The 117,500-nt window shown below is 42.9% G+C and overlaps 1 protein-coding gene across 7 annotated transcripts; it reads right to left on the bottom strand.

Annotated features, from left to right (window-relative positions):
- Window positions 1-27,210: 27,210 nt before the first annotated feature.
- Window positions 27,211-109,110, bottom strand: LOC147619215 (uncharacterized). 7 transcript variants are annotated; one of them, XR_015261820.1, is made up of 13 exons: window positions 108,798-109,110; window positions 108,603-108,673; window positions 85,799-85,879; window positions 56,682-56,805; window positions 56,147-56,337; window positions 55,928-56,023; window positions 55,669-55,764; window positions 53,375-55,560; window positions 53,133-53,263; window positions 52,810-53,021; window positions 52,111-52,703; window positions 51,906-52,021; window positions 27,211-27,737 (listed from the first exon to the last, which is right to left on the bottom strand). XR_015261820.1 is itself a non-coding variant. In XM_086772849.1 (12 exons), exons 3-12 carry the CDS (start codon window positions 85,820-85,822, stop codon window positions 27,545-27,547), a joined length of 4,068 nt encoding a protein of 1,355 aa, XP_086628975.1. In that variant the 5' UTR covers window positions 85,823-85,879; window positions 108,603-108,673; window positions 108,798-109,110; the 3' UTR covers window positions 27,211-27,544. The 7 variants fall into 7 exon arrangements, 3 of the variants coding, with proteins under 3 accessions (XP_086628975.1, XP_086628976.1, XP_086628977.1); XR_015261822.1 differs by having other exon boundaries at window positions 27,211-27,732; XR_015261823.1 differs by having other exon boundaries at window positions 52,111-52,649.
- Between the last annotated feature and the right edge of the window lie 8,390 nt (window positions 109,111-117,500).

The following is a 117,500-nucleotide window of genomic DNA, read 5'->3' as shown; positions in this document are numbered from 1 at the left end:
GTTAAGGTTAGGGTCAGGCATCCAAGGGTCACACATGGGAAATGGAGAGTCAAGAGTCACTTGAGGGCCCTCTTATATAATAGGGGCATGGGGCACACTCAAGGGAGGCTTGGGGGCTTGGAGGCTTGGGCTTGTGAGGCCAAGGCTATGTTATCCTCTCTAGTGTAGAGGATCATATCTACTCACTTACCATTTCACACTATAGCTACATGCTATTGGATTGGAGTTATACCTCTTGATGGTATGGGACATCAAGGTAGAGGTATGATGTATTTCATTTATAATTCATGTGTGCATCCCTTGGACTCGGGAGTGGTTGGGTAGTTGAGTTTATGCATGTTTATGCATAACAATTATCTAGAGAGATCTTAGGATTTTAACAGTGGTATCACAGCAATCTCTAGTTAATTGTTGTTGGTTTTTTCTTATTGTAATTTTTGGTATTTTTTAAGTAAATTTTAATATTTACTAATAAAAATGTTATTTTGTTGATTTGTGTTGATGATTTACACATGGATCGTCGATATGGCGATTGGAATGCATGTTACTACTATTTAATGGACGAATCGACGTTGCAGGGAAATTTCGTGAGTTTAATGCTATTTTTTTCTATTTTTTACGGTTTAAAATAAGCATTAATGGAAATTTTTACAAAAATACCACACAGTTTATTGTGGATATTTTTGGTAGAATGGATTCCCTAAATTTCTAGAAATTTTAGGAATTTTTTTTTCTAAATTTTTAGAGCATTTTTATGGTTAAAAATGTATTTTTAATACATTTTTGCGGGTTTTTTGGTGGGTATGCGATCAAATTTTTGCCAATTTTCTGCTGAAATTCAGTAGGGGACAGCATGTTGATGCATGGAATGCTCTCTCGTGTGCGTAAGATCCTCTTTGTCTCTCAATTCCGAATTTTCCTCTCGCGTGTATAAACACCTCTTAAAAAACATATTTTTTAATTAATATTAATCATAATCATGATTAAAAAAGATTAATTAAAAGTTCATGTAATGTTAAGCTCTATGTTAATAGAGAGAGAAAGAGAGAGAAGGAGGTGGAATTGAGTGGAGAAGATGGACAGGAGAGAAGGAGTGGAGATGGAGAGGAGAGATAACTTCTCTCTCTCCCACTTTTCTACGCACAGGCCAAGGGGGGGAGTTGCGCAGCAGGCCGTCAGGCGAAAACTGCCCCCCCCCCACCTCCTCCAAATTTTTTTATAAGCTTTGAATCAAAGCTTTATTAATGTTGTTTTTTTTATTTTTTATTTAAAAAATGAGTTTTGTTATTTACAAAAAGAAAAAGCTTTTGAAATTGTTAAAAAAAGCTTGAAAAAAGCCTAAAAATTAGAGAAAATTTGAAATATGAGGAAAAAAAATTCTTTCCCGAAACCTTTTGGCTTTCCGAATTGCGGAAAAATTTTTGACCTTCCGTATTCTGGAAACTTTTGACCTTTCACATTCCGATTTTTTTTTGTCTTTTCATTTTCCCGAAACTTTTGGCTTTCCGTATTCCAAAAAAACTATTGGGATTCTGAAATTTTTTGAACGTTCGTATTCTAAATGCGTTTGGGGTTAATTAAAAATTTCAACATCCTCGGGCAACACATTCAAATTAAGCGTTGTCTCATCTTCACTACCACTTGATGCTCGAGTTCTTTTCTTTTTCCCAGCTTGTTTTGGGATTGGGATAAACTTGAATGCATGTGTATGAGTATGCCCATTACAATAAGCATATTTTAGACTCCCTTTCTTTGACATGTCTAGAAACTTAGAAAGATGCTTTGAGTCCACACCAAAATTAGCATCAGAAGTTATATATCTCATTGGTTAACTTCTCAAATGTCAAATCCAAATATACACCAATCATTGTGACATCAATGTTCTCTCTTTGAAACTCCACATTCAACTTATTCAGCTCAATAAGAACATCAGCTAGCAAATGGATTACAAATTGCACTTAAAAGATCGTAGCATAGGCATACCATTTCTTCTCATGCATTCGCCATTGCTTCAAAATAGTAGGCATTGAAGAAACCAACCTCTCCATAACTTCCCCTCTAGACAACCATCGAATGGTATGAATTTGCAACACTTTCAAATCCATAACGTGAAAATCATGCATCAATTTTCGCAGCTCAACAAGCCTATTTGTTGAATTCCCTAACTATGCATACACCTTGTTTGCCACCTTCTCAACAAAGGCAAACACATGAGAATTTGACACAAAACCATCTTTTGTTGTTGCGAGTGCCTGCCTATGTGTAATACAATGCACGCCCATGACTCGAGGAGTTGATGCTTGGAATCGTGCCACCATACCAGTCCTATGACATGTACATGCGGAAGCACCATCCATTGCAAATGTAACAAGTTTATTCATGTCTAAATTGGTCTCTATCATAAATGCTTGGACAACATTGTAGATTGTCTCACCAAATCCATTGTCTACTATGGGAAGTAGACCCATAAACTTGCAAGTAGGTTGTTCTTTGCCCATTCAAATACATTGCATAGATGATCAAATGCTTCTCCGTGGTTCGATTCGTACTTTCATCAATAAAGATTGAAAAAAAAGGAAGTTCACAAATTTCAGCACATAACCCCCTTTCTAATGTAATCCCTCATGGCTATCAAGAATTCCCTTCCAAAAACAGGATTAGTATAAGTACCATACTTATCGGCGGATGCTGGCATATTGGGAGTACCAAGATCCCTTTGGAGCTTACATTGAACCGGATATTTTTCCAATGCAATAACATTGCATGCACCAATTTCATGCAAGTTACAATCCTTAACTGTTCAGAATGTACTATAGTTTCAATACACTCATCTATTGGTCCTTTTCCAATAATCTTTATCTTTGTATGATGAGCACTTGCTGCCATTTTATGATCAGCTGATTTTGCATGCCCATTGAATGCTAAAAGTTGAATGCTTTGGGACCCTTCCTCCATAATCGTATTTACTTTTCCTATATCTTGACACCATGTACATTTGATCCTATCCTCATTACAAGGGGACTTGCACAAGTATGCCCAAGGATGAAGAAGATTCCATTGATTTCTCCACCTCCTTTTGGGCTTGCTTGATGAAGACTTCAAAGCAATCAGAGCATCATTTGGAGAGCTCTCACTCTCATGTCTTGCATTGACATTGATCACTTTGGACATGAATGAGGCTATTGAGGGTTGAGATTTACTCTCTTATGTCTCCCCCTATGAGGCATTACCATAGACTGACCCTCCATATCTAAATTGGCTGCCAAATACATTAGCATGAAGAAAGACTCAATATCAAATCAAGCTCAATAATTTTACAATGCATCCCCATCCTCCCAAGAAAATGACTGTACCACACTCAGTCATCATCAAGTTAGTCAAATGTATCACCATGGAGTAGAGAAAACTACACAAATTCAAGTTAACCCAATATAATACCTGATCAGCCCCATCAAGTTCAATCAAAATTTGAGACAGCTGCCTAGATTATTGTAGACATAGAAAACACGATTCCATAGGCATGGACTACCATATCATGCACCATCATGTCATTCATCGATCTCTCCTACAAAAACCATGTGAATGAATCTCCATCTATATTATACACCTATTACAAAAGCATGTAGAAAAAATCATGTGATTGAATCTTCATCCATAACACGCACATCAGACACCATTAATACATCTCCTAATTTATCTATAGCTTCAAAAGAGATGTTTTAGGTATGGCCATTTCCCACGATTCGTTAGCAATTTGAGAAGAAAAAAACAAGTTCAATAGAAGAAAAAGAAAGGAAAAAAAATTTACCTGATGGCCACTGTCCATTACTGTTTTGACAAATAAAAGAGCACCATAGTGCCACTGCCTGCTGCAGATCCTTCATGCACACAGGAAGCAATGCATGCAAAGGTGTGAGATGAGATTGAGAAGAGAAAAGACAAGGTTAGCACGGTTAGGGTCAGGCGACAGGTTCCTGTTGAGGAAGATGAAGAGAGACGAATACATGATTCAAATTTCAGACTCCACAGTGCCTCGTGCTACATAAAAGAAGCAAACAAATATCAAGATTGAACTCCTATCGTCTAAACAAATGTCAAGATTGAAATTTGAACTCCTTCCGTCCAAGAAGACAGAGCTGCGAGTAATGAGCATATACCTATTTGGGACTCAAGAGAGCATAACAGATTCACAGAAGGTTTATGCCCTTGTGTGCAAGATGAAGGGCTCTAGCGTTCGATGTGCACTCAACACACAGATCGACGGGGAGCTTACAGTCTACAGATGGAGATGCTCAAATGGGATGAGTCGTATAGCAAGGCAACCGCATGCCCGTGTTGGAGGTTTACAGAGGTGAGAGAAATTAGAAGCGGATGAGGCTTGCAAGCCCTACCTGGCTTGGCCAAGGCCCAACATCCATGGTAGATAAAAGCAGGGGAGGGGGCTCAACGACCGTCGACCAAGGGTGAGGGACCAAGGTAATAGATATTAGGTAATAGCTTAATAGGTATCCAAAGTTGAAAGAAGCATGCAAAATAAAAGATAGGGTAGGTGAACGTGAGGTGGTATGCCAAGCTCCAGCAATTAAACCAATTAAAATATTTAAACCTACATACTTTGAGTTAATAGCATTACTTAATGCAATTATAACTAGCTAGGCTGCCAACCTCCACGGCATCTAAAATTTTAATTTCTAAATTTCAATTTCTAATTTCCAACAATCCACTCTCCCATATTAAAAGGGGCTTTAGGGATATATTATTCTAAATCTTGATTTAATATTATTTATAAGGCTTATATATATATATATATATATATATATATATAATGAAAAGTAAAATTTTTAGACTAGCATGTCAAATGACATGCATTTTCAAATAAAAGATGTCACAATGACATGCAATTTTTGAGTTATTGCATGTTTTTTTATGTGAAAAAGAAACTTAAAACTTTTTTGACAGGTAAAAAGGCCCTTGAGACAGGCAAAACACCCGCCTTGACCTCTACTGTTTTTGAAATGACAAATATGGGCAGGAGCCATCTACTCCTTGCAAGGTGGCATGTAGATTTTCCAGGTTATGGTTGGTGCTTGGAATCAGCCAATAGCGATGGTGTTAAAGAGACTGGGTGGTTTACATTGGTGCGTTGGAGAAAAGATTCTCGTTTCAGTAAAATTAGAGCATACAAGAGGACACATCCTTGAAAGCTTGAATTCAAATTGTTTTTAAAGTTTAATAGAAACAAATAAGGTAAGCTTAAAACTCTTGACTCATTTGGTTTAATTTATTTAAGATATAAAAATAAACTTTATAAAAGCTCACAAATTCATTCGTAAAACGAGTACAATATCTTTCTCAAGGGTTGTGGAGTTTTAGATAGTGGAAATAAAAAGTTAAAGTTTTCACATAATTTAAAAAATTAAAATAGAATTAAAGGTTTGGGAAGTAGAGGTTCAAAGTGAGTGGGAAACCATAAGTGGTGTTCTCAAAACCATCCAAAATCTTAAAATCATCTTTTTTATGCTTGATCCTCTTCTTAATCGAGAGACATTGATGCAATTAAAAAACATTGAAGGCTTTGAAATCACTAAAAGTTAATCAGAATCATCAAGATCATCAATATCTCTCCACTAAAGGTTTAAGGTGACTTGTTCATCTTATGTTACGAACAAGTTTTTGCCAAATTTATGAAAGCTAAGTTTTTAAAGCTTAAAAAATAAAGCTTGAAAAGACTTAAAAACTTTAAATTTGGGAGTTTTTCTTGGGTAAATTGATTGTTGGAAATTTTTGTGAGTGTTTTAAAGAGTAAGTTAGCCATTTCATAATTTTTAGATTTTTGGGTGTTTTTTAAAGTCTTGATATGCAATTTTTGGTCTATTTTGGACATGAAAGCGTCAAAAATACCAAAGAATTTCAAATAAACCTAGAAAAAAACTTAAAATATTCTTGAGAGATTTTAGAAATCATTTTTTTTTTGAAAATTTTAAAAATTTTAGATAAATTTTAATAAAATTTCGAGTCCAAAAATTGACAATATTGTTTCATCAGAATGAGACCATGTCTAGAATTAGATTATTTGATCAATTAGTAATAAAATAGTATCCTATAACAACTAAGATTAGTTTAACTAGTAATTGGTAGCATTTGGAATATTAATTAGAAGTTGATTCTTAATTACAATATACGATCTAAAATCAATTTGTGTTATTAGAAGCTTGTATTTAACTCTTAGCTATATTGTATTTTTTTTTAAAAAGAGAGTATAATTAAAAGAGCTTCTTATTAAGCTCTCCATTGAGACCAAACTCATTATTGAGACTTGATTTTAAAAATATAGAAGTTTTTAATTACTAGAAATGTTTTGGTTGAAGCTTTATGACTTTAACATTTTCCTATGACCCTTATCCACCATCAACTTCTACGACTTATGTTAGAGTGTACTCGACTAGCTTGTTTATCAGAATGAAATGCTAATCTATTCTAGTAGCAAGCTGCTACGAATCTTCAACAATAAACCATGATGAATGGTCAAAAATCTTGACACGGGATCAAGAAGAGTGTTTCGTCATGATACCTATTAGATACAAGAGTTTTATCTTCTAACATCCGTTTTTGTCGAATCATGGAGCATTAAGATATCATTCCATATAACATAGAAGATGATATAATAGTGAGCTGATGAAGAATTTCTAACTCATTTCTACTACCTAAAATCTAAGTTGCTATTTGCAAATGTATTTGTATTAAATCATACTTGTATTGTTAGAAGATTATAAAATTTGCTATTATTAACATTATTATCAATTTTAAATTTAATTTATAGTAAGAAACTCATAAATTTAAGATAAGACTCCCTTACTTTAACATCAATAATTAGTTTATATTTTATTTTATAATGTCAAGCTTTATTTGAATAGTTGTTTTCCAAATCCATTGCAACTGCAGCTTTAAAATTAAATCTACATGTTATTTTTGTCTCTTTAATAAATATTTGATTTTAACATAAGTTCATACTTTGTATTCATAGAAAGTATATAGACTCATGCTTAAGAGATATATTTTGGAGTATCAAATGATTTTGTCAGAATATTTCAACGACGTTGACAACACAAACAAGATATGTATTTTTTTGACACTCTTCTCATTATTATAAATGTTTATTCTTGTTGAGATTTTAGTGATCAAGCATCCATTTCTATTAGTCCTTAGTGTAATGCTATGTGCACTTTAGGGATAGAGGTTCTAAGTTTTAAGCTCTCTCCAATTACCATGGTTAATCAGAATAGGCATGGTAGATACTACCCTTGATTGTGGAGTCACTTTTAGGTGTGTCAGGTGAGACAATCTGGGGGAGATGGAGGTATCTTAGGGATTCTAAGCGCTTATCTTCATGGAGATCTATATATATGTGGTCTCTATACTCGTTGTGTACAAGAGAGGAGACTACGTTATAGCTTTGTGCTACATACCATTTATTGGCAATATACTTGATGGTTCCTTTGTGGGCAAAAGGCTTCTCTCTATTGCATTGAGGTAGTCGTGGTGCTTATCATTTATCATTTCCATTTATGATGTTTATTGCCTAATAACTTACATGATTGGTGCATCTATTCACTCTATTTCATTAGCATTGTGTATGCTTATTTGTGGAATTGTCTCGATCCAAGTGATTAACTTCATAAGCATTGCAATATCATCTATTTTCTAACATAATATTAGAGCTTCTCTTCTTGGGAGCTTTCTTTATGCGAGAAGTGTGTGGATTTCATGTGATTTATTCATCATCATTCTCTCTTACAAATTTGTGAGAGATTTCTCTATTACATTTGTTGCAAGAGTGGGCTGATTGTCTTGACTCATTGAGTGGCACTTTGGAGCATTTAATCAAGCCCTAATAAAGCTCTTTGTGAGTAGAATCAAATTCATTTGTGTGAGCATCTTCATTACCCTTAGTGAGCATCATCTTTGTGAACATTACCTTGTGGTGCATTTGTTTTCCCCTATACTTGTGTAAGTGGCATGCATAAGATTAAGAGAGGGAAGAGCTTTGCATCTTCATCTTGGGTATAAGAGAGAGTGAGAGGAGAGAAGCATCCTATGTGAGAGAAGGTCAAGCATTAAAGCATTGAGAGAGGAGAAAAAGACAAGCTTGAAGCTAAGGTCGGAGATTCTTCTCAAGGTCATCATCAACAAAAAGAAGAAGTCCTTGAACACCATCATCAAGCTCAAATGGGGTGTACCATTGATGATAGAGCAACACCATAAAGAAGGTATTCATTTCTATTTTTTCTTAGTGTCAAAGACAATGAGAAATACTCCTTAATTGGAGGCTTCCAATAACTTCTTATGGGCATCTCTTGCAAGCATTTGGTTAGGGTTTCTGTAGCCTACCTTAGGGTATCCTGGTTGAATCCCTAAACCTACAGAAACCTCTTACAAAACAAGGTCATTTTTGGTGGCTTTCATTATCCATACAGTGGAGCAAATCATATGATTGGTGTGAGGGTTTGTGTAGCCCTATTTGTGGCAGTTTGGCTCAGTAAAAGACTATTCCAAATCTGCGCATATTGAGAGTACACACCAAGATCTTTAGTAGAGCTAGGTTCTGAAGTTGTTCATTGTAGAGAACCAGGTGCTAATTACTCCTCACATTAGCCTCTCATTAGTGGCTAATTGACACCATTGCTAGCATCATCTCCTGGTACAACTCGTGGCACAGCAGCACATCCAAATACAACATGATTTGATCCACGATTCAAGGAGAAATTGAAGCTCCACCATCAATATACCTTCCTCCTCCACCATTTTAGGAGGAGGGAAAGTTCTTTGTAAAGTTATCTTGGTGATTTTTCTTCCAAGGCTCTAAGGTTTAAGGCATTTAATACATCCTTTGTGAGTACCACACCCTTGGCTTAGTCTCATTCATCATTCTTTGTGACTACCACACCCTTGGCTTAGTCTCATTCATCATCCTAAGTGGAAAATGTATTCATTTCCTTGTTACAAAGCATTATGTATTATGCTCTAGTGCTATAAAGAACAAAAATATCACCCCATTATATGTGAAGGGTTAGGTCTATTCAGTGAGAGATGACTAGGTTCATTCACACCAAAACCAAGGAACAACTCAAGTTGTCTAAGAAGTCTTAGAAAATTAAAAAGGAAAAATTGCAATCCCACTACTACCACCTAGCACAATCACTTGATTTCTCAGAATTTATGTGCACCCATATGCATCTCTTTGGTGAAGACAAATTCCGACTTGGGTATTTCTTTCCAGCACTTTGTGTAAGAGGGATTTGGGATAGGGATTTTCCACTGTAGCTCTCTAGTGATAAAGGGCACCTCTCTGTGTTAGGGATCATTTAGTTTGGTTATCAGACCATTTTACCAGTTGTACAAGATCATGTTTACTGATAAAGGATCTATCTCATCATTGTGTGTGAGTTAGAATAGTATTTGCATCATGTCTCACTTATCTAGTCATCATTATGTGCACCCATATGTATCTCTTTGGTGAAGGTAAATTCTAACTTGGATAGTTCTTTCCAGCACTTTGTGTAAGTGGGATTTGGGATAGGGATTTTCCATTGTAGCTATGCAGATAAAGAGCACCTCTTTGTGTTAGGGATCATTTAGTTTGTTTGTCATATCATTTTACCAATTGTACAAGATCTTGTTTTACTAATAAAGAATCACTCTCATCATTGTGTGTGAGTTGGCATAGCATTTGCATCATGTCTCACTCATCTAGTCATCATTTTAATTATTTCTTGGAGAATTATGAGAAGTTTGATGGCTCGAAATTTCACACATGGAGCATCAAGATGCAGATGGGCTTAGTGGATCAAGATCTTTGGGCCATAGTCAATGGCATAAGACGACGGTACTGGGCCATAGCCATGCCTTGATACAAACGTTCACTGACAAGGGAGCTATTATCTTCTCCTTAGGAATAAAACAACTAGTGAATCTGTAGACTTGGCATGAAAGTCTAAAATTCCGAGGCGTTGAATGATATAGAATGACACCACGCATCATTTTCAGCTTTAACAGAATCATTGCCAAATGAGAGGTTCTGCCACCAAAGCATTGCACGTCGGTCGCAAGAGGCGTGGACATACTGCCCTGCAAACCACTTATGCTGTTGTCTCTCCGCCTACTGGGTTAGGAAAATATAAATCCTCAAAATGGCGTGCGAGTCTTACTTGGCTTGTTCGAGTTGAAGCGGAAGAGATGAGATGCTCGAAGGCGAACGCAGTCATATCTTGAGACTGGGTGAGGTCGGGAATACCAGATAAATAGGGAACTTCCATCTATAAAAATAATTTCTTTGATTAAAATTTCTTCATTTAGGAAGCTTATGGAATAAAAATACATTATGAAAAAAATGCTTTTTTTAAATTTTTATTATCAATTTCTGATAAGAATTTGTCTATCCTTATTAGCTTTCAACAATGCTCTGATACTGGTTGTGAGGTCCCCGCCCGCCCGCTCTGGGGCTCCTGCCGCGGCAGGGGAAGCAGCGTCGGCCTCCCGTGCGAGGCGGGGGTCTTGCACACTCAGGGCCTCGCCCTCAGATGTCCGAGATGAAAGGGTAGCCCGGGGGGCGGTCCCTCTGGGCCGCCCGGAAGACTCCCCTCGTCCGGAAGGCACGGGCGATTCCACCAAGAAGGTGAAAAATCTTTTAACTCTAGGAGATTACTCTAACGAGTCAAGTCATGACTAAATTAAACTGATCTGACCAAGCCTGAAGTCACATGGTCAGATCAAGAAGAGACTTGCACTTGGTCCATGGAATCATCGCTTTTTTCCTCATTTTCGAGGCACAGCCGATGATCCCTTCCCACAAAACAAGGTCTTCTCATCAGGATTTAAACTGATTAACGTAACTAATCGTATCTAGTTGTTTCTCAGGAATCCTCCAATCCAGCCTAACCCCATCCGGCCCATCGGTTAGCCAACCACCCGACCACTAAATTGGTGGGATTCCTTTATAAAGATTTGATTGGGTTTTTGCCCGAGTACCGAGGAAAAGAGTTCCCAGGCCCCCTAGCCGACGATTCATACAAAAATCAAATAGGCACACCACATACACACCCAATATGAAATTGCCATTTATAACAGATTCGACTGGCTTTAAGACAATCCTTGAATAAAATCATAATGTTTTCGATCATCATTTTCTAAAATTCCAAGTCCATTGTATTACAAAAATACATCATCTGAACTCTCCGTTGAAGACCAGCTGGCCAACCAACGAGATCCAGTATCAAATTTTTGTTCCCAAAAACCTTTCCTTTTTGTCCATCAAATATCTTCCTCAACATACGCCTGGGTGTCCTAGCAACCGCGAGCCCGTGCATCGCCTGGTCAGAACCCTCTAGGATCCTCCTTAGGTGTCCTAGCACTTCACTCAGGGACCGCTTCGTCGGCCCTCGCCCATCGTACCGGAAGCACACCATTTTAACCGTACCAAGGCTGATCATCATCAAGACCTCAGCAGGCTTTGTCGCGGGCGACGTCCCTTGACGACTCCCCGCCAACTGTTCCAATAAACCTCCTTTAGAAAAACATAAGCCAAATGCTTCCTCCAGCATTCTGGCGTAAAACAGTCCTTTGAATGAAAAACATAGTTTTCAATGCAAGTGAGATTCCAATTTGAGATTGGTTCCAAAGACCCTTTTTCCAATAATTCCCAGTTTCATAATGAGGATCCTTGATCTCTCATGAGGGTAAGCTACCCGTCATTTAATCCATTTATCCAACTAGATTCTTGGTGAGATTGGTCAGGGAAAAACTAGATTAGTTTCGGTAGTCTATTCTTTGGATTTAGAAACTGGAATTGGTCACGAAGTTTTTGTTTGATTTAGTTCGAGAGAAGGACAATTAGGTTTACTGTCCGACCTCACGTAGTCTACTAAATTCATTCAGTTTAGTTCTACCAAGATTCCTTTCAACTAAACATCTAGTTTTTGGGTAAATATCCATTTAGTGATTTTTCCAATTCAATTATCCAAGAGTTTCTTTTCCCCACATAAATTCTCAACCTTAATTCATTAGGTAGAATTATGATGGAAATTCATCTTTTGACATTAGAATTTAATTCAAATCCATCTTTTCTCAATTATCATGGAAACTCATCTTTTAACTAAAATATCAATACCTATTTTTTTTGAATAAACTTGAAATCCTTCTTTTTCTCATTTCAATGAGTGCAATCCAATTATCATGGGAATTCCTCTTTTCCCTAAATTAAATCTATAAAAATTCTTCTTAAAAATTACATAAAAATAACCATTAATTCCTTTAAGCTAAAAAGTCCACTTTTCTCATCTAAACATTTGAATTCCAATATAGTAGGAATTCCTCTTTTATCATTTAAACTTATCTATGCAAAAAGATAAATTTAATTAAATTTTTCTCTTAAAATTTAAATAAAAATCTCCATTAATTACTTTGCACTAGGAATCACACTTTCTTCATTTAATTAATTGGATTCCAATATGGTGGGAATTCCTCTTTCATCATAAAAATTTATCTATACAAAAAGATAAATTTAACTATATTTTCTCTTAAAAATTAAATAAAAATCTTCATTAATTCCTTTGCACTAGGAACTATACTTTTCTTATTTAAATATTTGAATTTCAATATGGTGGAAATTCCTCTTTCATCATAAAAGTTTATTTATACAAAAAGATAAATTTAAATAAAATCTTTCATAAATTATACATTATTTTAGCATTCCAATTTTATTCTCTAAATCATTGGAATACATGGATTTCTAATGTCTTGGGGATTACTCTTTTAACATAAAAATAAATTACCAAAAATTTCTCTTTTTTCTAATTTACTAATTATGCATAATCATAAAAATAAATTTCTTCATGATTACAAATGAGAATCATTCAATTAATCTAGGATGATAATTCCTAGAATATGGTAGGAAGTCCTCTTTTCATATTATGAATGAAAGTGTTTTATGTGTTTATTTTACAAAAATTTTACCATAGCTCCGCTACTACTATTACTGATAATTCTCAATTTAATTGAGAGAATGAAGTTTAATATTATTTGTATGATTAGAATGATCACTAATTGGATCATTATCTAATTATGGATCGATTCATAATTTCTCTATGAAATAAATATCATAAAAGCATTAAAAAGCCATTATTTTGGCCTCCAATTAGACAAGCATAAAATTTACTTTTGGATTAGAGAAATGCTTCATGAGAAGCTTCATTTGATTGAGAATAGGTCATAAGAATGACTTTTCTTTGGGGGGAGAGAGAGAAATGCTTAAAAACTATTAAAATTAAGCATAAATGAAAATTTATGTGTTTCTTTATTACAATACATTAAAACATTTCAATAATATTCAAAGCCATTCAAATTAAAGCTTCTCAAGCTTGAGAGGGGTTGAGAAGAAAGAAACATTTAGAAATTATAGAAAAAAGACCATAATCCACTCTTTACCTCCTAAAATACTTGATTCTTTAGTCACTGTAGAGGCCCCCAACCAATCAATTGGTTTGGTATATTGTAGGAGTCACCAAGGAAGATTGAAGAGAGAGAGAAGCTCCAATCTCTTCAATTTCGTAGAGGCTTTTAGAGGGATAATAGAAATTAAGCTTAGTTTAGAGTAATACCGGCATAGGATAATAGAAATTAAGCTTAGTTTAGAGTAATACCGGCATAGGATAATAATACAAAGGAATGAGGATTTATTTATAGGAGAGGGAGGCCACTAACTGAGTCCAACTGAATTCTAGAATTTTTCAGCTTCAGTTTGGCTGAATTTGGACAAGTTTTGGACCAGTTTGGCTCCCTTTTTTATTTGGTTTGATTTAGGAGAGAGGAGAGACAAAAATATCCAATTATTTTTTAGTTTTAAACTCATCTAAGCATGTGAAATAGGTGCCTCCTTAAAAGTCTCCCTTTTCCTTACACATGTGTCAAAAATGCATGATTACTCCAAAATATCTCATTTTTTTATTAATACACCATAATTTTTAACTAATAAACCTAGTACTTGGTCAACTCTTCATCTTATGTGGGCATTTACTCATTTTTGGGTATTTTCTTGATTTATTTTGTCCCAACACTTGGATTAATCTTATTGGTCCATAGGAACCTTAATTGAACCATAATAAAAAAAATTCAAGAATCTGGACCCTTTAGGCTAAGGTCTTTTGAATCAATTTTAATTAATTAATTCCAATTGCACCTTGGAAAATCTATTTTGATTTTCTGTTTTAGGGAAACATTTTTTTGATATTTGAAGAATTTATTTATCCAAAAATATCCCAATTTTGATTTCCACTCTCTAGAATTTTTTTCTCACTAGGCAAAACAAGGAAAATTGATATTTTCTTGTATTCAGAATCATAGAATGATCACAAGGGATTCAAGTAGAGGCTTATTTAATATTCAGGCTGAGGAGGAAATGCATACAACACATACACAAGAGCTTGCGTATTCAGTCAACACCAATGGCAACCAACCTGAAGCCGTACCTACCGCCTCGACAACACTTGAGCCATAAATTCAAGAATCAATCCCCACATCTATAACAAAGACTTATGAGTGCATCAAGGACAAACTCACAATACTCTTTTCACCCCTCTGGATGAGAAGCATGAATGCAGAAGCTAGGCGAAAGACATAAAACCTATTCTCTTAAAAAGGAGAGTAGCCACAAGAACCTATTGCTCGCAACAAGGTGGTAACAAAAAAAAAAAAAAAGAAGAGAAAATCCCAAAAAAAACACACAAGGGAGTCACACTAATGGCCTACCTAAAAATGGTAGAATATCACAAGAAACTCCCAACGATCTTCATTAGCCAATACATTTTTGTTAAGCTTATAGCTTACTATTCTTTTGGCTAAGTTAATGTAGCATCTCCATGAGTACATATCCATACTCATGCTCTAGAGGACATTTCCACCAAAGCCTCACCATCAACATCCCTCCAAGTACATCTTAGGATGAGAGGGCCATGGTGGGCGAAATCCTGCTCAATGGTACAACCCATCACCTGGAATTTTCCTTCAAATTACAAATCTCGCTAATGGAAACAAGTATCTTCACCACACTATGATCTCTAATTTATGTGAAGATGTCCTTGTTAGCCTCGCAAGTTAACTTAATTCTTTCATACCTCCCCAACTAGTGGTTACCTCAACAACATATCAATAAGAGTCTGTTTGACTTAGTTCATGTACTTCATGTATATCTACTTCATATAGTACTTACATATACATAAAAGCATAAAAGGCACATGGGAAGAAGAACACAAGAATAGGTCTTACTCAACACATCATTGAAGGCCAAATTCTTCAAGTGATGAGTGTCGCCTCAATAAATCAGATGAGGAACTGAGAATCACAGTCTTGTTCTGATGATTTCATCTACGTTCCTCCGGATCCTTCCATCTCTTCTCCCTCATTCTAACATCTCTTAGATTCCCCACTAACACCATTTATATGTAACTCTGCTTGTGATTGCCAAAAACAAAGTGAGCAAGAAAATGAAAAAAAAAAAGAATAAAGAAAAAAAGAGACTCACCAAATACAAAAATGCAATCACTTGAAAAATCCCCCCCATTAGGATTCCCTATTACCTACTAACAATTTCATCTACTAACCATCCTTCTAGAGGAACAAGGACCATTGATGAACGCCACTCAACATCACAAGTCATCAACAATGCTTGTCAATTCTCCCCACACAAAGGTCTTCAAGGCAATCACAAGGATGCGATCGGCATGAGGAAGGGAGGAATGTTAACCCCTTTTAGGGTTAACAAGAGCTACTGCCATTATGTTACATCAAATAGTCAAGGTGAGCACACAAAAAGTTCATACATTCAAGATACGAAGCAACGGTGTCCAAATCTACAACTTGGACATGCGCCCATATTGGAATATATATGGCAATTACCACTTCAAGAGTGTGTGGAAAGAAGCTAGGATGAAGTGCCAAGTGATGTCCTTCATGGATATATTATGAGAGTAGTCATTGTATTAGCATTAGGTCTCTTATGATCCTAAAGTTCCTGGTCGACTATAGTCTAAGTGAGTGTGAACACTTATGGCCATGTTTATAAGTGAATCTCTCATAATGTTGAGAACTCTCCCATTGTGCAATTGAGTCTTGCTCTTGCTAATAATCTTGGTAATCTCTCTTTAATGCATGCTAGTGAGTGTGTGTGAGTGAAGTGAGGTGAGAGAAGAGACAAGTACACGTAGTGTAACACAGCGGTGTGACAACACTCCATGCGGGAGGCATGGTGGAATTGCTACTCAAGGAGTGGTGGAGCTTGGAGACCTCAAGGGTTACGAACTCGGCCATCGAAAAGATCCCCACACAACAGTTGTGGTTTGCCAGGTAATCTTCTTGTTGGATGTGTTTCGAGACAAGGGTTTGGGCAAGCCATAACACACACCTTCGCGTGGAGGAGCGGCTCGGATGGGCCACAATCTTCTACTCTTATAAGGAACTTCGTCGCCCCAGCCCTCCCACCACACTCCCCCTATGGCCTCCTCGTTCTCTACCATTGATTCTACCACCAATTGGAGATCATCATCATCACCACCGGCATCATCTAGTTTGATGACTCGCACATTGCCTTCCCCTATGATATCTCCATCGACAAGGCCTCGAAGCAAAAATCTTCTTCTTCTCCAAACGGACAGCCCGTGACCCTAACGATGATGACAATGATGGGACCAGGGCACCGATTCGCCAACAAGCACAAGTCCCCATGCCTCCTTCTCAACCTCAACCCCGCCACATTTCCACTCCCAATCTGGCCCTAGTTCTCAACTGCCGCCCAACCCACCCCACATTGGTGCCCACCAAAACTCCTTCAAACCCCCCACCCTCCATGCAAAAGTCCTTGTGGTGGGTACCAACTTCCATGCTTCCACCACTTCACTGCCACCTTGCCCCTTTTTCCCTCCCCTTCTACAACCCCTCCTCAAGTTCCCTTGCCACCTTCTTCACCCACACCACTATTACCCCCATCCCTCCATCTTGGGTTGGGCATGCCCGTGCCCCCCCAAGATCTTTCCTCTACATCGGCACATGCACCCCCTTTCCTTGATGCCTCCCTCGGCACCACTCCAAAGCTCCTCCATCTCTCAACCACCTCTCCCCACCGACCTCCCTTCACCCACCCCCTATAGGAGGGCAAGGTCCCACCCCAACCCCTACAGGAAAACGAGGAGGTGGATCCGCCCTCAATCCACTCAACTGGCACGATCCTTTGGATCGCACTATGGTGGGTACCAACTTCCCTGCTTCCACCACTTCACTGCCACCTTGCCCCTTTTTCCCTCCCCTTCTACAACCCCTCCTCAAGTTCCCTTGCCACCTTCTTCACCCACACCACTATTACCCCCATCCCTCCATCTTGGGTTGGGCATGCCCGTGCCCTCCCAAGATCTTTCCTCTACATCGGCACGTGCACCCCCTTTCCTTGATGCCTCCCTCGGCACCACTCCTCTTCCTTCAAAGCTCCTCCATCTCTCAACCACCTCTCCCCACCAACCTCCCTTCACCCACCCCCTACAGGAGGGCAAGGTCCCACCCCAACCCCTACAGGAAAACGAGGAGGTGGATCCGCCTCAATCCACTCAACTGGCACGATCCTTTGGATCGCACTGCGTTCAAGGAGGCCATACGAATTCTTCTCATTTCTGACAACTCCAATAGGCGCCCATCACCAAGCTAACGGACCGCATGGACATCCATATCCTCCGACCCTACCTCAACACCAAGCATGACACATGGAAGCACTAGCATCCGCACCCTACACCGGGGAGGCTACATCAAGCCCCACTCCGCCGATGCTCGGCCTCTCACATTTGAACTCATGGGTGAGCAACTGGTTGGAGACGCCCATTCCTCCTCAAGCCATATATTTATATGGAGTACTGAAAGGCCCCTTGAAACCTCTACATTAATCCAGCTTACATTCCCATCCGCCTTGCTACGCCTGGAACTTGTTCCACACTGAGAAAAAGGAGAACCCCAAGCTCCAATTCAGCTTCCCATGGTTCCTCCCTCCTACATCCCGAAGCCCATGCACGGAGGAAAGCATGCTCGCTAAAATGCATGCTTTAATTGGTAGATATGATCAGGTGTCGAATCCAGCAATCATTGCCACCATCTCCTTCTTCAACCTCATCATCACCCTTTTGGAGGCATTCCCATAGTGGCACCATTATTATGAAGGAGCTCAAGGCCTTGTCTTCGACCTCAACAAAGGTCCCACCCTAAAGCAGCTCTTCAGGCACTATTAGCGCATCCAGTGGATGCCTCCTACATAGGAGGTTTTGGAGATGCCTCCTGGCATCTCCAAACATTCGAAGACATGATGGAGATGGCGTTCTGGAGGACTAGCTACAAGGCCTTTCACCGATCCCCCCATTATCCAAAATCATGGTACGATTTTTTCCACACATATTCCCTCTACTACCACTAATTCTTCTTGCCACAGCTTTGAGGATAAATGTGAATTAGGGAGGGGAGTATGTTAACCACACTGGTTGACATTATTTCAAAGCGTGGCTACGCTTCATGTAACTCCTTTTTATGTAAACCATGCTAAGCGCTTCATGTAGAAGATATATGGGATGACCGAGCTTACAACTTATGCCGGTCCTGATCATAAGCCTATGTGTACATAGAGCTAGAAGAACCAGTTTTGGGCCCCCAACTGTTAAATGGGCAGCCAGCCCCATTGTAAAAAGAGAGCTCATGTATATAGGTGACTTATGAAATATGAAAAGGGACAATCCCATTATCACATATGAGGTTCTCTCTCTCTCTCTCTCTCACCCTCTTGTAGCTATTGTGGTAAACTTGTGTGCATGCATGCATGCATGCTTGCTTGATTGTGTGTGTGTGTGTGCATGTAGGTGATATTCTCTTTGCTTGCCTCTTCCTCTTCTTCTTCTTCTTCTTCTTCTTCTTCTTCTTACTCTCTCTCTCTCTCCTTCACTCTTGCACACATGAAGGCATTGAGTAAGAATTGAGCTCTCCATAGCTCCTTCTCTCATTGCTCCTCACTTAGCTTGAGGGGAAAGCTCCACTTGAGTGACACAAATGGTGGTGGAGTGAGCCCCTAGCCACTTGAGTGACACAAGTGGTGGTGGAGTGAGCCCCTAGCCACTTCACATTGAGGAGTTAGCTCTCATTAGGGTTGGCTAAATGCTAGTCCCCCCGAACCAACCCTTGCATTGTCTCTTTTCTCTTCTCTTCTCTCTCTCTCTTGTGCAAGAAAGTATGCTCATTTTAGTGAACACGTCACAAGTATAGTGTATATGGCATGTACCAAATTTGAACAAATAGATAGTATGATCATAAAATGTTAATAACTTCCTTATCTTATCTCACTCCACTTTGTATGCAAGAAAGACATATAATGGTGATCTTAACTCTATTTATTGAATAATTTTTACTTGTAATTTCTTTTAAACTAATTATTATATGTCTTGAAGGTATACAAAAAAAATGTTTTTTTTGTACTACAGCACATCTTTATAGAAAATATTATTTACTTTTACTTAATTGAATGACCCAAGGATAGTAACTATGAACAATGTGGCCATATGTGATCAAATTTCATTTTCAACGGCAGCGGTTAGATTTTTTTATCTCAATTAAAATTTACTTCAAATTCTCATAGTAGTAAATTAATTACAAAAAAATATTTTTATATGATTATGCAATAATTCTATACGAGAAAGAAGTGCTAATCATGGTGAATCTATAGAATAAATGTGCTTAAATTTGAGTAAGAAAAGGTCTTTTTTCATCCATTTTATGTGAAAATAGCTCTACTTGAGTAGTTTCTTCCCTTCCAAGCCTAAACCCAAGCCTAACTAGGCTTTGCAACCTAGGTTAGATAATGTACCAAGGCTAGGTGGAGACTCTCCTAAGGTGACCATGCATGTGCTATATGTGTTTAACATGCACATGACATGCATTTTACCTCAATGTGCCATCTCAATGTGCCACTTCATAATGCCACCTCATCATCATTGATGACATGGCATGTCATCTCATTTAATATCATGTTACACGCTTTGACACATCATCAAGAAGAGAGCTCCCACCTCACTCTAATCACCACATCATTAGTCTATCATCAAAACATCCACCATGTGGACATATTACATAATCTTGAGTTGGTACAATATATATTACAGCCATGTCATCAACTTGAGTTTCCATGACATCATCTCTCCATTCATGAATACACATCTATTCATAGTTTCATATGCATGTAAAATATATATATTTAATTTATAGATAATCCATATATATATATATATATATATATATATATATATATATAATTCTCTTATGATCCCAATGTTTTTAATAAAATCTACATGAATCAAAAAATAAATTATTATATCTATATAAATTATTTTAATTTTTTAAATATTAGCTATTTATTTTTTATGTAATATATATATAAATTAAAGATATGCTTTTTTATTTATTTTATTATTTAACAATATTTTTAAAAATAAATAGCATATGTACATTAAATAATATATTATTTCATAGTTGAAAGAAATATCTATTAACTTTTTTTATTAAAAAATAAATTTATTTTTTATAATTATTATAATGAAATATTTAATTTTATGAAATTATATTATATCAAATTCCTCCCATTTTAAGAATCTAACCATATATATCATGTATATTTATATATATATATATATATATATATATATATATATATATATATATCAATCATCCAATTGAATAAGAAAATTCTTATCTTATAAATTAGAATATCCAATATAATGCAAGATAAGATAGTGTTGTTTCTTATAAATGCACACACTTCTATACTCATTTTATTTAATCATAGCTTGGTTTCTATTCTTTATAGCATTTTAGAGAGAATGGACTCACGAAGTCGTAAGAGTAATAAATCTGATAGGAATAGGAAAGCCCTCGCTCGTAAGGCTCAAGAAGCTGAGAGAAAGAGGATAGCTCATGATCTACCAACTAAACTACTTGTCCCAGGTTTTCTCGCTCTCTAAACGACACAGGTTTGTTCTATTTTGAAAAGTACCCGCTTCTCGAGTCCACTGAGTCATCCACTTTCCAATGTTTAATCTTTTTTCTACTCTGACTAGATCTATAGGCTCAGCCTAGCCTACCCTAGCCTCATCTAATCCCATGGGTCTAGCCTTTCTCCCTCCAATGGACCTATAGAGCAAGTGTGAACTCACACCCGTAACTGAAATTTCTGCTTTACTCACACACACACTACTTAAAAAAACAAGAGTTTACACACAGTTCTTTTAAAAAAAACATTCATCACATTTTTTTTAATTACCATGCATATATTATATGTCCACATATGTCCACATCACATAACAAATATCCAAGTAACACGTGAGTATCACCTCATTAACATAAATCTCATCGCACCATGACTATGATCCTTAGACCAAGACGGTATGCACCAATGAGCCCAAACACTCTTGGAACACCGTGATGATTGGAGGAGACCTATAATGTCTCACATCTGCCCCAACACAAATGTCAATAAATCCTAGGAGCCGCTTCTATCAGTCCCGTCACATATCCCAGAAGCATGAACACTCTAGATACTGACGTCAGCCCCTGCAATGTTTAGTACCATCATGCATACTTAGCCACCAGACACTACACTACACTGCATGTTTCACTCCAGATTCGCTTCCTGTCCTAACACCAATCATGCTAGGAGTACACCCACATTTGGCTAAGAGGAGTCGAGGTCTCGGATGACTGTCTTCGCATGATGGACCCCACAGACCATAAACATGTGTGGTACCTTCACAAGCTACACACAAACAAACATATGCAATACATGGATACAATCCAAACAAATAAGCAACATCTCAAATAAAAACACATGGATATAATCCAAACAAATAAGAGACATTTCAATTAAAACACATCATAATCTTATTCCAAAGCAATGTAAACCATTGCAAGCTCAACAAGTCATCACAACTCTCTAGTCGAAACTCCGAACAAGTCGAATTTCTTGAGCCGTAACATATCATGGCAAGGTCTTCTCAAGAATCTTCCCTTCTCATGAATATTTTCAAATCTAATTTTAACTAATCTCTATCTAAATTATTTCATGTACAAGCTAAAAGAGTGCATAGAGCAGAAGTAAAGTGGCACTAGAATGTGCTGAATAGAAAGTGCAAGAGAGAGAGAGATATGGAGCAAACTATGCTAAATATACTGAAGCAAAACAATCCCAAGCAAGAGACACTACAAGTCTCATAAGTGAGGGAGCAAAATATGTACAAGACTGAATGAGAAATGAGAGGCCGGCACCCACTATTTATAGTAGAGGAGGGCTGGCCGACTGGAGCTCAATAAGCTGGCCGACTGGAGCAGAGGAGTTGGCCGACTGGTAAAATACCAAAAGGGCTGGGAAAAATCCCAAGAAAATATGGAAAAAAAGGGGTGGCCAGCCCACAATCAAGGGCCATACAAATGGGACCAAAAAACACCAGAAATGGGTAGAAACTTGGGATGAATGTGCTAACACAAGCTTTCCAAAGTCAATAGACTAACTCTTAGATTTACACTTTACGTCTCATCGAGAGAATCCTTAGGTAATTCTTGAGGATCTTCAAGCTACCTCTCCTTGAGAGTTCCTTATCATACTTCTTAAAGATTAGGTCTGAGACATAGTAATCTTTGCTTATCTAGATCCTTATTTTTCATCAAAATTCTTTTAATCTACCCTTTTCAAGGCTTCCTACACTTTGCTTTTGTGATACACTCTTTTCTTGATTAGAGTGCTCTCAACCTTTTAAGGGTTATCGAGGATTTTATCTCTCTAGAAACCATCTTTTTCTAAGCGATAAACTTAATCTAGTCATTTTTAAGTATCAACTAGATTTCCTTGAGCTAAATCTAGGATTCTATCTTAATCTTATGCTTAATCAACTAGATTTTCTTGAGCTAAACCTAGGATTCTATCTTAATCTTATGCTTAATCCTACTTATTTAAGAGATCTTTTTATCTTCTCTCTCTAGAGTCTTATTCTCTCCAAATTTTTTCTTATAGAATTATTCTCTCTCTAGAATGCTTTACATTAATATTCAAAAAGAATTACAAGCATTCCAATGAAAAATCTTTAATTGATCTAGGCCTTCTTTATTCACCTAAGTCCATTTTCTCTTTCTAAAATCCTAATCCTATTTTCTCTCTCTAGATCTAGGGTTTTTCCTAAAGATAAATATTATTCAAAAATCTTGTTTCTCACTTTATTAACATTCTCCCAACCAAATTTCTTTTGAAGGGATTTAATTTATACATATCTATGTACACCATAATGTTCATATTTGTGTGCATCCTCAAGATACACTTATGTACATAATTTAATGCAATTCATTAATTCAACCTTAAATAATCACCTTAAAAAACCAAGCCATTTACTTTATCCTATTTAAGACTCTCATAATTCTATAACATTCATTTTCTCTAAATTTAGAGCTTTATCCTTAGAATAGATTTTTAACCTGAGGTCGATTTGATAAATTAAACCTAAGACAGCTTCTTTGGTCAAATAAAAATATGTTTTTAAGGATATGAGTAGAAAATATTCCTTTCTCATGAAAAGATTAAATTAATCCGTCATTTTAGATCAATTCCAAGCCGTAGAATTAATATGATGCTCATCTAATTGAATTAATTAAATCTATGCACATAAGATAAAAACATTTAATCTTGATAAAATTGTAAGGTTCTTGCATATTGATTTTTGCCATAAAAATTATTCATATTAATTAAACTTAGAACAATCAAAAGCAAGAATAATGCTAGAAAAGGTCAATTTCAAATGGTAAATATGAATTGTACCTTTTTGGGGTTTGATTTGGATTTCTTGTTAATGCAAAATTGAATCAAGGATACTCGCACAACACTCGAGAATGGCAGGAATTTTTCTGCACTTCCCTAGGTACTTACAATACTCAATATGACAAGGTTTTAGTTCTTTTGAAGAGGTTAAAAGGGCTAGAAAAGAGATGGTACTAGTTTAGGAAGAATACTTGGCACAAAAAACTATAAAATGGAATCACAAGCATTAAGAAAACACTCATGGAGTTATCATGAAGGAAAGGGAGTATTTATCGTTGAAAATGATAGTTGGGAGCCTCCACATGCTACTAGTCCTCTTGAGTTAATGTCAAGCCATACCTACTACCATATGCAATCCATGCACACCATAGAAATTGGGGGCTAAACTAAGCCTTAAACTAATATGCATGCACTTTATCTAGAGTGAACTAATAGACGATGCAACTCTTAGAAATTGGGGACTAAAGTATACCTTATATTAATATTCATGCACTTTATCTAGAGTAAACTAATAGGCGATGCACGACTCTAGCTCTGCATTAACGATTTACCATAAACCATCAACAAAATAATGTAGGGAAAAAAATAAGAAGCATATCCTATGGCCAAAGTAGAGGTGGGTTGGCAAATATTTCTTTCATAAAATGTAAGAGTCTAGGAAACTTTGACGAATGTTTAAAAACTTTCAAGATATATACTCACTTTAAGTGTAAATTTGGTGACTTTTCCTCTAGAATTTATCTAAAAAAATGCTACCTTGGGCTTAAATATTAAAAAACCAACAATTGTTTTGGTCTAATATAGCCCAAGACTTTTGGAAGACCGTTGAAAATTAGCCTTTATGCTAAATTTTGCCCCTCATTTTTTCCATGATACCATGGATCGATAAACCACTACTTACCAACCCAATCCACCTTGTTTTTACCTAAGCCATGGTTTTCCAAACCTTAAAAGAATCACTCTTAGTTCAACTAATTTAATTAACGTACATACACACAAACTATGTACATATTAATTTAATATTGAGAGGTGACCTTGTAATTAAATACACTTAGATTTTAACTAATCACTGACACTTGATTTAATTAATTATTTACTTTTTTCTAATTAATTTTATCATTTTTTTCTTTGATCTAAATTAATTTGCAAGTGTGAACATGTTCTTCCCTGTTATTTTTTCCACACAGACCTTAAAATTTATCTGAAAAGGGCTTTAACATCAGTTTTCCCAAAATAATGAACACAAGTACTTTTCATAATCAATTGAATTTTACTTCTTAGTGAGAGGGATCTTACAGTGATGTAGGGAGAGGGGTGGGGACTAGTTTGCAGGTGCTCATGCCATATTTCTCACGTATTTCATCTATAAATTTCGATTGGATTAAGGTTATGGTTCTCCCAATGGCTAGCCTAAAAAGTAAGTTAGGGGATCCTAGAATAGACATGTAATAAGCGGAGGCTAAATCAGATGCTTATTCGGATTTAACTTGATGGATTAGAGTAACATTGAAGGCAATTAGTGGAATATCGACATATAGGACCTTGGATATTGAACACCAGAGGGCCTCTTGATTGCTTCATCGTGGGGGGATTTCTTCTGTTGAGTGAGGACCCACTCCAGATAGGTGATTACAACTGCAAAAGTGTAAATTACTACACAAAAGCATTGAGCTGTCCACAACTATGGTCGTCTCCCCTGACACCAAGAGAGAAAGGCTATTGGTGTGGATAGTCACCATTCTCACTGTATCCGAAAATGAGCCGACACATTGTTGCTTCAGGCGTCGGGACCAAACAAATCTGCTACACGATAGCCTTATTGCTACCCGCATACATGAGAGGTCAATCATGAAGGCTTACTAAGACTTTGCATTCCATAAGCACATCTACATACACACGTCCTCATAGTAGCTAGCTGTGGAATATTTTTAAGTTTTATCCAACCTAATGTGAAAGTTGGTCATTTGCAATATAAGTCAATTTTGACATTAAGCAATACACATTTATTCCCTTCTAATAGAATACTTGTGAGGTCTTCTGTACTCTTACTTTGCTTGCATTGTGTTAGATCTTTGCATAGCTTGAAGGTTTACATAACTAACTCACAAATCCAAAGATAAAGCCTTACATCAAGCATTTGTTTCCCACATTACACCACAAACATCCTCGGCATGCTTCCCAATTCAGTGTCCAACCAAACCCTATCTCCAACAGACCCGAAAGCAGATGGACTAGTCTCTTCATCGACTATATCATTCAACCATCCACATCTCTCTGGAACCCACAACATCTGCACCACTCGAGCTTGATGATACAAGATGCAGTCACCATCAGAAAGGGAGGTATATCAACCACTTCGCACATTAACATAGTTTCTCCCGCCCGACCTTTTGTAAGGTGCTTTACCATCTTATCTGTGTAGTGAAAGCTTTTGTAAAAGGGTGCATGACTTGTATGATAAGAAGCCATACTCTTAGCTTAATGCCAAATGGAAAAGTGAGAAAGCTCACGTACATAGTTGCTTAAGACTAGAACTAGTACCAATGAACTATTTTAAGTTTTTTTTTGACCTAGTCTGAAAGCTAGTAATTTGTATACAAGTCAATTTTGACATTAAGCAATACACATTCATTCCCTTCTAATAGAATACTTGTGAGCTCTTCTCTACTCTTGCTTTGCTTGTATTATGTTGGATAGCTTGATGGTTTGCTTACTTAGATAGGATTGAGTATAGGCTTCTCCCTCTCTTGAGCTTCTTCTAAATAACCTCTTGCAAGAGAGAACCACCACGAAGGCTATCTCCTCCTTGCTTCCATCTAGCCAAAGGAACCTCTACCTTCATCCTCCTCCCTCTCCCCCCCAACAAAGAAAGCACTTGGGTACGACAACAGAGTGAGAATGCGATGAACGAGCTAGCGTACCCACATCAAGAAGCTGCATTTGTAACTCAAACGACACTTGATTTGGCAAAGGCTATGGTAAGCTCTCGACTTGAATATCGGCTCCATGTATTGTCTGCCATCAAAAAGTATGTTTACCCATTAAACTGTCATGCCCTTAAGAGCAACCACAATGGGCACATCATCTAGCAACTTGATGCAAACGTTGTGATGTTATGTCTCTTCGCAAGGACATGTATGTTTACATTTACACGATGGGGTGTTTTAAAATGTTTAGTGAAAAGATAAAAATATTAGTTTTTTTAGACTATTCCACGCCCCTATTGTAGGTCAAAACTATTAGGAAGCTAATGAATATAACCTCAATCAAATACAAAGGACTTAATCACAGACATCTTTTGGAGACTTCACTTTTACGTATGGCTCCTTCCAAGCATGGGGAATGACACTTCTAAACTTGGGAGTAGAATGGCCCAAGTATATCTTCACCTCACATCAAAAACAATACTTCTCTCCAACAACGAGATCACACCACACTCGTCCTAAGCTCACTCTCCCCTATCCTATTTACAGGGCAACTGAATACACGAGGAAAATTGCCTCCAGAAGGCCCCTAACATTGAATGGATGAATGCTCCAGGATACAAGAAGAATCCGTCCTTGAAGAACGTTTGCAGTACCTCTTTTGCCTCTCTCTGTCTCTATATTACAAATCCATTCGCTGACAAAGTTACCGTTGGCAAGGATTTGTAAACCTTCGAAATTCCAGGTTGCTATCTGCTGCTGCTGCTTCAAATGGAAAAGCAAAATGTTTCGTGCTTGCCTTGCTCATCAACGTGGATGTTGACTGCAAAATATGAACCAAGCTTTTTCTCAATTCTGCCACTCCTGGCAGATCCTTTCCACCGTTTTTCACCCCTGTCCTGTAAAGGCAGCCATATATTTTTTAGAAACGCTTTCAATAGATTAAGAAAGCTTGCTGGACATATCCCACAACCTGCTATGAGAGGCCTGAACTCTAAAGAAGCTGGTAAGCCAATTCAATAACACGACTTCAGGGTCCTTAATTCAATCACACACGCTTCTCATTGAGCAGGTCTGGAAAGACTCTCTCTCTCTCTCTCTCTCCCTCTCTCTCTCTCGTTGAATGATCAGCGTTAGGGTTAGGGTCAGTGTGCTGCTATTGTTAGTGAAGCTGAAATGAAGACAAAGAGAGAGTGAGCAAGATGAAGGGAAGTTGGAGAGAGAGAGTGAGAGAGAAATCAAATATCACCCCCCCCCCCCCCAATAAACATAAAACACATGGCAACACTTATCCTATCCAGATATACGGGTACGTTCACACCTCAGGTGTTCACACACACACAGGGTGGACACACATACATACAAACCCTTTGGGGCGGGCAGTACACAGGTTACCACCTTGAGCACCATGTCATAGCGGCCCATGAGGGATGTATTAGGGTGATATGAGAGCTCTCTGCTCATGTACCTAGATCAGATTTTAAAGTTCTAGACTTTTGTTATCTTTCTTTATTACTATTTTGTACCCGGGATTATGTACCTCATGGATATGATGTAACCTTTTGGTCTCATAGGTCATTTTGGCCTTTTGAAGACGTTAATACAACTCTCTCTCTCTCTCTCTCTCTCTCTCTCTCTCTCTATATATATATATATATATATATATATATATATGATTCAGCATAGGGGTCGCAGAGACATGTGGATGCACTTTGGACTTGGATCTAACAGTGAATCTAGGTTAAGAAAACCAAGATCACGGTATTTTAACACCTCAAATTAGGTAGCAGCCAGAAACTCTCTCATATAAAGGGCGAGAGTTATTCCTAATGATTCACAATGCACCTGCCTGCAAAGGCCTGCATAGTGAGAGGATTATGCTGCTTTTGCCCGTTGGAGAAAGATTACTTCCAGGCACCTAGCACATTTGACATATTGGTGAGGCCAGCTATGATGTTTGGGGCTCCATTTTGGGGAGGTGATTTGGGTAAGGACTAAAGGAGGGCAGAGAAGAGTGCTAGTTATGAAGTTTTCACTCGTGATCAGCAGTAAGCCCTCTGTACCACACGAGATGGTCTTGGCTGAGTTTGGGTTAGCACCATTGGTCATTGATGATCAAGACGATCACCTACATTTCCCACCTGTACAAACTGGACAGAAATCGCCCTCCAAGGATGGCATGTGAGCCTTCTAGACAGCTTGCACATGAGGGCCATTGCAGGTCTTGGTACTCACAAATCGTCAGCTGGTTTGACATGCATGGCCTTCAATGGACTGCCTCCCCCCTTGAGTTCGATCTAGATTCCTCATTCTTGGATCAGCCCCCGTTCACATGGTCACTACCACATATGTATAATCCTGCAGCCTGCACCTACAAGGCATATGTGGCCCATACCATGCAACCCCCAATCATAACGATGTCACCAGTGCACCTAGCTAGTGGGCTAACCAGTAGCTAGGTCTTTGGGAGGCCCCTCTCCCAAGGTTAGTCCCACCAAGGAAGTCACTAATAAATGAGCCACAAACCCAACTATATACCCCATAATCCAATTCATACTATAGTGACAGGTCGGCGTCTATGCTAGCCTCGTTATGTCTAGTCACGAGACATAACAAATACTCATGTCTGACTCATGTAAAACTGGGCAAAGTCAAGCAAGGGCATGTTTTCCCTCTACACATTATAGAGGTTTTTCCCCTTAGACATTTGGTATGTCCGGAAACCTATACTTTTACATTTTAGGTTTGTACTTAGGGTACTTGTGGTTATACACATCTTATCACTTCATTCTAGCACTTGTGGTTTGTACTTACTTAAGGTACTTGTGGTTGTACACATCTTATCACTTCATTCTAGTATATGTGGTTTGTACTTAAGGTACTTGTGGTTGTACACATCTTATCACTTCATTCTAGCACTTGTGGTTTGTACTTAAGGTACTTGTGGTTGTACACATCTTATCACTTCATTCTAGTATATGCACACTTTCAAGCTCTCTATTGCTCCCTTCTCACTGTTTTCTGTGTATTTCTTCTGAACATTAGGGTTTCTCAGAACCCAACAGTGGTGTTAGAGCTCCGAGTTGATTCTGCTGCCTCAAGCGTTACCCGACCATATATCCCCACGCCGCCTCGTACCTATCCGTACGCCTGCGCAAGCTTATACCCGATCGTACCTCCTTGCATTGTCGCAAACCTGTTCGTATATCCTCGCGCAATGCCCATACAGTCGCCAAACTTGCAAACCATTCTATTCCTTCGGTCAATACTTGGTCGCATTTGTATCTGCAACACCTGAAAATTTCAAAATTTGGGACTTCCTACAATTAAAACACAAATTGGGGCATTCAACCTTCAAGGTAACAAAATTTCTCATCAATTCTGCTTTCAGCTATCAATTTCTCTCCCCAGTGCCCACATGACTTTTCTACAATTGATTGTTACAAGGTGTGTTGCATTTCCCAAGGGAAAGTTGACAAAAAGCATTTCAAAAATTGTGTGCATTGTCGCCCGTGCATTTGAAATTAGAAATGGCACAAAATGTTGGAGATGTATTTGGTCTATTGGCACAAGAGGACAGCTTGACGGAAGTAATTACTCCTTGTGCAGCTCTATGATCAACAACTTGCTTGTGGCCAAGGGCCTATGGGGTTTTGTGAGCGGGGATGATACCCGTCGTGCAGACATTGCGCCTGGCATGCCTCAAAGTGGTGATGGGCAAGGTGGTCAGCAATGTTGGGTAGGAGGGCAGCTAGCCTGCACACACACACACACACACACACACACACACACACAACCTCAAGCACAGAGAAACGTAAGAATGCTGGAAAAGATGTACTCAATAATATGAAAATGAAAGTACAAGTGAGTACTAAAAAGCCTAGGACTAAGTGCCCAACACACAAAAGTGTGTTCACACGAGAAAAAACCTATGTCCAGTCTCACAGGGAAAAAATGCCCATGAGTAAGCTGGATTCACACCTGAACTAGCCAGGAGTGGACATGACCAACAAACCCCCCCTCAAGTGAACCGTGTGAATGGGTAGCAAGGTGATAAAGCTGTGAATGCTGCCCTGCACTATGTGCCAGGGTAAGAGTGATCAAGAGAGATCATGATGGCAAAGATGAACTGCAGTGCCAATGGGAAAAGCAAGCACTATACGACGGGGAAAAGGAGAATCCCCAATGTCATAATGCTAATGCTAGAGCACACTAGTACATTAATGCATCACCTGAAATGCATGTCAAAGATCATGTGGACATCAACTACATTATCAATAGGCATCGCATAATACCCCCTTGAAGGCAAGCATCCAAATGCCAAGCTGAACTACATGTAATCCACATCAATGACAACAAGAGAGCAAAGCATAGCTCTATAACTGCACTAGTGATAAGCATAAGAAGAGGTAGCAGATATACGCATGTGTAAAGGCAACAGAATCTAGAAGTTATGCCTGTGAGACAAGCAATGTAAGCTGCAAGATAGAAACTCATCAATGGAGGATCCGATGAGGAAAAATCAGCAATGGTAGAGCTGATAAAAGTTAAAAAAATCAGCAATGGGAAAAGCTATAAATCGGGAGAAAAAGTGGGGGCATAGGGCGGGCATCAACCAATGCTATGAGAGGATGGGTAAACTCTTAGCAATGCCATGATCAGTGGTATGTATGGCAAGTGTAAAGATGCATAATCCCACAATGAATAATATACATGTGACATGTCAAAACCATGAGGGCAAGCCAACACTGGCCAAGTGTGTAAAAGGCACTTAGTAAACATCACACGTGAGAAAGTGACAATGTCAACAATGTAGAAACAATCCTGCTGCAAGGGAAAACAGCATAAAAGGCATCTCCAGTAGACATCACAAAAGAGAAAGTGTCTATCATAGACAAGCATAAGGGTCAACAAGCATAAGTGACCATGAGGCATCACCAACTGCATGTGGGCAAGTAAAATCCCCCCCCTAAAATGCATCTGCCGCCAGACAATGCATACCAAGAAGTAGTAACTATAGAGCATAGTCATCAAAAGCAACAGCATCAAAAGACATCTCTACAGGTGATGCAGATGTAATGGTCAAGGCTGATACATGTCTAGCCAAATTGGCTTGATCTGCACCTGTGGAAGAAGATGCCAGCTGCTGCTTTTTTTCACTCTCAATACGCTTCCTGCATTCCTCTATGGTGTGCCCTATTTTCGTGCAATAATTACACTGCTTTTTCTTTTCAGGCTTGTCGTCTGTCTTGGGAGGATCCGATGGGCTAGGTTTAGGCCCAGATTGATTCCCACGAAAGGGAGCAGCCATTGCTCACTCAACAGACATCATGTTGTTCCTATTGGAACGGGATTGCTCTTCACTGAGCAAGAGAGTCACAAGGGTGTCATATGTGACCGCAATAGGTGCGTTGCCAGCCAACAACCGTAGAGTGGTGCCAAATGTCTGATAAGAGTCGGGCAAATTATGCAAAACTGTCTGAACAAGATAGCCATCTGTCAAGATCTCATCAATGTTAATGAGTTCTCTCATAGGTCTTTCACATGCGTAAGGTACTGATCGATAGAGTCACCTTCAAGCATGCGGTCAATCTCAAGCTTGCCCCAAAGGTAAGCTACATGAACCTCATTGCAACCTCAATACAACGCCGCCAAGGTATCCCAAGCACCCTTTGCAGTGGTGCAGGAACGAATGTGCGGAATGATATGCCTATGGCATGAGAGAGCAATCAACGCATGGGCCTAAGCATCCCTAGCATCCCAAGTACGCTGCTGCTGGGTAGGAGGAGAACGAGGAGGTGGACCTGCAGGAGGGTAAGCGGGAATCACTTCACCTTCCGAAGGAGCAGGTGCTAGAGGACGCTCCTCAGTGCCATCCACATATAGCCATACATTCTTGGCAACCAATACATGATTATCCCCATTGAGCTTGTCCTCTTAAGATAGCATGCCAAAGAGGTCATTATTACTGTTGGCCATGACAACACAACAAATCTGTCACAAGTCACCACCACGAGTAGGCAATGCCCAACAAAACCGTAAGAATGCGGGAGATAAATAGCAGGATAATCAATGGACTGAAAGGGAACTCCTTCACCACAAGAAATACATATGCATGTCCCAATCTAATGATGTAAATCTGTCAAAGTGTCCACAATGGCATACATATACTGCAGCACACCACAAATGTATACATGTGCCGTAAAAAACACAATCAGCGGACACCTGTAAGAGTTGCAAGTGCTCAAATCCTAGCAAAATCAAAGGTAAATTGGTCGAATGCTGCAAAAATGGACTAAATGTAGAAAAGCCCCAATATTTAGGGGCCAATTAGACCAAATCTGAACCGGATCTGCACCTGTAAATCGGCTAAAGCAATTGTCACCTATACCAAATGCTGTAATGTCCAAAAAATTGGGGGAAATGCCCCAATGCCATGTAAATGTGCCTATAACAACCAAAATGCCTACAAATGTCTCTTATAGACTTGCAAATAGTGCCAATTTCTGTAAAATCCCCAAGTTTCTAGTGCAATTACGCACCAAATCTGCTAAATCAATGCCAATGTGTGCCAATGTTGCAATTGCAGGCAAAATGGTGAAAAGCCCCAAATTTCAACAAACAAAATGTGCAATTTCAGATCAAAAACTGCCAAATCCCACAAACCTGTAAATTTGTGTGGACTTAAATTCTCAAAAATTTTCAAATGTCCCAAATGTTGTAGTGTGCAGGTGGGTGGAGATCTGTACGCTCACCATGTACAGTCGGGCAGTACAGGTCGACGGCGCTCGTACAGTCGGGCGGCGGGTTGTATAGCAACGAAACAACGCGCATAGGCACAGTCAAGTAACGACGCTGGTACAGTCGCGCACCGCAGGGCAAGGCGGCAGCTGCAAGTCGTGGATGGCGCACAACACTGGTCGGACAGATCTACAACAATAGCAAGAGCAGTAGCGCGGGTAGGACGGCAACGGTTAAGCTGGGTTCACACCTGAACTAGCCGGGAGTGGACATGACCAACAAGCAAGCCTAAGCCCAACCTACAACACCTATTGCACCCTCATAAGAGCAAAGAAGATGGGATGCAAGAGATGCACATGCCAAGTCCTTAACTGCTTTGTAAGTCAAGAGGTCAATTATATCTCATATCCAGTCTCGCAGGACGTCAAAGCATGCTTGGGATACTTTGGAGGCCATGTACCAGGCTAGGAATGATGCCAAGGTTATGTATTTGAAAAGGCAGTTTGATGGTATGCATATGAATTGAGGGAGACATCATGTCAGATCACGTAACAAAGATCGAGGATCTTCGTGAGCAATTGTTAAACAGTGATAAAGTGATTCCAGACAACCCGCTAGTGTCTACAACACTTAACTCTTTGCCTCAATCATACTTGAGCTTCCACGCGTTGCTCAACCTGTTTATGAGGGGAAACCCTAACCCACTCACATTCCAAGAATTGGTGGAGGTTTTGTTGCGGGAACAAACACACAAGGAAGAACATGTCTATGGGTATGAGTGGCCATGATCAGGCATTCGTGGTACATAACAAAGGCAAAGGTAACACAAGTGGCTATCAGCCAACAGCTAATTCCACAACCATCAAACAAAGAGAAGGATGATGTAGGCAAGCCTAAGAAAAAGAGCAAGTGTCATTACTGTAAGAAACCCAAGGCATTATATTAATGAATGCAGAAGAGTATAGCCAAAGAGAAGAAGAAAGAATCTGGTATCATTGTTGGTGACTCTTCTACTACTACTACTATACAGATAAACATGATGCATGAGCAAATTATGTGCACGATGATTGGGCTTTTCTTATATGCGATTATAATGCTTCTCATATATCTCTCAATGTGGATGAGAAACAAGTTGTATGGTATTTTGATAGTGGGACCTCTAGACACATCACCTCCAAGAGTGATTTGTTCACAAAGCTAGGGACTGCCACAAAAGGTAAGAAGGTCTCATGTGTATATAATCATTCTTCTCCTATCAAAGGCATTGGTGAGATTATACACAATAGCTAATGGTACAGATTTATGGTTACCAAATATACTTTATGTACCTAGGATTAAGAAGAATTTGTTGTCAGTGTCCTATTTTCCTCAAAGAGGGTTTGTTGTCAGTTATGAGGATGACAGATGCATAGTGAGAGACCGAGAAAAGAACTGTGTGCATTCTGATGGTAGCTTCTTGGACACTATACCATAATAGTTTTGATAGAGAGCACGTGATGCTTGTCACGTACACGCCCGTGCCATGGCTAATCCTCAGTATGAACATCGTAATCCCTAATTAGGACATCAGTTAGGACAACATTTAGGTCATCAACAGTATCATCTTCATCAGTATCATTACTACCATCAGCATTAGCATCATCATCATCGACATCATCACCACCACCAGTATCATAAGCATTGGAGAGCATGGGAGCCCTGTTGGCAGCCAGCAAGAGTCCTAGGCAGTAGGCCGCCAGCGCCATGGCTAATCAGCATGAACAACCTAATCCTTGATTAATCCATCAGTTAGACAGCATATGTAAGATTCCTCCCTCCAGCTTTTGAGGTGTAAAGGTGTAAGAACCTCCCCTTCTGTTCTTGTAATTATTCCCCTCTCTGAAATAAAAGAAAGATCTTGTTTTACCTCGTTTTGGCCTAGAGAGAGAGAATCCAAAATTGAGATATCTTTGCATATAAAAATCCTCCTAGTGTCTAAAATGGTTTTCCCTGAAACAGAAGTTCAAAATGAACTTTCTAATGTGCATAAGGAATTAATTGAAAATAGTATAAGGGACCTTAGCCTAAAAGTCTACATTTTCAGAATTTTTTAGATTATGGTCAAATTAAGATTATGGTCAAATTAAGATTATGGTCAAATTATGGTCAAATTTTTTAGATTATGGTCAAATTAAGATTCCAATGGACCAATTAGATTAATCCAAGTGCTGGAATAAGATAAATCCAAAGAATAAAAGAAAATACCGAAAAATAAGTAAATGCTCACATAAGATCAAGAGTTGACTGAGTACAAGATTTATTAGTTAAAAATTATAAGATATTACTAAAACAATGAGATATTTTGAAATAATGATACACTTTTGACACCTTGGTAAGGAAAGGAGAACTCTTGATGTAGGCGCCTCTTTCACATATGGAAGGGTTCTTAATTCAAAAAAATTGTGATATTTTTCTCTCCTCTCCTGGATGAAACCAAATAAAAAACGGAGCAAACTAATCCAAATCTTGTCCAAATTGAGTCAAACTGAACTTAAAAAATTCTAGAACTAAGTTGGACTTGATTAGTGGCCTCCCTCACCTATAAATAGACCCTCAATCATTTGTAATAAAATATTAGAGCTATACTATGACAGTATTATATTAAAATAATCATATTTTCTATTATCCTTTAAATTTTCCTCTTGGAAGCTTGGAGTTCTCTCTCTCTACAACAACTTTTGAAATTGCTCTTCTCCTCTTAGTGGACCAATTGATTGGTCGAGCTTCACTGCTAATAGAGAATCAAGCCAAACTTGGAAGTAAAATCAATTTTTATGATTTTTCTTTCAATTTATCTCAATGACTTTCTTCTTCTCAATCCCTCTCGAGCTTGAGAAGCTTTCTAAATAATTGTTTTAATTCAAATCAAGCTTTCTCTTAAAGTCTTAATACTTAATTAAGACAAAGTTAATCTTTATACTTATTTGTAATGCTTTCTTTAACTAGATCTCTCTCTCTAAAAGAATAGCCATCTTTATGACAAAATCTCTTGAAAAATGATGCTTCTCAATGATAGTCTCTTAATTCAAAGCTAAACTCTAGGCTTGTTAAGCTAGAGATTAAGAAAATAATATTCTTATGATTCTGTGTTAACAAAATAATGGTTATTTCTTTTAGATTATTTATAAGTAGTTATAAGCTACTTTGATTGATTCTAAATGAGAAATAGATTGTCCTATCAACTTGAAAAAAGAGAAATAATGGAATGAACTTAATCTAGTGGAATAATTATAATTAAGTTTACGATTATAATTAAAATTATAATTTAAATTCATAGTTTGATTTTAAGCAAATAAAAGAAGAACTACTATCATATTTTCATTACAAGCTTTTATTCTTTTAAAAAAAAATCAGAATTATCAATAATAGCACCGAATCTATGGTAAAATTTTTAAAAAATAATACGTATCTTATTTTTATGCATTATGCAAAAGAAGAACTACAAAATCAATAAAATAATAGTTATTTCTTTTAGATTATTTAAAAGTAGTTATAAACTACTTTGATTAATTCTAAATGAGAAATAGATTGTCCTATCAATTTGAAAAAAGAGAAATAATGGAATGAACTTAATCTAGTAGGATAATTATAATTAAGTTTATGATTATGATTAAAATTATGATTTAAATTCATAATTTGATTTTAAGCATATAAAAGAAAAACTACTATCATATTTTCATTACAAGCTTTTATTCTTTAGAAAAAAATTAAAAATTATAAGTAATAGCAACGAATCTATGGTAAAATTTTTAAAAAATAATACATATCTTATTTATATGCATTGTGCAAAAGAAGAACTACAAAACCAACAAAAGGATGAGGAAACGATTAGTAATGCATACATGTAAAAGCCCTAAGAATCTATTTGAGATCCAAGTAATTAAACGGTAAAAGAGAAATTTTTGATAAATTTACTTTTATGCAAAAAGAGGAATTCCCATGATATTTAAGATCCAAGTAATTAAATGGTGAAAGAGAAATTTTTGATAAATTTCTTCTTATGCAAAAAGAATAATTTCCAAGATATTTGAGATCCAAATAATTAAATGACAAAAGAGAAATTTTTAAAAATTTTATTTTTATGCAAAAAGAGCAATTTCCATGATATTTCAGATCCAAGGAATTAAATGGTAAAAGAGAAATTTTTGGTAAATTTATTTTTACACAAAGAGAGGAATTCCCATGATAATTGAGATCCAAGTAATTAAATGGTAAACGAGAAATTTTTGGTAAATTTATTTTTATGCAAAAAGAGAAATTCCCATGATATTTGAGATCCAAGTAATTAAATGGTAAAAGATGAATTTTTGATAAATTTATTTTTATGCAAAAAGAGAAATTTTAATTATATTTAAGATCCAAGTAATTAAATGGTAAAAGCGAAATTTTTTGCATAATTCAAATTATAAGTATTTATCAAAAGTGAAATTTTGAGCATTATTAATTTTATTGGAAAATATGGAATTGATTTTTGTAAATCCCATGAATCTTTTACTCAAAAGAAGAACATTGAATATATTTCACTTGAGAAATTTGAGAAAGAATATCAAAATATCCATCGAGAAAAAGTATCTTTAACTAGGCCAAGAAATTGGCAGAAACTTAGACAAGTCCTATCGGTATCGAAGGTAAAAAACGGTACTAAATGTGAATGCGATGTGAATAAGATGTGAATGCGATGTGATAAGATGTGAGTGGATATGGATGAGATGTGATGTGATGTAAATGGATGTGGATGTAGATGTAATGAGATATAGATGAGATGTGATGTGATGTACATGGATGTGGATGTGGATGTGATGAGATATGAATAAGATGTAACGATATGTGAAAGAATGTGATGTGATGTAAATGAATAAGAATGAGATGTGATGATATGTGAATTTTGAAAGGATGTGATGTGATGTAAATGGATGAGAATGAGATGTGATATGACAGATATGCATGTGAATGAATGTGGGATGTGAATGGATGTGATTAGATATGAATGGATGAGATATGATGTAGATAGATGAGATTTGATGTGATATGGACTTGGGTAGATGTGAATGGATGTGAAGTAATGTAAATAGATGTGAACGTGATGTGATGATATGTGGATGTGATGTGGATCTGAATGAATGTAGATGGATGTGATGTGATATGAATGGATGAGATACAATGTAGATATGTTGTGATGTGATGATGTGATAAGAATAGATGTGATGAGATGTAATATGATGTGATTGAATGAGAATGGATGAAGGACGATGAGAATACATATGACTCGATGTGGAATAAGCAATGTGAATTGGTGTAGAAGAATGTGAAATAACGAGAAATGATGTGGAACAATGTGGAAAGATAAGAGTTCGTTAGAAATTGTATTTATGAAACCGGTTTTTAAATAACTGTTTTATGTCAAGAATGCTAGGGAAGCATTTTGACCATCTTGTGAATGAGGTCGTGGAGACCTAAGTGATGAAGTTGCAACAGCTAACGGAGAGTCAATGAAGGACGTCTCGTGTAGCAAGGTCGGCCGAGGTCTTGACCAACCTCGGTCGATTTAAATGGTGAGCTTCCGGTATGGTGGATGGGGGACCAAGGAAGTGGCCTATGAGTGAAGCGCTAGGTGACCTGCGAAGGAGCCTAGAGGGTGCTCACACCATACGGTGCTCGGCCGATGGGTCGCCGAAGATACCCACGCGTACGTCGGGAAAGAAAAATGGAACAAGGTGTTAGAGTTGTTTTCTGAACTCGGGCATGGATCTGGTTAATTGTCTTTGCTCTTTTTCATGGATCTGTTGGTTGATCTTGCTGATCTTCAACGGAGAGTCCATCTTCATTTTCTTATGTGATCATATTGCCAAGTACTATGAGCTAGGAACTATTAAAAAGGTCCCTAAGTGAACAAGTGGTGAGCGTTCTGGTTGCCAATGATGCCATAGGTACCCCGATGAAGGAATGATTAGAAATTAGAATTCAAGCTAGATATTTTGGAGGATTATGATCAGTGATCCTATGGTTTCATTAAAAGATTGTTTTAAAGACAGCTGAATCTATGAAACAAGCGATTTCATATCGGGTGTGTAAGTGGTGTGACTATCTTGAAGTTTGCTTGAAGCGCCGGCTAGGGAGCCTCGAAACTCTTTTTCCTGGAACCCGGGATAAAACATAACCAAATTTCTAAATGGATCCTATCACTACAGTTGTTGGAAGGTTGGCTAACCCATGGGATTGGATGGGGTTAGGCTGAACTGATGGATTTCTTAAATGAGACTCAATTCTGTTAAGTTACGATAGTTGAAGTGAATCCCGGATAACTCTTGTTCTATGGAAAAGAATCAACAGTTGTGCCTCTTGATGAGGAAAAAAGCGTTGGACTCTATGATCCAAGTGCAAGACTCTTCCTTGATCTGACTATGAGACTTACGGGTTCGGTTGGATCAATTTGGTTAGTGATGACCTTGACTACGTTAGAATAAAATATCCTGGAGAAATCACCTATGTCTGCTGGGCGAGGGAAGTTTTTCTGGGTTCGGTTTTGGAAGAACCGAGGAATTAGTCTCGTCTCGATATCCGTGGACGAGGCCCCGAGTGAGAGGTTCTACCCTACGCAAGAAGTGCTACTTCCGCTGATAGCACCCCGAAATTCGTTGCACGAAGAGATCAGGAATTTCAGCTGGTATCAAAGCGAATTGGCTAAAGTGGATCAACCGAGAAACAAGAAATGTCAAAAACTTATGAAGTACCAGTAAAAGATTGTAATTGAGTGATGAAATTCATACAAATTGATATCCAGAATGAAGATTCATAAATTGGAAATTGGGTCTTCAGATGAAAGTACCGCAATTATATGGAATCCTTGACTTGCTTGAGGTCTAGATATGATGGTATTTACCTTATAGCTCCAAGGACCGTGACTACCCGTATATACTGTGGGTATATCTGCAGCTCTTCATTGCCAATATATACGAGTAAATCTAAGACCTTGAAGTTATAAGCAAAAATGCTATCCAGAGGATAAATTCGAATACTAGTTGATATGATTTTTGAATTCTGGTTGTGAATTGATGAATTGATTTAGATTCTGATTGAAAGATGATTTCTGAATTCTGGTTGAAAGAAGATAAATTGAACAAAGCCACAATGAGGATGAATGGAACTAATCCTAGTGATGATGTTAGTAACTGGAAGACGATTATGACTTCAGCAAATCACTATGAGATTAGTGGATTGTGCTGACAGATTGTTGCTATTTGACCTTTGACCCAGTGGATCTAATTAAGGAATGACAAATTGAGAATTTGCATAACTGAAATTTCTGTGAGGAATGTTCAGATGAAATTTTCGATCTGATGGACCATTATTGTGTTAAGAATATGAATGAATTATTCTCTGATAATGAGTTCTGTATGTTCTTCTTGTAGAAAGAATCTTTATTACAAGATTCTGTGGGGGACTGACCAATCTAAAGAACCCCAGAATCAGTTGGATCTAAAGTCGGATTTGAATTATAAATAAAGTGATCTTTTCACCTGAGCGTCTTGGTTAATTTGGGAAAAAGGGACTTAACAAGAATTTTCGTATTGATAGGATCATGGATCAAGGTCGTCGTGGTAGGAATGTTAATTCCCAACTCGATGAGAAAGAGCTCGACCCGGATGTTCATAAAACTCTTCATAGATCGCAACCTTGACCTTTCAAGGGTGAATGGGAAAAACTTGGGCGAGGCTGTGGAGAAGTTGATCGAAGCAATGGAAGAATACTTCGATGTCACTGGGTACAATGAGAAGAGTAAAATGGCTCTTGCAAGGCTGAAGATAGTAGAAACAACTAGAGTGGCATGGAGAAACCATTACGAGACAAACCATTTGAATCGAAACGCCCAGACATGGAACCTGCTTTTGAAAACCAAGATGAATGAATTCTTAGAATTAACCCAGGGGAGCAGAAATATTGAAGTGTATCACTAAGCGTTCGCTCTTCTCCTCAACTACTCGCTACCGCTGGATGAAGAACAGTTGATGGCCAAGTTCATTCGGAGACTGAACCATATTTTGAATATCCTAGTGAAGAATGCCAAGCTAGTTTTCATGGCCGAAGCAGTGTGGATGGCGAAGGATTTCGCCAAGGCCTTTGATGCATAGTCACAAGGGACGGGGGATGGGGACGGGGAACGGCCATAAGTAGGGAACGGGGACGGGGGAGGAAACGGCACTCAAAAAATACTTTTTTTTTTATTTTTCTCTACTTTGGAAGTACATCAAAATGAGCACAAATTTACACTAAAATGGTAAGCTTTTGAGTCATATTAATAATTAAGTAGATACAAAATGAGTCATGACTCAAGAGTCAGGACTCAGGAGTCAGGACTAAGCCTTAAGGAGGCAAAATACATGGACGGACTCAAATGAGTCAATGACAAAAAAGTGCTGAAGACTAGAGGCTAGAGGCTAGAGGCTAGAGCTAAATAGTAAGGCCCATGAATCATGATCCATGAATGATCATCCACGTGAAGTGCTCGCCTCATGGTCATGGGTAGCTTGTGCCAAAGAAGCATCAAGCTCATCCTCAGTCTCATCCTCACTGGCATGCTGCTCCTGCACCTCATCCTCTTGTTGCTCTTCTTGTTGACTCATCTCCCACTCGGTGAAGGAATCTGCCTTCTTGGTCACGCTCTTGCAAAGCATTCGCAAGTTCGCGCTGACGAAGACAAGGTCATTGGCACGCTCTACCCCGAGTCGGTTCCTCTTCCTAGAGGCAATGTGGCTGTAGGTACTCCAAAGTTGCTCCAAGCAAGAGGAGCTGACGGCCTAGCTAAGTATGCGGATGGCAAGCTGCTGCAGCTCCGGTCCATCTGAACCAAAGTCCTCCCACCATAGAGCAGCACCAACTTTGGAGCGGTCAACCTGTGCATCATGACAGCCATAGGAGCCATGAAATGACCTGTACATTGAAAGCTGGTCCCTGATCTTGCGCCTAACCGATGCATCAGGCACAAGACGATCCAAGATGATCCTCCATCCAGCGCTCACCTCCCGGTCGCTCTCCTGCTTGTTGCCTTGGAATTCTAGGTCCACCACATAAGCTGCTGCATGCAATGGAGAGTAGTAGGAATTCCACCTTCCTAGACACAAGGCATGGATCTCCTCGTATCTGTCTTCGTCAGGCACGAAGTCTTTCAACTTCTCTATCATGCGATCCATGGCCTCGTAGACCTTGCCTATGCATGGTTGCATAGCGTCTACAATCCTCAATAGGTGGACTATGGGCCTCACCATAGCATCTGTGGTCTTCACACGCTCCCACCAAGAGGCGTCATCCGCCCGTAGCCTACACTCTTGGCCAGTGTTTGTATGGGACTCTTGCATGGCGACAAACTCGTCGCTAAGGAAAAGCCCCCTCAAAGCACCGCTACAATCCTTCAACCGGCCCAACATGAGAAAGTTGTAGGCAAACCGGGTGTCGGAATATTTGAGGGGAGAGAGACAGGATCTCTTGTTGAACTCATGCCGAAGTCTTTGGTGGTAGAGGACAAAGGAGACCATGGTGTTGGCCTCCTCAATGAGTGGGTTGATCCATGGTAATGCCCCGATGTCCTTGAGGAGGTTGTTTAGGCAATGAGCCATACAAAAGGACACCGTGACATGTCCATACATACTTTGGAGAATAGCTCCCAGCACCCTATTGGAAGGCTCCCCATCCGTAACAAAGCCCACTACATGCTCGGGGCCAATGATCTCCATGGTGGTAGCCCACTCCGCCGCAAGCACATCCGCGCTCTTCCCAGTGCCGGATGCATCATGAGATGAGATGAAGTACATCTCTCCGCGGGAATATGCAACCATGCCGTGAATACTCCTCTTGCGGGTGTCACTCCATCCATCCACAATGAAGGAGACTCCGTTCCTCTCCCATTGCCACTTTGTGTTGTCGGCCGCTTGCTCTACAATGCGCTTCTCCTTGTCGAGCAATGTAGTGCGCAAGCTCTCGGATGAGGGGGGCGTATAGGTTGAGCCATACTTCCCAATCTTCTTAACCATGACCTTGAAGTATTCCGACCTATTCAAGAAAGTAATTTACTAATGAGAAGGGGACTAGGATGATGAAAACATGAATGATGAATTGGCAATGATCGATTGCACTTACCTAGCCGCTTGAAAGGCAATGTGGTCGTGGAAGAAGAAGCCGGCCACCGCCATATCCACCTCCTCCTTCAACTTGGGATTCCAATTCTCCCCAAGTGTACATTGTCGCCGTGGGCCACGTAATGATTGAGAGGCCGTGGAGATGGAGGGTGCCAGTGTCGTGGATGGAGTAACATTCCGACTTGATGGTGAAGGTGATGGTGTGCATGATCCCGATCCACCACATGACTCCATGGTAGAGACTTGAGTTCCTCTCCCCATCGTCGCGGGATCCACGGCCACTCGTGGTGTCCTTCTTGTCGCTTCGACCGCTTCGTAGACGCTGAGTTTGTCAAGAAGTTTCCGTTTCTTCTCGGGCGTGACATTCGTGCAAAACCTCACCTCATGCCCACTCTCATGCAAGAGGTGGGCTCGCACTTTGTCGGCGCCACCCGTTCGCCGGTACGAGCAAAGCTTGCATACCCATGGCCGAGAACCGCCCGCCTCCATGAACGGATGTGGTGTAGTTTACCTCCTCCCACCATGTCCATCCCGTTGTCCTTCTACGAGAAGCCCCGGCACGTGAGGAGGATGCCATGGTTGAAGATGGCTCGACTCTTGAGCCTTGAGGAATGAGAGAGAGAGAGAGAGAGAGAGAGAGAGAGAGAGAGCCTAGAGGCTTGGAAGTTGGAAGACTTGAAGAGTCAAGACTCAAGAGGCTTGAGGGAGAGGTGAGAGCCTAGGCCCTAGAGCAGAGAGGAAGAGAAGGTTTCAATCGGGATTACAACTTGTGTACAAAGTGGAACTACAAATGTATCTTGGTCACACCTTATGGTGGATGAAGTGAAAGCTCTCTGCACACACACACACACACACACACACAAAAGAAAGAAAGCTGTATTAACGTCTACTAGAGGCCGAACTCGACCTATAAGACAAATCAATGTACAACTGTCAATGTCCTCTGGATGTCCAGAAAAAAAAAAGGACAAAATGAACATGAAATAAACTATGAAAGTACTGAGCTACTTGGGGGGGGGGGGGAGGGGGATGATGGATGGAGCACTACTGCTAGAGGCTTAGTATGCAACCTATATGCGTAGAGAGAGACGTCCAAGGCAAAAATGGCTAGAAAGTACTCAATAATAATATGTGACGTACAAGTGAGTACATAAAAGGCCTAGGGCTAAGTGCCCTACACACAAGAGAGTGTTCACACAAGGAAAAAGCCCATGCCCAGTCATGCTAAAAAGTGCCCATGTGTAAGCTCTATTCACACCAAAACTTCTCAGAGGCCAAAGGCTAACAAATCCCCCTAAAGTGAATGGTGCAATCGTACACAGGGTGCAGAAGACTACCCCGGTAGAGGTAGTAAGTTTAAAGCTTTACGGAAAGCTTCAAACTTCTCTCTCAAAAGAGACTTGGTAAACCCATCTGCCACATTGGCCTATGTAGGCACGTAAGTCAAGGCTCTCTCTCCTACATGGAGCCTCTCCCTGACATAATGATAATGCACCTCAATGTGCTTTGCCCGCGCATGAAAAACTGGATTCCACGCCACTCCCAATACACTCTGGGTTGTCAGTGAAAATGGTGGTAGAGGACAGCTATCTAATACCAAGCTCTGCCAATAGACGACGAAGCCATACACACTCCACAGTAGCTATGAATGTTGCCCTGTACTCAGTATCACAACTAGAAGTAGCCATTGTCGGTTTCTTCTTACTGAGCCATGAAATGCAAAAACTTCCAAGAAGGAAATAGTTATCACTGGTTGACACCCTAGTGTCATAACATCCTGCCAAATCACTATCAGTGTAAGTGATCAAGCATAAAGAAGATGCATTGCTATTAAACAATGCAAAGTCCTGAGTGCCTTTAAGGTAACGAAAGACATGCTTCACTGCTTGCCATTGCCAAGGCAATTTGCTCAACAGTGACACTACATACTGAATATCAAGATGGGTAGTGCATAGATAAATAAGGCATTCCACAACCTGCTTATAAGTGGTAACATCAAATGGCTCGGAAGAGTCCTCAAGTGATAGTCGTAAGCCTAGTTCCATAGGAGTAGAAACAAGTTTGCAATCTATCATTTGGAACCTTTCTAAGAGCTGCTCAATTTATCTTCTCTGAGATAGAATGATGGCCCCCTCAACTAGTATAAACTGGATACCCAAATATTAATGCAAAAGCTCCATGTATGTAACATCAAATGCATGCTGTAATTCAGCTACGAATCCTGAAATTTGCCCTCATCAGGGCCAATTACTAGCAAATCATCCACATAAAGGTTCACGATTATGAAATCATCCCCTTGTTTGCGAACATAGAGGGGACTCTCAGTAGGGCTATTCTGAAAATTATGAGAGAGTAAGTACACATGAATCTTTTGATACCACGCATGAGGAGCTTGCATACTTTATCTCTACATCTTTCTGAACAAAGCCAAGATGCCATGATACATAAACCTCTTCCTACAAATCACCATTCAAAAATGCAATTTTGACATCCAACTGAAACACATTCCAACCTTTTATGCGCAGCCAATGCAACAATAGTGTGTATGGTAGTCATATGTGAAGTAGGCACAAAAAACTCATCGTAGTCAATGCCCTCTCGCTGGGTATACCCTTTGGTGACTAAACGAGCCTTATAGCAATCAATCGAGCCATTAGGAATGCATATCAATTTATACACCCACTTTGTGCCAATAGCACAATTGCTTGCAGGCAAGTCACATAACTCCCATGCAGCATTTTTTTTAATGGAGGCCAACTCCGAACGCATGGTTGTAACCCAATTATCATTCTCCAATGCATCAAAATGAGAAAGTGGCACCTCATTACATGCGGTAGCAACAAGGGCTGTGTCAACAAAATGAGATGCATGTCGAGAGGCAGCGCGTGTACGATCTGGCATAAGTGTAGGCAGCTTGCTGTCATCTAAGGTGTCAAGACCCAGCGATGAACTCTCTGTGAGTCACGAATGGCCACATCCTCTTTTACCAATGTCACAACCATGGCTATCTGATCAAAGTGTGGCAAATTTGGAGCAATAGGGGGGATGTTGGGCTGCTGATTTTGCTGATTTTCAGCAGCAACAAGAAGCTGATTTGGAGCCAAAGCAGGCTCAACAAGTTCAGCACATGTACCAAATAATGGCATCAATGTATAAAAGACATCTGGGGCATCAATTGATGGCTGTAGCCTACATGAAAGCATAAGTTGAGCTACATATTCATCAAAGATGACATCTCTAGACACAATAATCTTCTTGGTGGAAGGTACATACAGCCTGTATCCCTTGCTCACCCCACAAAAATACATTTTGATGCCTTTGCTTCAAGTTTTTCTTTGTTGTGCTAGTACATGCATGTAAGCCATACATCCAAATACACACATGAGTGACTGCAGGAATTCTGCCATTCCAAACCTCATAAGCTGTCATAGATTTCAATGCTTTAATGGGACAGCGGTTCAACACATAGTTGGTGCACATGACCGCTTCAAGCCAAAATCTAGATGACAAATCCTTGCTTTTAAGTATACATCTCACCATTTCCACAAGTGTACGATTTCGGCACTCGGCCACACCATTCTACTGTGGTGTATAGGGAGTAGTACACTGATGAGAAATACCACGTGACTGCATAAAAGCTGTAAACTCATGTGACAAATATCCCCCCCTCGATTTGTACACAATGTCATGAGCTTATGGGTGCAAGCATTTTCAGCCATAGGGAGAAACTGATGGAAAGTTGAAAATGCATCTAATTCAGCTTTCAAACCATACATCCAACAAAACCGAGCTTAATCGTCAATGAAAGTCATAAAGTACAAATGTCCTGCAAAAGATGATGCCCTCATATGTCAAGCCTATAAAGGCCATTGCGCAATGTACCAGATAGCATAAGGGCATCAAAATATGTTCTGTCATAAATGGAGCAGCAATGATCAGAAAACTGGATTTTGAGACCAGCTTTTGCAAGTGATGAGACAAAAATAAGATTCTTGTGAATTCCAAGTACATAAAAAGTATGTGCAAGAGTAAACGTGTCCCCACTACATGACGTAAACTCCAAATTGTCAATGCCTTTAATGGCATATGATGCATTATTAGCACACAAAATTGTACCACTTGACAGTGCATCTGTCAAGGTAGCAAACAGCTTCTCACACGAAGTGATGTGCTTTGTAGCATCTAAATCAAAATACCAATCAGCATCTGACAATGACAAACAAGAGGCAGGCAAATCACTCCAAAGGCATAGCCATCATGTGCAAAATTTGCTTCCTCGGCATTGTCACTTGTAGTTGCAGCAAGACCTTGCTCTGTTGCTTTTTTTTCTCACTCTCTTTACGTTTCCTGCATTCGTCAATTACATGATCAGGTTTCTGACAGTAGTTGCATTTCTTCTTCTTCTCAATCTTCTCCTCTTTGGACTTAGGAGGATCGGAATGAGCTTATGCTTTGCCCTTACGTTTAACACTAGAACCAACCCCAGATTTTCCTTTGCCATAATGGGAGGCAGCAAAAGCCTAATCTGCAGCAATCATGTTGTTCCAGTTGGAACAAGATTGCTCTTCCTGTAACAAGAGAGCTACCAAATCATCAAATGTGTACAAATCTGTATTTCTCTTCGCCAAGAGGTGAAGGGTGGTAACAAATCCTTGAAGGATTCAAACAAACCATTAAGAACCATAGAGACAAGTGAACTGTAAGGTATCACCTCATCAATATTGATTAACTGCTCTCGCAAATCCTTAACACGGGTGAGAAATCCATCCATAGAATCACCCTCAGTCATATACTCCAAGTCAAGCTTTTACCGTCGATAAGCTACACGAGCTTCATTGAGGATCTCATATAAAGAGACAAGTATATCCCATGCACTTTTAGAAGAAATACATGAACGGATAAGAGGTATAACTTGTCGTTTACACGAGAGAGCAATCAAGGCATGAGCCTATGCATCTTTAGCATCCCATCTGAGTTGTTCTTGTGTAAAAAGAACAGGTGTAGTCAGCGCACTTCCACTCGAGCCAGAATCACTCGTTCCAATAGTGGATCCCCCTGACATGCTAGCTACAGATGCGAGACTAGCACGCCTTAACTCAGCACCAGATACATAACCCACAAATTCTTTGCAACTAGTACATGCTTCATCATATATGCCCACATGGGATAATTAGACCCATCAAGCTTGTCCTCGGCAGAGAGCATCCCAAATACATCATTATTAGCCATGGCTCAAAGGTAACTGACAATCTGTCCCCCTAGCTCACTCCACAATGCACTGCAAACCCTCAATGTCCACTGAAAGGCAGGCTTATGTGATGCCCAATGATTCACTGATGACAAGGACCTGCAAATGTATTGAGATGACAGAGTGTAAGGATAGAAAAGTTATCTGAATAGAAGCTTGGTGACCAAAACAGACCCCAACGATGGGTGGCAGAATGTTGTATTTTGATGCTGAGTGCACTGAGAGAGCACGAGGAATGCCGGATTTAATACGAGGCTCGATTCATCTCTGTTTTTGGAGAAGCTGAAAAGTTGCGTAGGGTTTTTGATGGCCTAAAAGGGCTCCAATTTGGGAGTTCTTTGGCTTGGGAGACTCGGAAAATGATGAGAAACGCAGCTGTGAAAAAAAAAAAAAAAGAGCTCTGAAAAACTAGCTATGCAACAGTGGCGCCGGGTTAGCTGGCAAATGGGCTCTACAATGGCGGCGCTCGGAGATATCCCCAAATCAAAAAATTGATTCAAGGGGTTGTTAATTTGCACCTGGACGAGTCTCCAAGCCTAGGCGAAACTCTGGGAGCAGTGGTCGTCTCGTAGGCGGCAACAACTAATTTAGTGGCAGCGCAAGCAGCTACTACATATAGTGATCGTATAGCAGGCGGCAACAACTAATTTAGTGGCAGCGCAGGCAGCTGTTAGCTGTTAGCTGCTATTGCATATCCGTACATTGGGCAACTGGGAGGCGACTGCTATTGCATATCTGAGTGGCAACCAACTGACGACAATTGTGGTGCTATATATCCGTATGACGGACAGACAGTTGGCAACTGTGGGCAGCTGGAGGACAACAGGGCGGCCAGCACAATGGCTCTAATACCAATGTTGGATGAAGTGGAAGCTCCTTGCACACACACACACAAACACACACACGCAAATCGAAAAGAGAGAGAGAAAGAGAGAAGAAAGAAAGAAAGCTGTATTAACGTCTACTAGAGGCGAACTCGACCTATGAGACAAATCAATGTACAACTGTCAATAGAGAGAGAGACATACAAGGCAAAAACGTGTTGGAAAGTACTCAATAATAATATGTAAAGTACAAGTGAGTACACAAAAGGCCTAGGGCTAAGTGCCCAACACACAGGAGTGTGTTCACACACACGAAAAAATCCATGTCCAGTCATGGTAAAAAGTGCCCATGTGTAAGCTCTATTCACACCAAGACTTTCCGGAGGCCAAAGGCTAACACCTTACAGCAACTAATCTAGCCGCCGCTGCAACCAAGCGATTGGAACTCATGTTGAGTCGATCCAACAAGGCTAAACCCTCGTTCCAAGGCAAAGAGAGGATTGTCCAAAACCTGAAAAATAGTGAACAGCCAACTAAAAAGGACCAAAACCAAGATAAAAATGATCCAAATGTTGAAAATAAGTCTACCAAGAAGCATCCCTTCAAAGTGAAAGACTAAGGTCTCACTGTTGACCAAAAAGAGCAGTATAAGAGCGAGGGAAAATGCTTTACTTTATGGCTGCACTGAGCATATTGCAAAAGCATGCCCGAACAAGCGTAAGGGTGGTAATGTGAATGCACCAAAGCCCAATGTGCATATAGTTCCCAATGTGCAGGGGAATACTTCACATGATAGCAAAGACAGGGTTGTATGTAAAGTTGGGGACAGCTTAAGGATCAACCTGCTGTGTTCATGTTTAACGATTGTGCAACTGAGAACTTTATTTCTACACAAATGGTAGCTGCTTTGGGTATTGACGTGGGGGACAATTAAAGCAGGGGCTGCCTTTGTTGGTAGAGAAGTGCAGGTTATGCCAATTATTGGCAAGTTGAGCATACACATTCAAGGCTATGTGGATCATGAAAACTTTCTTGTAGCGCCTTTGAATGGTTGTGATGTATTGCTTCGAAAGCCTCAATACACACGCATTGATCCGCACAAGGCTTATAAGAAGAACAAGATTACCTTCATGCATAAAGGTCGAGAGCATGTGATTGATGCTGGTGAAGAGGGTGATACTATCTCCATTGTATCTCATGACAAATTAAAAAAGTAATGAAAAAGAATATTTGTATCACCATTGTATCTCATGACAAATTAAGAAAGAGTGTTTTTGCGTACTTGATTTTTGTATGGGATCATGTTGAAGATACTAATGTTCATGTGAACACTCTTAGTAATGATAGGCTGAAATTTTTACGACATAATAATGATTGTCTTGCTGATGAGTTACCAAATGAGTTGCCACCCGTACGACCGGAAGATCATCACATTGATCTTGTGCCGGGTAGCTCACCACCTAATAGGCTAGCCTATCGTGTGAGTTATTTCTTTTGGCGAGCTATGCAGAAAGACAAAGGCACATGTATGTGCATGTATCACCTGTGAAAAGCTAAAATTTCATAGGTAAAAGGCACCAAGGTTGCTTCAGCCATTGCCTATACCCACACAACCATGGGAAAGTACTACCTACAATGGATTTCATTATGGACTTGCCATGGACCCAACAAGGTAATGATGCTATTTGGACAATTGTGGACAGGTTTAGCAAGCAAGCTCGCTTCTTACCGGTCAAGAAAACCATCAAAGCTGAGGATATGATTAAGATATATCTTGCACAAGTGTTCAAGCATCATGGAATGCGGATCATATACTCTCATCGCCCATAACAGCTGTGTATGTCACATGATCGTACTATTGAAGTGGAAACCTTGACGTACCTAGCATACATTATGGGTTTGGAACACACGGTACTCAAACTAAACGAAAAACCACCAATTCCTAACTGACATTTTTTTACCACTACACATGGCAGCAATGTGCCCTCTGCCTTATTTGCCCCGATAAAACAGATCTGATTACACATACAATGTGCAACCATTCAGTGATCAAGTTACTAGAAGTTAAGGAACAATCTTCATTACCTTGCTAGTATGCTGAGGACATGCGATATGCCTGCCACACAAACTTGAGCAGAGCCCGATACTACCATTCTCCACAGACATCTGATAATGAGATGGTTGTAAGTCCATTCCCAGCCCTGCACAAACCAGGCTACTTGTTATTCTCACAAAACACTACAATTTGTGCCCATTGACAAAAGCCCAGAATGTGTATAGAGAGGTGAACCATGAAGAGTGCAATCAATTCCAAAGCTCCAACCGCCTCAACATACTTCCTTTGCCAACTTTTCTGGTCCAAACTCTTTAGATCAACATTCCCCTGCCATATAGAGACATCCACTTGCATGCTTTTGGAGATCTCTGGCAACTCCATCTCCTCATATGGAACCGGTCCCTTTTTGTCCTCTGTTTCAGATAAAGCAGTACATTCCCACTTTCTCGTGTGCATATTATCAATGTTGCAGTCCTCAGTACTTGATATCTTGTCCTTCAGAACAGAGTGAGATCCTGGTAATAGGGAATCATGTGTAGAATTGAGAATGTACTGGAGAGCTGCCAGAACTGCTAAGAAAACTTCCTCCAAGCTGAGCTTTCCATGCACTTCTAAGCTATCCTTCAAAGCTGCCCATCCCTTTGGAAGATTTGAGCTCACAACATCTAATCTCTGTGTGGCTTGATTGTTGATACCTTTCTTCACATTTCCCTGCTCAACACTAGACACAAACTCTGTGATGATGGCACAAATGGCATGTCCCAGGAGATCATCTGCCTCCACCACAAATGCAGTGTGCCCACATATCGAAGCAAAGGAAGAGAAAACTGTAAGAAGCCACATGGTATCCTTGTCACACCAGCCAAGAACCTCATAAACCACATTTTGCAAGTGAGTCACACAAGAAAGAACTTGACATAACGCAGCCAATACCTTACTCCCAGCATGGATATCCTCCAAAGTGGCCTCAGAGTACTGATAAGAGAGATGATTCTTGCCATTAATCACCCTAGCAACACTGAGAGCATCTTGATTAGGACCCTCCAATTCTTGGAATGTCATCAGCATTACCTTGCCTTCATTCAAAAATCTGCTTAATTGAGCAAAGGTGGTGTCAAAAAACGAACTGGCCTTTTCTTTGAACGCTGTAAACACCGACCAAAATTAGTAAAATCACATGCATTGTAAGCCAGAAAAAAAAAATTTAAAACAGGAATGTCTTAACGGAACACAAAAAGGTGCAAGATATTGCATACCACTTCTGATAAAGGCTACCGAAGCTTGTACCAGCGCATCCATTGGCTTTGCTTCAGGAGACCAGCACTCTCCTCCATTCTCCAGCTTAACCAGATCTACTATAGTGGAGATAAAACTGCAAGCCAAATACCTGCAATTCAAAAAATGAACCCATTTTTGGAAACATTAGCATCTAACTGTTGATAGAACTACATGTATACTGCTGCTATAACACCTATGCTTTGCATGCAGCCACACTTACTGGATGGGGACATCAGGGCTGGCTCTTGTCAAAACCAAAGCTTCCTGCAGCTGGTTCCTTTCCTTATCAGAATCCTTGAGTGATAAGTACCCTTTGAATTCTATTGCAATGATACATGCAGCTGTCACGTTGAGTTTAACCTCAACCTCATCAAAATTGAATGCTTGCAGCAGACATACTACACGAGAGCTTTGACTTGGGGAATGTTGAGTGCTTGAGTTACTGGCAATTTGTAACTTTGGGCCCTTTGCCAGAACACTTAACCTTTGCAAGGTGGGAGAGATATCCCTGTCCCTGTTGGTCCCAGAGTCATTCACACATTGCATAGATGAACCTTGAACAACTTCACTATGTGAGACATCAATCACATGTGTGCAAACGATGCCCTTTGTTGGATCTTCATGAGTTGGACAAATGCTCTCACTAGGCTTTGTAGCAATACAATCCAACATTTGCATGTGACATGGGGCTTGAGGTAAACTAGGTGTGCAAACTCCACCATTTGCTAAAGCAGATGGTATGGGTGGCAAATCCTCCAAAAAATTGCTGATTTCATCCATGGTGGTGTTGTCAACAGCTTCAACTCCATAATCGTCATCAAATTGGTGCTCAATTTCTTGTTTATCTGATGAATTGCAGATGTTGAGCCCGGGCTTGGATGTAGGAATGGAATCCAAAGTAGAGAAGGCCTCATGGGCTGCATCAATACTTACTATCTGACTTGTTGTGAAGGAATCTACATCGCATGTACTTAACCTCCAAGAAACATGAACACCTGCATCCTGATCAGATTTAACAGTTTGCATCTGACACCCAGCACGTCCAGCAGAGTCATGGGGCGCCAGCTGGCTCTTAGCAATACCTGTACCAACTTCACCTTCAAACTCTGAACTTGGTTGGTTCTCAACCCTTGCAAAACTACCAAGTTGCAAGGTAGAATCATAAACAGCAGGAGGAATCCTAAGCATGGAATCATCTACTTGCTCAATACAAGCTTCCAGGTTTTCAAAATCATTATGCAAAACAGCACCCTGCTGTTCATTAGCCCTTGTGGTGGCAGTTTCTGTCAGAACAGATTCTTCATTCAAAGGTATTCTATGATCAAGACCTGAATTTAGATCAGGTGCTATCAATGTACAGGTGGTATCAGCATTTTTTAACAAATCCCTTGAACAAGAAAACTCTCTGAATGGAGAAGGCTCCCTAGATGGAGGAGGTAAATGATGCACAGGCGAGCAGATCTCTGGCAAAGTTGGTGATAACAGAATCCTGTCTCCACACCACCAGTCATCCTCCAGATCATCACTGTCACTAAGATCAAGATCAAGGTCAAGATCCTGTTCGATCTCATCCGTATCCACATCACTGATATGCACATTAACAGTACTTCTGCCCAGATTCAATCCCCTTTCTGGATCCTTCTTTTGGTCTGCTAACTTGTCCTGGTTTTTGCTTTGCATTGCTTTGTGATCATCTTCAGGTTGTAGTTGTGTATAAGCATTGCCCTTTGAACTGTCTCCATTCTCCATGAAGGTATCCTCAATATACTGCCCACCCACGATAAAACCCCTTTCTGCCTCCTCCTTTTGAACTGTCAACTTCTTCTGCCTTTCTTTCTGCATCAGTTCATAATCATCTTCAGGTTGTATTTGCACATGAGCATTGTCATTTAAACTGCCTATGTACTCCACAAGGGCTTCCTCAGCGTACTCATTGCTTGGAGTATCATTTGAAGGTGGCCTACCAGATAAAGAACCTGGCATCTCTGAAATCGCTTGGCATTCAGCCCTACAGGGACTGCTGATACTGTGATGCTCTCTGGCTTGTTTTTGCCCATCAATATCCTTTCTGTACACACGACTTCTGACAAGTTTTTCCCTCTTAATGACCTTCCGATTGGGAGGGTCTTCCTCCTCTCTTGACTTTCTCTTCCTTGATTCCTTGTCTTTCTTGTTTGAATATGCCAACTTTTCTGGACTCAAACCCTCACCGCTTGAAATTAACCTATCACTCCTACCTGTCTTTAGCACAGTTTTTAGTGCAGCAAGTTGGTGCTCTATCTTTCGGTGTGACTTCTTCTCTTTATTGAAAAGCCGCGCAATATCAGCAACAAGCTTCTCCGACACATGTTTCGTTTTTGGAACAGTTGGTTTGTTACCAGGTGAAAATCCCTGCGGTAACATACCCTGTGCCCAAAAAAGAAATTGTGAGTGTTTCCTGATCATGCAGATTGGCTCAAACATCTAAACATAAAAGATACATGCCCTAGAGCATTTTCCACACAATTTACAGACCTTTTTCGTGACATTGTTCTCTAGGCTTTGGAGTGAGCTTTGCACAGATTTCACTGCTTGAGATGCAGCATGGGCCTCTTCAAATGCTGCATTTACCTACATCAACATTCACCCTGTTTTAGCAAATCTTTATGCAATCCTATTTAAAGAAATGTGAATAGATTTGCATAGTGCCAGCAGGGGAGAGGTTGCACACAAAATAAAACTTAAAACTTTTCAAAGATTGAGCTGCTCACAAAGGAAAACATCAGTGAATTACCTTTTCAAGCAAAGCATTTTCCAGACTTTGAAATGAGTTCTGCATGGCATCCACTGCTTGAGCAGCAGCACGCACCCCTTCAACAGAGAGCTTAACCTGTGCCATCCGAATCAAGCATTGTTAAATCTTGGGGAGAAAAAAGAACATAAGTCTTGCAATTACAGCTACTACACAGCACATCCCACCACGAATCCCCATAGGCTTGCATCTTTTTCTTACCTCATTTCGCATACGTTCGACTTCTTTCTTGTCAGACTTCTGTTTATTTTCCACAGCTCCTAAGCGCTGCAGAACCTTGGTAAGCTGATCCTTAAAAATGGCAGAATCCTTCTCCAACATGGATCGAAGTTTTCTTTCCTCTTCAGCTTTCTTCTTTTCTCCTTCTGCCCGTTGCCTCTCTTGCTCACATTCTGTGAGCGAAAAGCCATCGTGTCTTAGTATCTTAAAAGAAAGAAAAAACACAGAGAAGCTTGCATTCTTGATCCAACATGATGGCCTTAACTCCACAAGAGGTGTAGCTAATTGTGTACTAAAGATTATTGTTAATAGTGTCCACCTTAGTAATGCCATCGTTATACATACGACAACATGCTGGGAGGCTAGGGTTACTAGATAAGAATTACTGTTTATAGTGTCCAACTTAGTAAAGATTACTGTTGTCCACCTTAGTAATGGCATCTTTATACATCCTACAATATGCTGAGAGGTTAGGGTTGGTAGATAAGGAAAGATGCCAAGGTAAAAAAGTCCCTACCTTGGCGTAGACTGTCATTGACTTTGAGGACTTTCTCTGTGGCATTGAGCTTCTCCTGGAGTATAGAAATTGCTTGCCGCAACTTCTTCCTCCCAGCTTCACTTTTCTCCAACTTTTCAGCCAGCTGACCAAAAACCAACCAAGTAGCAAGTCAAATGCCATAAGTTACTACACTATATAGACCTTCGACCCAAAAAAAACAAAAAACAAACAAAAAGCTTTATTACTTGACACTTGTTTTTGTTCGTGTGTTCATGTATGCTTTTGTCTATAATAAAACCAAACCAAAGACTCATCAATCAACACATGCATACATGGACTTGAGAGGCCTAAAGTTGGCACTTGAAAATATTTCGCTTTGTTTCTACAACATGACCAATTCGTTAGAGTCGAGATTTACAAACTGTCACAACTCATTAGAGTCAATACTTACAAACTGTCACATGCACCCACTGCAGTAGGGTGCCATGTGGGTCCATTAAGCTAAAAAGTGCACACCTAGGAACATTGTCAAGGAGCACCGAGCATGCTGTGAGCCCTTGTCCAGGGACAGGTAGTCCCAAATCGCCATCCCACTTGAATCTTGGCTTCTAAGAGATGTGAGTCTTGATCTTGTGCTCTAAACGACCTTCCATGCTTGCCATGAAGAAAAATGCAGACCTACCTAGATTTAAGCTTAAGCATACAACCCTATGAGAGACTCACACACAGACTCTATGCACACAACAAATCCTCACATGTGATCTAAAACTGCCTGCAACAACCAACGCACATCTAGCTCCAGGCTAGGTGACCTAGTGTAACATGCTAAGCGGAAGCATGACTAAATTAACACTAATTGAACACTCTTTAGATGCTAATTAATGCTAACCAATTAATGTTGCAAATACACAAATAGACTAGAGAGTTGACCAACTTTTGTTGGAAGGCCACAGCAACACAAAGTGAGAGAAATGAAACGAAATGAAATGGAAGGCCACAGCAACACAAAGAGAAATGAAATGAAATGAAATGTAATATTAATGTCTTCAAAAGGCCAAAGTGACCTATGAGACCAAAGTAACAACCATGTGACATCTGATACACTGTCTGGAAAAGAAAAGAAAGAACTGAAGGTAAGTATCTAGCCCTACAATACATCAGTAAGGAGCATCCGGAAGCAGCAACTAGGGAGAGTGGGAAGCTAATGCTACTAGTCAAAATGGGGTACATGAGTACATGGATACATGAATACATGAATATGGGGGAGTACAAAAGTGACAGTGAGTACAAAAGTATATGGCTGGAGTGATAATCATCCTAGGAGCTCTAGCATGGGTCTTTGCCGGATGGCCTGGATATCTGCCATAGTGAGATGCCTGGTCGAACGAGCCCAATGCCTCGCAATGATGCTCTAAATCCTCCGGTGTAGGCACCGTCTCCGATGTGAGGATCCGCGAGCCCTCGGGCGTTTGGATCTGCCCAACTGGATAGCTCTCTCAACTAGAGTCCCACGAAGTGCCCACTACTGGGCTGTCGGCTATGTGTCCTCCCGGGTAGTCCCTCTAAAGAAGTCAATAATCTGTCTCTGTGTGGACTCCCTACCAGTCGGGCGTCTACTCCTAATAATGGACTCTCTAAGCCTATGGATCTAAATTGAACGCATGGAGCTCAAACCAGGATGCTATTTGCGCATACCAACATGAAGTGTCTCCCTCCATGGCTAGCTGATGAGAGGACTCTAAAGCACGTCGTGCATACTGGTGTCGGGGAAGCTCCCAGGTGCTATGAATGAGGGACACTGATCTGGCAAGAGCCTCGACTACGATTGGTGGTGCTCCCATCTCGGCTCTGATAAGCTCATGGGGTACCGAGGCCTTAGCCCGAATCATCCTAGAGATCATGGACACAAGTGGTCTCTCCATCGATCTCCATTCATCGTATGTGCGTCCTGATCAACAATGACGATCTAGCCTAGGCCCCCAGACTGTACTCCATATAGCATAGCCGATGTGACCAACGTATCAAAAAGCCACAGCTTAGTGCGTGGCTCCTAAAACTGTACCATGAGCACATCCTCTCTACACCTACTAGTCCTGCATATCCTCTAGTCAATCTGGCCTATGCTGCCCCCCTCATGGAAAATGTAGGCCCAGTGAACACCACTCCAAGATATGTGTATGAGTCAACATACTCCACTGTCTCCTGCCCATATGTGAAAATAGGCGCTGATCTCCAGACCCACTCAGCTGTAGTGTTAAACACCATAACCTTGGTCTTACCAAGGTTAACTGAGAGCGCACTGTCTTGTGCATAAGCATGTAAAAAGTGCCTCTGCATACGCTCTGGTGCGTCTGCCATAAGCACAATATCATCAGCATATAAGAGAAGAGGTATCCAAGTGCCTACCAACCGGGCTCCTCTGTCCCCTCGTGTCCCAATATAATGAGAGATCTCATCAATGTATAGTCCAAATAGAGTCGGAGAGAGCGGGCAGCCCTGTTTCACCCCTATAGTGGAGTGTACTGGCTGGGAGAGACCCTCTGAAGTCCGCACCTGCCCAACTACTGTCTCATAAAGTGCCATAATACCCCAAATGAGCTCACATGGGACCCTCAATGGATCCCCACAGCCGCGCTGGTAGCACTGATGGATGGAGATGTATGGAGAGGCCCTTGGTTTCTATGATTTCCCGGATGATTAGGGCCAAGGCCTCCGTACCACATGATATTATCCGTGCAGAGATGGCTGCCCCCCCATTGGTAGTAGAGGCACTCACTCGATCAGTCTCCTTTATACATAGCACTTGGGCTCTCCCTAGAGACAGATATGCTCGCTTAGCCCTGGAGTCTTCACGACAGTTAGCATCACAGGGAGATGGATCATGTTGGTATGCACAGATGACAGCTTGGTTCCAGCTGCATGGCTTTAGTATGGACAGGCTACTTCCATTTCAGTACTCCCTGGATGCACCCTCCCTCTCTCTCACACAGGAAGAGATTACCAGACTTATCAGGCAGGACTTGACTCAGCTGGACACTAGGAGGACATGGATACAGCCAACACACGAGCTTGATACGAAGATGGCTTTCTATAGAGATGATCTTCTCCAGCTCACGGAGGATGGGTTTGTGATTAGACCCAGCTACATGGATACTCATCTTTCTCATGGGGTACGGTGAATGAACATGAACTAAGGTTGGTTACCTTGTAACGCTCTAATACCAATGTGACATGCGGGGAATTGACCGTAGTAAAACAACCTTAGGCTTAACTAAACTGCACTTAATTATACTTAAGAGATAGACAATGGTGTCAATGCAATGCAATGCAACTATATTAAATGAATGAGTTACAATGAAGATCTGTAAATAGATCTATGCCTGTCCTAGATGAATATCTATCTCGGGAAGAGAGAGATGCTGAATGCTGATGCTGACTGAATGTTCCCTTCTCCAATGCTGAGGTCCACCCTTAAGATGCTGGCTTTCCTCTATGTAGGAGGCACGAGAATGATGACTGAATTCTGAATACTTAACTGAATGCTGAATATGTTGGATGCTGAATGCTTGGTGGATGATGAACTGCCCCGCCGTACTTTTAGGTATGCTGTACTGCAGGCTGCTGATGATCTACTGACTCCCTTGGCTCCCTGGAAAGAAAAACGCTGAGGAGAATGCAAGATGCTATGAATGAATGATGTGCTTTGCTTATATACTGTTTTATGCTGCTGGTCGGATACTGTACAGCAGTCGGCCAGAGGACTGTACCTTCACGACTGCATTTAATGCCTTTAAAACTGTTGTCGGCTGCTGATAAGTGTTGTCGGCTGGTTGTAACAGCCCACGACCTGATGCTTGAGTGCCCTAAATGCTCTTAAATGCTTTGTACCTGCTGTGGGTGCTGTAAAAGCCCCAAACAGATGCTCATGCTGTGATATATGCCTGGATAAATGGATTAACACTTGCTAAATGCTTATGGATGCCATGTCACTTGTACACCTAATGGGTGTGCAGATGACAAGGATCCATCCTCCTTTTTCACAAAGAGTATTGGGACTGCAAATGGGTGTGCAGATGACAAGGATCCATCCTCCTTTTTCACAAAGAGTATTGGGACTGCAAATGGAGCCACACTAGAACGTATGAAACCAGACAGCAGCAATTCTTGGAGTTGATCTCCAACGCCCTCTCCATCGCCATGCTCATGGAGTATGGAAACTTATTGGGGGGGGTTCAGATTCTGGAACCTAGGAGGAGCTCAATTTTATGGTCCTCCGGTCTAGATGGGGGAAGTCTGGGAGGTAAGTTGTCCCGAAGAAAAAACTTTTGTAACCGGTCATGTAAGGCCTTGTATATATATATACATAGATGAATCCAATAACATGCCCAGGCCCCAAATTCACCTTATAAGAAAGTGCAATTTATAACCTCATGGTAGTCATCCACAAGACAATAAACCATCAACTCCATCATGCATAGTATGGACTAGATATTACGACATCCCCACTAACGTCAGCAGTGCCCAATAGTGGGTGTAAAACGTGGTATCAAAATATGCTCCCACACTCTTCTTTTTTTTGTGAAAACCAGTGTTTCATTATAAATGCAATGTACATTCATAGCCGCCCCAACATGGAGCAGCTACTACAGAAAACTAGAAACAGTGATAAAACACTTCCAACTGGGTTGTGGAAAGGTCTCCAAGAAAGTGGGCATCTTGGAGAGACTGGAGCAAGGAGAATTTGAAAAAGGCGAAGACATCCACCGAAGTGTGTCCAAATAACTAAGTGTTGCGGGCATGGTATAAACTCCAGAAGGCCCAATAAGAGCACCACGAAAAAAAGAAAGCATAATCAAGGGTAGAGGGATATCTACCAAAAAGCCAAAAGTGTCTGCCAAAGGAAAGGCTGGGAAACCGGGCATGGAGAAGAGTTGTCAAACGAGCCAGGAAATCTCGAGCGGTAGGACAAGCCCAGAGAAGATGTAGGACCATCTCGCGCGGATGCGAACAAGTAGAGCAAACCGAGGAGACAATACATCGGGCATCCAGAAGAACACCCACAAGAAGGGCCCCTTCTAGACATCGCCACAGAAAGACCCGCTGCTTGAGGGGAAGCTTACTTTTCCATATACGATGAAGACATGTTTTCCCATACACACACACCCCACGCGCGCGCGCGCACACACACACACACATAAGAGCATACATTCATACAAAGGTCTATACTTCTCCGACACACTCGTCGCTGTCTGGGTGATCTGAACGTAGATCACCGCATACTGTGCGCCTTTCCGAATCTTTTGTTTAGCCTGGAGATGGCTAATGACCCGAAAGTGAGGTATCCCTAGTTCACACTTAATGAACACAGGAGCCTTTAACACATTTCAGGTAATCCAAAACATGTGCTGGTCCCAATCAATGTCTAGAGTAAACTTGTGAAACCACTATATCCCTAAGATTATGTTTGCACCTACAAGAGGGGCAACCATGAAATCCCGCACAAATTTTATGCCCTCAATGACTAATTTAGCCTGGCGAGCTTCAAACTTATGATCATTGTCATGCCCGTGCTAGATTCCTTCACTTTCTTATCTACCAAGGTCAATGAAAAACGGGCTCCCCGAGCAGCCTATTCCGTGACCACGTTAATATTATGGGATAAACCCATAAATTGGATTTAATGCTAAAAGATAGTTATACTATCATAATTATTTTACACGTGAGTTGCACACATTATAGCTTCCATCCAAAAATTGTGAGACTTCTTTTGTGCTTTCACCATGCATCTTGCCATCTCCATGAGAGATCTGTTTTTCCTCTCAGCTACAACATTTTGCTGCGGTGTATAAGGCATAGTAACATTGGTGTTTGATGCCCTTTTGAAGCATACAATCCTTGAATACATTTGACATGTATTCTCCACCTCTGTCTGAGCCGAGTGTTTGGACTTTACATCCACACATATTTTCAGCCATTGCTACAAAGTGTCGAAAGCATGTAAACACCTTTGCTTTCACTTTCAAGGGATAAACCCAAGCAAACCTAGAGTAGTCATCAATGAATGTGACGAAATAAAGATGCCCCCCTATGGATGGTGTCCGCATTGGACCACATACATCACTGTGTATGAGCTGTAATTTACTCTCAACTCTAACAGCTCCACCCTTGGGAAAGGGTTTTCGATGCATCTTTCCCAAAATACACCCTTCACATACATGTCTTGTTGGAGACTCAACAGGTGGCATATTATCAACCATATGATGCTTCTGCAAAAGCATCAAACTCCAAAAATTTACATGCCCAAAACGAGCATGCCATAGCTCTACATCATGCATAGCAGGAGTGTGGACAGCCACTGTATTTGCATCATAAGTACGCTTGTCATAGCTGTCCGGCTTATACAAGCCTTTGTATCGTGTCTGGCTAAGCACTCGAATGGCCAATCTTTGCAGCAATGGTGTATCTGTCCCATAATCCTCCCACCACCGTGCACTGGATATCTTGAACCTATCATTTTGTGCATCCTACAAACCGAAGAGGCCTCTCTTTTGTCGATAGAAGGAAAGGTCTTCACGAACCCTCCTAATTTTGGATCCACCACAAATGCAGCAGCCTCTAATGCAGAGTGATACTCTGTCCACCTGCCTCTCACAAGAGGAGATAGCTCCTCTCTCCTACCCCCATCCAAAGTCTGTAGAAAGAGGATTCTCTCAATCATCCTGTCCATCCCCTCGTACACTTTGCCAATGCAAGGCTCATCTCCATCAAGAAGCCTCAACATAAGAATGATTGGCCGCATAACCTGCAACAATACCTCAACAGTGTCCCAAAAAGTGTCATCAAGAACTATGGACCTGCATCAAATACCTGCCACTGAGGTACGCTCTCGCCATGCATCCCACTCCTCACAAACTACAAGCTGCCTCAAATGATTCTTCAGTTCAAAAAGACGCTTTAGCATAATGAAATTAAATGCAAAGCGTGTATCTGAATACTTTAAGAGATCCTTTGGGGATCTTTGTCAAAATACAGCCAAAATGTAGTGGTGGCGAGTGACAAATGAAACAATGTGATTGCCCATTTCAATAAAAGGCTCCACCCACTGCATCTTACCAATATCTTTGAGGAGATTGTTGAGCCCATGTGACATGCCAGGAGTGAAGCAAATATGTGGGTACCTATCCTCAATGATCCTCCCTGCTGCCCTATTTGAGTTCTCTCCATCAGAAACAAACTGGATGACATTATTGGGACCCACGTAATCAATGGCTTCACTCCAAATATTTGCCAATCTCTCTGCAGTTTTGCCCGCCTCTAAATTGTCAATAGCTTTAATAAAAAAACTACATCCTCTGGAGTACGCAAGGATACCCTGAATGGAGCGGCTCCTAGTGTCACTCCAACCATCACCCACGATAGTGACGCCACATATGCGCCATAGATCCTGAATGGGTCTCAAGGCCTCCTCTATGGCCGTCCTCTCTGTGGCTAGAAGTGTAGTGCGCAATGCCTCGGATGAGGGTGGAGTATAGCCAGGTCCGAAAGAAGCAATCTCCTTCACCATATCTGCAAAGTATGGGTTGCGGGCCTTTGCCAAAGGAACATCTACAGCATAAAAAAACCGTACCACTGCTGCATCTACTTGTGCCCTCCTCCCAGGGTGCCATGATGCCACAAGACTAGCCTACACTGGACCTCGTGAAGCCTGGGTCTAGGAAGCATTTGTTCCATGTGCGGATGGCTGTGCAGCAGCCCCAAATAATGGGGTAGATGCACTCGTTGAAGATGCCGCGCCTGTAGGTGTATCTGATAATGATGTACCTCGAGGATCAAGAACAGAGGACCGACTCCCTGCTGCATCAAGTCTATCTGCAAGTGTCTGCAATCGTATGATATCTGCTCCTGACACTGCTCCTGACACTGTAGGGCAAACAGAAATGCCTTTGCCTCTAACCCCCAACAAATGGGCTCGCACACGATCCGTGCCTCCAGTCTTAATGGATCCACAAAAGTGGCACTTCCACTTGCGTGACCCTCCTCCTCTTGCACTATCATATCTCGACACAAGATCCACCTCATTCCACCAAGGGAATCTGTTTTCTGCATCTATGCCACGAGGAGGTGCCATTGAAATTGATAAATGGCTGAAAATTAAAAAAACATGCAAAATGCCCTTGCATGAGACATAATTAAAGTGTCCACAAAGTGGAAAAAATGCAACAAACTAGAATTCATATTTGATTTTCATGCATAGAAGTATGCATAAAAGATTATTTTTTAATTATAAAAGTGTTACTTTCATCATAGGGACAGTCAGGCCGGAACGCCCGGAGCGGGCGTTCCGCCCTACGTTCCAACGTTCCAGGAAACGTTCCGCCAAGTTACTTGGGCGTTCCGCGCTCCGATTGCACGTTCCGAGCACGCGGCATCTTCCAGACCGGCATTCCGGCATTCCAAGAAGGCAGAACGCCGTTCCGTGGTAACTATGATCAAAATACCATGATACATCCTGTCTGTCAGATGCAATGCAAGACGTATTATTGTCTGAAGCACTTGTGTGTCACTAGTGCATGTGACCAAAAAAGTGTACTCTTCCTGAATTACATTAGCCGATTGATGTGCTTTGTCATCAGAAGAGTCTGCTACTGTATTGCCTGCATCTTTCTTTTTCTCTTTTGCAATCCACTTTCTACATTCATTGATGTAGTGGCCACGCTTATGGCAGTAGTGACATTTGCCCTTCTTTTTACCTTTGTCAAACTTTTCAACACCAGAAGAGGGCTGTCCATGACCAGCCTTAATAGACTGTTGTCCCCCATGCTTAAAGCTCTTTGCTTTACCCTTATCCTTGGCTGTAAATGCCTTGTCTCCACCACGGTTGCTAGATAGGTTTGCTCTTCTTGCAAGAGTAAACCCATCATCTGTTCAAAAGTGACGGGATCACCACCTCCTCTCATAGAGAGATTGAGAGAGGTGTGAAAAGTTTAAAGGTGGTAAAGAATGAAGAGTGTTGGTGACCAACTGTCTATCTGGGATAACCTCATCAATGTTGAGCAATTGTCCTGCAAATCTCACTTTGGTGAGATGATCTGACATGGAGTCACCCTCATCCATAGAAAGAAGATCCAATTGCCTCTTCAAGTAGGCAACTCCTGCCTCGTTGCGTATGTGATACATTGCTTCCAATGTGTCCCATGCAAGCTTCGATGTCTTGCAAGACCAAATGTGTGGAATAATAGACCTTTTCATTGAAAGGGCTATAAGGACATGGATTGTACATCCTCTTTTTCAGCGGGTGCCACATAAGCCACAAAGGTGGCTAAGCTCCACCAGGGGCCGCCTATTGTGGTGACAGCACCACCCGGCGGCTGGACGGAGGCAGAGCTCTACGCACTAGCGCCGCCGCTCCAGGAGGCGGAAACGGACCGAGGGCCGGCCGATGAGAAGAGAGCCAAAGACTAGGGCGACGGACAGAACCCGCGTCGGCTTGTACAGCGATAGAACGGACCAACGGACTCTGCAGCGACGGAATTCACAAGGACGTCGGAAGCTGGGTGCTGGGAACTGAACCTCCAAAGGGCTACAGCCCAGCTCTGATACCACTTGTTGGGGGACTCACACACTCACACACAACAATGCTTCCTACAAATTAGGATTAGATGCAGGGAGAAGAAGCTCACACAGAACACAGAGAGAGAGAGAGAGAGCTAGACACAAAATGTGTGGTGATCACCTAATGCAAGTCAACCCTTGCATGTGAGTCACATCCATATAATATAGAAGTACAAAAGTTATATGGATAGAGTGTCCTTTCACACTTGATATCCAAAGGAAAAAACCACATGGAAAAAAGTGCCCTTGGTTAAGCCCTGTTCCCACGTAGCACTACCATAAGTGAGCATATGCCTACAAGGAGGAAGGCCTGATGAAACCAGACCTCAACAACTGTGCTAGTTGATCTCCAACTCAAGGTGAAAAGGTGCGGTGAGGTACGGTACAGTAAGGCACACATTCAGGTACGGATTGAGATTTTGAGGTATGTTAAATACGTAAGATCCGTAAAAACATAAAAAATATACTATATAGTGTACATATATATACAGAAAAATGAATGAAAAAACAATTCATTTTTGAACATTAACAACACAATTACCGAAATGAGAGCTATCAGTAAACAAAAGCATAAATAGGTTTCACAAAATGGAATCACTCAAACGTTCAGTACCCATGACTCAAATGCAAGTGGCCACGGGTTACATACTATAAGCATTGAGCAATCAATCAAAATTTAAAAGTTAAAAGGCAGTTTACTATCCAGAGAAGCCAAATAATAATAGTTCTAGTCACTAGTGTCACTATCACTGCACATTGCAAAGTGCTCAATGATCAATCCACTTCATCACCATCAGATGATGAAGAAGATGAAGATCCAAGATCTCCATCTCTTAACATGTTTCCTTCGCCATCATACTCTTGCTTTGCAATGGCGGTGACCGCAACAGCGACTAGCACCGCATCATCATCATCTCTTGCTGCAATGCCTGTATTAATGAGAGGAATGGCAACGTTCGCACGACTGCGAATTGGTAGCTTTCCTCTTCTGATGCTCTCTCTCCGTGTAGCCTCTGCATCTGGGTCTGCCTCCTCTAACTGTATGTCGTATGCTCGGGCATGTGCTCTCGTCACTCGTCGATCCACGCTCTCAAGTTCCCTATGCAGTTGACAAAGTAACTCTTCTTGCTCATCTCTCACTAGTTGCGTAGCCTCATCTACAGTACCAAGCGTAGGATCTAGACTCATCTTGATGCTATCCGGATCTACCTGTTGAATACTAAGTTGTTAGTACCAAAAGTATGTGTGTATCGTATGATAAAACACACACATAAGTTAAACAAGAAAGTGCATTTTGGGACAAACTTACAAAGGGACCAACAGCCAAAAATCTAAATTAGTAAGATTACCTGATATAAAATACAAAGAGCTAAGTGGCACAATTTTGGAAGTCCATGGTAACCATAATTCTGCCACCATGTCAAAGGAGACTTGCAAGTCGCCTTTCTCAAAGCAATCTTCCTCAAAAAAGACGGTCCCAAGCTATTCATATAGCTGATCATCTCCTAATCGAACTGCATCTGCTCATCTTTTGAATATATCTTGTCAACGTATGCATCTCGCATAGTCAACAAGGTAGCATGTCGAAATAGCTCAAGTGTCTTGTATAAAGGATGGAGCAATGCAGCCATCCCATGGATGGGACGATTCATATACGTCCATCTATAGTCAACAATGGCAATAATGTCATCCCGTTTGCGAATAAATCAAGATTCAAGAATGAGATAGTCAAAGAAACCCACCCAAGTTCCCTAAATCAATTTAGGGTTTTACATGTCCTCATTGTAACAATTAAACAATGTAAGGTTTAGGTAGATAAAATACCGTTGTTGTGTAAGCGATGAACAACCTCTGACATGCGCCTTCATCTCCATGAAAAAATAATAGACGAGTCTCAAAGTCAACCCCTCCATGTCAGTCATGCGTAGAAGGACAAACAATGGCTTGAGAGCCACTATGATGTTCTGCACCTCCGTCCAGAACTACTCATCAAGCACTTTCCTCTGTATATACCTTGTGGGCTCGGATTGAGCATGATGCGTCAACCTCCACGTAGGATCCACCACTGTCTACGAAAGAGGATCTCGAAGCTTGAACAGCCTCTACAACATGATGTACATGTATGCAAATCGTGTCTTCAAGGGACGAACCATGTCCAAAGGGCTATGGCTCTAGAAAATAGCTAGTGCCTGATGCTTCTTACAAAAGAATGTAGTGATCCGTGTAGCATCGGCAACCACACGTTGTACCCATGGGAGCTTCCCTATGCCCTCCATAAGCAAGTCTAAGCAATGGGCTGCATAGGGGGTCAAAACAATGCGGGCGAACTAAGCCTCCACCATCTCTCCCATTGCCTTGCAGTTAGACGCGTTGCCCGTGACAACCTGTACCACATTATCCACGCCCACCTCAATAATTGCCTGTCAAATGTGTGTGAAGATGAACTCACCGGAAATGCGTTCACCTACCTTCCCAGCATCAACAACACGCAAGATGTGCCAAGGCAGAAATGCGTTCACCTTCCTTCCCAGCATCAACAGCACGCAAGATGTGCCAAGGCAAGATGACACAAGGATATTGATGATGTGTCGTCTGCGGGTATCACTCTAACCGTCGGAGATGATAGTGCAGCCAAACTGCTTCCACCCATCTCTCACGGGTGCCAAGGCCTTGTCTATTACAGCCTTCTGATCATCCAAGACTGTAGTGCACATCTTGGTGTAGTCAAGGCCTATCCATGTGTCCATATGGCCAACTTGTGCGATAGCCCTAACCATCCTCTTCCACTGGTCAATGCGCAATACATTAAAGCAGATATTGCACTCAATGAGAGTGTGTGCTATCTCCATCTCTACAACCTTCTGTCTTTCCTTTATCCATGAATGTGCATTGATGCGTGATTGTAAGGTGGATTGCCTTTGCACATGTGGGGGTACACTTCCTTGTGCACGAGTATCTGCCGCTACATCCCCATCCTCCTCATCAGCAAGACGAGCTCTCTTTTTGCTTCCTGCCATTGTGTTGCATGAGGCACAGAAGAGGGTCGAGTCCCTAACTGACTAGGTAAAGGCTCGACTCCATCGAGCAATACATCCTCAAAAGCATCGTCATTTGCGGTGGGAGCCATCGATGAACGCTCACGGATGATTGCATCCTTCACTTCCGTAGGCACATGTTCACATGCACCAATATTCCCAGTAGTGCCTATCCCTGTCAAGTGACGAATAACACAAGTGATTGTACCCGTGCTTGTCTTCGACCAGTACTTGCATTGCCACTGACGGGTTCCTATACCGGATTGTCCTAAGGTCCTCACTATGCTGAGGACATTGGTATGAGCAGCCCAATATGTGTTTACTGCGTGAGGCATAGTGTAAGCTGGTTGCTGCATAGTGTAAAGAAGTAAAACTGTTGTCAGAGAGCCAGAATATAGAGTCTAGACTATGTACATACTATAGTGTGAAGAGAGAGAGAGAGAGAGAAAGAAAGAAAGAAAGAAAGATTTTATTAACGTCTTCCAAAAGACCGAACTCGGCCTATGAGACAAATCGGAGTACCTGTATGGGGTATCCTCTGTCATCCCAACAAAATGAAAAAGTACTGAATAAAAAAAGCTGAATCTGGGTGTGCAGGGGATGGAGCTCTATTACTAGGAGAATGCAAAGCTATATGCATGGAGTATACAATCATGATATGCAACCTAGCTAGCTCCATCCTGTACCATACTGGGGGTATAAAATGGTATACATCAGTGTGAAGGGGGTGTCCACAGCTCCCTGAAGAACATGCCTGGGTGTGCTCTGAAGCGAGCCAGTCGCTCCGCACCCTCTCTGTGAAACTGAGCTCTGATCTCTGTCATCTCTCTCTGGTATAGGCGTGGTGTCCGAAAGCCAGGTGTCCTCTGTCTCCTGCGGGCTCTAAGTGTCTCTGCTCTCGTGCTCCGCCAATGATTTACGAGACTTATTCGGGCTACTTTCCCTTCCCGTTCTGGGGAAGGCAGTGTTTCTCTATTTCATTCTTATAGGGAAGTTTCAGATAATTATGGTGAGGTTCAGAGAGAGAGAGAGAGAGAGAGAGAGAAAAGAAAGAAAAGAAAGAAAGTTATATTAACGTCTACGGAAGACCCCAAGGGCCTATGAGACCAAAAGTAATACAATGGTACCATGGATATACTGAGCCATGGAAAACTGAAAGAAAAAGTAAAATGAAAAACATCTGACAATACATGTGATCAGCAGTTGATCCAATGTACAGTGAGATATGTTGTGATCAGCTAATGACAATACCCGCCTCAGTCAGAACCGATCTTATGGTGGAGTGAATGTCAGGCCTCTGTGATGGGAGCGTGACATGTCGGCAGAGAACCTCACGAATCTGTCTCTGTGTGGTGGAGGGTCCTGATGCCCTGGGTCGGGGACGTCTGGCTCGCAGAATGGATCGAGCTCTCTCACTAAGAACTCCTCTGGGGCATGGAGCCGAAGCGTAGGTACGGGTGGTGGGATCTAATGTCGTAGTAGAGGAACTGTTGTGGGCAGTGGATTCCGATGTGGATGTATGTACCACAAAGAAAACTGTGATGGCTCTCTATGAGGTGTCTGTCGGAGCCGGGGTTGTCTCTCAGCATGCTGCCTCAACCTACATCCCTGTGTCGTCTCAGCTCCATCAAGTACATGCCCAAGCACCTCTAATCCTCAAACTATATCACCCGTTTGAGTGGTCCGAATCCCTCTCGAAAGAGGCAGTGGAATCTCACCCGTATCTCATAGTAAGCCAAGCAACTAACATAGAATGGGCCTCATCCCCTATTGCTCCTATGATGAATATTGTGCATGTCCTCTCCTCATGTGGGATATCCTTAGCTCTACCAGTCTCTACCCTGAGGCGGTGGGAGGATACCCTGAGTGTTGGGTTTTATGCTGTGTATGCACCCAGAGGAGTGCTAGTGATCATCAGTAGATTACTGGGGCACTTTTTACTTCAGTTAGTGGAGGTTTTTTCCCCCAGTTTAGCTTAGTTTCACTTATAAACAGTTTATAAGTGTTTTGGTCCACCCGGCACATTTTATGGCCGGACATGTGAACACATCTTTTAGGTCACTTTATTATGTGGCTATTGTACTTCACATTATCAACTGAATACACAACAAGAGTCGTGTTCTCTCTCTGCCTCCCCACGCTTGTGTTTGCAGTACCTCCAAACCCTAACCCTAACAGCTGAAAGCCTTCATTTGGTATCAGAGCCATCCGTACAGGCCATCTCCACCAGCCACCCTCGCCGTCAGCTGTCCGTACGAATTCGCTGATAGCTACTGTCCTGCTCCCCGTACAACTCTGCCTGCCCGTACTGTTCCACATCTGCGCAGCAAGACAAGTGCTTCCGTACAGTCAGTGCCGCCTTCAGTACCGTACTGTACCTGCTTCCGTACTGTACCTGCATACAGTCGACTGAACCTGTACCTGCTCGCTCTGCTCCGTACAGTACCACGACTGCAGCTGCCGTGTACCTGCTCGCCCAGCTCCATACAGCACTAGCCGACTGTTTTTCGTACTGTACTTGCTACGAGTACCTGCAGCTACCTACGACGAGTACCTGCTGAGTACCTGTTCGCACTGCTCAGTACAGTGCTCCGTACAGTACCAAGACTGCAGCTGTGTACATCCGCCGTACAGTCATCGTACCTGCAGTCTGCTCCGTACAGTCATCTGTACCTGCACAATACAGCAGTCTAGTCATCCGTACCTGCACACTACAGTCAACTTGTACCTGTTGAAATCTCAGTACTGGTAAGCATTACATATTTTGAATTTTGGGCATTTTTATTTTCTCTGTGAAAATCTTCAGGCAGATACAGGCAAACTTTCTTGCAAAGAAAACTCTACAGATTTCTTGCAAGGTTTTGGGTGCAGTAACTTTGGGAAATTTTTCGGCATTTTGGCACTGTGTAAGCCATTTTTGCTGCTCTACTCAGTCAGTGGTGCATTGTGTTGCACATTCAGAGGATTGAGAGTACAGGCATATTTGGGTAAACTGTATTCAGTGGAGTACAGTTGCTTTCAGGGTTCTTGCTATTGGGCTTTTTGATACACAGGTACAACATTGTGCATTGGCATAATGGCAAATCAACAGCAGAGTGATGTATTCACGTATTTGTCTACGGAAGACAAATTGGACGGCACGAACTACTCCTTGTGGAGTTTTATGCTGAAAAATGTGCTTGTGGCAAAAGGTCTTTGGGATTTTGTTAGTGGTGATGAACCACGTCCAGGTCCATTGGCTCCAGAGACTCCTCCCCAAGGGGTGATCGTGGACGAGGACAACAGGTACAGGCTCCAAGTCAGCCATTGCCTGTTCAAAGAACAAATGCTCAGAAGACATGGGATGCCAAAGATGCACAAGCCTTGTCACTCATTGCATTGTCAGTACAGAGGTCTATTATACCTCATATTCGTTCAGCTGGCTCTTCACAGAATGCATGGGTGACTTTGGAGCAGATGTATGCTGCTCCTAATGAGGCTCGGATCTCATTTTTGAAAAGAGAGCTGGAAAATCAAAAAATGCATGAAGGAGATGATATGTCTAGCCACTTAAACAAGCTGCAGGATTTGAGAGAGCAACTCATCAATGTGGATGAGATTATTCCTGAGACACAGCTTGTGTCCACCATCTTGCACTCTTTGCCAAGATCTTACTTGGCTTTTCATACCTCTTTGAACCTCAGCATGAGGAATGCTGTTGAACCCCTCAAGTATCAGAAAATTGTTGCTCTCTTGCTACAAGAAGAGCAAATGAGGAAGAATATGAATATGAACACAAGTGCTGAACAAGCATTTACTACAGGTCAAAAGGGGAAAGGCAAATCTCAGCCAAAGAGTTCAAATCAGAATTCAGGTGATGGTGGTTCATCTCAGGATACCAAGAAAAGTGATGGACAGCCCAAGAAGAAGGGCAAATGTCATTACTGTAAGAAGCCAGGTCACTACATCACAGAGTGTAGAAACAGGATTGCCAAAGAGAAGGCAAAGGAAGCTCGGACGTCTGTAAATGATGCCTCTAAAGCTCCTCCAGAGACTGCTTCTTTTGTTGAGGACAGGGATTACTGTTTCTATACATGCAGCTATGATGCCTCTTGGTCTTCACAGGCACTCAGTATGACAGAGCATGCATGTACTTGGTATTTTGATAGTGGTGCTTCAAAGCATATCACATCTCGCAGGGATTTGTTTTGTCATGTAGGCCCTGCCCCTGTTGGCAAAACTGTGCAGTGTGCCAACAATGCTTCATATCCAGTTCGTGGCATAGGGGAGATTCAGCTCACAGCCATTGATGGCTCTATTCTTCGCCTTACAGATGCCTTATATGTACCAGGGATAAAGAAGAATTTGTTGTCCATTTCTTCTTTGGCACATTGTGGTATGCAAGTCCACTTTGATGATGATAAATGCATGGTCAGAGACAAAGCTAATGCTTTGACCTTGATGCTTACTGGTACATTATGTCATGGACTTTATCAGTTGGATGCATTTCAACCAGTGGATCAGTCTGCTTATAATGCTTTCACTCTTACTCCAGCTATGGTTGATGCGGAGTTATGGCATGCTCGCATGGGGCATGTAAATTTTGGTAGTCTTATGCTTATGCAGCGACATAACATGTTTACAGATCTACCTCTTATGGAGAAGCCTCCCGATCACATTTGTGAAGGATGTATTTTGGGAAAAATGCATCGGTTTTCCTTCCCACGTGATCAGGCTCTACGAGCAACTGCAAAGTTGCAGCTTATACACAGTGATCTTTGTGGTCCCATGCAGACGAAGTCATTAGGAGGTTGCTTCTATTTTGCTACATTTATTGATGACTTCTCTCGTATATGCTGGGTCTATCCTTTGACACAGAAATCAGAGGTATATGATGCATTTTTGGCCTTTGTAGCACTTGCTGAAACAGAGTCAAGATGCAAGGTTAAGACTCTCCGTTCTGACCGAGGGGGGGAATATATGTCACACATGTTGAATTCCTTTCTTGAGAGTAGAGGTATAAAACATCAGTATACTACTCCTCATACTCCACAACAGAATGGGGTTGCAGACAGGAAGAATCGGTCACTCATGGAGATGGCCAGATGTATGCTAAAGGCAAAGAGGCTACCACATATCTTTTGGGTGGAAGCTGTCATGTGTGCTTGTCATATTTTGAATCAATGTCCCACAAAGGCATTGGTTTCCATTACTCCTTTTGAGGCTTGGCATGGCCGCAAGCCTTCCGTATCACATTTTCGTATTTTTGGGTGTCTTGCATATGCACACATACCCAAAGAGTTGAGGAGGAAGTTGGATGATAAAGCCACAAAATGCATTTTTGTTGGGTATAGCCGCGAGAGCAAGGGCTACCGGTTATATGACCCACTATCCAGGAAGATATTCACTAGTCGGGATGTGATTTTTGATGAAAAATCAGAAATATCCATGGCTGGTTATGATGCAAATCAGGCTGAAAATGATGTGTTTGAAGGTCTACTACCTATGGAGTTTCATTCCACAGTTGGTGATCCAACTCATGAGGGTACAGGACAGCCAGCAAATCATGAAGGTGGTGCAAAAATTCAGCAGCAAATTGAGCCAGAAGCTGAACCAAATATGGGGCAGCAGGCACCACAGGTCAGACACATACCTAGATGGTATTTGAGGACATTACAGGACAGCCATCTAGAGGGTCCTCTTGCTGGTCGTACTCGTAGGGAGACACGGACCAATGAGCATGCACACATCATGGATTTGAATATGGTTATGGCAGCCAGTTTACAGGATGATGATGAGCCTGATTCATTTGTGGATGCACGAGACAATGTGCATTGGAACAAAGCCATGCAGGATGAGCTTGATTCTATTAAAAGGAATCAAACATGGGATTTGGTTGATCTGCCCAAAGGCAAGAAAGCAATTGGTACTAAGTGGGTCTATAAGTTGAAAAGACATGCAGATGGATCCATTGACAGGTACAAAGCCCGTCTAGTCGCAAAGGGCTATGCACAGAAGAAGGGCATTCATTATGAGGAGACATTTGCTCCTACATCCCATATGTCAACACTTAGGTGTGTCATTGCATTGGCTGCACATCGTGGTTGGGTTGTTCACCAGTTGGACATAAAGACTGCTTTCCTACATGGGGACCTCGAGGAGGAAGTTTATGTATATCAGCCCATGGGTTTTGCAGAACATGGTCATGAAGGGAAAGTATGCAGGCTGAAAAAGGCCTTGTATGGTGTGAAACAAGCTCCACGAGCTTGGTATGCAAAGATAGATGCTTTCCTACTCACTCAAGGATTTGTGAACAGTCCATCAGAAGCCACCTTGTCTGTAAAGAAAGAAGAGACAGATCTGCTGGTCATCAGTCTTTATGTAGATGATCTCTTGCTCATGGGATCTAATAATGACAAAATTGTAGCTTTTAAAGAGATACTGCAACAGACATTTGACATGTCTGATTTGGGGCTTGTACACTACTATTTGGGCATACAGTTTGTGCAAGATAACAGAGGCATTGGGTTGTTGCAATCTCGGTATGTTGCTAAACTTCTGGAGAAGTTTAAATTTCAGGATTGCAAGCCTATTAGCACTCCTATGGAGCCAGGGATGAAACTGTCACTACAAGATGACAGTATTTCCTTTGATGCCACTACATATGCTCAGGCTGTTGGGTGCCTTATTTACTTGTGTACTACACAGCCACATATTCAGTATGCAGTCTCTCAGTTGAGCAGATTCATGCACAGCCCGCGGTTGTCACATTGGCAAGCTGTGAAGCGTGTATTCCGGTACTTGCAGGGTACCTTGTCTATTGGATTGCTTTATCCTGAGGGGGGTGACATGCAGTTATACGCTTACAGTGATTCAGATTGGGCTGGTGATTTTGATACCAGACATTCCACTAGTGGAAATTGTTTCTTTCTTGGCTCTTCATGCATTTCTTGGCTAAGCAAGAAACAGACCACAGTGGCCACTTCGTCTTAAGAGGCAGAGTACAGAGCAACCTACACTACTACTGTTGAGTGTGTTTGGCTGCGTCATCTCATGACTGATATGGATATTTCAGTGGAGGAGCCTACACCTATCTATACTGATAGTCAGAGTGCCATTGCTGTGGCCAGGAATCCTGTGTTTCATGCTCGCACGAAACACATTGAGATTCACTATCATTTTGTTCGGGAGAGACTCCAAGCAGGTGATATCAGTCTGATCTACTGTCCTACAGATCAGAATGTGGCAGACATCTTCACCAAGGCATTACCACGTCCGAAATTCGAAGCATTCCGCACTGCTTTGAATTTGTTTCCTTTTGGTGGATGATGTACAGTGATCACATATCACTCCAGGGAGGTTTGTTGGGTTTTATGCGGTGTATGCACCCAGAGGAGTGCTAGTGATCATCAGTAGATTACTGGGGCACTTTTTACTTCAGTTAGTGGAGGTTTTTTCCCCCAGTTTAGCTTAGTTTCACTTATAAACAGTTTATAAGTGTTTTGGTCCACCCGGCACATTTTATGGCCGGACATGTGAACACATCTTTTAGGTCACTTTATTATAGGGCTATTGTACTTCACATTATCAACTGAATACACAACAAGAGTCGTGTTCTCTCTCTCTGCCTCCCCACGCTTGTGTTTGCAGTACCTCCAAACCCTAACCCTAACAGCTGAAAGCCTTCACTGAGCTAGCCAATCGTGATATGCATGGCATGTGACGTGTATCTGTATGTATCCCGGGATCTCAAAGAATCCATCCTTGGAGAGTCTCAACAAGTGATATCTCTAGAACTCAAACTTCTTACCAATCTCTGACGGAGACACCCATGTCTGGTGTATGTGTAGCCCAAGTAGATCTAAACGATGATCCGGTTGATCTCTTGACGCGAGAGATCAAGGTATGGGGAATCCAAGCTATACTAAAGAGAGAGAGAGCGACCACTTGTGTGCTGTATTACAATGTGAAGAGAGAGTTCTGTAGGAGAGAGAGAGAGAGAGAGAGAGAGAGAGAGAGAGAGAGAGTACAGTGTGAACTTTGAAGAGAGTTCTAACTTCTGCAGGAAGAGAGAGAGAGAGAGAGAGAGAGAGAGAGAGAGAGAGATGAAATGAAATGAAATTTATATTAACGTCTTCAAAAGACCAAAGTGACCTACGAGACCAAAGTTACAACCATATGACATCTGATACACTATCTGGAAAAGAAAAGAGAGGACTGAAGGTAAGTATCTAGCCCTACAATACATCAGTAGGGAGCATCCGGAAGCAGCAACTAGTGGTGTAAATAGAGCCTAAACTACACTGAAGAGAGAATTCTGCAGGAGAGAGAGAGAGAGAGAGAGAGAGAGAGAGAGAGAGAGAGAGAGATGAAATGAAATGAAATGATATATTAACGTCTTCAAAAGGCCAAAATGACCTATGAGACCAAAAAGGTTACAACAATTGGTGGATCTGATACAATGTCTGTGTAAGAAAAGCTAAAACAACTAAACAACCAACTGAAACTAAAACAACTATGGGGAAAAGTAAGGTACTAGAAGCTCCTAATGGATAACATCTGGGAAGGAAAACTCCAGCAACACTATGGAGAGAGAGAGAGAGAGAGAAATGAAATGAAATGAAATGTTATATTAACGTCTTCAAAAGGCCAAAGTGACCTATGAGACCAAAGTTACAACCATGTGACATCTGATACGCTGTCTGGAAAAGAAAAGAGATAGCCCCACAATATATCAGTAGGGGGGAAGCTAACGCTACTAGTCAAAATAGGGTACATGAGTACATGGATACCTAAATACATCAATATGGGGGAGTACAAAAGTGACAATGAGTACAACAGTATATGGCTGGAGTCGTAATCATCCTAGGAGCTCTAGCATGGGTCTCTGCCGGATGGCCTGGATATCTGCCATAGTGAGATGCCTGGTCGGACGAGCCCGATGCCTCGCAATGATGCTCTGAATCCTCCGGTGTAGGCCCCGTCTCCGATGTGAGGATCCGCGAACCCTTGGGCGTCTAGATCTGCCCAACTCGATAGCTCTCTCAACTAGAGTCCCACGGGGTGCCCATTGCTGGGCTGTCGGCTGGGTGTCCTCCCGGGTAGTCCCTCTAAAGAAGTCAGTAATCTGTCTATGTGTGGACTCCCTGCCAATCGGGCGTCTACTCCAAATAATGGACTCTCTGAGCCTGCGGATCTCCAAGAGATAAAAACCCAAGCATCGCTGATCACAATAGTCCATGACTCTAGCCAGTGGTCCAAATCCCTCTCTAAAAAGGCAATAGTAGCGCCCTCGAATCTCATAATATGCTGCGCAGCGACAGATGTAGTGCTCCTCCGTCTCTGGCTCTCTCCAACAAATCTGACAAATCCTGTCCCCTGGAGGTATGCCTCTAAATCTGCCTGTCTCTATCTGTAACTGATGTGAAGAGGTGCAGATCTGCCCAATGGCGCACCTCAATCCATGAGACAGATGGGTATCCATGTAGCTCGGTCTAAGTATAAAGCCATCCTCAGTGGTGCGGAGAAGATGGTCTCTATAGAAAGCCATCTTCGTCCCCAACTCCTGTGAGGGCTCTAGCCATGTCCTCCTAGTGTCCAACTGAATGAGGTCCTGTCTGATGACTCTACTAATCTCAGAATGTGTCAAGGTGAGAGAGGGTGCCTCCAGAGAGTACTGGAAGGGTGGAAATCCGTCTAAACTGAACCCGTGGAGGTCAAACCAGGATGCTATTCCCTTCTCTCCCCCTTCTCAGATACGGAACTGGAGGAGGCTCTTCAGGCACTTCCTCGGGGCAAATGCCCAGGAGAGGACGGTCTCTCAGTGGCTTTCTTCCAGAGGTACTGGGGTCTCTTGCATAGGGGTTTCAGATTGGCATTCCAGGAGATTATGGAGTCGGGAGACATGCCGGACAACATGGCAGAGGGGTTGATCCCAAAGAGGGAGGAGACAGACTGGAGATTAGACAGTGGAGACCGATCACCTTGTTAGGCACGGCCTACAAGGTCCTAGCTAAGGCGATCAACAGGCGGCTTCAGCCTCACCTTCCGGACATCATCCACTCCACGCAGACAGGCTTCATCCAGGATAGGAGCATCCTGGATAACATCTTCTCTTTCTGGGAGGCTACGGCTTTGGCTAGATTTCGGCAGGAGGACGCAGTGCTCCTTCTCGACTTCAAGAAGGCATATGATCGGGTGGACTGGGCCTTCTTGGAAGGCACTATGGAGAGGATGGGCTTCCCCCCTCAGTGGATCCGTGGGGTCTCTGCACTCTACACATCGGCTCATAGCCACATGCTGATACAGGGCGTGCGCGGAGAGAGGTTCCAACTCTCGCGCTCGGTGCGGCAGGGGTGCCCCTTGGCGCCCTTTCTTTTTCTTTTTGTGGCGGAGGCCATGAGCACTTTCTTGACGGCACAGGATACAGGTTTGCGGGGCCTCCACCTCCCCATCCGCACCTCGGAGGAGCTCCTAGACTCGGAGTTTGCGGATGACACTGCTGTCTATCTTCAGGGAGGGGAGGAGAACCTCCGCCGCTTCGCCTCAGCCATGGACAGGTTTTGCAGAGCTTCGGGCGCTTTGATCAACTGGCACAAGTCGTGTGGGTTGTGGGCCAGTTCTGTGCCCCCCCCGACTTGGAGGCCAGTTGATGGGTTTCAGTGGCTGCCCCCCGGCACTACAGTGCGCTATTTGGGATGCTATGTGGGCATTGACATATCTCCGGAGCAGCAGATAGCCCCCCCTTCTTCTGAGCATTCGGAAGAAGCTTCTGTATTGGAGTACCGCTCGTTTATCTCTGGCTGGCCGAGTGGTTGTGGCCAACCAGGTTCTGCTTGCTACCATGTGGTACATCACTTCTTGCTGGGCCTTCTCTCGGGCGTGCATTGGCCAGGTGCAGAGGCTCATCAGGAACTTTCTTTGGTCCGGTGGCGACGGGCGGCCCGCCAAGGCCAAGGTGGCATGGGCTGTGATCACTCAGCCGAGGGAGAGAGGCGGCCTGGGCATAGTTGATCCTATTTGCCAAAGCCGAGCTTTGCTTGGCAAGTTGGTGGTTCGTGGCCTCCTACCAGGCACCGAGCCGTGGAAGGAGTTTCTTGTTTCCAGGATTCTCAGCCGCACTCCTCCTCTTAGCAGCCCCTGGACCCCCAGCATCAGGTGGATCTTTACAGAGCAGCGATCCAGAGGAGTGGGCCTTGGCTTCGAGGAGCGTTTTGCAGCTAGCCTTCTGAGGGCCTGGGAGCATCTGAGGCCGTCACTCTTCCAGACTCCCCCGGGCACCGATGAGGAGCGCCTAAGGCAGCCATTGATCTGGAACCCCTTGATCCGACTTCCCAGTGGCCATATGGTTGGATCGCGATCTCACGTGTCGTGGGGCCCGTTGAGCTCCGGCCCAGCCCAGTCCCTAGACGACTGGATATGTTTTCAGCAGCTGCCTCTAGAGGCTCAGGAGAGGAGACTCAGCGGGATGAGGGGCAGAGAGTTGATGAGGCAGGACATTGAGGCGGCCATCCCCCGGGAGTGGCGAACTCCAGTACAGGACCCTCCACCTCCACAGTGGATGGGCGTCTTTACTCGGCATGAGATCCTTCTAGCGGTCTGCGGCTCAGCAGAGAGAGTCGCCCCACTCACTTTCGAGGTGGGAGAGGGCGGCCAGCTTCAGAGGACCCGACTAGATTTGGATGAGCTCCAGGGTTGTATTTTTCAGAGGGTGCGGGTGGTCGGCTTTCATCAGAGACAGTGGCATGTAGACCCCTCACCGGCCTCGATAGGGGAGGACTTTTCTTGGAGATTATGGGCTTGGGACAACAGGCCTCTTATTCGCCTTCAGTGGGATCCAGGTGAGTGGCTTTGGCGAGATCCCTACTCGGCCCCTACCAGCCCAGGCACCCCCTTTTTTCAGTACACAACGAGGTTGGGGCGGCGGATTCAGAGGCACAGGATAGCGGGCACCCCGGCGGCGGCCGAGCATTGGCGGCGACAGGGGCTCTCCCCTGCCTTCCTTAGGGACTTCTGGCAACGCCTTTGGGCCAGCTTCCGGCCCCGGAAGGTGACGCTTTTTCTCTGGCTTACAGCGCATAGAGGACTGGCTGTGGGGGCTTGGCTAGCTTTTGGCAGACACCCAGCGTCCTGCCCTCGGTGCGGCCATGCACAGGAGTCGCAGCGGCACTGCTTATGGGATTGCCCACATGCACAGCAGGTCTGGCAGCGCGCTCTCAGGATGGTTTTTGCAGGCTCGCCAGGTGAGATGATGGTGACGTGGGGTGCGGTGGCTTGGGCCACGGACAGCGGCCCGGCCCTTGGATACGAGGACGTCCCTGGCAGTGTGACCATCCAGGTCTCTGACAGGGCGATGGCGGTGATTCCGACGCCAGACTTCTCTTCGGCAGTCTCCCAGGAGGGGGACGGGCACAGATGGGAGATGATCAGCAGCATGACGGCTTGGCACATATGGAGAGCCCGATGCACGGAGGCCATAGACCGCCAGGCGACTCCACCGGCGGAGGTCATACAGGCCCTCTGGGTGGACATCATTCACACCTTGAGAGGACACTGGGGGAAACTTCAGGGCAACTCGGATCGCATGAGAGATCGCCGCAAGGCGTTCCTCCGCACTTGGCAGCCTGGCCCTTTCCTCATCGCGAGGGGCGAGGATGTCACTTGGCACTACAGGCCTCCAGTTTGGCTCTTCTCACCTCCCGCATGTACTACTAGGTAGCCCCCCCCCCCCCCCCCCCCCCCCAGAGAGCGGCCAGCCCACGGGGGTGGAGCTCAGGTGTTCACTGTGTTTATTATCCCTCCTTGTGAGGTGAGCTTTGTAACCTTATGGCGTTTTCTCATTAGCTAATAGAAGGATCGTTTTTCCCCCCCAAAAAAAAAAAAAAAACCAGGATGCTATCCGCGCATACCAACATGAAGTGTCTCCCTCCATGGCTAGCTGATGAGAGGACTCTAAAGCAAGTCGTGCATACCGGTGTCGGGGAAGCTCCCAGGTGCTATGAACGAAGGACACTGATCTGGCAAGAGCCTCGACTACGATCGATGGTGCTCCCATCTCGGCTCTAATAATCTCATGGGGTACCGAGGCCTTAGCCCGAATCATCCTGGAGATCATGGACACAAGTGGACTCTCCATCGATCTCCATCCATCATATGTGCGTCCTGATCGACTGTGACGATCTAGGCTGGCCCCCAGATCTGTACTCCATATAGCATAGCCGATGTGACCAGCGTCATGGAAAATGTGGGCCCAGTGAACACCACTCCAAGATATGTGTATGAGTCAACATACTCCACTGTCTCCTGCCCATATGTGAAAATAGGCACTGATCTCCAAACCCACTGAGCTGTAGTGCTAAACACCATAACCTTGGTCTTACCAAGGTTAACCGAGAGCCCACTGTCCTGTGCATAAGCATGTAAAGTATCCAAGTGCCTCTGCATACCCTCTGGTGAGTCTCCTATAAGCACAATATCATCAGCATATAAGAGCACGGGTATCCAAGTGCCAGCCAACTGGGCTCCTCTGTCCCCTCGTGTCCCAATATAATGAGAGATCTCATCAATATATAGTCCAAATAGAGTCGGAGAGAGCAGGCAGCCCTGTTTCACCCCTATAGTGGAGTGTACTGGCTGGGAGAGACCCTCTGAAATCTGCACCTGCCCAACTACTGTCTCATAAAGTGCCATAATACCCCAAATGAGCTCACATGGAACCCCCAAGTCTTGCAGCCTGCGCATCAGTCTAGCTCTGGGCACTGTGTCAAAGGCCTTGCGAAAATCCACAAAGCCACGGTAGATCCTCCTCCCATGTGCTCTACCCTCCTCAATGATAGCCCTGAGGATAAAGATATGATCCAAAGTAGAGAATCTCCTCCTGAAACAGGCATGTCCCTGAGCTCGGACCCCTTGTCTCTGTGCCCATCTGCTCAACTCCTGCTCAAGAATAGAGGCATATAGCTTGGCCAACGAGTGACCAATCATAATGGTGCGGTAGTTAGTCGGCACGCTCGGATCTCCAGACTTGAGTACCGGCACAATCGTGGAAGTACTCCAAGTCCCAGGAAACCCCTCACACATGGCTCTATTAAACATGAGAGCTAGCAAGTCTACAATCATACCTCTAGCACGTATGAAATGCTCGGCTACAATGCCCTCATGATTCTGTGCCCTCCCTGTATGCAATCTGTTGATGGCCCTCCTCACCATCTCTGCTGTGAAGAAGGTAGAAGTGGGTGGACAAGGCTCTGGAGGGTTCGGTAGTGGTGGCTGCCATGGTACTGTGTAGAGGGAGGCTGCATACTCGCCCCATGTATCTGGAGAGGTAATGGCCGGGGGCGGGGGGTGCTCTCTAAGCAATCTCCAGGCCTCCCTAGAATCCTAACTCAAAAACAATTGATAGATGTCTCTCTCCAGCCGAGCTAAGAATGCTCTCTTCTTCCGCCGAATGAGAGAGAGAAAGAAAGAAAGAAAGAAAGATTTTATTAACGTCTTCCAAAAGACCGAACTCGGCCTATGAGACAAATCGGAGTACCTGTATGGGGTATCCTCTGTCATCCCAACAAAATGAAAAAGTACTGAATAAAAAAGCTGAATCTGGGAGAGAGAGTTGTATTAACTTCTTCAAAAGGCCAAAATGACCTATGAGACCAAAAGGTTACATCATATCCATGATCTGACAAATCCTGTCCCCTGGAGGTAGCGCCCTCGAATCTCATAATATGCTGTGCAGCGTCAGATGTAGTGCTCCTCCGTCTCTGGCTCTGGCTCTATCCAACAAATCTGACAAATCCTGTCCCCTGGAGGTATGCCTCTAAATCTGCTTGTCTCTATCTCTAACTGATGTGAAGAGGTGCGGATCTGCCCAATGGCGCACCTTAATCCATGAGACAGATGGGAATCCATGTAGCTCGGTCTATGTATCCTCACTGGTGCGGAGAAGATGGTCTCTATAGAAAGCCATCTTCGTCCCCAACTCCTGTGAGGGCTCTCGCCATGTCCTCCTAGTGTCCAACTGAATGAAGTCCTGTCTGATGACTCTACTAATCTCAGAATGTGTCAAGGTGAGAGAGGGTGCCTCCAGAGAGTACTGGAAGGTTGGAAGTCTGTCTAAACTGAACTCGTGGAGGTCAAACCAAGATGCTATCTGCGCATACCAACATGAAGTGTCTCCCTCCATGGCTAGTTGATGAGAGGACTCTAAAGCAAGTCGTGCATACCGGTGTCGGGGAAGCTCCCAGGTGCTATGAATGAAGGACGCTGATCTGGCAAGAGCCTCGACTACGATCGGTGGTGCTCCCATCTCGGCTCTGATAATCTCATGGGGTACCGAGGCCTTAGCCCGAATCATCCTGGAGATCATGGACACAAGTGGTCTCTCCATCGATCTCCATCTGTAACTCGCGACGGTGCCCGGGGGACTAGGGCCTTTGACACACTTGTTGATACCATCAATGCATATTAAAACATTTAAACATGAGTAGTCTTGATCCAGGGCAGCCACAGCAGAGTTTCCAGAAACGCAGCAAGAAGAAGGTCTCCAGGTCATCATCTACAGGCTGTTTACAGCCTATCAGTCAGTCCTCTACACATTCAGCAATAAAACAGATACACTATTCATGGTGGGGGCCCTTTAGAGAATATTTGGGACCCAATACTGTGTTTTCTCTTCCTCTCTCTCTCTCTCTCTCCACTATGTCCTCTTCATATTGTGCTATTCATCGTCAAGATTGAAGGTGCTGAATTCCGTTAATCAAAGTATAATCCTTGTTTGTAAGCTTCCGCATGTTACAGCTAGTCAATGGTAGCACTGCTCCTCAGCTCTCAATGATTCAATGATAACTAACTGATCAATTCATGCCAACTTTTTCAACTGTGTTCTTGCCAACTTTCTTTCTTCTGTGGCTCTTCGTTCTTCTTCCATCTACTGCATGATCTGGTAAAGCAGCCACCTCTTGTTTGCACTGACGTTCAACTTCGTGTTCATGCCAACTTTTTCAACTTTGTGTTCTTGCCAACTTTCTTTCTTCTGTGGCTCTTCGTTCTTCTTCCATCTACTGCATGATCTGGTAAAGCAGCCACCTCCTCCCCGGGCAACTGCTCATCTTCAAAGTGTTCATCCTCAAAAAATATCTCCATGCCGGTTGTCCTCTCCTAGAACAATTTCACTATCAACTATGGTCAAAAGGACAATAAATTGTCCTCTTCTTGCTATGCAGAGAGAAGGGAAGGCAGCCATTAGCGGGTAATACACCAAAACTTGTAACTAGTAGAAAGCTCTTCAAAGCTTGGAGACAGCAACCGAATCAGTCCACTACCCCTCTTTCCAAGCATCTTGTCTATAAATTACTACAAAATGTAAACCCTTTAAAAAATAAAATCAGAGAAAGAAAGAAAGATATATTAAGCGTCTACTAAAGACCCAATGTGCCTATGAGACCAAAGTGATACAATAATGTCCATGGCATATCTCATTAACCTGTGATTTATATTGTGGATTAGAGATCATACCTGTGCTGCAGAGAGAGATGCCATGGGTCTGCACGCATGGCACTCCTTGAATCACATTATCCTCTCCTCCTTTGAGATTACCTGAGCCACACATCACATAAGGTAAAGAGGGCACTCCTGAAACATCTTACATGCCTAAAATGCAAGATTTTGACCATTACTAGAAACCAAAGCAATGTGCCTTGGATAGTGGAACTCTGGACCCTACAAACAGAGTTGAAGGCGAGTGGTATAATCAATAATCGATCCGTCCTGCGTTGTATGGAAACACCTCTCTCTCTCTCTCTCTCTCTCTCTCTCTCTCTCTCATAATAAGGAGTTGTATTAAAGAAACAATGTACAAACGCCACTGGCCTACATAAAGCTCAAGTAAGAAAGTGGGGCCACAAGACAGTGAAGAAGTGCCCTTAACCCTCCCTCATGCTAGAGTGAAGAAGTGCATGCCGAGAGTCCTGCAGGCCCGGAAAGAGGGCAAGAGAGCATTCTATCGCGATGGCCGTGTCATCATCGATGGCAAGGCCACCGATTAGCGCCAAGCGGCCTATGGGACATCGGCTATGGAGCATCCAGATTCACAGATACACACAGCAGTTTGGAACTGCAATGGAGCACTTTGGACACATCCTAGGAGGATGGAGGAGGTCATGGAGGGACGGGACATCATACTACTTACAGAGACGCACCAGAGCCCAAAGAGGGGGCTACCGCTACCCAAAGTAGTCAATGGGAGTTTACATACAGGGGGACCACACGACAGAGCACATCGAGAGGATCTGGAGGTATAGCGGTACTCTTCAAGCGAGAGCTACAGGAGCGCCTACAGGCGGTAGCACGTGACCAGGAGGCTAGATACATGTGGATCAGACTGCAGCTCTCGGCAGACATGGTGTTATACATTGCTCTATGCTACTTCTCTCCTAGAGGATCGAGATATGCCATGACAGCAGAGGAAGAGAGTAGAGGGGAGGAGGAGGACACAGGGCCATTTGGGAGAGTCACCATATGCAGCCCTTTCAGATGAGATCATACACTACTCCAACCTGGGGGAAGTCCTCCTTATGGGGGACTTCAATGCACGGACACAGAGCCGACAATGTGACATTTATGATTTCAAGCACCCCGAGGTGATGCACACACTAGAGGTGGAGGACATGGGAGCTTGCAGGGTGTCAAAGGACATGGGGCCGGATAACACCAGATATGGTCATCACTTACTTGAGCTGGGAGCCCGACACCATCTTGTTATTTATAACGGGATGAGACAGTGGCAAGATTCAGGAGCACTAACATGCTTTCCACAATCAGGGGGAGGTAGCACAGTGGACTACATCATGGGATCCATGGAGACCACACAGGCAATGACATCTTTCACCATCCCCCCCTGTCCTATTGGTGCGGATCACACATACCTCTTACTGTCACTGGCGAGCTCCACACCAGCACCCACACAGCCCACATAGGCATCGCATACAACTTTCTACTTCACCCATGACTTGGCAGACATATATGAGCATCATGTATATGACAGGCTACTCCAGATGGATCCCGTGTCACCTCTAGACACTCACCACCCGGCTGTCATCTCTACTACATACGGCCGCCACCCGCAGCTTCCCCCATCATACACACATTGCACACACAGATAGATCTGGGAGCATGCCCTAGAATCGGTGGTATGATGATGAGTGCAGAGAGCTATATAGACACCTCCGAGCCAGAGAGCACTGGGGACCATTACACAGAGACAAGCAAGCCGACAGATGAGGACCCTCACACGCCGTAAGAGGCATGCATATGAGGAGGCACAATACTGGGATATATACCACCTACTCATGAGCAGAGATGCAGCCACTGCATGGCGCAGGATGAGAGAGCCTCGCCCTCGTACCCCGATTGAGGATCCACACACATGGCACACATATGCAAAGAGCCTCTACCATATCCCTCAGCAGCTGCCCATACCACAACCACAGAAGTCCCACCCTACCACCTCTACTTTCTTTACCGCCTCAATGGTAGAGAGCGCTATCCGCCGGTTACAGCATGGGAGATCGGCTGACCACACAGGTATACAGAGTGAGCATATTGGGTAGACATCTCAGGTACCATAGTCCACATTATGCTATATGCAGATGATATTATTCTGGTCTCTGAGTCGCGGATGGAACTACAGCACCATCTCCATGCACTCGATGACTTCTGCACACAGAGGGGGCTTACAGTGAACCTTGGGAAAACCAAGGCCATGATTTTCCACACCTCAGGGCCGGTTCGACGACAAGCCATCTTCACACTAGCAGGAGGACAAGTAGAGGTGGTAGACTCATATGTGTACCTAGGGATTACACTTACAACTCCGCCAAGAAGATTTACTATGGCACAGGCAACCAGGGATAGACTCACACGAGGGTATGCAGCTCTGGCCAGGCCATGCTAGAGAGATAGTGTCACCAGGCACACTTCCAGGAGCCCCGCACGAAGGGGTGGTTGTTTAACACACTAGTCACCCCTGCTTTGATGTATGCTGCAGCAGTATGGGCACCTGCGCTCGCCACCTCCACGTGGTCTCAGATAGAGAGGTTGATGATAAAGCCACAAAATGCATTTTTGTTGGGTATAGCCGTGAGAGCAAGGGCTACAGGTTATATGACCCACTATCCAGGAAGATATTCATCAGTCGGGATGTGATTTTTGATGAAAAATCAGAATTATCCATGGCTGGTTATGAGGCAAATCAGGCTGAAAATGATGTGTTTGAAGGTCTACTACCCATGGAGTTTCATTCCACTGTTGGTGATCCAACTCATGAGGGTACTGGACAGCCAGCAAATGATGTAGGTGGTGCAGAAATTCAGCAGCCAAATGAGCCAGAAGCTGAACCAAATATGGGACAGCAGGCACCACAGGTCAGACATATACCTAGATGGTATTTGAGGACATTACAGGACAGCCATTTAGAGGGTCCTCTTGCTGGTCGTACTCGTAGGGAGACAAGGACCAATGAGCATGCACACATCATGGATTTGAATCTGGTTATGGCAGCCAGTTTACAGGATGATGATGAGCCTGATTCATTTGTGGATGCACGAGATAATGTGCATTGGAACAAAGCCATGCAGGATGAAATTGATTCTATTAAAAAGAATCAAACATGGGATTTGGTTGATCTGCCCAAAGGCAAGAAAGCCATTGGTACTAAATGGGTCTATAAGTTGAAAAGACATGCAGATGGATCCATTGACAGGTACAAAGCCCGTCTAGTTGCAAAGGGCTATGCACAGAAGAAGGGCATTGATTATGAGGAGACATTTGCTCCTACATCCCGTATGTCGACACTTAGGTGTGTCATTGCATTGGCTGCACATCGTGGTTGGGTTGTTCACCAGTTGGACATAAAGACTGCATTCCTACATGGGGACCTCGAGGAGGAAGTATATGTATTTCAGCCCATGGGATTTGCAGAACATGGTCATGAGGGGAAAGTATGCAGGCTGAAAAAGGCCTTGTATGGTTTGAAACAAGCTCCACGAGCTTGGTATGCAAAAATAGATGCTTTTCTACTCACTCAGGGATTTGTGAACAGTCCATCAGAGACCACTTTGTATGTGAAGAAAGAAGTGACAGATCTGCTGGTCATCAGTCTTTATGTGGATGATCTCTTGCTCATGGGATCAAATGATGACAAAATTGCAGCTTTTAAGGAGATACTGCAACAGACATTTGACATGTTTGACTTGGGCCTTGTACATTACTATTTGGGCATACAGTTTGTGCAGGATAACAGAGGCATTGGGTTGTTGCAATCACGTTATGTTGCTAAACTTCTGGAGAAGTTTAAATTTCAGGATTGCAAGCCTATTAGTACTCCTATGGAGCCTGGGATGAAACTGTCACTACAAGATGACAGTGTTTCCTTTGATGCCACTACATATGCTCAGGCTGTTGGGTGCCTTATTTACTTGTGTAATACAAGGCCAGATATTCAGTATGCAGTCTCTCAGTTGAGCAGATTCATGCACAGCCCACGGTTGTCACATTGGCAAGCTGTGAAGCGTGTATTCCGTTATTTGCAGGGTACCTCGACTCTTGGTTTGCTTTATCCTGAGGGGGGTGACATGCAGTTACACGCTTACAGTGATTCAGATTGGGCTGGTGATTTTGATACCAGACATTCCACTAGTGGGAATTGTTTCTTCCTTGGCGCTTCATGCATTTCTTGGCTAAGCAAGAAACAGACCACAGTGGCCACTTCGTCTTGTGAGGCAGAGTACAGAGCAGCATACACTACTACTGTTGAGTGTGTTTGGCTGCGTCGTCTTATGACTGATATGGATATTTCAGTGGAGGAGCCTACACCTATCTATACTGATAGTCAGAGTGCCATTGCTGTGGCCAGGAATCCTGTGTTTCATGCTCGCACGAAACACATTGAGATTCACTATCATTTTGTTCGGGAGAGACTCCAGGCAGGAGATATCAGTCTGATCTACTGTCCTACAGATCAGAATGTGGCAGACATCTTCACCAAGGCATTACCACGTCCGAAATTTGAAGCATTCCGCAATGCTTTGAATTTGTTTCCTTTTGGTGGATGATGTACAGTGATCACATATCACTCCAGGGGGGTTTGTTGGGTTTTATGCTGTGTATGCACCCAGAGGAGTGCTAGTGATCATCAGTAGGTTACTGGGGCACTTTTTACTTCAGTTAGTGGAGGTTTTTTCCCCCAGTTTAGTTCAGTTTCACTTATATGCAGTTTATAAGTGTTTTGGTCCACCCGGCACATTTATGGCCGGACATGTGAACACTTATCCTTTAGGGGTCACTATCATGTGGCTTGTACTTGATTTTTTCTATTCATTGAAGCATACAACAGTCGTGTTCAATCCTGCTCCTTGGTTTCCACGCCTGATTGCTTTCTGTAAACCCTAACCCTAACCCTGTTTGTCTTCAATGTAGTGACCTGGCTTCTTACAGTAATGACATTTGCCCTTCTTCTTGGGCTGTCCATCACCTTTCTTGGTATCCTGAGATGAACCACCATCACCTGAATTCTGATTTGAACTCTTTGGCTGAGTTTTTCCTTTCCCCTTTTGACCTGTAGTAAATGCTTGTTCAACACTTGTGTTCATATTCATATTCTTCCTCATTTGCTCTTCTTGTAGCAAGAGAGCAACCAGTTCCTGATACTTCAGGGGTTCAGCAGCATTCCTCATGCTGAGGTTCAAAGAGGTATGAAAAGCCAAGTAAGATCTTGGCAAAGAGTGCAAGATGGTGGACACAAGCTGTGTCTCAGGAATAATCTCATCCACATTGATGAGTTGCTCTCTCAAATCCTGCAGCTTGTTTAAGTGGCTAGACATATCATCTCCTTCATGCATTTTTTGATTTTCCAGCTCTCTTTTCAAAAATGAGATCCGAGCCTCATTAGGAGCAGCATACATCTGCTCCAAAGTCACCCATGCATTCTGTGAAGAGCCAGCAGAACGAATATGAGGTATAATAGACCTCTGTACTGACACTGCAATGAGTGACAAGGCTTGTGCATCCCTGGCATCCCATGTCTTCTGAGCATTTGTTCTTTGAACAGGCAATGGCTGCCCTGGAGCCTGTACCTGTTGTCCTCGTCCACGAGCACCCCCTTGGGGAGGAGTCTCTGGAGCCAATGGACCTGGACGTGGTTCATCACCACTAACAAAATCCCAAAGACCTTTTGCCACAAGCACATTTTTCAGCATAAAACTCCACAAGGAGTAGTTCGTGCCGTCCAATTTGTCTTCCTTAGACAAATACATGAATACATCACTCTGCTGTTGATTTGCCATTATGCCTATGCACAATGTTGTACCTGTGTATCAAAAAACCCAATAGCAAGAACCCTGAAAACAACTGTACTCCACTGAATACAGTTCACCCAAATATGCCTGCACTCTCAATCCTCTGAATGTGCAGCTCAATGCACCAGTGACTGAGTAGAGCAGCAAAAAATGCCTTATACAGTGCCAAAATGCCCCAAAAATGCCCAAAATTACTGCACCCAAAACCTTGCAAAAAGCTTGTAGACTTCTTTGCAAGAAAGTCTGCCTGTATCTGCCTGTAGATTTTCACAGAGAAAATAAAAATGCCCAATATTCAAAACTTGTAATGCTTACCACAGTTGAGATTTCAACAGGTACAAGTTGACTAAATGTGCAGGTACGGATGACTTGACTGTTGTGCTGTGCAGGTACAGATTACTGTACGGAGCAGACTGCAGGTACAGTGAAAGTACGGCGGATGTACTCAGACGGAGCACTGTACTGAACAGTGCGAACAGGTACACTGCAGGTACTCGTTGCAAGTACAGTCGACTGTATGCAGGTACAGTACGGAAGCAGTCGACTGTAAGCAGGCAGGTACAGTACGGGTACTGAAGCAGTCGACTGTAGGCAGGTACAGTACCAACTGAAGGCGGCGCTGACAGATGCAAAGGCGGCGCTGACAGGTGCAGTACTGTACTGAAGGCTGCGCTGATGACAGGTGCAGTACGGTACTGACGGCGCAGACTGTGTACGGGCAGATACAGATGTACGGCGAAATGTACAAGGAAGGACGGTAGCTCGTACGGACAACTGGCGGCGAGGGTGGCTGGTGGCTATGGCCTGTACGGATTGCTCTGATACCAAATGAAGACCTTGGACTGTTAGGGTTAGGGTTTGGAGGTGCTGCAAACACAGGCGTGGAGAAGCAGAGAGAGAACACGACTCCTTGTGTGTATTCAGATAATGAAGTGAAGTACAATAGCCACATAATAAAGTGACCTAAAAAGATGTGTGTTCACATGTCCGGCCATAAAATGTGCCGGGTGGACCAAAACACTTATAAACTGTTTATAAGTGTAACTAAGCTAATCTGGGGGAAAAAACTTCCACTAACTGAAGTAAAAAGTGCCCCAGTAATCTACTGATGATCACTAGCACTCCTCTGGGTGCATACACAGCATAAAACCCAACAAAACATAGGATAAATAATCGACTTCAACGAGTTCTTGAGGAGTAACTGTGTTATCCTCACCTCCCAGTTTCCCTTTCAACCTATTGATATGAAAGATTGGATGAACTCTAGCATGTGGAGGTGGTTTTAAGTTTAAACGCAACCGTGCCAATCCGATGTATAACTCGAAAATGGACCACAATATCTAGGAGATAAATTCGAGCATTTTCCCATTGACAAAGTCTGAAAATCTTTAGGAACATTAAAATAAACCAACGCTCCCGGTTCAAAAGACCGAGATGAGCGTCCCCTATCAGCATAGAACCGTGCCCTATCTTGAGCACTCGTTCTGATAGAATCCTGAGCTTCAGTCAGCATTTCCTACATATCACGCAAGAAATCCCTCGATGCATCAAGCTCGATATCCTTATTAAGACCGACATCAACAATAGGTGCCCTAGGTTGATACCCATACATAAGTATGCACGGACAAAAACCAATAGCCGTATATTTAAAACTGTTATAGGCAAATTTCATCATTGGAAGATATTTTTCCCAATATGATGATTTTCTAGAGACATATGCACGAAGCATATACTCTACAATTTGATTCATACGCTCTCTTTTGCCCATCAGACTACGGATGATCAGAGCAATTCACATTCAAAGTAACTTCCTCGTTGTAAACCATTCGGAATAAAGTAGGAAAAACATGGCATTATAACAGCAGAAACCAGGGATGTGTGGGTTAGACTGAGGGGAGAGATGGGCATATATCTCTACATTGCTATATGCTATTTTCCTCCTAGTACATCAGTGTATGCATCACCTAGCGGGCAGTCTCCCTTTTCTATTTTGGATGATGACATTTGGGAGTTCTCCAAGGATGGTGACATCATTCTCCTTGGGGACTTCAATGCTAGGACCGCCCATAGCCAGACAGTATTTTATGATACCTCAGAGGAGATGTTGAGGGAGCTTGATGTTAGGGATATGGGCCTATCTAGACTCTCACAGGATGAGGAACACACTGAGTATGGGCGGTATTTGATAGACATGGGGACTGCACATGGATTGGCCATCCTGAATGGCCTACAGAGATTCCCGGCAACGGGCGGTTTCACTTGCTTTCCACATCAGCATGGTGCTAGTACAGTGGACTATGTTATGGCTCAGCCTAGCCTCATTCCCTCTTTTCAAGATTTTATGGTAGGCACTAGGCCGGTTGGAGTAGCAGTGGATCATGCTATCTTGTCCTTCACTCTCACATTTCAGTTCAGCACAGCTCCATTGGGACACCACACACACTCGTTATACCTTTACGAGGGAGACTGACACCGTGTACATGGATGAGATATACAGACGCTTATGTGCCGAGGAGCCGGGACGGCCATTAGATGAGCTCACTCAAATATTGATAGAGACACTTCATGTTGCAGCATTAGAGGCATATCCCCATAGTCAGCCTACACGGAGACGATCTGGGAACATGCCCCAGAACAGCTAGTATCATGAGGAGTGCACAGAGATGAGGATCAGATTACAGAGAGAGGTGCTTATGGGTGTTACCCCTCACAGACAGTCACGGATTACCTTCCGGCGCCTAGTGCGACGGAAGAAGAGGACTTATCTTGCTCAGTTAGAGAGGGATTTGTATCAGTTATTTATGAGTCAGGACTCAGGCGAGGCATGGAGACTATTCCATGAGCATTCACCATCACCAGCCATTACCTCCACTGAGATTTGGGGTGAGTATGCAACATCCCTGTACACAGCACCACGACAGCCACCCCTGCCAAACCCATCGGAGCCATGCCCAGAGACATGTGCTTTCTTTACTGCTGAGATGGTAAGGAAAGCTATTGACAGGATGAGGACTAGGAGAGCATATGATCATGATGGTTTGGTAGCAGAGCACTTTATTCATGCCAAAGATATGCTTGCAGAGCTTATTGCTATGATGTTTAACCGAGCCATGTGTGAGGGTTTTCCTGAGACTTGGAATATGTCCATGATTGTGCCTATCTTCAAGTCAAGGGATCCCATGCTTCCTGGGAATTATCGTACCATCATGATTGGTCACACATTGGCTAGATTATATGCATCTATTCTTGAGCAGGAGTTGAGTAGATGGGCAGGGCATACGTGCATCAGGGCAGGCAGGGTTCAGGAGAGGTTTCTCCACTCTTGACCATATCTTGACACTCAGAGCTATTATTGAGGAGGGCAGATCATATGGCAAGAGGATTTATTGTTGCTTTGTGGATTTCCGCAAAGCTTTTGACACATTACCAAGAGCCAGATTGATGCGCAGACTACAGGAGATGGGAGTGTCCACAGAGCTGATTTGGGGAATCATGGCTTTATACAGGACAGTTGTGGGGCAGGTACGTACTACTCAGGGTATATCTGAGATGGTTCACTCCACTATTGGGGTGAAACACAGCTGCCCCCTTTCTCCCACCTTATTTGGGATGTATGTGGATGAGGTTTCGGACTATGTAGAGAGCGGGAGGGTGACAGAGGAGCACAGCTAGCAAGGACATGGATTCCGCTGTTATTGTATGCTAATGATATTGTGCTGATCTCAGATTCTCCAGAGGGGATGCAGCGTCATTTGGATGCATTGCACACGTTTGCACAGGACAGTGGATTGTCTCTTAACCTTGGTAAAACCAAGGTGATGGTGTTTAACACCACAACACCGTGGGTTAGGAGGTCAGCACCCACCTTTACATATGGTCAGGAGACAGTGGAGTATACAGATGCATATACTTACCTTGGTGTGGTTTTTAGTGGCCCACTATTTTCCTTGAGGAGAGCAGCGGAGACCAGATCGACCAAAGCTTATGCAGCATTGGGGAGACTAGAGAGGATGTGTTCGCAGGTTCAGTTTCAGGAACCTCGAACAAAGCTCTGGCTCTTTGACACTTTGGTCACTTCAACCGTGCTGTATGGGGTGGAGATATGGGGACCCTCAGTGGATCACCACAGCCGAGGTAGTAGCACTGATGGATGGAGATGTATGGAGAGGCCCTTGGTTTCTATGATTTCCCGAATGATTAGGTCCAAGGCCTCCGTACCACATGATATTATCCGTGCAAAGATGGCTGCCCCCCCATTGGTAGTAGAGGCACTCACTCGATCAGTCTCCTTTATACATAGCACTTGGGCTGTCCCTAGAGACAGATATGCTCGCTTAGCCCTGGAGTCTTCACGACAGTTGGCATCACAGGGAGACGGATCATGTTGGTATGCACAGATGACAGCTTGGTTCCAACTGCATGGCTTTAGTATGGACAGGCTACCTCCATTTCAGTACTCCCTGGATGCACCCTCCCTCTCTCTCACACGGGCAGAGATTACCAGACTTATAAGGTAGGACTTGACTCAGCTCGACACTAGGACATGGCTACAGCCGACACACGAGCTTGGTACGAAGATGGCTTTCTATAGAGATCATCTTCTCCAGCTCACGGAGGATGGGTTTGTGATTAGACCCAGCTACATGGATACTCATCTTTCTCATGGGGTACAGTGTGCTATTGGTCAGATGCGCACATCCTCACACCAGCTAGAGATTGAGACTGGCAGATTCAAAGGAGTACCGGCTGAGGCCAGGATTTGTCAGCTGTGCCAGATGGAGCCAGCGACGACAGAGTTACATTACATAAGTCACTGTCCAATATATTATGAGATACGAGGCCGTTTTCACTGCCTGTTCAAAGAGGGTTTCGGACCACTTTCTAGAGTCAGGAGATACCAGGATCAGAGATGCCTCGGATTATACTTGCTGGAGCTGCGTAGACATAGAGAGGGTCTCTTGAGAGGAAGAACACAGAGGGAGAGACACCTACAGAGGCAGATTACAGACTTCTTTCAACCATAGATTGAGCAGTCAGGCCAGCAGGCATAGCAGCTAGCCCCAGAGTATAGCCGCACTAGAGGTACACTGATTGATCAGGCTATAGAGCTGGGGCAGTCCAGGCGCCCCAAGATGAGAGGCCCATCTCGACACCGGCGGAGACTACAACAGAGGATCAGGACCATACTAGCATGGCATGGGAGACGTCGAGTCAGAGTACTCACCATGGAGGACATTGAGGATATCCGCCATCGACCGATGAGAGACATCTTTGGATAGTGATGTTTATGATGCTTACCTTTGTTACTGGAGTTTTCCTTCCCAGATGTTATCTATTATCATTATGCCGGTCTTCTGTTGTTACATTTGCTTATTGTTAATCACTCAATGCTGTGCATGCCTATGTTTAATCCACTATGCTGATATTAATCTACGATCCGCCTTGAAATCTAATAGGTGCACCCTCTGAACTTGTTGTCACTCCTTTATCGGGTGCCTCCCATGAACTTGCCACTCCTCTACCTGGTGCATCTCCACCCTTGGGTGTGGCCCTCAAGTTTTTCCTTGCCTCTCTTGGGAGACACCTATGAGCTCGCCACACTGGTGTCACTCATGAGGCATCTTGTCATGGAAAATTCCTTTCCAAGATTGGTGCACAAAACGGTGACAATGATATCTTCAACAACAAGTACTTTGTTGACCTCGATGTGGCATCACAGTCTAGTGTGCTAGATGCACTACTAAGGCACTCGCACATGACAGTGTGTGATGTTGCTTCCACGATTTGGAACCCACATTCAGGGAGGGCCGATGCTGGTGTGCTACTAAGCCCTTAGTACCTTACTTTTCCCCATAGTTGTTGTTTCAGTTTCCGTTAGTTGTTTTAGCTTTTCTTACACAGACATTGTATCAGATCCACCAATTGTTATAACCTTTTTGGTCTCATGGGTCATTTTGGCCTTTTGAAGACGTTAATATATCATTTCATTTCTTTTCTTTCACACTGAGAGGAATAGAGTCATCAGGTCATCAGGCAAGAGCTAATTTAGAGACATATCATGCGCAAATGGGTTTCACCATCACAGCCTCTTCGTACGAAGATGGCATACTACAGAGATCATTTCTTGATGCTGACTTATGATGGTTTCATTCAGAGACCGCACTACATGGATCTATATCTTCCACATGCTCTGAGAGTAGTGATTGGACAGCTCCGAGTTTCATCACATCCCCTGGAGATTGAGGCTGGACGAGTAGCCCGCATCCTGCGGGAGGAGAGATTATGCAGATTATGCAGAGAGGATGTGGAGAGCGAGTCACACTTTGTATGCAGATGTCCATATTATGATGGGATCAAAGCCACCTACCCTACTCTCTTCAGAGGAGCAGACACATCTTTTCAGTCCATCCTACAGATATCAGACCAACGAGTACTTGGGCACTTCTTACTAGAGATATACAGACACAGAGAGCAGTTACTCCAATCGGGAGAGAGGCGAGCCCAGATCCGACAAACTCAGCTGACCGATTTCTTCCAGAGGACAGCCATGCCAGATCCCACCGTGATGGGCCGAGGAGTCACTTTGAGGAGAGCAGAGGAGATTCGAGCATTGCGGCGTCCACAAGCGCCCGGATACAGACCTTCCCACAGACATCAACATATGATCAGGGACATTCAGGCACGACACCAGAGGTGACTTTAGGAGAGAGGACAGCCGGGACCCATTGATCTAGCGGCCATCTTGCATATCATTACAACTTGTATGACATATTACACCCCCCCTCACCACAGGATGGAGTTGACTAGGAGCATGCCTACATTGAGCATCGTTGTATCACCCTGGCATATAGTTGTGCATTTACCCCAGTAGTGCTCCATCCTTATATATGTACATACATCCCGACCTCACAGTAGTCGTTTTCTTTCAGTTTTCTTCCAGTTGTTGTATTGTGCACTGAGCACCATCTGATACTTAAAGATAGCACATACATTGTACATGGTTTTGTCTCATAGGCCAGTTCTCTTTGGCCTGAGAGAGACGTTAATACAAACTCTCTCTCTCTCTCTCTCTCTCTTCGCTACCTACATCTCTCTCTCTTTGCCCCCCCGCACCCTGTCAGAATATGCAGCGGAAATGATATCCAAACTTGGGTAGACAAGAGCAAGTAGACTGCAGAAAATAATCAGCACAAGAAACACGGAGAGATGTGTGTAAACTCTTCTCTATACACAAGATCCCGGAAATACTGAATGAGAAAGTGGAGGAGGATGGGGGGCTATATATACAATCCCATGAGGGCAGTCGGCCAGCTCTAGAAAGGGCCCACGACTGAGTAAAATCCCACGACTGCTGAATATAGCAGTCGGCCAGCTCCAGATGCCCCACGCCTAGACAGAACAAGTCGGCCAGCACTCCTACAGCCCACGACTGATACAGATGCAGTCGGCCAGCTTCAGAGTGCTCCTGGCATCAACTGGCAGCCCTCTAGCCACTAGAAAAAAATGGAAAAAATAGGGAAAAAATACGGGGCGTGTGGAAAAATGATATACGGGCGGGCACACCCACAACAGAGGCCCTGGTGTATACAAATAGACAGGAGATGACTTCTAACACCCCCTCTCAGCTCCTGGCTGTGAAACCAACCCCAGGGAGCTGGAGTGCCGCCTGAGCGTAGCCTGAGGTAGAGACTTCGTGAAGAGGTCCGCCGCATTGTCCTCCGTCGAGCAATAAAGTAGCAAGATGTCACCCGCCAAGATCTTCTCACGAACAAAGTGATACTGTATCTCTATATGCTTGGTCCGGGCATGGAAAACCGGGTTCCGAGCAATAGCTATACAACTCTGGTTATCACACTGGATGACTGTGGGCTCCCTCTGTGGAAACCCCATCTCGCCTAGCAACCTCCGCAGCCATACAACCTCACAAGCAGCACCACAAGCAGCCCGATACTCTGCCTCTATCGAAGAAAGGGCAATAGTTGGCTGCTTCTTGCTGCTCCAAGAAACCGCTCCTGAGCCGAGGGTAAAAGTGTATCCTGAAGTAGATCTCCTCGTGTCTGGATCTCCTCCCCAATCTGAGTCACTCCAACCTTGGAGCTTGACTCCATTCCCTCCTGTGTAAAAGAGTCCCAGATCCTTCGTACTCTGCAGATACCGCAAGATCCTCAATCCTGCGTCCCAATGAGTCTTCAATGGCGTCTGCATAAAAGAGCTCAACAGCCCCACGGAGAAGCTCAAGTCCAATCTGGTGTTCAGCAACCAGATCAATGAACCAACCAACTTCCGGTACTGCGAGGCATCAACTGGCTCACAAGGATCTGTAACGGTTAACTTTGTGTTTGGGTCCATCGACGAAGTAATAGGCTTGCAGTTCTCCATCCCAAAGGCCTCAAGCAACTCATGAACATACCGCTGCTGAGAGACGAAAAACCCCCTCTAGGTCTGCCAGATCTCCAATCCCAAGAAGAAGTGGAGTAAGCCTAAGTCGGTCATCTCAAACTCCTTTGACAAGGCAGCCTTCGTCACTCCAATGTGCTCCACATGACCGCCGGTGAGAATGAGATCATCCACATAAAGGATGATGAGTGTGACCATGCCGCGTTCCCGAAAGAGATACAGGTTCGGATCTGCAACCGATCTCTGGAATCCAGTCCGAATAAAGAAGGAATCAATCTTCTGATTCCAAGCCCTCGGAGCCTGCTTAAGACCATACAAGGCCTTACGTAACCTATAAACCATCCCTTCCGATCCTGGAACAATAAAGCCTGGAGGCTGCTCAACGTACACCTCCTCCTGCAGGTCACCATTAAGGAACGCCGATTTTACATCCATCTGGTACACAAGCCACCTCTGAGAAGAAGCAAGGGCAAGAACGGTCCGAATCGTGGTCATCCGCGCTGTCGGTGCAAAGGTATCCTCGTAGTCGATGCCTGGCCGCTGAGCATAACCCTTAGCCACGAGCCTGGCTTTGTGTTTGTCCACCGACCCATCAGCCGCGTACTTGGTCTTAAAGACCCATTTGACACCAATGACTGACCGCTTCGACGGCCTCGGTACCAACTCCCAAGTGTTGTTGTTCTCGATGGCGTCAAGTTCCACCTGCATGGCTTCCCTCCAAGTATCCTGTGAAAGGGCTTCCTTTACGGAAGTGGGCTCTTTATCCCGCATGATACGAGACATAAGAGCATAGTTCACCTGAAGAAGCTCCGCCGTGTTGCTTTTATCGCGAACTCGATGTGATCTTCGAGGGCCGTCCTCTGTGGTCCACTCGGACGGTAGCTCCGTGACACCCGACTCCCGAAGGGTGTCTTAACAACCACCTAGGTACTCGAACAGATCGTGGAGCCTCCTGTGATCGCGGGGGCTCAACTCCAGCTGCGGGTTCAACCTCCGGTGATGACTGAGGTGGATCAACTGGAGTGGTAGACTGGGAATCATCATCAGACTCTGGATCTCCAAGAAGTGGCGGCTCATCGACAGTGGATGCTGGAACATGCTCGAAGACCACATCCCGGCTGACAACAATCTCGTTCCTCTCTGGATCATACAACCTGTATCCCTTGGAAGAGAGTTATATCCCACAAATACCAGCTTGCAGGACTTGGAGTCAAGCTTCCCCCTCTGCTTCTTCGGAATATGTACATACGCGTCACTCCCAAAGACACGGAAGTGCGAGACATCGGGTTTCCCGCCAAAATATGCCTCAAATGGAGTCATATGGGGTACAGAAGTCGTCGGAGAGCGGTTAATGGTATGGACAGCTGTTGCCACAGCCTCACCCCAAAGTGGACGAGGAAGATCTCGATGCTCCAGCATGGTCCTCGCCATCTCCACCACAGTCCTGTTCTTACGTTCAACAACTCCATTCTCCGAAGGCGATCCGGTATTGGCCAATTCCCTCTTGATGCCATGATCTGCACAAAACCGGAAGAATACAGTCGAGGAGAATTCCCCTCCTTTGTCAGCCCTGAGAATCTTGACCTGAAATCCAGACTCTTTCTCCACCATCACGTGCCAATCCTTGAACCGAGCAAAAGCCTGGTCCTTCTGTGAAAGAAAGTAGACCCACGTGAATCTGGTACAATCATCAACAAGCAGCATGAAGTAGAGAGATCCTCCCAAGGATGGTATCTGCTGTGGTCCACACAAGTCAGTGTGAATCAACTCCAAAGGTTTCGAAGCCCGCCTGGAAGCCTGCTTCGGAAAGGATTCCCTGTGCTGCTTACCACGTATGCAAGAACTGCAACGTCCTTGCCGACTACCAACATCTGGCAAGCCAACCACCATCTGGTCCCGGAAGGCGCGCCTCAAAGCATCCACATTTAAGTGGCCAAAACGAAAGTGCCACAAATCTCCGACCTGAGAGCCTGTCAGTGAGGAGAGTGCAGAGAGCTTGTAGATGCCATTCTCCACACCGCCTTCCCAAACAACTTTGCCTATCTCACGGTCCCTTAGAGCAACTGAATGCTCCTCAAATTCCACCCGAAAGCCAGTCTTGCATACCTCATGCACTGACAAAAGATGAAAGCCCAGAGCAGGGACATAAAGAACACGGGAAGCATGCTTGCCCCCCTTGCCGTCGGGAATGATCTCCATCCGGCCCTCACTATGGATCGGAATAGTGGAGTTATCGCCAATAAAGATACGACCTGACTGCCGTTTCAGATCCAGGAAGAAGTCACGGGATGGAGTCATGTGCCTGGAAGCACCACTGTCGAGAATCCATTCCAGAGTATCCTTTGCGGTGAAGCCAACTGCCTCCTCGCTCGAAGACGATGAATCATCGGAGTCCACCATCTCCAAGTGCACAAATGCCGGAGTCTTCGCAGTTGAGGCTGAGGAATCAGCACTCTTCCCTGTCCGCTTAGGACACTTCCTCCAGTAGTGGCCTTTCTCGCCACAATCATTACACGATCTTTCGGCCTTCAGCTTCTCTCGTTCTGGATCAGGCTTCTTCTCGGAAGACTTCTCCGGTGAAGCCTTCCCTTTGCCCTTGTTGGTATTACGGCCTTTCGACCGTTGGCCAGTTAAGGCCTCCGAACCTCCGCCGTGAGGAGGGTTCGTGAAACGTTCTTCCTGGTCCAAGACCATTGGCACAAGCTCCTCCCAAGTAATGGTGCTGAGCCTGCCACTAGTGATCAACGAGGAATAGAAAGCAGAATACTGACCAGGCAAGTGGGAAAGTAACGTGATGGCCATATCTTCGGATGATATCTCTTTCCCAGCTTGAAGGACTTCCTGCTGAAGGGCCTGCAACTTGTTAATGTGCTCCCGCATCGTCGAAGACTTTGCAGGGTTCATAACCCGCATCTGCACTTCCAAGGATATCCGCTTCATGGGTGACACCCTGTTGTACAAAGAAGCCAAGTGCTCCCATATGCCTCTCGCCAGCGTCATGTGCTTCACATGGTTAATCACCTGTGGTGTGCAATTGAGGAATATAAACGACCGGACCCTGGCGTTGACACGGTCCCACATTTGTGCCTGTGCCTCTCGGTCCTTCCTCGTCGATAATAACTCTCCTTCCTCAGCTTCCGGCCTTGGCACCCCTTTGATAATAAAATCAGCAAGATCATATGACTCCAAAACTGACTCCATCATGACCTTCCAGATGCCATAATTGGACCCGTCCAACTGCCGATCCACTGGGAACGTGGGGAGAGTCGGAATCTTCACGTGCTTCTCTGCCATCTCGAGTAAATCCGCCATCTCGGAGAGTAACCTGAAAGGGTGGGTGGGTGGGAAAAATCTAAAAATCAAAAAATATGCAAGTGGCTGTCCAGCCCCTTTGCCCGCCTTCCTCTTGCACCTTCACTTCCCGTTCAGCCCGAAACAGTCCACCGATCAGCAACCTGTTGCTCCCCCTCTTGCTCAGAAAAAACGCCCAAGATCTCCTAGAGCCTAGGGCTCTGATACCATGTCAGAATATGCAGCGGAAATGATATCCAAACTTGGGTAGACAAGAGCAAGTAGACTGCAGAAAATAATCAGCACAAGAAACACAGAGAGATGTGTGTAAACTCTTCTCTATACACAAGATCCCGGAAATACTGAATGAGAAAGTGGAGGAGGATGGGGGGCTATATATACAATCCCATGAGGGCAGTCGGCCAGCTCTAGAAAGGACCCACGACTGAGTAAAATCCCACGACTGCTGAATATAGCAGTCGGCCAGCTCCAGATGCCCCACGCCTAGACAGAACAAGTCGGCCAGCACTCCTACAGCCCACGACTAATACAGATGCAGTCGGCCAGCTTCAGAGTGCTCCTGGCATCAACTGGCAGCCCTCCAGCCACTAGAAAAAAATGGAAAAAATAGGGAAAAAATACGGGGAGTGTGGAAAAATGATATACGGGCGGGCACACCCACAACAGAGGCCCTGGTGTATACAAATAGACAGGAGATGACTTCTAACACACCCCCCCCCGGCGTACGCTCAGGTCCCCCATGCGATAGTGATGACCTTATGCGTGGGTTGCGTGCCTCCATGCAAGAGGAGAGATGGATAGGTGGAAGGCAGACATGCAAGTATACATGGCAACTCAACTAAGCAAGATGTAGGAGGAAATGGTCCAAATGTTGGGACGCAAAAACCAGCCACCATACCTTACTAATCACGGAGTTGGAGGCCCAAGTCGCCACCCTTAAAGTGGAAAACGAGATCTTGAGGGCACATACTCAATTCGAAGAAGGAGAAATTCAACTATCCCTCAATGATGAGCTGCATACACTTAGAAAGCAAATGAAGACCCTCCAAGAACAAGAGGAGAAGAAGGCAAATGAGACAACCACATGGGCCGAGATGATTAAGAAGACACAGAAACAAATGGAAGAAGCGGGCAGTTGTATCATGTGCATGATCAATGCCATGTACCTTCTCAAGGCTAATTCCAGAAGGGGGCAACCAGATAAAGACTATGATCCGGAAAAAGACCAAATTTTGGAGCATCAAGTGCTGAATTGGCTGTAGGGGACCACGATGACAAGGCAGGCTGCTAAAAATGGCTGTCACCTGACCAGACTGAGGCGGCTGCAGAGGCGCATCACCTTTAAGGATATTAATGCCAGTCGGCTGGCCAACCAACAGTCGGCCAGCTCATTTATTGGTTCAAGAGCCTATAAATAGGCCAAGATGCTCATAGTTCTAACCATTCAACCCGCTAGGGGTTTGGGTCAGTAGGAGTCCCATAGGGAGACAGTTTCACCTTTTATTCAAGGCAACCTAGGGCTGTGTGTAAGAGTACCTTTTTGTACTATATGAATATACCTGAATTTCTAGCTCTCTCTCTCTCTCTCTCTCTCTCTCTCTCTCTCTCTCTCTCTCTCTCTCTCTCTATATATATATATATATATATATATATATATATATATATATATATATATCTGCGTTTTGCATCAGCATGTTGCCAGGAGTGTTTAGGGCTGAAAGAAGACCCCCAGAGCTTCCACGTGTTACATTGGTATCAGAGCATCAGGCTCAACAAAACCGATCCCGTCAAGTGGGAATAGACTCCGTTGGACATCCACACGTGTAATAGCACAACTTAATATCACAATTTGAAATGGACAACTTAATAACAACTTGAAATTGAAATGAAATGAAATGAGATAGATGGACACCAGCACTGGGGCTGGAACGGGCCGACCCCCCCCCTCAATATATAATATATTATTGGGAGTATTTAACAAATACAATGCTCCATGGGTTCCTAGAACCAGATGATGTCGTGTAAATAATCAAAAATCTTCTAACTTTTGTGCTAGGAATATAGCAATGCCATGCACAAGCATACATAAATAATTTATACGAACATTTGGCATGTGGCCAACAAACATAACTCATAAAATAACCTTGTGCACATTTGCACATTCCATTTATTAAGTTGATATCTACAAACATTAAATCAAGCATATTTTTCTACGATTGTTATGCATAAAAAAATATGATAAAATATATACATGTAACATAAGATTCAGGGGATTTCAAATAGGAAATAACGCTTAGAGGCACTTGGTATTTGGGATATGGTAAAAAGTATCAACTAAATGCAATACAGGAAAATGCTTAAAGGTGCTAGGTATTTGGTATATTTTAAAAAGTGTGAATTAACTACACTTTGGAAAAATATAGAAGGGTAATAAAGAAATAATCTTCATTCCTGCTGGAAACTGTGCACCTTCCTTGGGACATTGCTTAGTGGGCTGAGCCTGAATGCTTTGATACCAATGCTGCATGCACAGAGGCCTTGTACTGATTCACAGCCCTAAGCATGATTAAGAACAGGACGTTGTATATGATTAAAACAGAGGAGAGAGAAGAAAAGAGAGATTGGGTATCAAGGTTTTCTTTTATTCATATGGTACAAAAAGGTTCCTTTAATGCTTGTACATGACTTAGGCCTTGGCCAGCCCCATAGGGGTGACCCTGGCTCCTTTCTAGATGACTTATACTGATGCTAGATGATTGAACCGAATTATGAACTTATGAATGATGAATGAAATGACTTGTGCTTATATATATGCTTTGGGAAGTGGTTGGCCAGCTACTAAAGGCTGTCGGTTTGCTGGGGACATGAACCCTGATATAATCTATGATTAAATGCTGAGCTTTGGTTTGCTAGTCCAGCCACACTTGCTGCCTATTGTAGAGCAACCGGCTGCTTGCTGCACAAGGCCTGCTGCCAATGCTCTAATGCTTGACCGACACTGCCTTGAAGTCCCTTCAGCGAGCCGCGACAGGGTCTTATGGGCTGTCGACAGGTCTCCAAGTACCCTCTATTGCTATGAATGCTGAGATGCTGGTGAAGATGATGCTAATGATGGTGATGATGCTATTGATACCTGATGTTGACTTAATTAAGGATTAGTGATATTCATGCTAAAGATTAAGCCATGGCACGGGCGTGCATGTGACATTCCCTTTTGCTAAAAATGATGACGGGATGGACACCCTACCATCCTTCCTCCTTGGACTGCGATTGACTCTAAACTGCTACTCTTGATGATGATGATGCTAGCTTCTCACCGTGCAACCCGAAGGGTGTGCACATGACATTTCCTTCTCCTAAACTTGTTGCTAGGGTGGAGACCTTTGCAACACTTTGATTCCGTCAACTGATTCCAACTCCTTTGACACCACTGACTCCATACTTCTTCTTCTGTGGGGATTGAGGCTTCTGCAGGAGCAACTGAGGAATACTTGAACCAAGAGTCATGAACTGCAAGAACTTGTTTGGCGATGCGGCATAAACTTGCTTGGAAAACTCAGAAACCACTGACTGGCTTGTTGAAACCTTTCACACACCATCTCTGGAAAGCATGAATCTCCGTACCTCCTAAGGCAAATGTTAAAGCCCCTCCTTGCTGCCATACGCAAGACCCACTTATCTGTTGGGACATGCACTAACTGATGGTGATGTTGAAGAGAACTTCTTGTTGCCAAGTGACATCCAACCTCTCTCTTCTTCTCTCTCCTCTATCTTAATCATGTGTTTATTAACATCAATGTTCTTAATCAAGCTTAGGGTTGTGGATCAGTATAGCAAGGCTTCCGCGTATGCAACATCTACTACAGCGTCTACAACATCTTCATCAACATCATCATCATTGTCATCAACAACATCACATCAGTATTAGCTCATCAGTATTAGCTTCAGCATCATCATGCGATTGCATGAAGGTCTATTGGTGGCGGCTGGTAGCTCCAATCCTTGTGCAGCAGGCAGCCGGTTTCCCTAGCATGGCAATACGTGGCAGGCAGATAAAGCGCAACATTTAATTCAGCATTTATTCAAGGGGTTCTTGTCCACAACAGGCCGATAGTAGGCCAGCTGGCCGACTGCTTCCCAAAACATATATATAAGTCCAAGCCATGTCATTAATAAAATAAAGTCATTTTCAATCAATCATTTATCATTCCACAGCAAAAGCATGTAGAAAGGGACCAAGGTCAACCCTATGGGGCTGACGAAGGCCTAACCCATGCACAAGCATTTATGCATCCTTTTTGTACCATATTAAATATAAGAAAACCCTGACACCAATCTCTCTCTTCTTCTCTCTTCTCTGTCTTAATCATGCTTATTTAGCATCAGTGTTTTTAATGAGGCTTAGGGCTGTAGATCAGTACAGCAAGGGCTTCCGCACATGCAACATTGGTATCAGGCATTCAGGCTCAACCCACTAAGCAATGTCCCAAGGAAGGTGCACAGTTTCCAGCAGGGTAGGAGATGTAGTTGTATATGCAACAGGCGAAGCCAGAGGAAGCATTCTCTGAGGGTATGTACGCATAAGCAGTACATCATTAAGCTCTAAGATCAGTTCAAAGGCATAGCCACAGGCACGATCAGTTCCGGCACGTGACCCGGCGCTGTGTTAAGGGTAAGGGAAAGCAGGCATGGATACATCATTTGAACAAGTGCTTAGTTCTTTAGCAAGACTTGGAAGTGGAGATCTAGAGTGAAGGTGTTCAAACAAAAAGATCAGTCAAGTCAAAGTCAGTAAAGTAGGAAGCAACCGCTCTCCAACAGGCTCACCTGACCTTAAGTCTATGCTGGCAAGGCCACATGATTTTTCTCTGCCACATGCATTAAACAACTCGCTGTAAGGATTCTCCTTCTGGCCTTGGGAGAGGCTATAGAGTGCATCATAATCAGCACAAGCTTCGCGGCCAGACATGTAGAGAGCTTCTTCACAAAGTATTGTGTTTTCAGGAACCACTGAGGCCTTTCTGGTCTGGAAAGGAAAGTCATTAAAAAGGCTTTTAAAAACTCGTCCAGGCTGAAGAAAGGTGGCAGGCCCTCTCTGGGTCTCCACTGTATCTCTGAGGTTCGCCACTGTGGAGAGTGCAGGCGGGGCCCTCAATCAATTCAGTGTCTCAGGGATAAATGCTCAAAAGCTTCACACAAACTCAAATCAAATGGTGACCCTGCATGGGGCTATGCTTGTGTGAGTTCCAGGAAAATACCGAAGTTGCATGCGTCAAGATGGCCCCGTCGGCAAAATTGGATGTGTCTCTAGAAATACTGAGAAATTTTCCTGCAATGATGCCGGTTTACTCTTTTAAAGCTCATGATAAGATGTGATAAAGACACACGAAAACCGAATTGCGCATATCATTCCGGAAAGCTTAAAGCAATGGTGATCTGCAAGATAACCGCACCTGCTATAACACCATGAAAAGGACCGAAATGCCAAAATGGAAGCAGCCCGATTGTGTCCAGACTCGATGCGGCGGATGGTCCCACCCGCCGCCCCACTCTCCAGGCGATGAAACCAAAGCCGCGCCTAGCCACTGGATGGAGATCTAGATCGAAAAGAAAGGCAAACAAATGAGAACCGACCCTGTGTAGAGTGAGCTTGGCAGGTGGGGGAGCAGGTGAACAGAAAATGAGGGTTTTCTGCACAGACACAGGTTGAGAGAGAGAGACACAGAAAGAGAGAGGTAATGTATGAGTTGTTAGATTTTATGTTTCAATTAATATTATTACTTAATTTAATTGTAAAGAAATAAAACGCGCCAACACACTGTATATATATCAAGGGAGTCTTTTTTTTATTTTTGTTTGCAACTGTGATTTTTAAGCCTAAATTAAATTTTAGAGCGCTAAATTGGACGCCGTCGCTGAAAGCAACACGGTTGTCCGGCTGACGTGGCCGACGGACATATTCTAGCGACCAGTTCCAGAGTGTGGACACTTTCCCTGGGGGTGCAGACTCGACGGCGTCTGCAGGAATTCGTCCCGCCATTTGCATAACCACTAAGCCATGCAGGAAAGCTATTCTGGGCCTGTTCACACGTACGAGTAATCGATTTGAAATTGGCAACCGTAAGGCAAAAAAAACTTTAGTTACAATATCTTCTCCTCCTTACAAGGCAAAAACGATGAGTTACATTTTTTAAGGGAGAGTGATTTTATTATTAGAAATGGTTAGTTACAAAAAAGTAAAGTGATTTTATTATTAGAAATGGTTAGTTACAAAAAAGTAAAGTGATATGTCGCCTCTGATGAACAGTCTAAGAAGCGAGGAGTAACCGCTTGGCTGAGTCCAAGAGCTCCGACTTGGAAGGGCCGGTGAGAATTCTCAATTCAGCCACAAACCTCTCTTCCTTCCATTCTGTGTGTTGCATATGTGGGCACCGTCGAAAGACAATCTGATTTCATGCAAACCAAATCTGCTGAAGCACTGCATAGCGGATCCAAGGCCAGATATGGGCAAGTGCCGAGTTAAGAAAAGTGGTGTCCCCCAACAGCGCATGCTTCCAAGAAAATTGGTGCTATGTGCCCCTAATGTCCAGCCACTTCTTTGTGCCTCTCCATAAAGCTTGGGCAATTGGGCATGCCCAAAATATATGAAATGGATCCTCATTATGGGTGTGGTAGAATGGGCACATCGGCAAGATAGGCGCCCAACTGGCAATTATGTCTCTTGTAGGGAGCTTGAGATGCAAGAGCCTCCAGAGAAATACATTAACCCGTAGAGATGGTGTTGCCGACCATACAACTACGGTGCGACAGGTCCAGGTTCCTATGGAGCTCGGGCATTTCCATCGATGAGCCAAGCTACTATACCAGTGCGCCTGTGACATGTACAAGTCAGCTCCTTTCAGCTCAGGTAGCGGTTTGCCCTTGTTGGTTACCTAGTTGTTGGCAAGCCAATTTTCAGCCTTGCGAATCAATGCAGTTGCCCAGGGGAACGGAAGAGCTTCTACAGCAGGCTTGTAAGGTAGCAAGAGCAGGCGGAGTAAGACTAAACCGATGAACTATAAGGTCCCATTCCATCCATTGAGCAGGCGGAGCTTCTACAGGCAGGCTTGTAAGGTAGCAAGAGCAGGCGGAGTAAGACTAAACTGATGAACTATAAGGTCCCATTCCATCCATTGGGCAGTGATGTTGTCCCATAGATTATTCCATGTTGCACTCCCTTTTTGTGCAATTTTCGAGTCTGATTAACATTCCTCAGTGCTGTGGCTTGCCATTGTCCATGTTGCACATCGACCACCAGATGCTTTCACCCAGTGCCCCATCACCAGTAAGAGGCCGTTAGCCCTTCCACTGTAGCCTAGTGATAGTTCTTGCCACCCAACCATAAGACCATTCACTAGAGTTGAATGTTTGACTATGCACTTGCCTCTTGAGGCGATCCTTTGCTTCCAAGACAGGTTTGGCCATCGCCTAGGCAGGCCAGAAGCATTTTGGATGAAATATCTGATGATTAATCCCCATGGGCGCCTTGTCTCAATCCTTTGTAGCCATTTAAGCGTGAGAGTTTGAGAGCTCACTTGAAGATTAGTGATTCCCAACCCTCCTTTTTGTTTAGGGGAGCAGACTTGTGCCCATGATATTGAGTGCCAACTCTTTCCCTCTGCTCTACTCCAGAGGAAGTCTCGGAAGAGTTTGTTGATCTTACCCCTGACTAGAAGAATGCACAACAAGAGGCAAGATATGTCATGTAGGATGACAATACATGCTTAAGTATCACCAGGTGCCCAGTGAATGACAGGTAGGCCTTGCTCTAGTGTACCATTTTACCTTGTAGTCGAGAAAAAAACTAGTCGAACCTTTGCTTGTTACTAATCTCTGTGCCGATAGGACAGCCTAGCAGTCTGAGAGGGGTGCCATGGGGGATCCATTTGAAGTCGTATTTGAGATTTCACAGTTGTCTATCTCCTCTATCCAGTAGCAAGGCTTCAGCTTTGGTAGTATTGTTCACCAACCCCAACAGTTGGTAGAATTCATCCACTACCTGTAGGAACGCATCAATGTTAGTTTCTTCATATACCAGAATAGAACTATTGTCGTCAGTGAAGAATTGGGTAGTCATCTCATGGTCCCTTCCGGGAGAGGGAGGCTTTTAATTAGGCCTCTCTTTTGAAAGTAGCGAACATTAGCCAGCAATGGCTCAGTAACTGTGGCAAAAAGGAGTGGTGCAAGAGGGCAACCCTGCCTGACAGATCTCTGCAATACATACTCCCCCAACTGTCATTCCATTGATTATGACCTCTGCATTGGCATCAGCAAAGAGAACGAACCATCCCAATCAGGGCTCCAAATCCCATCTTTTCCAAAACTGCCAGCATGAAATCCAAACTAACCCTATCATATGCTTTATCCAAATCAAGATTGAGAAGCATGTATGGTTGATTGAGTGAGAGTGCATAGTCAATTCCACATTGAACATTAAGAACCGCCTATGGATCTATCGTCCATGCACGAACCCAAATTGATTAAGGTCAACCACTCTAGGAAGTAGGAATTTTATCCTAAGAGCTATGGCTTTGGCAAACACCTTATATGAGGTGTTCAGCATGGTGAGTGGTATCACCAGTCCCCATCTATCAGCCTATGAGCTCTCTTCGGGTAAGCTTTATGTGTCCCTCAGGGGAAAGCTCCTCCCTTCGGTAAGCTTCATTAATCATAGCACATAGGTCAGCCTTGATAAGCTACTAGAAGTGCCAAAAAAATTCTATGGGCAAGCCATCCGGACTCGGGGTCTTTTCTTTTCCCATAGCATACCTTAGCTCATCTTCTGTGAACAGCCTATTCAACACTATGAGGGATGATCGATCAATTGAGGTGGATATTCTTAACAAAAAGTTATCATGTCGCTCCAGGTATCCATCCTCAAGGGCGGGTGTGGCTCCACTAATGGCTGACAAGTGCCCGACAAGTGCGTAGTAAGGAGGGAGGTTGTTATCTCTTTTTCATCTTCAGTGATGGAAGCATCTGGTTTCTGTACCCTACTTATTATTTCCTGTTGGCATCTCTCTCAGATTATTCAAAAGAAAAAGCTGGTTGGGGCGTCACCCTTAGCTAGCCATCATGTGCGAGAGCGAATTCTGATAGCTTCATCCTTATTGTTGGCTTGCGTTTGTAGGTTAGCTTCATCCTTATTGTTGGCTTGCGTTTGTAGGTAGGAATCCAGATTACAAATCAGTGTGGTATTGGTTTCATCAGGGCCCTCCTACTGCATTACGTGCATAAGATTTGCTCTCACAATCCTCCACCACTGAGATTCTGACTCTTTCGATCCGAGCTTGGGCCTTGCCATATTTCTTACAGAATTTGTGGTGTACCGGATGCACCTATCCCATTTGTCTTGTGGGGGCCCACCTTGGGCTCTTGCTACCTCCCATGCTCTAACCACTTCCTCATCAAACTTAGGTTTCCCCAGGTGAGAGGTATTCAGTTTGAAGGGGGAAGGAGAATTCCTGCACACGGAGCAGAGGTCGGCATATCAAAGGAGACCATGATGGGGGAATGGTCCGAGCATCCTCAGTCAGGGAGGGTATGCAGGTCCTATGGCGACACCGCCCACCAACCTCCATTAGATGCGTAGCATCTATCCAATCGGGCGGCTCTCAAGTCTTGCCCCATTTGCTTGTTGGTCCACGTGTATCTGCCTGCATCCTACAGTTTTGCATGTGGTTTTGGCACATCAACCCAATTGCATTGCTGATTACATGTTCTCCACGTGTCTCTCTCTACCATGCATGTATCATTTATCAGATGATGAGACCGATCCTCTATGGACTCAACCATATTGAAATCTCCTATCAAGATTGCATCCTCCCCTTCCAGTGATGTGCCTAGTCTTTCCCATAGAGTTGCCCTCTCTACAGAATAGTTAGGAGCATAAACATTACACAGAGTGAACTGAGTAGAAGCATTGGTTATTACCTTCAAAATGTGAGCATGACCATTTTCTTCTCTGAACACCTCCATGCACGACCATCCCGCTCTAAGGAGAATCGTCATACCTCCGCTCGAGTGCACGAAGTGTTAGTGTAGAAAGAAGTTCCACCCCTCTCGAGATTGAGGGGGCGGTCACTGCCAGTTTTCAGTTCCTGCAAACATAATATGTCAGCGTGCCATGCATCGAACAGGTCTAAAACCTCTCGTCTCTTCCAACTAGAGCACATCCTTGGGATGTTCTAGGAGATAATTTTTATCTGTGTGTGTAGAGTCATGTTATTCATCTTGAGACATGTCCCGTAAGTCCATAAAGAAAAAGGGGTCATTTTATTCATGAAAAATTCATAAGTAAGGGTCTCTCTTGCTCAATTAATTTTGTGTTATCAAGCGTGTGGGATGGACCTTTTGTGTTATCAACAAGCATGTGGGATGGAGGTTATTTGGATCAATGATTGGTGTGATTAATTGATGAGGATCCAAACAATGGGCCATACCATGGGCCAAGTTCACGCTCGTCATGGTCCCCCCATGTAGAAATGCATATAGACGGTGATTGACATTTTCAGTGCATAAACCCAAACTAAACATATACAAGGATCCAAAATCGTATGCATTTTCGAGTGTGACTTGCTAACACCGAGCAATATTGTGTATTCCTTCAACACTTTCATTTCACAAAATAATGAAAACAGAACACTATTCAAAAAGAACCAAATAATGCATGAAGAAAACAAACCGCCAAGTTTATGGTCAAATAAAGAAGAAATAATTTAAGGATAAAATGAAGGATGTCTTCCCATGCGATTAATTATGTTCTTCCTACCGTATTCTTTTAGATGGTGGAATGTTAGTGGTGATTGTTGGAGTAAAGTATTGACATTCTTAAGGAGGAATATTTATATTACTTTAAAGAATATTTAAATATTTCATTTTGCTATATAAATACTTTAGTATTGTCTATTGATATAGGATGAATATTTAAATACTTCATTTTGCTATAATAATGTCTATTAATATAGGATGAATTTTCAAATAATTCATTTTGCTAAATAAATACTTTAGTATTGTCTATTAATAGGATGATCGTTTTTTCAAAATATGGGACACATATCAATACCCCTATTATGAGGAAACTATCAGTTACATCCTTCTAATCTCACACCATTAGGGAAGCAATGGAAAATATGACATTATTACACTATCTAAGATCAATCTTGTAAGGCCTAACAGCCACACGACTATTCCATTTATCCCACTTTATTTGAGGCTTATGCCAAAAAACTTTTTTGAGTTAGATCATGTCATTCCATTTATCTCACTCTATTTGAGGCTTATGCCAAAAAACTTTTTTATGTTAGATCATGTCATTTTAACATCTAGATTATTAGAATCTCCCATTTGTAATGGCCTCCCCTTGTTTGTTGTATTTTAACATCAATTGATACTAAAAACCCAAATGAGCACTTAGTAATTTTAAAATGGATTCTCTATTGAAGTCACACCATAAGTGACCACAAAAATGTCAATATGATTGTAAGAAATTGGTCTCAAACTTTTTATTCTACTCATTCAATATCCCTACACAATTACAAGTCATTCCGTATGACCTCCATACGGGTCATTCCGTATGACCTTCATATACAGGAGGATAAATCATCTCTATAATAGCTTCTAGTTTTATGGCCTCTTACAAAAATTACTATAAAGCGTCTCTAGAAAAATTGCTCCACTTCCTTATTAGCTTGAATAATAACAAAGCTCAAGTATTACTTCAAGCACGAGAGTGTGTAGGAACCTCATCAATAATTATGGCTATACATATAACTTTAAAGCTAACCATGCATCCTGTTGTTTAACCTACTCTCCTCAAGCAAAAGCTAGCTAGCCATGATTTCTTCTTTATAAGCTTACCTATTTTCATGGTGATCAAGACACTAAGAAGCTCTCATATGCCATGAAAATAGGTTCACAACAAGATTCTTTTATTTGATTATGTTCATCTTCTGGACCATATTAGAAAACCCTCTTAAGATTAACCATTCAATATAAAGTAGTGACCAAATAAATGAAAAATTTAAACCTTGACATGGATAACAATGGGGTAGTACTTAACAAACCTTACACATTTAGGATTTCTAACCTAGTTTTTTCAGCTAGATGGGTGTAGGTGAGGTACTACCCTTGGGTGACGAGAGGGTGATGATTGCTCAAATTCAATTACTCAACTCTTATGGAAACTTATTGGTCCCCTCAAAACACATATGAAAACCCTTTGGTATGGAGAATGATATAGGAAATATCTTATATATCTTGTAAACACCTGGGTCTCCACTACATGACAACAAAATTCATTATGTCACAATATTTAAGATTATTTAGTTGAACAAGTGGGGTGATTATGATTCATATAATCCTTTGAAGATTATCTTATGTAACAATTTGTGGAGTTTCTTCATCATCTTAACACACACATTTAGTGGCATTAGCCGAAGTTCTACTTGATTGATTTCATGTGGCTAGGGCGGCTCACAGAGCAACTGTGAACATTACCATAAGAGGCTTAAAATAATGAAATTTAAATTAAAATAAGCTTAATCAATGGCACACTAATCAAGACAATAACTCAATGTATTCTATAATCCAAGTACCCACCACTAAGTACATATTTTAAAGGCTCTTAGAAGGTAGCCGCCTCATCCTCATTTCTCTAAAGTCTATGCATCCTCGTCATCCCTTTGACTACTTTAATTCTTGACTTTTGTGCACATGTTACAACCAACAAATGATAGACACAACATGGGTTTATACTCCCGCAAACTTAGTGAAATGGGTCTCCTTTTTAAAATCAATAAACCATTATTTAAAACTTGCCACATTATTCGTACTATTTGGTAATGCATGTGCTTGAAAATAACCAACTATATTCTAAGTGGCTTTATAGTCCTCATGACTAGTTATAAATTCACATCACATTATGATGCTTTTTATAATAAACGTGCTTAAAAAGCTTTTCTCATAAATTTTATAAAACATGAAGCCATCATGTTCTCAATTTTACAATAAACATGTTTAAAAAGCTTTTCTCGTAAATTTTATAGAACATGAAGCCGTCATGTATTCTCAATTATCCTCATATGTCTACAATTTTGATGGATCAATATCTTGAGCTTCATGGCTTCTATCTTCCTTATACTACCTCTCCAAAATTTTAAGGTAATACGAAGTTTTACACTTTCTTTTTTTAATTCATGTGACTAGTGTACTATACCACCAAAATGAGTAGACACACAAATACATAACTAATATGCATGCACATGTTTTCTAACGCTTTAAAATATTGTTCCTCCTTATGAATGTGAAAGATTGGGTTCAAAGATATCAGTGGGAGTTTTAGATTGAGTTAATGTGGTATAATAAACTATTGATTTCCTCATGAGGTTCTTGAGTATAAGTTATTTGAGCATATGAGGAAAACACATGCATAAAATTAAAAATTAAGCGTGCAAGTTTAAACAATGTTTTCTATTGAGGCCATGATACATATTCTTCCTTTATACTGAAAAAGGTCTATGCAAACTTGTAAATTACGCTCCTAATAAAAAAAATTATTTACCATTGTTAATGTTAATCCAATTCTAGGATTAACAAGAGCTACCACCATTATCTTACATCAAGGAGTCATGGTAGATACACCAAAGGGTCATACATTCAAGATATAAAGCAATAGTGTCCAAAGCTACAACTTAGACGGGCGCATATAATGGTGTGACGGAGTATTTATGGCGATTCTCACTTCAAGAGCGTGTGGTAGCAATTTAGGATGAAGTCTTAAGTGATGTACTTCATGGATATATTATGAGAGTAGTCATTGTAATAGCATTAGGCCTCTTATGAGCCTAAAGTGCCCGGCCAGCTACAGTTTAAGTGAGTGTGAATACTTATGGCCATGTATATAAAAGAATTTCTCTCATAATACAATATACTCTCCCATTGTGCAATTGAGTCCTGCTCTTGCTAATCCTCTTGCTAATCTCTCTTCCTAATGCATGCTAGTGAGTGTGTGTGAGTGAAGTGAGGTGAGAGGAGGGACGAGGACCTGTAGTGCAACGCGGCGGTATGACAACGCTCGCGGGAGACGCGGTGGAATTGCTTCTCAAGGAGTTGTAGAG

This window comes from Cibotium barometz, chromosome 33, assembly GCF_041138505.1.
Source record: "Cibotium barometz isolate CiBa-2024 chromosome 33, ASM4113850v1, whole genome shotgun sequence".
In the NCBI taxonomy this organism is placed as follows: Eukaryota; Viridiplantae; Streptophyta; class Polypodiopsida; order Cyatheales; family Cibotiaceae; genus Cibotium; species Cibotium barometz.
Note: the sequence above shows the minus strand (reverse complement) of the source record. Positions and strands in the feature narration are given on the sequence as shown.

Excerpts from the sequence above, each read along its gene's own strand:
- LOC147619215 (XM_086772849.1), bottom strand. The coding sequence starts at position 85,822 with ATGGCATCTCTCTCTGCAGCACAG. Across the intron at positions 56,806-85,798 it reads CATCTCTCTCTGCAGCACAG|CTGGCTGAAAAGTTGGAGAA; the intron begins GTATGATCTCTA and ends GTTTTTGGTCAG. Across the intron at positions 53,022-53,132 it reads GGTAGCCTTTATCAGAAGTG|CGTTCAAAGAAAAGGCCAGT; the intron begins GTATGCAATATC and ends CGGTGTTTACAG.